The sequence below is a fragment of the Sus scrofa genome, chromosome 7 (assembly GCF_000003025.6).
Source record: "Sus scrofa isolate TJ Tabasco breed Duroc chromosome 7, Sscrofa11.1, whole genome shotgun sequence".
In the NCBI taxonomy this organism is placed as follows: Eukaryota; Metazoa; Chordata; class Mammalia; order Artiodactyla; family Suidae; genus Sus; species Sus scrofa.
In genome coordinates this window covers 93,361,767-93,477,613 of record NC_010449.5, presented here as the reverse complement: position 1 = coordinate 93,477,613, position 115,847 = coordinate 93,361,767, and the positions used below count along the sequence as shown (strand labels likewise).

General features: G+C 45.0%; 2 protein-coding genes and 1 long non-coding RNA gene across 13 annotated transcripts; 2 read left to right on the top strand and 1 right to left on the bottom strand.

The window, feature by feature from the left end:
- SLC10A1 (solute carrier family 10 member 1) lies at positions 55,625-77,577 on the top strand. Its single transcript, XM_001927695.5, has 5 exons — positions 55,625-56,281; positions 66,884-67,094; positions 71,824-72,002; positions 73,099-73,295; positions 75,369-77,577. The coding sequence occupies exons 1-5, from the start codon at positions 55,926-55,928 to the stop codon at positions 75,482-75,484; spliced, it is 1,059 nt and encodes a 352-aa protein (XP_001927730.1). The 5' UTR covers positions 55,625-55,925; the 3' UTR covers positions 75,485-77,577.
- On the bottom strand, positions 79,104-84,235 carry SRSF5 (serine and arginine rich splicing factor 5). 11 transcript variants are annotated; one of them, XM_021099406.1, is made up of 9 exons: positions 83,953-84,196; positions 83,284-83,620; positions 83,040-83,184; positions 82,480-82,550; positions 82,244-82,342; positions 81,894-81,963; positions 80,602-80,675; positions 80,020-80,130; positions 79,104-79,924 (listed from the first exon to the last, which is right to left on the bottom strand). In XM_021099406.1, exons 3-9 carry the CDS (start codon positions 83,163-83,165, stop codon positions 79,657-79,659), a joined length of 819 nt encoding a protein of 272 aa, XP_020955065.1. In that variant the 5' UTR covers positions 83,166-83,184; positions 83,284-83,620; positions 83,953-84,196; the 3' UTR covers positions 79,104-79,656. The 11 variants fall into 11 exon arrangements, 8 of the variants coding, with proteins under 8 accessions (XP_020955065.1, XP_020955066.1, XP_001927454.2 ...); XM_021099407.1 differs by having other exon boundaries at positions 79,104-79,921; XM_001927419.6 differs by lacking the exon at positions 83,284-83,620 and having other exon boundaries at positions 83,953-84,235.
- LOC106504507 lies at positions 84,338-104,586 on the top strand. Its single transcript, XR_001298042.2, has 4 exons — positions 84,338-84,456; positions 96,598-96,673; positions 101,786-101,917; positions 103,419-104,586. It is a non-coding gene; the product is annotated as an uncharacterized LOC106504507 (long non-coding RNA).

The following is a 115,847-nucleotide window of genomic DNA, read 5'->3' as shown; positions in this document are numbered from 1 at the left end:
GGCCTGATCCAAGCAAAAAAGTGAAATTGACAAGTTCCTTCTTTCCCTGGAGGCCAGGCTTATGGTCCAAAAATAAATCTAGCTCTCCTGGCATCTGGTCTGTCCAGTTGCAGCCATGGTCCTTGTCCTGTGGGACTTCGGTTTGCAAGGGGATATTTCAGTGAAGAAAACTAATACTCTATATCCCATATTGAGGTCTGAGGGCCTCAAATATTTAGGACTAGCTAGGAACACCCATTTCAAATATATCTGGGTTTCTGTATAGTCCGGAGGAGTCTTGTCTGGCACTCAGCAAGAGCCTTTCCATTGATTTTTAACAAATATTTGGATGTATCTCCTTCTGTGCCCAGCACGATGCTCATTATTATCAGGGACTTTTGATTGCACACCCTGTCCTCTGAGAGGTTATAATCTAATTTAAGACACAGAGCAGACAGACACCTGGAGACCACATTTAAGAACAAAGCCTGCAATGTGTTTTGGGGACTCGGAAAGCAAGGACCTAATGGGCAGGGAAAGTCTCTCTCAGGAAGGTAGGTCTTGATCGGAGCTTTGGAGAGAAATGCTTCTATAATGTAAATATACTTTATATTTGCGTCACTTGCGATACCATTACCAACAGAGAAAGGTGAGTCGTGTTTAAGGGTCAGGACTCTTTTCAAATATACTACTGAGCTCAGAAGCCTGAAACACCAAGGAACCTGGGTTCTGTTTCTAGATTTGTGACAAACCTGCTGTCACACTTAGCACCGGGCTGATGTAGTTCTTATTAGTCCTATTATGCAGGTGATATTAACCCACAGAAGTTAATCTTACCAAATCAGTCCTTATACTTTAAATACACACACACACAAAGCTAAACATGGGAAGTGATGGATGTGTTAATTAACTCGATGGGGGGAATCCTTTCATAATGTATACATGTTTCAAATCATCATATTTGTGTACTTTAAATATTTTACAATTTTGTCAATTATACCTCAATAAAGCTGAAACACATACACACACATATATATATATATGACAAAAGTAATTAGAATGACTTAAACGATTTAGAAGATCATTTATCTCTTTTGTACAGAACTCCCCCCAAAGTCTAGGGTAGCTCCCTCTACCTCAGGCTCTTTCTAGTATCAGTCCGTCATTCTTAGTAAGCAGCTTCTACCTCATAGTCCAAGATGGCTGCTCAAGCTCTATCCATCACATCTATTTTCCAGCCCACAGGGAGGAAAAGGGAAAAAGAAGAACATGCTCCTTTCTTTAAGGATACCTTCCAGAAGTCACATTTCATTATATCTCTTTGGCTAGAATTTAGTGACATGACCACAGCTAGCTACAAAATAAGGCTTTTAAAAAAGGAGTCTTAATTCAAGGTAGCCATGTGTCCAGCTGAAAATCACAGTTAATATTACAAAGAAAGAAGAAAATCCTGGGGGACAACTAGCTGTAGGGGCCATCATCCTTACCATGCCTTGAGCCACCAAATGAAAGAACCATGGACAATGCAGTGCAGTCCAGAATGTTCAGCTGTGGCTTCCCTCTGGCTCTGCATGTCTAGCTCCCTCATGCTCAAAATATTAATGGCCTTAGGGCCAGACACCCAGACTCTTGATGCCACAAAAATTTTATTCTGGTATTTCCCTCTGTTAGGCACCTTCCAGGGGGAGGATCTGAGAACATACTTGGATGAGACTCAAGCCACAGAGTGCCAGGGTGGCAAGAAAGAAGCCCCCTGAAGAGACCAGCGGTCAATTAAGAACATCGGGAATAATGCCCACCTTTGGGAAAGTATTCCTGGCAAACATGTGTATTCTTCTGTTTCTGTTTCTTTCCCTTCCTTATCCACCTCTAGGAAAATCTCTCTTTTCCCTTGGTTGCTTTTCTAGGACCTGGTTTCAAAATTAATAATAGAGTAGTCGTAGTAGTAGCTCTGAAGGCTTAGCAAATGCCAAACACAAGGACTTTTCTACACGCCCTTGCATTTACTCTGTAAGGTAGGTACCATCACTTCCCTCCTTTTACTAATGAAGAAATGGAGACGCTGGGAGGTTTCATAACTTAGCCAGAAACAAATAGCAGAATCAGAACTTGAGCCCAGTCTACCTTATTCCACCAAAAGCTGAACACTCTCCTACGGGATCACAGACCCTCAGGCCCAGCATATGAGGTCAGCATGATCAGCCTCATTGTGCAGATGAAGAACTGAGGCTTAACCATGAAGGTTACCTTAGGAAGGGTGGTCTTTAAATTTGGCATCCACATCTAAAGTCTTGGCATCCTCTTAAACCCATCAGTCCTGAGAGTCAGAAGCACATGCTGTTTTTGCATATGCTATTTTGTGTATTTCTGAAGATTAACTCCTATTTCACAGTGAAAAACAACTCTGTTATGGGAGTTCCCTGGTGGCTCAGTGGATTAAAAGCTCCTGTGTTATCACGGGCCAAAACAAACCAAAGCAAACAAACAAATTGTTTATTATGTTTTAATTCTATCTGTAAAGAGAGAATTAAAATATAATAAACCCGAAATTATATTCCATATTTTTCTCATTTTGAAGGTAGCATACCTGAAGTAGATAAGAAACTTCGACTGAAACCATCCACTCATCAAATGTCATGAACCTGGAACATTCCCCTTGAAGATTTTTTTTTTTTTTTTTTTTTTTTTTTTGGTCTTTTTAGGGCTGCATCTAAGGCATATGGAGATTCCCAGGTCGAATCAGAGCTGCAGCTGCCAGCCTATGCCACAGCCACAGCAATGCAGGATCTGAGCCAAGACTTCAACCTACACCACAGCTCACAGCAACACCAGATCCTTAACCCACTGAGCAAGGCCAGGGATCAAGCCTGCATCCTCATGGATGCTAGTCAGAATCGTTTCCGCTGAGCCGTGATGGGAACTCCTTCCTCCCCTTGTAAATATTGACTCCAGATTTCAAATGTATTTCTAATCGGTCTAGCTTATCATTCCTATGATTCTCCTACGGGCATGTGCATCATCGAAATAGTACTTTTGAAAGTTTGGTGGCGCCTAATTGTGTTGAAGAGAGTATGGCCATTTTCTTCGCTCCATAGTGCAAAAACGTTTTCATTTTCAGATTTATAAACATAATTTAAATCTTCAATTTCCACAGCATCTATTTCCTCTTTGCATACACACCTGCCTTCAACATTTGTCTATTTACAAGCCACTAGAAGTAAATTTTGGTGCACAAAAATCTAAAAGATTAATGAATATTATATGTCTTTTTTGCAAAATAGAAAGTTTCAGGTTCTTGTCATAAATGTTATGTAGTTAGGTCTACCTTGAGTGAATAACTGGATGAAAATACCATATTTCCTTTTTGTCCTTAAACATATATTCCTAATTCATTTATAATTGAATTTGAGAAAAATCTAGGATATCATCACTAAAGATTCATAGGCTAAGATTTCTCTTACATAATCAATTTCACTATCAATATTTCTTATATTCTAGAATGCTACTGGCTCTTTGCATTTACCTTCTGATTTATGTAATAATTGTGAAACCTCTTCCTCTATCAATTTTTTCTCATTGCCTTCGTCAGTAGAAAATGAAAAAGTCAGAATTTTCAATTGTACCCAATGAAAACTAAAAGCAGACTGCAAAGATGGTGACCCCAGTCTTTTATATCTGCTTGGAAAAAAATGATGTAATGCTTTAGGCAGTGAATTAAGAAAACTGAAGGATGATAATATGATGATTTATGACACTAATGCACCTTCCTTCTAGGTAATTCCATCGTTCTTCAGTTTTCTTATTATTTTTGTCTTTTTAGCCTAGTTGGGAATAATTGATGAGTAATGATAAAATAATGCCCAGGATGCAAAATAAAATGTTTCAAGACATAAAAAATAAGATCACTAAGATCACAAATGTATGTTTTTTGTGGTTCAGGTTTTTTTTCATTTTTTAAAGTTTTATTGAAGTATAGTTGATTTATAAGGTTGTGATAATTTCTGCTGTACAGCAAAGTGATTTTGTAATACATGTACACACACCCATTTTTTTCAGATTCTTTTCCCATGTAGATTATCACAGAATATTGGGTAGAGTTCTCTGTGCTATACAGCAGGTCCCCGCTGACCAATCATTCCATTCACAATGTATCTTACATTTATAAAAGGTTCCCATATATCCATATCATAATCGCAAGACAGAATGTGTTTTAGTCTATCTTTAAGAATAGTCTATCTTTTAAGAATTAACTGATTTTGGAGTTCCCTTGTAGCTCAGCAGATTAAGGATCTGGCATTGTCACTGCCATGGCTCTGGTTACAGTTGTGGCGTGGCTTCAATCCCTGGTCGGGGAATTTCCGCCTGCCATGGGCACATCCAAAAAAAAAAGTTAATTTTATCTTTGTGCTTTGAAAGTTATCTCAAAAAGAATAAAAATCAAGAAATATCTTGATAAGAAAAGAGCTTTACCAAAATGTTTTATGTGAAAAAAAGTGCTTTTTAAAAAAAATCAAGTGGAGTTCCCATTGTGGTACAGTGGTTAATGAATCCGACTAGGAACCATGAGGTTGCAGGTTCGATCCCTGACCTTGCTCAGTGGGTTAAGGATCCGGTGTTGCCGTGAGCTATGGTGTAGGTCAAAGACTCGGCTCGGATCCCACGTTGCTGTGGCTCTGGCGTAGGTCAGCAGCAACAGCTCCGATTAGACCCCTAGCCTGGGAACCTCCATATGCCAGGGGAGTGGCCTTAGAAAAGGCAAAAAGACAAAAACAAAAAACAAAAACAGCCGTGAGCTGTGGTGTAGGTTGCAGACGCAGCTCGGATCCCGCGTTGCTGTGGCTCTGGCGTAGGCTGGTGGCTACAGCTCCGATTCGACCCCTAGCCTGGGAACCTCCATATGCCGTGGGAGCGGCCCAAAGAAATAGCAAAGACAAAAAAAAAAAAAAAAACTAAAATTGGGTCCAATGGAGCTTGGACTGTTTTTATATAACTGATCCAGTGGATTTAGAAGAGGCACCACTGACAGGACCCAAAGCAGATGCTAGTCATGCCCCACCCCATCCCTTTGATTCCTGCTGGAGGGCTTCCTCTGGCTGTAGGTGCCAGCTCATCCTTTGCAGAGTGGCAGGAAGTGTCTGGAAGGTAATACCCCCCAGGTGCAACCCTCAACCAATTCAGAACCAGAATTAGTGGGAAATTCCCCAACGTCCTCACCCCCCAGCAAGACAATTCTGGGGCGTGTTCCACAGTCTCTCAGTGGGTCCCCAACAGGATTAATCCCCAGTTGCCCACAGCAGTAGCCCTCTCATTAATGAACCATTAGTTGGCATTTTTCCCTTCCCTGTTGTACTGCCCTGCTCCCTTACTGTGTTTCATTGGACCACCTCCAAAGAAACAACTTGCACTGAAATTCCTTTTCATAGAATCTGCCACTGTGGGGCGGGGGAGAATATGCCATTGGGAGAATCTAAACCAAGACACAAGTTGAACCCACATCAGGATAAAGTGGCTGCAGCTCCGAAAATCAATTGTAGGGCTCTTTTTGCTCTACCTGGAGACACGCAGAACAGAGCCCAGTGGGGTGAGGCAAGCGAGCCAAACAGAAAAGAGACTAGTTAATGATGGGAGACTGCAGTTGGGGAGAAAGAATGCTTTTAGAGGTCATTAGAATAAGGAGCTGTCTAAAACCATCAGAAATGCTTTCTCCCTTTAACAACAAGTTGGAATGGGCTCCCGGGGTGGCAGATGGACAGTCTGATCTCATTTAAGAAACCGCCTGGGGCAGTGGAATAGTCCTGAGCTCAGAGATGGAGGACTTGGATTCCACTCCAGGCCTCTCTGAATTGAATTGCCATCCCTACCAAAGAGGGATCCTAAAGCCTTCAGAAAATCAGGGGTTGCAGTAGAAAGCTCCGTGTTTTTCGTCTTCTTTGGGAAGGTAATTGGCCAGCTAGCTTGGGGCGCAGGCAGGGGCAGACCCTCACCTCCAAGCAGATGGCCTTGTTTCAGAAGAGATGCTTGAGTCCCCCACTAGTCGTGTAAATGAAGGGTCAGTAGGCACCAGGGTCCTGGGAAAACTAGAAGAGCAAGCCCCTTTTTTGAGTGCGAGAAGCAGCTTTGTGCTTTTAAAGGAATTTGGCCACCTGAGAGGGAGAGGGACCCTGGTTCGGCTTCTGGGCTGTGGGAGGGCTGGGGCCTTTCTGACTCACAGCCCTTCTAAAACACTTTGCACCATGGGGTGGCTATGTGAGTGAACAGGACAGGTGGAGAGCTGGGCCCCTGGGACTGAGCTCTAAAGGGAGGCCCAGGGGATGTGGCTAGGGGTGGGGAAGAGGCACCAGCCCATCTCAGCAGCTGTAACAGCAGCAAGATCAGAAGAAAATTCAGCCTCCGTCCTTACCTAAACCATCTTCTCTCCCCTTCATCGAGTCAACTGGCCTCTTCTTCCCAAAGAGGTAAATTGTGATGATTAAACAGACAAAACTGGAGTTCCTGTTGTGGCTCAGTGGTCACGAACCCAACTAGTATCCATGAGGATGGGGGTTCAATCTCTGGACTTGCTCAGTGGGTTAAGGATCTGGCATTGCTGTGGCTGTGATGTAGGCTGGCAGCTGCAGCTCTGATTCAGCCCCTAGCCTGGGAACTTCCATATGCCACCGGTGCAGCCCTAAAGAAAAAAAATAGAGAGACAAAACTGTCCAACAACAAGGAGAAATAAATATAAATCCAGTGGGTTTTTTCTCCACTTCCCATGTACATATGAATTTTGATGGCTTCTATTTATCAAGCATTTATATATACCAAGCACTTTACTCATGACAACCTTTCTATCCCTGATAAAATCCCATCTTTCAGAAGAGAGAATTGAAACTCAGAGAGGCTAAGACACTTTCTGTGGTTACACAGCCTCAGTGGCAGAGTCGTTTTCACCCTGGACACGTCTGACCCCAAAGCCCATGTTCCTCACCTGTGTCAGAGGAGCTAGACGACCAAATGGAACTTTCCCGAGGATGGAGTCTAAACGCACCGTAGGCATCAGAGGCAGGAGCCGGGCGGTCTGCATTGGGACGTAGGTTCAAAGCTAATGGTGCAATCGGAGAGCGATGACCTCTGCACAAAGTGGCACTCGGGAGGGTCTGGCATCTGAGAGGTAGGACCACACCCATCACAGCCTTCTTCTCCGGGGTGTGCTGCCCAGAGTCACAGCGGGTTTTGCATCCAGCCTAGGAGGCAGCCTTCCCTTGACCAGGAACACTCCCTGACAAACCACAAGATCACTGCCATTGGTCCCGGTGAACTTCATCCTCCTTGCAGCCCTCTGCTTCTTGTGGTCCTGCGCCTGTGCCACTGGATAATGTGCTTCAGCTGGCTGCATCTCTCTGGTCAGTTAGACCAAAACCGTCTTGAGGTTGGAGTCCAGATCTTCCATGTTCTGGCTTCTCCACTGTCCCCCATAAAGTCAAAATCCATGCTCATTAGGCCGCTTAGGCCATTTAAATAGCCAGAGGACATTGAGGTAAAGGGCTCCAGAGTGGCCAAAATGAATAAGTTGTTTTAGAATTAACTAGGATGGAAAAAAACAAAACAAAACAAAACAAAACAAAAAGGAGTTCCTGTCATGGCACAGCAGAAATGAATCCGACTAGGAACCATGAGGTTGTGGGTTCGATCCCTGGCCTCGCTCAGTGGATTAAGGATCACGGCGTTGCCGTGAGCTGTGATGTAGGTTGCAGACACAGCTTGGATCTGGCTGTGGTGTAGCCGGCAGCTGTAGCTATGATTAGACCCCTAGCCTGGGAACCTCCATATGCCACGAGTACAGCCCTAAAAAGCAAAAAATAAAATAAAATAAAATAAATAAAATGAAATGAAAATTAACTAGGATGTAGATTAAGGAGAAATTATTTGCTCTTACTGTTTTCCCATGTGAGAGGTATAGTTTCAATAAGAAAATGAAAAAATTCCTCAGATATATTTCAGTCCTAGTTTTGTGCCTTTACCAGGCATAATTAGATATGTGTACAAAGACAGAAAAACTTGCATCTGGATGCATGTATTAGAGGCAGGAACTATAACAGTTAAGAGTCCCAGTTTGGGAATTAGAAAAACTTTGATTCAAATTCCATCTCTTTGACTTTCTGGCTGACACAGACAAGTCATTCCACATCTCTGAGCCTCTGTTTCCTCATTTGTAAAATTGTAATTTTGTTTCCTTGTTCACACCCATTATGAATGGCTATTATTTTTAAAAAAGAATCAAAACTAAAATAATAATAATAATAATAAGGGACTTGTCTTGTGGCACAGCGGGTTAAGACACTGGTCTCAGCAGCAGATCGGGTCACCGTTGTTGTGCTGGTTCAACCCCTGGCCCCGGAGTTTCTACATGCCATGAGTACAGTCAATAATAATAACAGAAATTAAGTGTTGGCAATGATGTAGAGAAATTGGTACCCTGTTTTATCACTGATGGGAATATACAATGGTGCGACCACTGTGTAAAACAGTACAGCAGTTCCTCAAAAAGTTAAACGTAGAATCGCCATATGATCCAGCAGTTCCACTTCTGTGTACATACCCCAAAAGAGTGAAAGTAGGGACTTGAACAGATATTCGTACACCTGTGTTCAGAGCAGCCTTATTCACGACAGCCAAAAGCCATAAGCAGCCCTAGGTCCATCGACCGATGAATGGATAAACAAAATGAGGTAAGTTCATACAAGGGAAGATTATTCTATGTTAAAAATGTAAGAGATTCTAATACATGCTACAATGTGGGTAAACCCTGAGGACATTGTGCTAAGGGAAATGAGCAGGACACAAAAGGACACTTGGATGATTCCACTTATATGAGGATCCTAGAAGAGTCAAATTCATGAACACAAAATAGAATAGTCACTGCCAGGGGCTGGAGGGAGAGGAAATGGGGAGTTATTGTTTAATGGGTATAGGGTTTCTGTTTGAGAAGATGAAAAAGTTTTGGAGATAAATGATGATAATGGGTGCAGAACGATGCTTAATGCCAGTGAACTGTATACCGAAAAATTGTCAAAATGATAAATTTTATGTACAATGGAATATTATTCAGCCATTAAAAAGGAATGAGATCTTGACATATGGGGACAACGTGGATGGATCTTGAGGGCATTAGGCTAAGTGAAATCAGTCAGATAGAAACAGACAAATGCCATATGATCTCACTTATATCCAGAATCTTAAAAAAAAAGAAAAAGAAAAAAAAAACACAACAACAATAGCAAAGCCAGGCTTAAAGATAAAAAGAACATATTGGTGATTGTCATAGATGGCAGGGTTGGGATCCAAAAGGTAAAAACTTCCAGTTGTAAAAGAAATACGTCATGAGGATATAACGTACAGCATGGTGTCTATAGCCAATAATGCTGTATTGTATTTTTGAAAGTTGCTGAGATAGTAGATCTTAAAAGATCTCATTCTACAGCTATGTATAGTGACAAATGTTAACTAAACTTGGCGATCATTTCATCTAAATATACAAACATCAGATCATTATGTTGTAGATCTGAAAGTAATACAGTGTATGTCGATTATACCCCAATTTCTTTAAAAGGTACAATTTATGATATAGACATAATAGTGATATATATTTATATTTGTGACATATATATATATATAGTTTCATTGTGCGGGCTAAATGGATTGACGTTGGTAAAACAGCTGACAGGGCCAACTAGGGGTTACTAAATTGTAAATACCACCATTACTGGCTTGAATCCTCAGGACCAGTGGCTGAAGCTTGACCAGCCTAAGGCCTACAAGTAGGACTGAACAAGGAGCAGGTGAGCAGAGAAACCCCAGGCTAAGACATGAAGGAATTACAGCAAGACAGAACGTACAGGGAGGCCCCAGCGAAACCTAAATCCCAGAAGAACCACCGGATGAAAAGAGGAGGCCCAGGCAGAGACCAGGAGAGGAAAAGCCCTGCAGGACATCACGTGAAAGAGGGCCAGAGCAGGCTTGCCAGAAAAACACAGGCTGCCCTGTTACATGTGAACGTCGGATAAACAACAAATAAATGTTTGTAGTAAGTACGTCCTGAACACAGCATAACCCTGTTTTATTTCAAGGGACATACTACTACTCAAATTTATTCATTGTTTATCTAACATTCAAATTCAACCGGGCATCCTGTATTTTTATTTGCTAAATCGAGCCACCCGAGGCCAGAGGCCCTTCTCATCCTTCACCACTTTTAATTCACTTTACCATGATTCTAGATCCTAGAAGATCTGGTATCTAAAAATCTGGCCAGGGCAGCAGTGGGGGGAGCAGAGACTGGAACGGGATTCTTTGCTTTACAAAATTATTGTTTCACAGCTGAGGTTCTATAAATAGCAAGCGTTCCTAACAGTCCTGACCTAGAAATTCATTTTTAAAATTTCAATGTACAGCCCCACTTTTTATTTTTTCTTTTTAGGGCCACATCTGCAGCATATGGAAGTTCCCAGGCCAGGGGTCCAATTGGAGCAGCAACAGTCAGCAACGGAGGGATCTGAGCTGCGTCTGAGACCTACACCACAGCTCAGGGCAACTCAGGATCCTTAACCCACTGAGCAAGGCTGCAGATCAAACTCGCATCCTCATGGATACTAGTGGGATTCGTTACCACTGAACCACAAGGGAAATCCTACAGCCCCCCTTTTGAAGGGACCCACCTGTCAAAGTTGAGGGTGGTGCCAGCCACAGTCCCCAAAGCTGTGGTTCTCCTGGCTTTTGAGAGCAGGAGAGGGGGTAACACATACCGGGGTGCTTGGCAGACAGAGAGGTCCCATTGATAAAGGCCTTATCACCACCCTGGGCCCCAGGGTCTGGCCTCCTCCCCGCAGGCCCCGCTTGGACCAGCTCCCGGCATCTCCTGCCCAGGCTGCTGTGGCCATCTGCAGAAAGGGCAGTCGAAGTTTCCTCTGACATTTCAGCAGAAACCTAAAAAGGGCTTTGTCTATGCAAAAACCAAATGCAATTCCCCGGCCTGGGCCCTAAACTGATTAAAAGCTGGAGTCATTCGTTTTGTTTTGAGAAGTGCCAGGGTTTTCTGCCCGCGGTCCCCCCTTCGTAGTTCCAGCTGCAGAGACACTTCAGTGTGAAAGACCACACACCAGCAGGCCCGGTGGTGCAGCGGCCTGGCGGAGATTAAACCCCAGGCGGTGGGGCGGCCCCCTCCCCATCCCCCACGCAGAAGCCCCGCGAAGCCTGGAGCCCCGAGTTCCAGGAGAGAGCCAACCTGAACGGTTCCCCATCCCCACCCCCACCCCCATACCCCCACCCCAACACATATCCCGGCCACACCCCTGCTGCCTCCCTCTTCAGACCCAGAGGTGCAGAAACCAGTCTGCGGGAAAGATGAGCGCACAGGGCTAAACATGCCTGCCCAGAAGCGCCTTCCCTCTCGACTTAAAATAATAATAATGACCAAATTCATTTACCATGCAACAAATTAATTTGGAAGGAAATCCAGGGTTGGAGCGGGACGCCTAGCATGGGTTTTTATCTGGGTTCCACCAGCTCACTGGGCAACCTGGGACCATTTGCCCCAGCTTAGCCCTCAGCCTCGCTCTCCCGTGGGGAGGCTGGGAATCAGGACTGAGGACCAGTAAGGTGTGTGGCTGGGTTATTTCCTTCCGGCGCAGGGCAGTCCGAAAGGAGCTTGTCTGCTTACTTGTCCATTGTCTGTCTAAGCCAGCAGGATGCCACAAGCTCGGACAGGTGATGGGCAGCTAGCACGTTGCCAGGCGTCGCCTCTGTCCCTCACCTTGGTTTGCAGTCGCCTGAATAAAGCCTGGAAGGGGCACTGGTGAGGGATGGCAGAGCTGCCCTCCCCCCCTCCCCCTCTTCCCCCCGCCCCCCCAGGAGAGCTTGGGGTCCCCGAGCTCTTTTTCTTGCAGCCTGTTCTGCAGCAGATGGGCGTGCAATGCACAGAATCAGACAGTACGATCTGACACCTTCTCCTTTGCCTTTGGGACCCAGTGCCCTTATCAGCAATACGGATACCCTACCTGCCAAGCACCCCACCAAAGAAATGCAAATAGGGCAGCAGGTACTCGAGGGAGGAGGCCAGTTTCAGGTGGGCCCCAGAGCAGAAACGGCACGGGCCCAGTGTGGCACAGGCGTGTGTGTCCTGCAGAGGACCAGGAGGCCTTCCCAGCCCCTCCTCCCCTCCCCCACACCCCTCAGGACATAATGAAAAATTCATGTTAAAAGCTTCACATGTGATCTGATTTTCAACACTTTAATTGGATTAATAGAAGCCGGGAGTGTATTGAGCTCAGGGCTCTTCCTTCCTAGAGCCCCCTCCCCACGCCTCCCCCCACCCTCTCCTCCTTGCTCCTTCTCCCAGTGGAGTTCTCTTTTAGCTCTGCTCTCTCCCTCCACGCTGTGCTCCCCGCCCCATCCCTCCCTTCCTTACCATCCTTCCAGCTCACTCCCAGCAGCCTCTTCCTCCCGGCTCCCGGCACTTCTTTTGAGCTCCAGTAATATTTTCTCTTTTGGAGTTTCCGTCGTGGCTCAGTGGTTAATGAACTTGACTAGGATCCATGAGGACACAGGTTGGATCCCTGGCCTTGCTCACTAGGTTAAGGATCCTGCGTGGCTGTGGCTGTGGTGGTGGCCAGCAGCTGTAGCGCCAATTGGACCCCTAGCCTGGGAACCTCCATATGACGTGGGTATGGCCCTAAAAATCAAAAAAAAAAAAAAAAAAAAGTCTCTTTCTTCCGCAGCTGAGGGAAAAGCAATGCCATTACTCAAAACCCTGATGAGGGAATATTTCCAAATAGCTGGTGCGTGGAATGCGTCTAAAGAAACTCGATTTTTTTTTTTTTTTGCATTCTAGAATATGCGCTACCTATGAAATGCTGCAGGACAGTGGCACTCAAGGTCTCTAATAGCTAAGAATTAAATATAACCAGTATATTAGTTGTTAGCAATAACCATGCAAGTGTTACTATTAAAGGCTCTTCTTTTTTTTTTTTTTTTTTTGTCTTTTGTCTTTTTAGGGCTGCACCCACAGCATATGGAGTTTCCCAGTCTAGGGCTCTAATCAGAGCTACAGCTACCGGCCTACACCACAGCCACAGCAATGCGGGATCTGAGCCGCGTCTGCAACCTACACCACAGCTCACAGCAACGCCAGATCCTTAACCCACTGATCGAGGCCAGAGATTGAACCTGCCACTTCATGGTTCCTAGTCGGATTCGTTTCTGCTGTGCCACAAAGGGAACTCCAAAGGCTCTTATTCTTGAGGTGATTCACATTTTCTGGACACAATGTGGGCAATGGGACTGGCACCCCAGGTTTTACAGACACAGCTAAACCACAGAGAATAGAACACCCACACTGTTTCCTCAGTTGCATAGTAAGTGGCTGCGCGCTGTTCTAGACCCTGAACAACAGCAAAATCTCCTCCAGCTGAAAAGCTCTAGGCAGGCAGTCACCCAAGTCCCAGCGCCTGCGTGGTGCTCAGGACTAGCTCACCACCGTGAGACCTGGGACACAGTGGCTTGATTTCTCTGCCCTCAGTTACTTCATCTCTACAACCGGAAGGGCAGTCTGGACGGGTGGCAGCATGAGGAAGTTCTGGGGCCAGGGATCGAACCCATGCCACAGCAGTGACAACACCAGACCCTTAACCCACTGAGCCACCTAGAGACTCCCAAATGTTTTTCATGGTATGCCTCTCAGTAAAAACATTCTGAACATTCTTCCTCACTGTACATATTTCTAGTTACACTGTACTATTTGTGCTGATCTATTCTACATACAACATATAATTTTAAGGGATAAAATAAACATGAAATCGATGGTAGTCTACGTTTTATTAGCCATGATGGCTTCCATTTACCACTCACTAATATTTCAAGGCAAAATATTTGCTTGTGACAAGACTTCATTGAGTGTTGCTATAAATCCATTTGTCTAGGAGACTTCAGATTATTTCTATTTATTTTTGCCAGGTCATGGTTTTCACCTCATCATGTGGCAGAAAAGGGGAATTTATAAGAAAAATTAGAGAAATCTTGGCTCAGCCATTGTTTGTTTTTAATTGCAAAACAATGTTAGATTATTAGTATCATCTTTAAAACTTTTTTTTTTTCTTTGCAGGCAATCTTTTTAGGCTGCCTGTCTGCTTTGCGAGGGTAAGTATTATTTAAAGCGGAACAGTATAGTTTGTAAGTTACTATTACCAGGCACAAGTAATCCATATACAGCACACCACGCCGGAAGCACGGATGAGGACACCCCGCCTGATGCAGAGATTTCACAGAGCTGGCATGGCACACGGCAGCTGATACATGGACCGATGGAGGGAATAAGAACCACTCTGTGATTAAACATTTAATAAGGACCTGACTTTCTTGTTTTTAGGCAGACTACAAATGGAAGTTCTACTCTTCTCTTCCTACCATTCAGAGGAGCATCTTGGAGCCACCCTTTGGCAACCACTGCAATAATACCCTTATCAATGTTTCTTTAACTCACCAATCTCCAGTCTCTCACTCTTATTTTTTTTTTAATTTTTTTTAATTTATTTCTTTATTTATTTATTTTTTGCTCTTTAGGGCTGCACGTGTGGCATATGGAAGTTCCCAGTCTAGGGTTAAATTGGAGCGGCAGCTGCTGGCCACAGCCACAGCCACACGGGATCCTTAACCCACTGAGCGAGGCCAGGGATTGACCCACATCCTCATGGAAGCTCGTCAGCTTCGTAACTGCTGAGCCACAGGGGGAACTCCATCCAATGTCTTTAATAGATGCAATCTTTCTCTGCTCTTCATTCCACTTGCTGCTGGTCAGCATGCCCTGTTTGAGCGCTGAGCCAAGGTCATGTCTTGCCCTGACACTGCAAAGGGCCATCTTGTCTGGGGTGAGCAGCACTTGGTGCCCTTGGATATAGCTGGACCCCCGACCCCAGCCTCACAGTGTGTGGGCATCTTGCTCTGGGGAAGGATTCTCCACTGCTCTTTCCCCCACGCCCCCACTCTCCACACCTAATGGGTCTCTCCCTTCTCCAAAGTATGTGTCCCCTTCCCCTTCCTCTTTCCCTAACCGGGGAACCAAATTTCTCCTTAGCCGGCCTCACCTCTCCTGCCGGGAGAAATAAGGAGAGCGCCTTCTGATGTATGACATGCTCACACAGCTGGAACACCGCTGGAATGTAGCTGGAACACAATGGAACATTCTTACCAGTTCTAGGGAGAGTAAGTGACTTGACCTGAGTCACGAAGCTAGAATGTGAAGTTGAGGGCTACGTGATTCCCAAACCCACACTGCTTCCAATTCTCCAAAAGCAGGGGATGATTAGGGTTTGTTTGTTCAGCATATGTTTCCATATGTGCACATAAACATACGTATCTATATAGTCCTACAGTATAGGTGACTCCAGGGTGAATGGGGAGATAAGGAACTGCAGTTGGGAAAGACCAACATGTCCCAGAAAAGCCATCAGTCCAAACCTGGACAGACAGGTTGACAGTCCCTGGAGCAGGCCATCGCCTCAGCCCACACCCGAGACCAGCTCTTTGTGGCTGGTAAGGAATGAGGGTGTGCCCACTCGTCACCTCCTAGGGACCCTGAAAAATAACCCAGATGTGTCTGCTTCTGACTCATCTGTTTGGCCTCTGTGAAGGGCTGGGCGGCTACTCTGACCTTGGACAGAATCCTGTTCTGGTTTGATGAGGAGTCAGATTTCTTGTCAAGGTGATAATGACCCAAATAGCCTTTCGGAGCGTCTGCGCCCACTGTCCAAGCCCCAAGGAACACACTCAGTGAGGAATGTGTGGTCCTTCTGCATCTACGTGACTGTGTGGTTGGCAACCAAGTGCAAGTTTGAAAGAGAAGAGAGCCGAGGCAGGGAAGCAACAAAACCAAGCTGGGCGCACCCCTCCTTCGGTGTGATTAGTGGGGGGAGAGTCTTTTGAAATAGAAGTCAACACTGCCTTTCATCACTTCCCTCTGCCATCGTATTGATCAGCCCCACTGTCAGTCTCGCAGGGTCTTAGCATCAGGATGAAGATGACTGTGACAATGAGGACAGGGGTACCCCATTTGTTACCCATACTTTGTGCCAAAAATTGTCATAAACACTTTTCAAACGTTATCTCAACTTGCCCCACAGTCCTACGGGGCAATTATTACTATCTTCAAAGGGGAAACTTAGGCTCAGAGGTACTGGGTGATTATCTTGAGTTCACATCACTGCTGAGAAGTGGAACCAAGATTTGAATCCAGATCTATCTGGCTCCAAAGGCCATAATCTTACCACCACTCTGGGAACCCTAGATTGGAAACCAGAGAGAGAGGCATCCCCCTTTTTCTTTTTTTAAGGGCCCCACCCCAGGCATAAGGAGGTTCCCAGACTAGGGGTCGAGTTGGAGCCATAGCTGCTGGCCTACACCACAGCAATTGGGATCCAAGCCACGCCTGCAACCTGCACCCAGCCCATGGCAACGCCGGACACTTAACCCACAGATTGAAGCTGTGTCCTCATGGATGCCAGTCAGATTCATTTTCCCTGAGCCGCAATGGGACCTCTGAGGCATCACCTTCTTACGATGAATTTCCCATGAAATAAACTGACCCAACAAATATTTAGGACCAGGTGTTTTCTCCCTGGTAGATGATCAGAGAGTGTCCCCATCCCCTCACTCGGTAAATACTAATTGAGCATCTGCTATGTGCCAGGCACTGTTCTAAGTGCCATGGATACAGCAATGAGCGAAACAAACACGTTCCTACTCTCATAAAATCCAGCATGTAGCAAGAGAAGACTGATAACAAATCAACTAATAGGTAATATGACAGGAGCGAGAAGCACCACAAGGAAAAATAAAGCAGGTAAAGGAACTAGACAGTGACGGGGAAGAGGGTGCTATTGTGGGCAGGATGCTGGAGGGAGACCACTCTGAATGGGTGGGTGACCACCGAGCAGAGGCATGAAGAAGTGAGGGGCCGAGCCCTGCGGAGATCTGAGGGCAGAGCCTTCCAGGAAGAGGGAACAGCAAATACAAAGACCTCAGGGCACGAGCATATGCCTGAAAGGGTCGGCCCCGCCTTTCAGGTTCTCAGGTTCTGCCTTCCCTTTTACTAATCTGCAGGACCACGTTGTCTTTATTCTGCAGTGAGAAAATCAGAGGCCTAGATTCAGAAAGTTCTTCCCCTCCCTGGTTTCACCAAGAAAGGAAAAGGAAGTCACCTTTGTTGTATTTACTTACCTGGGCTTCATTATCTTTACAATGACTCTGAAAAGTGAGTATATTAGGAGTTCCTGTCATGGCTCAGCAGTAACGAACCCGACTAGGATCCATAAGGTTTCGGGTTCAATCCCTGGCCTCGCTCAGTGGGTTAAGGATCCAGCGTTGCCGTGAGCTGTGGTGTAGTTCCCAGATTCGGCCCAGATCTGGTGTTGCTGTGGCTGCGGTGTAAGACGCGGCAGCTGTAGCTCCGATTGGACCCCTAGCCTGAGAACTTCAATGTGCCGCAGGTGCAGCCCTTTTAAAAAAAAAAAAAAAAATGTGAAAAGTGGATATATTACAGTTACAGTCTGCTGGCTCCAAAGCTAATGCCTTTCCAGTCATACTACGTAGAAGTAATCATGTGACTTCAGACCAATGTAATTCCTTCCTCCTTAAGAGCACAGAGCACCAGGAAACCAGACTTCAGGGCTTCATCCATCCATCCATCCAATTTTAGCTGAGAGCCTCCCGTGTGCCAGGCTCATGCCGGGCACTGTGAGGGCACAGGGGTGAACAAGACAAACACAGCCCCTCCTTCCCAAGGATGCTCCAATCACTCAGCAGGGTCATTTCCAAGACACACACATCCTCAGGGTGTCACGTGTACTCTCACCCACCCTCAGCCCCAGGCCGGGACCCCAGAAGAACTCCTTCCATCCTAGTTCTGGCCAAAGGAGAATGGGTCCTGAGTCTCTGACACTCCACCAACTCTGAACTGCCAGATGGGGCTCAGTCTCCGCTACCTGCCTCCACCTGCTCTGTGAAGTCCTCCTCAGCAACAGAGAGCTGGTTTTCAAGCCAAACTCCCCCACTCTTTTTTTTTTTTTTTTTAGGGCCGTACCTGCAGTATATGGAGGATCCAGGCTAGGGGTCAAATCAGAGGTACAGCTGCTGGCCTACACTACCACCACAGCAACACAGGATCCAAGCCATGTCTGCAACCTATACCACAGCTCACAGCAGTGCCAGATTCTTTTTTTTTTTTTTTTTTTGTCTTTTTGTCTTTTATTGTTGTTGTTGTTGTTGCTATTTCTTGGGCCACTCCCGCGGCATATGGAGGTTCCCAGGCTAGGGGTCGAATCGGAGCTGTAGCCACCGGCCTACGCCAGAGCCACAGCAACACGGGATCCGAGCCGCGTCTGCAACCTACAGCACAGCTCACGGCAACGCCGGATCATTAACCCACTGAGCAAGGGCAGGGATCGAACCCGCAACCTCATGGTTCCTAGTCGGATTCGTTAACCACTGTGCCACAACGGGAACTCCAAGATTCTTAACCCACTGAGCGAGGCCAGGGATAGAACCTGCATCCTCGTGGATACTAGTCCAGTTCTTAACCCACTGAGTCACAACGGGAACTCCCAAACTCTTGCCCACTGGCTGAGGTGGAGTGGACGAGGTGGTGACTAAGACCTCGTCCTTTCCCAAGGAATGGAATTCGAGAGACTCCATAGGGTGGGCCAAGCCATGAGAAGCATCCAAGTTGGGTTTGGGGATTCAGACAAAGTTCTAGCCAATTCTCATTTGATCCAACCAATATGCCTGACAATTAGCCCACCCCACCCCTTCCTCCAAAGGGAATTGAACCCTGTCGAGTGTTGCCAGGAACCCGGCTCTCAGTTCTCCCACAGGGGCATGTGACTTCTAAACCCAGTGGATAGACAAACAGATCCAGGGACAGCTAACAGATGAGACATGCCTCTGACTAGGGACAGTTAAAGCTTGTTCGGAAACGGGCCTGGAGCCCACGGCTTCCCTCGATCCTGAAAAACTCAGTGGGGTGGTTGGCAATCAGACTTGGAGGGAGGGCAGAGGGGCAGAGTGTGACATGGCCGCTGAAACCCACCTCCCCCAACCTCAAGGGCTGCGCCTTCAGTGTCAACAAATATGCAACCAATTAATGTAATTGCAGAGTTATTTATGGTGCCCAGCAAAGTGCAGCTGGATCTTAAAAGACAAGGGTGGAAGCAGAGAAAAAAAAAAAAAAGGCTCTTTCTTGGTTTGGGGTGTGGGATTTTGCTGGTTGGGCTTTTTTTTTTTTTCTTTTCTTTCAGATGTTTCAGTCAACTTGTGGTATCCATGTGTCTGGTGGTCATGGCCCCTTCCCGTCAGTGTGCAGGTGTTCCTGCCTGGGGGGGAGAGAGGGGAGGGGAAGTTAGAGGGAAAAGCTAAAGGTCTTCAGACTTCAAACTGTGACCTGACAGAGAAGACTTTTTCAAGGTTCCCCACTCCGACGGCACCCCTGTCTTAATCCTCTTCCATTGACCCTTTCCATAACAACCACCATCAAAAATTGCATATAGAGCCCTTTTTTTTTTCTCATAGCTCTGTTATGTGATTGTCTGGAATGACAGCTGTGTGGCCATTCAGCGCCCCACACAAGACAGGTTTTAATTAGAGTTATTGAGGGGGTTGAATTGGCACAATTAGGGCCAGCATTAATGGGGTCTCCATGTGTTCTTTTGAACAGTTTGGCCCTATTTTTTGTCCCAGGGCAGGAGGGGGTTGCAACTAATGAAGTTGGAGAGTGCAAATTATCTCAGCAAAAAGAAGGCCAGCGTGAACCCCCCCCGGGGGAGGGGTATGTGCAGAGAAAAGAAGCAGTTACATGTGGCGGAGGCACACACCCGTCCGCACACACGTATTTTCAAGTCTTCCTTCTTTAAAATGATCCTTTGAGAAGGGGGTTGTAGCCACCAAGTATGTATTATTGGTTAAGAGGGGAAACAAAAGATGTGTATCCTATACCAAACTAGACTAAGGATATGCGTGTGTGTGATTGAGAGAGAGAGAGATGCACACACAGCACTCTTTGTATCTGCAGGTTCCACAGATTCAACCAACTACAGATTAAAAATATTTTTTTACAAAAATTCCAGAGAGTGCCAAAAAGCGGAACTTGAATTTGCCGCACTGGAAACGGATTTACATAGCCTTTGCGTTGTATTAGGTACAGTCCATAATCCAGAGATTAAGGTATAAAGCAGATGGGAGGGTGTGAGTAGGTGCATGCAAATAACACATCATTCGCATAGGGGCACTTGAGCAACCTAGGATTTTGGTAGCCTGGAACCAACCCTGAGGGACGCCTATACACATTCTTTTGCTGACCCTTACCCCGGATGCTTATGGGCGAATGAGAGGAAGCTCAAGCTTCAAATTTCAATTACCAAAAGTCCTAACCCTTCATTATCTGAAATGTTGATTGCTCTTTACTATCCCAGGCTCCCATTTCCTTTCTTTCCAGAGGTCTGTCCTTCTCTTTGAACTCCTCTGAGTCCTTATCCTCTACACTCTAGACAGGGCAGCCTCAAAAAAGATAAGCCCCACCCCCAAGTCTCTAAGCGCCCCACCCTCACCCCGAACTGCAGGCCAGGAGGGTCCTGGAGTAGAGCCTGGTGGGCCCTGATGTCTCTGACTTCCCTGTGGACCTGACACGCTTCCCAGAAAGGCCTTTTATAAATGGCATTTCCAGTGAAAAGTCAACCCTTTGGGTAGCAGGAAGGTCAGAATCAGAAAAACAAATATAATGGGGCCCAGTTATCAATCAACTTTAAACGAGAAGAAGGCAGTTGGACTGAAACAGGTCTCACTTCAGTGTGGCCCTAGAGCCTGGGGTTGGCTTTTGAGTGACCCGAGAAGCTTTGGGGACTGGGAAGCCAGTTAAAGCAGCAGCAGGCCACAGCAGGACGAGGCGCAGAGGGACGTTCATGCATAAGTTGCAGCTAAAAATGTTGTGAGTACTCATGTATAAAAATCAGGTTCAAGTCCTTTGCCATCATCATGGGCCAGCAGTGGGGCTGGCTGCCTGCAACAAGGTCCCCTGATCTCACCACGAGGCTCAGGCTACATTTTGCGTGGGTGACATCACCGAACTTCATGCTGTCTTCATCAACCCCATTCCCTCAAGTTTTAGCCCTTCTAGTGGCCAAGGCTACATCTGCTCTTTGGCAGAATAAATGGAGGAAGGAGGTTGGCTCACCCTCTGTGGGATAGTCTTGGCAGAGAGAAATGGAGACAAGCAGTGCAAGGATCTGAGGGCCATTCCAGACAGACAGACAGACAGACACCCAATTCAAAATATCCCAGGCACTCAACATAGCTTTGAATTCTGGTGTCCAGACAGTTTGGTCTTGTCTGATTCTGCCAAGTCTTCTTTTGCCACACCCTCTACAAGCCACAGAGGTCATCTTTATGAAAAGAATCCCACATTGCTGGTCCGATCGGTTTCCCAAAAAGATGAAATACTGAGCTCAATGAAAACCCAGCATACCAGCCCAGGCAGCATGCTGGGGACTGCTTTAAAACACTGCTTCTTGGAGTTCCTCAGGGGGTCACACACCGGACTAGCATCCATGAGGATGCGGGTTCGATCCCTGGCCTTGCTCCGTGGGTTAAGGATCTGGTGTTACCGTGAGCTGCAGTGGAGGTCACAGATGTGACTCAGATCCCTCGTTGCTGTGGCTGTGGTGTAGGCCAGCAGCTACAGCTCTGATTCAACCCCTAGCCTAGGAACTTCCATAAGCTGCAGGTGTGGCCCTACAAAAATAAAAAATAAAAAAAAATAAAAAAAAAAACACTGCTTCTCACAGGAGGGGAATTTGCTCCCCCAGGGGGATATTTGGCTATGTCTGGAGACAGTTTGGGTTGCCATGACCAGGGAGGGGGTGCCACTGGCATCTAAAAATGCCATATATCCTGCAATGTCCTGGACCGTCCCGCAACAGAGAGCTATCAAGACCAAAATGTCAACAGTGCCCCGGTTGAGAAATCCTGCCTCAAAGTCAACAGACGTGGGTTCAAATTCCAGCTGGGCCATTTCCTAATTGCAATTTTAGCAAGTCAATAACCTCTCTAAGCCTTGGTTTCCACATCTCTAAATCAGAGATGGCAAATACCTCACTCCTGGATAAAGCACTGTATTCATTCTTTGCCTTTTTTTTTTTTTTTTTCTTAACTTATGAAGAATGTTCTGGTCTATCTTTATTAGAATCACTAAAAGAATGTGGCATTTAGTGATCACTAATGAAGTCTTCCAGCCCTGAAACTTTTACACTTGCAGCTGTCACCGGCGCCCTGCCTGGGGTGTGGGTATTTCTCCCACAGAAACGAGGAGGCGTGCGCCCAAGCCCCTGGGGAGACACCTTCTGGACACCTGATCCATCCACATGGGGAAAGGATTCTGCAGGACGCGCCTCCCGCTCGCCGCAGGTGGCCAGCTGCACTATGGTCCCCAGCTGTGCCCCAGGGACCCACCCACGCGGGGAGAGGGGAGGGCGGCCTCATTTCCGGTGGAAGTGGACTTGAGTTCGGCCTTTTCTTTTGAACCCACAGAGGCCAAACGTCAATTAGCTGAGCCCTGAAAAATGAGCGCACTCTGGGCTCTCCGCGGGAAGGGCAGGGCGCCCCGGGCCGGGCCTGGGGTTGCTGCCCGGTTCCCCCTATTGTGCCGCCAACAAGAGCGTTTTATTGAAAAGAGCTGAGTGCATCTAATGCAGTTATCCGTGTCCGCCCCATCGGGCTGTGGGCTGAGGGGCGAGGCGCACAGCTGCCGCCGCCTCACACGCTCGCAACAAAGGAGCGCGCCGTGGAGAATGCGCTCCCCTTTGAACGGCTCATCTGGTTTCCATTTTTTGAAAGGTCCCCCATCTTCGCTTCCAGCCACCCCCCACCCACCTCCTCCCCTCTCCTGTGCTCCAGCCTCGCCCACTGGAGGCGGCGCCCCACGCGGTCACCCCCGCGGGGCGTAGGAGCCTGACTTCCTCGCCAGGCTGAACCACGTCCCCCAAGCCTGCCTCGGTTTCCCCACCTTTAAGATGCCATGGTTGGTTACCACGTGAATGCCTTTCAACGCCAGTGGGCTGTGATCCAAAGAGCTGATGTGTAAAACACGTGGCAAGTATGTAAGAGGATAATTTTAAAATATTTAATTGCTGTTCATTTCACAGCCTAGAGAGAATCCCATCCATATTTCAGAGTCTTTTTTTCTGGCCTTTGTCTATGTATAATAAGCCATATAGAAATTTATCTTTGTTTAATCAGGGTATGTTGTATAAAGTTTTTTATCTCCTGCCATTATCTGGAGCATTTTCCTATGTTAAGAGTCTTTGAAAATATCTTTAAATCCTTGCAAAACACACCAACAAGAACGTGGACAATAATTGATGTAACAGGTCCCCCCATTATTGATCATTTAAATTGTTTTCCTGTTTGCTTGGGGTTTGTCGTTTGGTTCTCCCCCCCCCCACACACACACACTATTATAAATTAAAAGGCAGGTTTTTTTTTAATAGAATCTTCAAGTGGCTTCCCAAGTTGACAGCTGGGACTAAACCCTCTGCCTCACTATAAATCAAAGGTGTAAGGCAGGCACTTCCACCTCTTCCTAGGGCTGGCATGAAGGGGAAAGGTCATCACTGGCCTCCTGCTCCCCTCCCTGACACCTCCAGGCACCTGCAAGTTGGAAATTCACGTGTGAATCATGGCCCCTGTAAATCATGGCCTCAGGCAAGTTGTATAAACTACAGAGTCCTCAGCTACACAATAAAGATACAACCCTACTGACCCCAGAGGGCTGTTGTGAGCACTCAATGAAACAGGATATGCAATGGCTTACCTGAGCCTGGCACCTAGAAATCCCTCCTTGTTAACTGGGGCTCAGCTCCCACCAGGCTGCAGGGACCAGGAGGGGAAGGTGAGAACTTCAAAAGCTTGCAGCACACAGAGCAGAGTGTGCGACTAGGACACAGCTGCCTGGCTGTCCCATTTACTAACGGTGGGACCTTGGGCAAGTTTCTTAATTCTTTTGTGCCTCAGTTTCACCACCAGTAAAACAGGAAGTTGCGAGGACTGAATGAAGTCATGTAAAAAGGATGTAACACCTCACCGCTGTTGGAATGGCTGTGATCAAAAAGACAAGTGATAACAAGGGCTAGTGAGGATGTGGAGACAGGGAAGCCATGTGCATTGTTGGTGGGAATGTCAATTGGTGCGACCAGTAGGGAAAACAGTACGGAGTTTCCTCAAAAAATTAAAAATAGAACTATCCTATGATCCAGCAATCCCACTTTGGATATATATCCAAAGGAACTAAAAACAGGATAAGGAAGAGCTAAACGCCCTCCCATGTTTATAACAGCTTTATTCACAATAGCTAAGACATCGAAACAACCTGGTGTCCCATCAATGGATGAATTAAGAAGTTGTGGCACATACATACTGAGGAATATTATTTAGCCATCAAAAAGAGTGAAATCTTGCTGTTTGCCACAGCGAGGATGGACCTTAAGGGCATTATGTTAAGTGAAATAAGTCAGACAGAGAAAGACAAGTACTGTATGAACTCACATATAAGGAATCTAAAAAAAAACAAACAGGATTTCCCGTTGTGGCGAAGCGGAAACAAATCCGACTAGCATCCATGAGGATTCAGGTTCAATCCCTGGCCTTGCTCAGTAGGTCGGGGATCTGGTGTTGCCATGAGCTGTGGTGTTGGTCACAGACTTGGCTTGGATCCTGCATTGCTGTGGCTATGGTTTAGAATGGTTGTAGCTCCTATTCGACCCCTAGCCTGGGAACCTCTGTAGGCCACAGGTGCAGCACTAAAAAGCCAAAAAATATTTAAAAAATAAATAACTAAACAAACAAACTCATAGATACAGAGAAGAAATTGGTGGTTGCCAAAGGTAGGGGGTGGGGAAATGGGTGAAAGGAGTCAAAAGGCACAAACTCCAGTTATAAGATAAATCAGTTCTGGGAATCTAACACATGGTGACTATAGTTAACAATACTTGGAGTTCCCGTTGAGGCACAGCAGAAATGAATCCAACTAGTAACCATAAGGCTGGGAGTTCGATTCATGGCCTCTATCAGTGGGTTAAGGATCCAGCATTGCCGTGAGCTGTGGTGTAGGTCGAAGACCCGGCCCGGCTCGGATCCTGCATGGCTGTGGCTGCGGTATAGGCCAGCAGCTATAGCTCTGATTCGACCCCCAGCCTGGGAAGCTCCATAAGCCACAGGTGTGACACTAAAAAGACAAAAGACCAAAAAACAAAACAAAAACAAAAACAAGTGCCTAACTAAAACAGTGCTCAAAAAAGTTAGCTGTCATCACTACTGTATACCTGCCTTGCTCGTGAAGAGGTCAGCCTTCCCCAGGAACTAGTTTTCTCTTTTGTCCCCCAGGACTAGCTCTTTCTAAACCCTATCGACATAGGCTCCCAGCTTCAGCCTCAGGCCCAGCTGCACCCAGGGGATCCCAAGGCCTTGGAAAGGTGGCCCCAGTGGGATGCAGAGCTCCAGTGCAGAGCCCAGCTACCAGAGACACTCTCTCAAAGCAGCCACAACCCAATCCATACCCCCAGCCTCTGCTTCTGGGATTTGCCAATCCCTCTGGCTCAGAGAAGGGGGCAGGTTGGCAGTGAGGAGGCTGAGTTGCCATGACCTTGAATCTTCTCTCTTGCCTTCTCAAGACTTTCTGTTCACTTGTCCAGCTAAGAGTAATATCAATAGCAGCCACCACTCACTGAGTGCCCATGAGATGCCAGACCATCTAATCCACACAGAAACCCTGTAAAGTGTTATAATGGCCTCCATGAATTATCAGCCCACTGAGCAATAGAGTATGGAAACTGAGCTCGGAACCTCTTAAAAAAAGGTTTTAAGGGCCATACCCCTGGCATGTGGAGGTTCCCAGGCTAGGGGTTGAATCAGAGCTATAGCCACTGGCCTACACCACAGCCAAAGCAACCCAGATCTGAGCCGCATCTGTGACCTACACCACAGCTTATGGCAACGCTGGATCCTTAACCCACTGAGCAAGGCCAGGGATCGAACCTGCATCCTCATGGCTCCCAGTCAGATTCATTTTCACTGAGCCACTATGGGAACTCCTGAAATCAGAGTTGTTAAGCAGTTTTCCCAAAGTGGGGGAGCAGAGACTTGAACTCAAGAGAGTCTAACAAAATCTCAGTCTTCCCAGGATGCCAGATGGCTCAAGTTGAAGTTGCAGAGTTACCTTCCCTGGAGAACATGCCCCAAGGAGCCTAAACATGGAAGGGCATTTGAGCTAGGGGCACCGAGACATCCCATTAACTTTGAACCTCAGATAAATAAACAATGAATTTTTTTTTTTTAGTATAATTACACCCTCATGCAATATTTGGGACATACTTATACTGAAGTTCCTCATTCCCAATCTGAAATCCTCAGTTGACTGGGCGTCCTGTATTTTCTCTGGCAGCCTAGTTTGGGGGGGCTTCATTCACACTCCCCAGCAGCCATTCAGCAGATGGGAGGCTCAGTCATGGCCTCAGGATCTTATCACAATGATGTGATGTCACTTAATCCACTCGCATCTCTGTGCCCTTTTCTAACTCAGAGGTTACATGATATCTAAGAACACAAGGCTGAGACCTGAATTGCACACAGCCTGGTCTCCCAGCCTCCTGCTATTACCAGAGTCTAACCCAGCGGAGGGGTTGCCGACAGCTGAAGGGAGGGGTGGTGCTGTCCAGTGTAAAATGGTCATTCTGCTGAATTGATGTAAGAGAAATATTGGCAACTTGTGACATTTGTAACAAGTAACAAACCTAAAGACTGCAGATTTGTTAAGAATCTTATGGTTGAGTTCCCATTGTGGCTCAGTGGATTAAGAACCTGACTAGTTAGTATCCATGAGAATGTGGGTTCAATCCCTGGCCTCACTCAGTGGGTTAAGGATCCAGCATTGCCACAAGCTGCAGCATAAATTGCAGATAAAAGCTCAGATCTGGCGTTGTGGTGGCTGTGGCATAGGCCGGCAGCTGCAGCACCGATTCAACCCTTAGCCTGGGAAATTCCATTCCAGAATTTTTTTTTTTTTAATCTTTTTAGGGCCGCACCCACAGCATGTGGAAGTTCCCAGGCTAGGGATCCAGTCGGAGCTATAAGCCACCGCCCTACACCACAGCCACAGCACTTCAGGATCCAAGCCGCATCTTCGACCTACACCACAGCTCACAGCAATGCCAGATCCTTAACCCACTGAGCGAGGCCAGGGATCAAACCTGCATCCTCATGGATACTAGTTGGGTTCATTACCGCTGAGCCACAATGGGAACTCCAAAACACAGAATCTTATGGTTACAAGTGACAGAAATCCTGATTTAAACTTGACTTCGATTAAAAAGGAATTGAGAGCTCATGTCACTGAAAAGCCCAGGTGGCCACAATGATGGAAGCCGACTGAAAGATCCCCCACTGCTCAACGCTGGAACAATCTGAGCAACAAAATAAATAAAATAGTATTGGATTATACCCCAAACTATAAACTAAATATACAGGAGTCCACACTTACATAAATAAATGATTGAATACATAAATGGGGGAGAAGATAAACCTCCCATGTGGAGGAATTCCAAATAATTTATGCACATGCATCATCCCCTAAAGCAAGCAACGTAAATCCCCACTCCTTCCACATGGGCTGCACGTCCTGACCGCCTTCCAAAAAAGAACAGCAGGGAAAGGGGGATTAAAAAATAACTTGACCGTGTCCAGCTACTGTAAAGTGAGACATCCTTAAGCTTTTTGAAAGAAGGTTTAAAGAAGAAATAGAATCATTCCTACAGTAAATAGAGAACTTGGCAGTGAAGAAACCTGACAGACCCCAGACCTCAGCCAGGTGAGCCAGGCTGACATCAGCAGGGATGTCACGTGGACGGTCTGCAGTGTTAACCTGATGTGCCGAGAAGGACACGATGCTTCTGTGGTCTTCCTCCAAACATACAGAACCCCAATCTAGTCATGAGAGAAACAGCAGACAAATCTCAATTGAGGGACATTTTCCAGGATATCTGATCCGTATTCCTCAAAAGCGTCAGCATCTCCAAAAACCAAGAAATCTGAGAAACTGTCATAGCCAAGAGGTGTCCACATGTAATGCGGTATCCTGGATGGGTCCCTGAAACAGAAAAGGGCATTAGGGGAAGACTAAAAAAATGTGAATAAAATATGGATTTCCTTTAATAGTAACGTATCAGTATCATGTCATTCATTGAGACAAATATGCTGTGCTAAAGTAAGATGTTACTAATAGGAGAAACTGCGAATGGGGTCTATGGGAGCTCTCTGTGCTGTTTGCACAAGTTTTCTGTCAATCTAAAGCCTTTCTGTAAATCTAAATCTTCTGTAAATACTAAGCCAAAAAGGTTACATTAAGGAAAAAAATCCAGAGGCCACAGGCAAGGCTGGACTGGGAGCTGACCTTCTGACTCTGCTTCCTCCACATGGTCCTCAGATCCCTACGGTGGCCATATGGTGCCACCACCTCCATCGCTGGGTGCTCTTAGGTTTGACCTCAGCAGAAACAAGCAGCTGCTGCTTCTGCAGAATCCCAGTTAGAGAGCCTCACTACCTCTGGTTGAGCCACGTCGCTGAGGCTGGAGGAACCAAAAGCCCTGATTGGTTCCGCCTGTCCTAGGCTTCAGCTCTGACTCAGGCTCTGATTATGGGAGAGGTGGACACACCCGATTGGGGGCTGTTGCTAGAGCAGGTACATGCTTGTGGTCAAAAACACATCAATGTCTGATGCTCCCTTTCAACATTTTTGGTGCTAAAATGTCCCTGAATGAAATGATTATTCTTTATTTAATATTCCTTGGAATTCCTGTTGTGGCTCTGTGGTAACGAACCTGACTAGTAACTATGAGGATGCGGGTTTTATCCCTGGCCTCTATCAGTGGGTTAAGGATCCAGCATTGCCGTGAGCTATGGTGTAGGTCACAGACAAGGCTCGAATCTGGCATTGCTGTGGCTGTGGTGTAGGCTGGCAGCCGCAGCTCTGATTCAACCCCCTAGCCTGGGAACTTCCATATGCGTCATGTTCAGCCCTAAAACAGGCAAAAAAAAAAAAATTCCATTTCCCCCAATAGTTAATATTCTAGATCTGTCCATCGTTTTTTTAAATTTGATTCAAGAAATCCCAGCATGGAGGAACCACTGTCCAAGCCAGGCACACAGAGCTAAGGCATCTCAAATGAGAGTGGGAACCCCGAGTTGCCAGATCGTCCTGACATCCTTTTATGACTTCACCCTGAGGGTCAAGAGCTGATGAGCTGATGCACAGGCTGTATAAGGACTGATGGAACAGACAAGCCAGAGGGCTCCCTGAGAGGAGCCTTTGTTGGGCTGAAGCAGGAAAGGCTGGGAAACTCCCAAGTGTTGTAATAATATTTAGTGGTGCTGACAATGAGCCAGACACTCCTAACAAATCCGTGCATGGACTCCTGTGGTCCTGATGGTAGTGCCATGCAGTAGGTGGCATTTTATTGGTGGGGCAACTAAGCCAAATTTAGGTCCATTTGCCCCAAGTGATAGAGCTGGGATCTGAGCCCAGTCTGAGCCCATTTGGCAAGTGATAGAGCTGGGATCTGAGCCCAGTCTGGCTGCAGAACCACCATACCAGAAACCATTACTTAAAAACTAAAATAGGAAAATGACCCCAAAATACAGGTAGAGCTCAATATCTAGTTTCTTACCTCCCAGTTTTTTTAGGCCTGGGTTACTACTGACCTTCCTTTGGTTGGAAAGTCACTTCAGTTCTTAACTGCACATCAGGTGCCTAGATCTTGCAGGGGGGTGGAAAAAAGCAACTAATCTCCCTCTCAAAAAAGGAAATAAAAATAGGCAAGTGAAGAGGGAGGGAACAGTCCACTTGAATAAAGCACAAGTTCAAGGTCCTGAACTCAATTCCCACCTGCGTGTTGTTTTTCCTTATGTTATACATGAGGTATTTTAGAGTCAACTTGATTTTTTTCTTCTGAGCCTGTCATCAGTTTGTATAACCAATTCACCGTGCCGGCTCCCCAGCTCCTGGCTGGCCCCCAGCAGGTGTTCAGGATGAGGTTGGCATTCCTGGGTAGGAGCCCTTCCTGCTGGGACCTCAGCCTGGTCCAGGGCCCTTGGCTAAAAGTAGGCGTGGGGACCCAGCACGCTGACCCTCTTCCAGGAAATTCCCTTAAGATTCTTTTTTGGCTCTCAGTTCATGGTTACCAACTTTGAGTCCTCAGCCATCATCAGAAAGAAAGTCATTCCAGGAGTTCCCGTCGTGGGTCAGTGGTTAATGAATCCAACTAGGAACCATGAGGTTGTGGGTTCGATCCCTGGCCTTGCTCAGTGGGTTAAGGATCCAGCTCATTGCCATGAGCTGTGGTGTAGGTTGCAGACGCGGCTCGGATCTGGTGTTGCTGTGGCTGTGGCATAGGCTGGTGGCTACAGCTCTGATTAGACCCTAGCCTGGGAACCTCCATATGCCATGGGTGCAGCCCTAGGAAAGCCAAAAAAAAAAAAAAAAAAGGAAAGAAAGAAAGTCATTCCAGATCTAACACATTAGCTTCCACTATGAACCTGCCCCTCGGCCTGTGTTTCCTGCCAATCAATCAAACCAGAACCCTGGACTGTCGCACTCCATAGCCAACCAGTGCTGGAGTCCTGGAAATTCATCTCCTCCATGCCTCTCGATGACACCTGCTCCTCCCCGGCTCCGCTGCCTCACCTGTCCTCACCCCTCACCTGGTTTGTGGCAACACCTCCAAGTCATTCCTCCACCTATTCAGTTGTCATGGTGGCCAGTGTTATCAGGAACCCAGGAACAATCAACAACCCCAAACGAGCACCCACTCCCTACAGGATAAAGGCTGAAGAGCTCCTGGGATTCCTGAGGGCCCTGCTCAATTTGGGGACTTGTGAGAAAGGCAAGAGAAATGAGGGGGCAATGCCTTTGTCCCAGAAAATCATCATGTAGAACCAGGAAGACAAGAGACCTATAGGAAGCTACATGAGAAGCAGACCCAGAAGTTGATATAAGTACAGTGTTTAGCAAAGTGCTGGGCACAGAGTAATAGCGCACTAAATAGAACCCGTAACAGCATTATTATTACTACACGCTATTACGTGTCAAAATCTTGAGGCGCTTGCTCTAGTAGCGCAGGCAGATTCCAGGGGCCAGCTGTGGCCAAGCAGAGAACCCACCCCCATCCTGCACACGCTGGGCCTCAGTTTTTGCCTTTGTCAGGTGGAGACAGCTTTGGAAAGGAGTTTTGGGATCCTGAGATGAACGACGTTTGAATATCAAAGCATTTCTAGACATGTTTCTCAGCAACTCTCCCTTCGCACACAACCACCAGGGCTCTCCCATCCAGATCCGAAGGGTGTCCTTGTGCTGGTTCAGGAGGGCCCGGCACTTCCTAGCCTTCCTGGAGAATACCTCCAGGTCCTCAGATCCCCAGAACCTCAAGACCCTGGGGACCTCCCTCCAGTTTCCCAGGCTTGGGGGATGGCAGACCCCCACCCAGCCCCTGCGCTGCACAGACCAGGACACCCTCAGCTGTTACTTAAAGGTCAGCCTTGCTTTCCAGAGAGCCGGTGGCTTGACCAGATATGTGCACACACACACATCCACACACACACCCACACACACACACACACACACACACACACACACCCCTCCCCAATTGGTCTCTGCCCTCCCAGGCCCTCCCCCACTTCCCCTCTGCTTTCAGCCACTTGCTCTGCGCCAAACTCCAGCACTCTCAACGGTCCCCAACTGCTGCCACTAATCCAGTTCTGGGGAGCAGGTCAGCAGTGAAGGAGCCGCAGCTCGTGTGAAAACAGCCCTGCTGGCCCCAGCCGCTCACACCTGCACACTCCATTCATCCCCACTGTTTACACATTGTCATCCGCAATTAATGCTTTCCCAGGAACTGCAGCAGGCTGATTGCCCCGCCCGTCACACAGGGCCCCCCCGTTCTGAGCCCTTGTGTCTGTTAAATTGAGCATAGGGGCCTGTGATTAAATTAGGGTTTGTGGCTCTGCCACTCTGGCCCCCACTCCATTGCCCTCTGCCTCCTCCTCCCTGCTTTCCCCCCTCTCCCCCTCCCCCTTCCTTCCTCTCCTCCCCATTCCCCCCCACCCCCACCCCCCCCGCTCCTGTCCCTCTTCCTCTCTGTCTGCTTTCCCTTCCCATTCATCTATCACAGGGCCTCTTCGCAGCTTGATGAGGGGATGTGGGCAAGGGGGAAATGGCCTGGCCCCTGGGTAGGGAGGAAGAGTGGACGCCCTTCATAAAGGTAAGAGGGAATGCATAGCCCCTTACTGAGCAGGGTTCTGGGGAGAGGACACAATGCAGGAACTAGAAGGAAGAGGATGGTGTGGGACCTTAGCTAAATAAATGATTCCTAGAACCAGCAGGGCAGAGTGCTTAAGAGTACAAGCTCCAAGGTAGGACAGACTGAGTTTGGGTTGGATTCCTGGGTCGCCACTTTCCACCTCTGGGACCTTATTCAAGTTTAATAAGTCCTTGTTTTCTATGAGCTGGACAGAGGAATCAGAATGAGCAAGGACATAGAGGCAGCCTATACCCTCGCTATGATAGGAAGAGAATGGTAGGCTACCTCCAGGCTCTTCCTCCCATGCCCATACACCCAGGGTAATCCTGAGAAAAACATCAGACAGATCCCAAGGGGGGGGGGGCGGCATTCTGCAAAATACCTGACCAGGACACCTCAAAAACAAGGGGAGTCTGAGAATCTGCCACAGTGAAGGAAAATGTAAGGCAACCTGATAGCTAAAGGTAATGTGATGTCCTGGATGGGGTCCTGGGACAAGAGAGGACGTTGATAAAAAGTGAGGAAATCTAGGGAGCTCCCTTCGTGGCTCAGCAGTTAGTGAAACCAACTAGGATCCATGAGGATGTGGGTTTGATCCCTGGCCTTGCTTAGGATCTAGCATTGCCATGAGCTGTAATGTAGCTCACAGATGTGGCTCGGATCCCGAGTTGCTGTGGCTGTGTCTTAGGCAGGCAGCTGTAGCTCCAATTCAACCCCTAGTTTGGGAGCTTCCATGTGCCTTGGGTGGGGCCCTAAAAAGCAAAAAAAAAAAAAAAAAAAAAAAAAAAAAGAAGAAGAAGAAGAAGAAAAAGCAAAAAAAGTGTCAATATTGTTTCATTCATATAATGAATTACTATATTAATGTAAGTTAATAAGAGGAAAAACCCAGATACAGGGTATATGGGAGTTCTCTGTACTATCTTTGCAATATTTTTGTAACTCTAAAACTGTCTTAAAAACTAAGTTTAGGGAGTTCCCATTGTGGCTCAGTGGAAACGAATCTGACTAGGAGACTTGAGTTCAATCCTTTGCCTGGCTCAGTGAGTCAAGGATCCAGCATGGCCCTGAACTGTGTGTGTAGGTTGCAGATGTGGCTCGGTTCTCATGTTGCTGCAGGCCAGCAGCTGTAGCTCCAATTAGATCCCTAGCCTGGGAACTTCCATATGCTGCACCTGTGCCCCCACCAAAAAAAAAAAAAAGGTTATTATTAAAAAGTGGGGGTAAGAGTGGATTCAGAGAAAAGGGTGGCAAGAGCAGTTTTTTAATATACTATAACTTCCCCAAACACAGATGGAATCATCAGGATAGCAAAGTCAGAGGGCCCCAGACAACAACATTAGGTAATAAGGCACCCCCAAACCACAAGTGCCCCTAAATCTGCAAAATTCACTGCAAAATGCCACAGTTGACCTAAGATGAGTAGCTGAAACCTAGAGAGTCTTCGGTAGGATCCATTTATGGGTCAAAACAAGGGTACCACAATGCAGTAATGGCTGGTGGTGCTAGAGCTGGCTGGGTGCTTAAACTCTTAAAACTAACAAGCCAAATCTCCTTTCCAGAGGAAGCCCCACACTGAAGATAAAGTGCTAGAAACAGAATCCAGTAGAATAGGACTGGATACTAGGAACAAAGGACAAAATCAGAGGAAACAGATGCCAGAAAATGCCAGGCCATATTTTTTATTACTTTGCAAAAATAAAAGTGGAAGGAGCTCAAGAGTCAAGAAGCTAAAAAACTCTTTTGACTCAACACTTTCTCCAAAAATACTCAATTCACTTAAAAAAAGAAAAAAAGTGGTAACAGAAAAGGATCATTTGAATAACCAAGCAAAAAGACCAAATTACTTAATAAGAGAAAGAAAAGGAGGTTGTCATCAGACCTTCTAATAGCAATGCTTTTTGCCAAAATACAATAGAGCAACATATTTACAGCACTCAAGAAAAGAAAATGTAAACTGTGGATTTTATATCCAGCCAAACTGACCTTAAACTATAAAGGCCACCACTAAAACTTTTAATAACATGCAAAAACTCAGGAATATTTTTCCAAGATCTCTTCCTAAGGAACCTAGTAGAAAATTAGATAACAAAACAAAATAAAACAAAAAAAAAATGGAAAGAAACCTGCATGAGCACTGGGTGGCGGCATTAAATATACATTTACCTGTAAAATTAAGATGAAATGATGGTTATAAGTGAGACAGGATGGTATGTGGTGCTTCCATGCTGAAAATGTAAATAAAATGCAATTATCAGAGTTCCCATCATGGCATAGTGGAAACAAATCCAACTAGGAACCATGAGGTTGCAGGTTCAATCTCTGGCCTCGTTAAGTGGATTAAGGATCCAGTGTTGCTATGAGCTATGGTGTAGGTTGCAGACACAGCTCAGATCCTGCATTACTGTGGCTGTGGTGTAGGCTGGCAGCTGTAACTCCAATTCGACCCCTGGCCTGGGAACCTCCATATGCCACAGGTGTGGCCCTAAAAAGCAAAAAAAAAAAAAAAAAAAAAAAGGCAACTATCATAAAATGGATAAAATGGAGGGCATGGGTGAAAAGCAGAATAAGCAGGCTAATGCCCTTATAAATATTATTTGGGAGTAAGACAATATTACTTCAAATACTGATGAAAAAGGAAGGGATAGGGAAAAGGGGTTGCTACCTGATTTTAATATTATTCATATCATGGCACAAAAAGACAAAAGGCCACCTCCAAAGAAGCAAGGGTAGTTTGGACTTTACATAAAGATAAGAATAGAGAGATGATCATTAGAGCAAAAACTAAAACATTCCTAGCAAAAAGCCATATCAAGAGAGAAAGAATGTAAAAGTCCACATAAAGAAAAATATATGACAAGACATATGAAAGAAAAAAGAGATATATGACAATACATATGAAAGATAAAGAGATATATGTCATAGGACAGAGATGAGCCAAACATATTGATCAGATTATTTTCCTTTTAACCCACCTATTAAAAGGAAAAGATTTTTTTAGATTGGCCAACAAAGCAAAATGAGAACCTATGCTATGTGCAAAGGACACACCTAAAACAAAGAAATTCAGATAAAGGTATACCAGGAATATATAAATCCAAAAAACAATAGGAGTGACATTAAAAGAGACAAAGAGGAGTTCCTCCTGTGGCTCAGCAGGTTAAGGACCCAATGTAGTCTCTGGAGGATGTGGGTTCAATCCCTGGCCTTGTTCAGTGGGTTAAGCATCCAGTGTTTCTGTAAGCTATGGTGTAGTTTGCAGATGCCGCTCAGATCTGGTATTGCCATGGCTATGGCACAGGGGAGCAGCTGCAGTTCCAACTTGACCCCTGACCCAGGAACTTTCATATGCTGCAGATAAGACTTAAAAAGAAAACAAGAGAGACAAAGAAAGGCATTTTATAATGATAAAGACTGCAATTCACATGAAGATATAAAGTTATTAATATACAGCAACCATGTTCATAGAAAAGAAACTAAAGAAGAAGGAAAAGAAGAGGAAGGAGAAGAAGGGGGAGAAGAAGAGGAGGAGGAAGAAGGAGAAGAAGAAACTAGCACTTGCAAGAAAAATACAAAGAAACACACCCATAGAAGTTCATGGCATTTTAATGAACCAGCCTCAGATGTCATGTAGCATCATTTCCACCATTTTCTACTGGCCATGGTTTTACGATGGCTGACACAGAATTTTTCTGTTGATTTACATGTAGGAGAGTTCTAGACTTAACATATGAAGATAAGGTAGCATGTATACCCCCCGTAGGGCCATGGGTTAAGGATCCGGCATTGCCACAGCTGTGGTGAAGGTCCTGGATTCCAGTCCTCACCTTTGTGGATCATTTTGCCTACACGGCAGCTCTCTGTTGCTTGATTCCACTGTAAACCCTGTTTCACTCTATTTTCCATGACCAAAATTTTGCTGTCGATATTTATTTCCACAATACAGTAAGATCATTAGCAACTTATTGAATGTTTCATTTAATTAACACATTCAACCTCTCGGAAATCTTAATTTAAATTATCAATTTAAAAAATTCTCTGAGAGTTCCTGTGGTGGCTCAGTGGGTTAGGAACCCAACTAGTATCCATGAGGACATGGGTTCAATCCCTGGCCCTGCTCAGCGCATTAAGGATCCTCCATTGCCATGAGCTGCAGTGTAGGTTGCAGACGCAGCTTGGATCTGCTGTTGCTATGGCTGTGGTATAGGCCAGCAGCTGTAGCTCTGATTTGACCCCTAGCCTGGGAACCTCCATATGTCCTAAAAAAGCAAAAGAAAGAAAGTTCTCAACTGAAGAAGAGAGCAAGTGAGAGAGTGGGAGAGGTAAGGTAGAACTTGGGAGACCAGCAGGTGGAAGGGCCATCAGCATGGACCCTGAGCTTGCTCCAGGAGGAGGGTGAAAGGTAAAACAGGCATAATCTAGAGCATCCTCGAGGATCAGTCTCCTGCTCTACCCAGAAGGAACCCTCCCCCATTGCTACCTCCCCAATGCATGCCCATGATACCACTGGAATACCAGCCTTAAATACTCTTACTCCATTTGGGCTACAAAAGCAGACATACTATTAATGCAGTGGCTTATAAACAACAGAAATATATTTCTCACAGTTCTGGAAGCTGGAAGTCTGAGATCATGACTGAGTTCCGGTGAGCATCCTCTCCCAGCTTGCAGACTTCTCGTTGCATCCTCACACGGTGACAGCAGGGACAGGAAGCAATCTCGCTCGGGACACTTAGAGGGCACTAATCCCATTCACTAGGGCTCCATCCTCATGACCGCATCTAATTCTAATCACTTCCCAAAGGTGCGACCTTCTAATACCATCACTTCGGGGGTAAGGTTTCAACATACGAATTTGGTTGGGGAGCGGGGTGGTTATGAACCTTTAGTCTGTAACAGACACCCAACCCCAAAGCAAGGACTCAGAAGGTAGAGGGTTTCCACACACTCAACTCACTAGGAGTCACAAGTTCCCTGACATGACTGGGATCTGCTGTGAGCTGACTCTTGATTTGTGAGCTCCTTCCCCTGTGAAAAGAGAGAGAGAGAGAAGCCATATGGGTTGGAGGTAGAGGTCAAAGCTGTGGGGTTTCTAATGTTCCCAACACAAGCTCATTGAAGACATTGTCTTAATATCATCAGCCTAGCACAGGGCATGACACTCAGATAAATACACACACACACAGCAACCCTGGACCCAGTGATAGATGGGAAGTAGAATAGAAACCACACTTGCAATAGTGGTAAAAGCACTGGGAATATTTCCTTGTATGACCTGTATCATTAAACAATTTTTTTAAGAATGTGGGAAATTTAAGAATAAATTTCAGTTTATACAAATAATGAGATATCATGCGAATATCCCTGAGTGTTGACAATTACAAACCGGACAGGCTTTCCAGGCGTTTGCCCTCTCTCCCAACCCTGCAGCAAAGCCCCAGGGGGCTTCTTGGCCAGCCTGGCAGCACGTAGCACAGCTTCAGCCGGGCGGAAGCACCAATTATCCTTGGCAGCAAGACCCAGGCTTGTGACTGGCCAAAGGAGGTCTGAGGGTCATTTCAGTGTGAATATTGCGAACTATGTATTTGCAAGCAGACTTCAAATGGGCGTAGAAATGTGCCTAAGACCAGAGAAACCCTAGACCCATTTCATTTCCCTACCTGGTTCATCCTAAAACTCACGTCCAGGGCTTTCTGTGCAAACTCCCATGAATTTGAGGAGTTAAACCTTAACAGGAGAGGAAAGAGGATCCCAGGAAGTAGGCCCGCAGGGCCCCAGCTTTATCTTGGGAGTGGGGAGGGCCAGCTGCCAGGAAGGAAGGTTGGAATCCGAGTGAGATGCTGTAATGGGAAAAAATCCCACACCTGTGGGGTTTCCCACGCTTTAGGAGACCAGGAGATCCACAGCCTATCTCATCTCAGCACCGTCACCACCACCTCCATCAGGATGTGATGCCACACGACCTGATGACACCCATGGGTTTCACAGCTCCGGTTCCTAATAATCAATTCGAAAAAATAATATGGTCCACTGGGAATAACAGCTTAATGGGCATGGGGGTTTATTTCAGGGTGATTATGTGTTTTGGAACTAGGCAGAAGTAGAGGTTGCACAACACTGTAAATGTGCTAAGTGTCCCTGTATTGTTTGCTTTAAAATGGTTAATTTTAGGGAGTTCCCACTGTGGCTCAGCAGAAATGAACCCCACTATTATCCATGAGGACACAGGTTCGATCCCTGGCCTTCCTCAGTGGGTTAAGGATCCGGTGTTGCCATGAGCTGTGGTATAGGCCGCAGATGAGGCTGGGATCCAGTGCTGCTGTGGCTGTGGTGTAGGCCGGCAGCTGCAGCTCCGATCCAACCCCTAGCCTGGGAACTTCCATATGCTGCAGGTGCAGCCCTTAAAAAAAAAATGAAAGAAGCAAAAAATAAAATGGTTAATTTTATATTATACAAATTTCACCTCAGTTTTAAAAACAAGATGATTCGTTACAGCGGCTGAATAGAAAATTAGCACCCAAGAATCAGTTACCTTGATATAGAACAGAAATATTCAGTGAGAAAAGGAACCTGGAGGGAAAGTCCATTTTACAGCAGCAACAGAAACTATGAAGTACTTAGGATTAAACTTAACAGCAAAGAGTGATGTCTATGCATTTGAAATCATCACACTTAATTTAAGGGTAGAGCAGAAGTAACTTGAATATATAAGGGAAGGTTTTCCATAGTCCTAGAGAGGAATGTAGATACTAATTCAACCCACAGTATTCCTTAAATTAAATTCAATCTTAATCAAAGTCCCCCATTTTTTTCTGAAACTTGACAAAGTTACTTTATAATTCAGTTAAATATAGGGAATATAGACAGTGTGATCTGCAATCCGCCCATAATCCTAAACAGCACAGATTACTTTTTTCAACAGCATTCCTGGGTCATCTTGCATGAGCGTGTACATTTTTGGAAAATCTATTAAGCACGGCGGCAAGACATCTCAGGATCCTTAGTCAGAGTTGATCCCAAGTCTGCGGCTTAAAGTTGTGTGTATGACCTTAGCCATGTTACTTAACCTTCTAAAGCCTCAACTCTCGCTTTTGCAAAATGGCTAGGATAATACAGTCCTCATAGGTATGAGGATTAAACGCAATGATCATGTCTGAGTGCTGAGTCTAGCATTTCAAGCACAAAGGATCTCAGCATCCAGTAAACTGTTACTATTACCTTTATACAAATACATGATAGCATACATGTGATTTTAGTATACACTGTGAGCTGGGGGTTTTATTTAAGGTTCTGTTATAGACATCTTTGCAAGGTGAAACATGTATTTCGTTATCATCCAGTATTGAACCTGGCACCCACACATACGACATGCTCAGAATATATTTGCTACAAGAGTAAATGAAGAAATGAATCCTGGCTGGTCTTAAAAAGCTTGCTACTGATTGTAATGGTTGCCTTGGATTCCAGCATGGGAATATACTATAAATGAATAACTAGTCCTCTACTGACAGATATGTATTATGTATAATGTTCAAAAACCTGAGAACAGCTGATAGATACAGAGAACAGATTGGTGGTTGCCAGAGTTGGGAGGTAGGGGGTGGGAAAAGGGGTGGAGGGGGTCAAAAGTCACAAACGTCCAGGTATAAAGTAAGTAAGTCAAGGGGTATAATGTATAGCATGGTAACCCTGGTTGACTACACTGTATTGCATATTTGAAAGTGGTTAAGAAGATAAATCTTACAAGTTCTCATCCCAAGAAAGAAAATTCTGGGAGTTCCCGCCGTGGCACAGCAGAAATGAATCTGACTAGGAACCATGAGGTTAGAGGTTCCATCCCTGGCCTCGCTTAGTGGGTTAAGGATCCTGCTCTAAGGTGGCCCCCAGAAGTCCAACCAAAGCTTCCACTGTATCAGTGGTTCCCCACTGGTGATGGCTTTGCCTCCCAGAGGTCATTTGGCAATGTCTACAGACATTTCTAGCTGGCATAGATCCAAAGAGAGGGGTGCTACTGGCATCTAGTGGGTAGAGGCTGGCAATGCTGTTAAAAATCCTGCCATAACCAGGATATCCAGGATAAGGCCGGCACTGCCCCCCACCACCCCTGCCAACAAAGACTCATCCAACGCCAAGTGTTAACAGCGCTGATGTTGAGAAACCTTAGGATGCATGTGTGACTATGGCAGCCAGCAGGTTTGGGTTCAGATCCTGACTCTGACATTGACTTCTTCTGGGACCCGTGTTTAAATCTCCCAGTGGCTCAGCTTTTCCATTTGTAAAATGAGGTTAATGGTAAGTATTTCACAGTACTGTTGTGAGAAATAAAAGGGACTTGATATGTAAAATGCCTCACACAAAGTCGGTCTTCAATAAAAGTTATAGGTGTTCCTTAAATAGGAAAGAAAGCCAATTTTGGATTCTTAAAGGTCTTTTTATGATCTTTAAGAACTAGAAATGTTGGAGTTTGGAAGAGAAGATTTAAGCCATGAAAGCAAAAGAAGCTTATAATATTCAAGAACTACTGTGCATAAAAGATGAAGAGGAAATATGAATATGTAGGAAAACTGTCTTCAACTATGCTAATCAACAAGAAAGTTGTTTATACACAGTGCTATAAGAAGCTGTGATAGACAATCTCCTGGGATAGACCATGATGGAAGATAATATAAGAAAAAGAATATATATATATATATATATATATATATATATATATATCCAGGTCACTTTGCTGCACAGTAGAAATTGGCACAACATTGAAAATCAACCATAATTTTTTTTTTTTAGGGCCGCACCCGCAGTATATGGAGGTTCCCAGGCTAGGGGTTGAATTGGAGCTGTAGGTGCTGGCCTACACCACAGCCACAGCGATGCCAGATCTGAACCTCGTGTGCAATCAACACCACAGCTCACGGCAACGCCAGATCCTTAACCCACTGAGCGAGACCAGGGATCGAACCGAGACCTCACAGTTCCTAGTCAGATTCATTTCCACTGCTCCATGACGGGAACTCCTCAACTATAATTTTTTTAAAGAAAAAAAAAAAAGAATCCACTTCGCTCACATCACTCAAAAAAAGGTGTGAATTGTGTAAAGCTGAGTTACACTTACAACAGTCTTTTCCCTTTTCCACAAAGAATGCTCTATATCAAAAGGCCATTCCTACCCCTTTCATGGCCTCAACACACCCCATTTTACTCCTCCATACCCAGGCTCCAGCAGGCCTAGGTGTGGTGCAGTTCCATCAGAGGTGATTTGCTGCCATCTGGTGGCAGGATTGTTAAGGTGGCTTAAAATTTTTGGTTATTTTGATTTTTCTGGTGAAAATGACAGAATCTAGCACCCAAGAAGCGATTTTTTTTAGTTGAGATATGATTGACATGAAACATTCTGTAAGTGTAAAGTTTAAATGTATCATGTGGAATTGATACATTTATACATTATAATATGATTGCTGTTGCAGCGATCATTTAACAATGCTTTAAGAATTACAGGAAGGAGTTTCCGTCTTGGCTCAGCGGGACGAAACCGACTAGGAACCATAAGGTTGCAGGTTCGATCCCTAGCCTTGCTCGGTGGGTGAGGGATCCGGCATTGTCGTGAGCTGTGGTGTAGGTAGCAAGCACGGCTTGGATCAGGTGTTGCTGTGGCTGTAGTGTAGGCCGATGGCTACATCTCTGGACCCCTAGCCTGGGAATCTCCATATGCCACGGGTGCAGTCCTCCAAAGGCAAAAAGACAAAAAAAAAAAAAAAAAAAAAAAAAAAAAAGAACTCCAGGGAATATAAAGATGGACCAACTCGCCCACACTCCTTCCCAGAATCAGATGGAGACATTTGGATTCCTGGCAGCTGATGATAACTTGGCACCCCTCCAACCTGTTTTAACAAATGTTTAGTTGGAGTAGGGATTCTCTATTTAATAGAAACAGAGATTATATAATTCCTTATGCTCAAATAAGAAATGTCCTACATGTCCTACCCTTTGCACTTAACCAAGGAAAGAGATCATTCGCAATCATATAGATATAATTGTTGAAATAGACAGGAACCAGCACAGTGACCTGCCACCCCCAACACTGGGTACAGGGCCCCTCTGCATCCTTCAGTTACAGTGCAGTTTTCTAAACCTGGGTGCTGTGCCCACAGCAGGCAGGGGGCTGGCTAGACCCCAGTGGATTCCCCCAGGCCCCACCCAAGAAGGATCACAGGTCCTCTCTGCCTGCATTGCCCAACTTTTTTCAGGTAACCATCTTCACCCTGAGGTTGTGACCTTGAGTAGGATTGGGGGACAAGGTGTAAGCCTTTTCTGAGGGGCTTCATTTCTCTCTGGCTTCATCTCTGATTCTCCTTCCTCCTCTTCTCAGATCTTCAGAGACTGTTGTTCAGCCTTTGGTCTTAAAAGCGATTGAGACTCTTCTCTGTTTTAAGTTTCAGATAAAAAGCTAAGTATTCCCTTGCTTCTTTCTCTCTGCATTTCCAAAATCCTCCTCTAAAGGCCAGAGAACTCACCAGCAAGACAGGGGTGGGGTGTCAGGATACAGGACTGTTTAGCTTCAGGGATGGGAAGGTTATTACTTAGCATTATCATCCTGCACTTGTAAAAAGTTCATTATTATTATTATTATTGTCTTTTTAGGGCCACACCCACGGCATATGGAAGTTCCCAGGTTAGGGGTAGAATTGGAGCTACAGCTGCCAGCCTACGCCACAGCCACAGCAATACAGGATCCGAGCCTCGTCTGCAACCTACACCACAACTCACAGCAACGCCAGACCCTTAACCCACAGAGCAAAACCAGGGATTGATCCCACATCCTCATGGATACTAGTTGGGTTCATTACTGCTGAGCCACGACAGGAATTTCAATACTGACATTTAGACAATGGTTATCATACAGGGGAACAGTGGGGGGGGGTTATTATAGAGGAGGAAGATATTAAACCATGCCTCAATAATAAAAATTAAAGACTGGTGCTAAAGTAAACCATCATATGATGCAACAACACCATGGTGTGTTACAAATTCGGCTCTTGTTGCAAAAGCTGTGACTTCCCTGCAAGGTGAAGGTCCACGGGCAAAAGGGGAGGCCCTGAGCCCAGGGCCTTTAATCCAGAGCTGCACTGTGAGCTGCCTTGGTGTGGGCTCCTGTGGGATTTCCCATGAGTACCCCCTCCTCCTTCCCCGAGGCTCCAGCCTGCACCTGTGTCATGGCTGTGACAAGAGCGAGTCAACACCCAGCCCTAGCAGAGAGGCATGTGTTCCTATGTTGGTGGCCCCCACAAGGTTATTGCTCAATCAAGCACAACTTTGTTTATTGCAGCTTTTATGTGTTTTTTTCAGCTTCTTTGATAACATTCTAACTAGCATTTGTGGAGTCTTAAAAGCACCTGCACAGAATCCTGGATCCTCTAGGAACTCGGCTGCAAACCACCAGGTTGAAATATTAACCGTGCATGTTGCCGGTGGTGAGATTTTTGTTTTCTTCTTTGTGTTATATTCACTTTCTGCCTACTCTAAAATACATCTATGCACCTTGTGTAACTGTGGTTAAGCCAAACAGAAATCAATGTCATACAGGACTGCTGACCCCATGGGTCCCCGGATCTCTGTCCCCAAGGACTTTAGTCTCCCATGCACTTTGCTCTCTCCCAGCCAAGGGATATTTGCTTGCATTTGCAAGTGGGTAAAACGTGCTTCAGGCGGTGATGCTAACCTCCCGCTCTGCCAGCCTCACCATTTTCCAGGCTGAGCAGCATAGGAACCGCAGTTGAGTGTGGCCATAATCACAGCCTCAGCAATTCTAACAGGATCATTGAAAAACTTCCTCAGTGAAAACTGTGAGACACTGGGAGTTGTTTTCCCCGCCCCCCAGTACTAGCTCATAATCATCAAATCAGCCAATCACAGCCCATCAAAGACCTAATACCCCCTCCCACCACCACCTCTCATGGGAATCAACATGACTTTTGAGCTCACAGAGATGGGCCAGGTTCTTTTTTTTTTTTTTTAATAATTTTTTTTTTATTTTCCCACTGTACAGCAAGGGGGTCAGGTTATCCTTACATGTATACATTACAATTACATTTTCCCCCACCCTTTCTTCTGTTGCAACATGAGTATCTAGACATAGTTCTCAATGCTATTCAGCAGGATCTCCTTGTAAATCTATTCTAAGTTGTGTCTGATAAGCCCAAGCTCCCGATCCCTCCCACTCCCTCCCCCTCCCATCAGGCAGCCACAAGTCTCTTCTCCAAGTCCATGATTTTCTTTTCTGAGGAGATGTTCGTTTGTGCTGGATATTAGTTGGAATCTAATATCCAGGTTCTTGATTATCACTGTCACTTGACTAACTGAGAGCTTACTGTGGCCCCAGCCACAAAGCCCCCAGTTCAGACAGTTACAGATGTGTTTTGTGGAACAGAAAGCGTCCAGAAATACTCCCACAGTGATATCAGCATCTCCAGCCATAGGAAGGAGGAGGACCAGAGAGGTGTTCTTTCAACACCCCACATGTAACTTTCAGCAAATATCTTATTTTGTAATGAGATCAGTCCTTTGAGAGTGTTTGAAAGGCAGTGCTTGCTGTTTTGTATACACATTTCCCAACCACATGTTACAACACTCAACAGATACCACTTGGCTTTCATCACAACAGACATATACCTCACAGAGGTGCTTCGGATTGTCTGAACCCCTTCTTCCACCCCACTTCTCTAACATAACCCCTCCCACAACCAGTCTAACACTGCACTTGACATTTGAGTCTCATGAAAAATGGTCTCATCTCTGCTCCAACGTCTCCCACCCATCCCAGCCCCAGCGACAGGCACTTAAGGAGCTTCATTGCTTTCTTTTAAACAGTTACAGATTACAATTTCTCCCTGTGTGGAACTGAAACTGAGCCTCCTAGAACTGAATTCCCTCAGCGAGCTTATGATTCTTCTCTTGATCCTAAAGTTTACTTGTGCCTTCTGACCTCAATCCTGGGCTAATCAAACATTAATCAACCAGTGTCAGATGACTGAGAGTGCTGCTGTTAACATAATTAATGTACTAAAACTGCTATTATAAATATCGTCATTAGCGTACAAACTCGGCTTGTTTCTCCAGGGCAAGATGAGCTCATGGACCACCTAGCCAGAGCACTATACACCAAAGACATCCTGACTTTCGAAACGTGGATTAAGAAATGTCATAGAAATGTTACAAAATGATTAATCGCAGTTTTTTGGTTCTTCCCCTTTAAAACATCCCGAGCTCAAAGATCAGGATGGAGCAGATTTGACACTTGTCTCCTCCCACTTACCGCGCTTAAAAAAAAAAAGAGGAGTTCCCGTCGTGGCGCAGTGGTTAACGAATCCGACTAGGAACCATGAGGTTGCGGGTTCGATCCCTGCCCTTGCTCAGTGGGTTAACGATCCGGCGTTGCCGTGAGCTGTGGTGTAGGTTGCAGACGCGGCTCGGATCCCGCGTTGCTGTGGCTCTGGCCTAGGCCGGCGGCTACAGCTCCGACTGGACCCCTAGCCTGGGAACCTCCATATGCTGCAGGAGCGGACCAAGAAATAGCAAAAAGACAAAAAAAAAAAAAAAAAGACAAAAAAAAGCTCTTGCTCACAGAATCAATTAGAGATTCTCCTACCCCTGCGATTCCTAAATCAAAATGTTCTGAAATCTGAAAGGTTTTTTTGTTTTGTTTTGTTTTTGGTAATTCCTTTGACAGCAAACCCTATAATGAAGGCTATTTATTTACCCCATCATATGATTCACTGCAGAAATATCAGTGTGTTTGATTATGGTACTGTCCCAGACCCCAACTGGGATGTTATATAATATACGGTATATGTACTCTATCACCTTTACAAACTTTGAAAAATTACAGAAAGTTTTGGATAAGAAATTGTGAACCTGTATCTGTTTCTCCACATATGATAGTTGGTCTTCTACATCCCAATTTATTATTTCTAGGTCATTTATCACCGATCGAGTGATATTTTATTCCCACTATCTATTTGTCTTTTTCTCCATCTCTCCTGTAATTTTAGCTTTAGGAATACTGTGCTTTGTCATTTGGCTCATGGGCATTCAAAACTGTTATACCTTCACTGGAAATTGCCTCTTCGAATGTTATAAAATGTTTTCTTCATCTCCACCTGCTGTGATACTGAGATTATGACCTGTGCCTTCTTTTCTTTGCATTTGCCTCATGCATCTTTACATATACTTTTATTTTCAGCCTTCTGGAAAGCACTTTGTCTTAGATGTGTCATTTGCTGGATAACAGCATAAGGTTGGTTTTACCTAGGAATACAGTCTAAACACCTTTTTTCTTTTAGTAGGTGAGTTAAAGAGTTAAGCTTATTTCCACATTTATTGATAAGTCACATCTTAGCCTTAGTTCTATCATATTAATACACTTTCTGTTTTTATAGTTTTTAGAAATATTTTACTGTGTAGTCTGTGTCCTTGTTACTGAGAGTAAATCTCAAACTTTGAAAGATTTTTTTTTTCTGGCCACACCCATGGCATGTCAAAGTTCCCAGGGCAGGTATTGAACCCACAGCAGTGACCGGGGGACTGCCATGACAACACCAGATCCTTAACCTGCCATGCCACAAAGGAAGTTTTTGATTTTTTGCTCCAGTTTTATAATAAAAACTTTAATACCTCTGGTTTTCTATTATTTAAAAATTGCCTATTAGTTCCTTACTATGAACAATGGGAAAAAATGAGCACATTTCCTCTTCATCTCTTCCTCTCTTCTCTGAACCAATTTTAGTCAATAATACCTTTATCAGAGTTCATCTTTGTACTTTAAAGTGCTTATTTTATTGCTTAGTTTGTCAGCCTTAAGGAATGTTTTTTGAATTCCAGGTATTTAAAGTGCAGCAATCAGTAAACTTCTTCTTCTCATCTAGTTGGCCACTTCTTCTGCAAATATTTGTTAATTACATTGTTCATATAGCCTTAGGGCCCATCATTTTTTACATCCTTTGCAAACACTCTAATATGTAGAATTATTTTAGCTTTAGCTCAGAATAAATATAAAGGTTGCTGTCAATTTTTTCCCTATAATCTGGAGTTCCTGTCGTGACTCAGCGGTAACAAATCCAACTAGAAACCATGAGGTTGTGGGTTTGATCCCTGGCCTCACTCAGTGGGTTAAGGATCCAGCATTACTGTGTCACAGACATGGCTTGGATCCCGAATTGCTATGGCTGTGGTGTAGGCCAGCAGCTGTAGCTCTGATTAGACCCATAGCCTGGGAGCCTCCATAGGCTGCCGGTATGGCCCTAAAAAGCAAAGAAAAAAAATTTTTTTTCCCACAATTTCCTCAATTATCTTTTAGTTGGCTGCTATTCATCCTCTGCTTATTTTCTTAAGAAATGTTCATAGAATTAATAGTCTCTGAATTATTTCATGTTCAAGACTACATATAGTTTTTAAAGTGGAAGCGTAATGTGGCTGGATATAAAGTCCTTGGGTAACCCTTTTTCAACGAACATCTTTTAAGTACTAATGTACCACCATCTTCTGGCACTGAATATTGTTGTAAGAACCCTAAGGCAAGCCTGATTTTTCTCCCCCTATAAGTGACTTGATCATTTTGCTTGATTGATCATTATTGAAGTATAACAACTTTACTAGGATATTATCTCTAGGTCAACTCTTCCGGGTTAATTTTCCCTCATATGGGTATAAATTAAAGTCTTCTTTATTTCCAAAAATTATGTTATTTGATATGTTCCATTGTTTTGGGTTTTTCCCTAGGGAAACTCCAATTACATATATATCAAATCTTCTTTTCGTATATTCTGTATCTATCATTTTTTTCTCTACTCTTTCTTTAACTCTTTATTTCCATTCTATTTTGTTTGCCATTCTCACTTCCTTCCCCCATGTCACTTATGGTTTTCTTAATTGCCTATTGTTTGTATTTCTTCCATTTCATCTTTATCTCTCTGATGTTCAGTTGAGTTTTTCCTGAGTTCTACAGCCCATGCTTCATCTCCTATTATCTCACCTTCTCTTTCCCTGTGTACTTTTTCGCTAGGGGTCGAATCGGAGCTGTAGCTACTGGCCTACACCAGAGTCACAGCAACAAGGGATCCGAGCCGCGTCTGCAACCTACACCACAGCTCACGGCAATGCTGGATCCTTAACCCACTGAGCAAGGGCAGGGATCGAATCCGCAACCTCATGGTTCCTAGTCGGATTCGTTAACCACTGCGCCACGACGGGAACTTCTCTTCGATTTTTTTTTAAAAATTGCAAACTGAAAAACACATCAGAAGAATAATACAATAACCATCCATAATTCCATCACATAGATTTAGTTGTTATCATTTTTGCCATATCTGCTCTTGCTCTCTCTACACACATACACGGTACACAAACACTTTTTTACAAACGATTTTAAAGTAAATTGCAAGCAAACACCATGACACTTCATCCATAGAAAAATCATCCTGCATCTCCTAAAACAAGATATTCTCCTATATAACATGGTACTAATTTAATAATTAACCCCTAATATCATCTGCTATTTGCCCATATTCACATTTTTTCTAATACCCCCAAAATGTTTTATTTTTAAAATCCAGTACTCAGTCATATATTGCATTGCTTACTATGCCTCTTTATTCTCTTTGAATGTAGAACAGCCCCCAGCTGCTGTTACAACATTTGTTAAGAGTACATGCCTTTCAACAACAACAACTACAAAAGTTTAGAAACTGGCCTTATGTTTGGAAGCAGTGCAAAACTGTTAAGAAGCACTGCCCTACTTCCCACCCCAAGCTCATTTTCATTCTTAAAAAAAGAGAGAGAAAAAGGGGGGGGGGCGGAGAGAGAGAGAATACTTGCCAGTTACTTTGTTAAAACTCTCCACATTCTAGATTTGTCTGGTTAGTTCTCTATATTTCATTTATTTTTCTTCTCTTTTCTTTTTGGGCCACACCTGCAGCATATGGAAGTCCCCAGGTTAGGGGTTGAATTGGAGCTATAGCTGCCAGCCTACACCGCAGCCACAGCAATGCCAGATCCTTAACCCACTGGGCGAGGCGAGGAACTGAACCTGCATTCTCATGGATACTAGTTGGATTCATTACTACTGAGCCACATGGGAAATCCCTCATTTGTTTTTCTAACACTTGTATTTCCAATAGATGGCTAGCTGGGTCTAAAGACTTACTAGATTCAGAGTAAACAGTTTGGGCTATAATTACATTGGGCCTTTGACATTGCATTCCATCAGGAAGCACCTGATGTCAGGTTGTTTTACTATCAGTAATTACAAGTTTGATCATTTGATTAAGCTGCTAGTTTTCACCAATGTCATGTACAAATATTCCCTCTATAATTACTAATGAACGTATATGGTGATGCTTTGTCATCATATAAATATCTTATTCCCTAATTACCTTTTTTTTTTTTTTTTTTTTAGGGCCACACCTGAGGAATATGGACGTTCCTGGGCTAGGGGCCGAATTGGAGCTGCAGCCATAGCAAGATGGGATCCAACCTGCCACAGCTCACACAACACTGGATCCTTAATCCACTGAGCGAGCCCAGGATCGAACCTGCATCCTCACAGATGCTATGTCAGGTTCTTAAGCAGCTGAGCCACAATAGGAACTCCCAAATACTTTTTACCCAAAGGTTTTAGCATCTATGAATGATCCTTTTTTTTTTTTTTTTAGATTTTCACCTTTTCTTTTTTTATGAATTTTATTGCATTTATAGTTGTACAACAACCACCACAACCCAATTCTATAGCATTTTCATCACAAACCCCCAGCCCATCCCCCCCACCCCTCAACCTGTGTCATTTGGAGACCATAAGTTTTTCAAAGTCTGTGAGTTACATCTGTTCTGCAAAGAAGTTCATTGTGCCCTTTTTTTAGATTCTACATGTAAGTGACAGCATTTGATGTTGGTGTTCCATTGTCTGACTAACTTCACTTAGCATGATAATATGGATGATTCTTATCTGAATTAACTATTACATTAAGGATTCCAAAATGGCCATTTTTAAAAAATTGTGTTCTTGTACTTCTGTTTTGCAGTCCTTCACAGAAGCAATAATTGCATTCATCTTTTTCTTTCTTTCTTTCTTTCTTTCTTTTGCCTTTTTAGGGCTGCACACTCGGCATACAGAGGTTCCCAGGCTAGGAATCTAATAGGAGCTGTTGCCACTGGCCTACAGCAGAGCCACAGCAACACCAGATCTAAGCCAAGTCTGCGACCTACCCCACAGGATACAGCAACACCGGATCCTTAACCCACTGAACAAGGCCAGGGATCAAACCCGCAACCTCATGGTTCCTAGTCAGATTCATTTCTGCTGCGCCATGACGGGAACTCCTGCATCCACTTTTTAAAATTCAATGTCTGGAGTTCCTGTGGTGGCACAGTGGTTAACAAATCCGACTAGGAACCATGAGGTTGTGGGTTCGATCCCTGGCCTTGCTCAGTGGGTTAAGGATCCAGCATTGCCGTGAGCTGTGGTGTAGGTTGCAGACGCGGCTCGGATCCCGAGTTGCTGTGACTCTGATGTAGGCCAGTGGCTACAGCTCCAATTAAACCCCTAGCCTGGGAACCTCCGTATGCCGCGGGAGCAGCCCTAGGAAAGGCAAAAAGCCAAAAAAAAAAAAAAATTTTTTTTCAATGTCCTGTTGGGACAGTTTTCACCTACTCTGTGGCAATGCTTCCTGGCGAGAATTCTTCAGTTGTTGGAAACTCTTAACTACTCTTTTCCTCTGGTTTGATGCAATCTATTACTCCTCTTTGAATGAGCCAGGTGTTTGCCTGAGGCTCCTGCAGAAGGGGCCAGGGTAGCCTTCCAGGCTAGCTGGTTTCCATACCACCATCAGCCGCAGACACAGGCCGCTTCCTGTGAGCCCTGCCCATCCCTGTGATTCTTTGTGCAGTCGTCACACATACAGGATTCAAGGGGGCCACAAATTTTTGGCTAATCCGTTTGGAGGTGGAATCTATTCCTCCCCTCCCTCAAATCTAGGTCATCCTAGTAATTGGTTTGACAAAGAGAGCATGGTGAAAGTGACATCACAGGCCTCTGACCTAGCTCATAAGATGCCTTGCAGTTTCAGCCCAAGCCACTGAGAGATACTGCTCTGGGGGAGGTCTGAGACCACAGAATTCTGACTATCCTGAGACCATGATGCTCCGCAAAGTTGGGCTGGCCGCAGGGTGAGGCCACGTGGAGAGAAAGGCCTGAGGAACCAAGGCACCTGACATCTGGGGCCGATCGAGATGACCCACCCTCAGCCTCTATCTGACAGCAGCTATGTGAGCAGCCCCCAGCAAAAGCTACTAGCTGAGCCTGTCACATCCCAGAACCACAATTCAGAATAACAACGTGGTGTTCTAGTCACCAAGTTTGTTACAACGGATAACCAAAACATCCACTTCCGGAGTTCCGGTTGTGGCTCAGTGGGTTAAGAATCCAGCTAGTATCCATGAGGGTGAGGGTTCAAGCCCTGGCCTCACCCAGTGGGTTAAGGTTCCAACATTGCCATGAGCTGTGGTATAAGTCACAGATGTGGCTTGAAACCCATGTTGCTTTGACTGAGGTATAGGCTGGCAGCTGCAGCTCCAATTCAACTCCTAGCCCGGGAACTCCCATATGCTGCAGTTGTGACCCTAATAAGAAAAACAAACAAACAAAAAATACCCTCTTCCGCTGGTTGTGTGAACCTAGACGTTTGGGGTCTCAATGGCCTCTGCTGTCAGGCTTGCTCACTGCAATCCCATAGCAGCTTGAGGCTGCATCCTCCACCTTTAGGAGGCATAGATATTTCTCGAGCTGCTTCAGGCCAACCCCCTGAGCCCTCCTGTAGGTCATGATTCATCCCTCTGCCTTCTCTTTCTTTGGAGGGATTTCTGCCTCATATCATGCACTTTGGCAGCCTTCTCGCATATTTTACAGTCTGCAAATTATATCTGTCCATTAGTTTCACCAAAAAATACTGTCTGTGAATTCTTCCCTCCACTTTTCTTAGTGTTTTTTTTAATGATTTCCCAAAAAAGAGAAGGAAATGCTGATTTCTACAGCAACTTTCCTGCTGCACTCGCGGCATATGGAAGTTCCCAGGCTAAGGGTCGAATCAGAGCTGCAGCCACCGGCCTACACCACAGCCACAGCAATGCCAGATCCAAGCCACATCTGTGACCTACACCAGAGCTCACAGCAACACGGGATCCTTAACCCACTGAACAAGGCCAGGGATGGAACCCACAACCTCATGGGTACTAGTTGGATTCTTTTTCACTGAGCCACAGTGGGAACTCCCTCTATAGCCACTTTCACCGCATAAGTCACCAGCATAATTTTTAGATGGCTAAGTTCTTTTAAAGGCACCATAACCAATCATCTATTAAGAGACAGTAAGGTTGTTTTCAACATTTCATTGTTATAAGCAACACAGCAGTGAAAATCCTTTGGCGTATAACCTTCTCACTCTCAAACAAATGCTTCTGTAGGATCATTTTCTACAAGTAGAATTTGGGGGTTGAGGACAATGGCTGATTGATTTTTATGCCACTTCAGAATATAGGAAAACAGCTCAGCTTTGCTAAAGCTGAAGCTACAGAGCTCCTTAAATAAATTCCCTCAGCCACCACTACACCTATTAAATTGTTTGGGCATTGTGTTGCTTGATGTATTCAGCTTGTGAAAAAAACAGTCCAGTCCAATTTGGGAAAAAACATGTAATCACAAGGGCTATTCTGGTCAAAGTTTCCAGGTCTCAAAAAGCAGAGTAAGTACAGAGGTAGGATGAGGCAGAACGAGGAAGACAGCAAAGCAACACAGCATCAGAATTAGGGGCACAGAGCCAGGCTGGGTATCAATGCCCAGACTCTCAGGCTTGGGTATGAATACCAACTCCACCACTAAAGAGCTGTGCAAATTGGGAAGGTTGCTTAACTTCTCTGGGCCTTACTTTCTTAATCTATAAAATAAGGATAGCAATAGTACCTACTTCATGAGGCTATTGTGAAGACTAAATAAGAAATGTAGAAGTTCCCATCGTGACTCAGCAGTAACAAATCTGACTAGCAACCATGAGGCCGAAGGTTCAATCCCTGGCCTTGCTCAGTGGGTTAAGGATCCAACACTGCTGGGAGCTGTGGTGTAGGTCGCAGACACGGCTTGGAAACAGCATGGCTCTGGCTGTGGTGTTGGCCAGCAGCTGCAGCTCCAATGCAACCCCTAGCCTGGGAACCTCCACATGCTGCAGGCGCAGCCCAAAAAGACAAACAAAGAAGAAAGAAATGTAAATCACTGTGTCTGTCACACAGTATGTACTCAATAGCTGTCAGCTGTCACAGGTAGAACACAAAAGCTCCTCCTTCCAAATTGTTCGGCATTAGAGTAGTTGCAGCAGAGACATGGGGAAAGGGTGAAGGTTGTCAGCTTCCTAGAAGAGATTTTTTCCATTCTCTGCAAAGGTACACTGCTGGGAACAAACAGAATGGATGAGAGAAGATGGGGAGGGAAACAAGGCCGGCAGGAGAAGATGTGTTTCCCCAAAGGAAAAAAAAAAAAATCCACGGTAGGAGGAAGAACTTTGGGTTTCTGAGAAGGGACAAGGAGGGAGAGTCGGCAGAGATTAAATTGCTTCGTATCCAGTTTGCGGGTGTGTGAATGGAAGCTCTGCTCCCTCTATGTGCACAATCTGATTAATAGATACATTCCAAGGCCCTGCTCTTTTAACAGATACTGATTGATTACACCTCACCCCCTTGGGCAGAAGGCAGATGTGTAAAAACTGGTTGCACAGGATGTCTGCATAAGTGGTGTCCCGAGCGTTGTGCAGTTCACAGCCTGCACAACTGTATATGGCAGCCCTGCCTAGACCTTACCCACAAGTACATTTTGCTTTGCATTGTGAACCATCGTATGGACAAGTTCTCTGAAGGCAGGGACATTGATTATGTAATTTTTTAATACTCCCACAGTTCTTGGCGCCCAGGTGAGGATCAATAATTCTCCCCTAGCAACTCTGTTAGGGGGGCCTCTTCTGACCAGTTTTAGGGAGAGAAAGCAGCCTTTGGGAAGCTGGCCCCTGCCCCTCCTGGCACACACAGCCCAAGCTCCACACACCCCCATCAGCATCTAGTATCCCCAGCTCTGCCTGCCCTCCCCTTGAGATCAGGTCATCATCAGGCAATCTTAATATAGGGGGCCCTCAGAAGGAAAGGGAGCTTCAGGATCATGTTACAGAGGGCCATGGTACACAGCCCTGTGACCTGCAAGACGCCAGAGTGCAGCCTTCTCAACACAATTCTCAATGTGTGGATCCTGTCTCCAACCCTTACCTAGCAGGATTCCAAAGGCCCTTGGGGCCATTGTCGGAGAGCTTATTTTTAGGGGTGGTTTCTGACTAAGCCAAAATCTGCCCCTGCCCCCAGCCCCCCACAGACCAGCTCACACCCTGGTCCCTGTCCTGCCCTCTGGAGCCCCCCAGAAAAAATGCCTAGTCTCCTATTTCAGCAAATCTGAAACTGTGAGACCCCACTCAGTCTTCCCAGGTTCCAGCCCAGCCTAGAGGCGATTCTTCTGACAGCTGCTCCCTTGTGCCTGGTCTGAAGGGCTGGGAGGAGGTCCAGGATGCCTCACGGAGTCAGGTACCTGCCCCTGTCCACTGCTGCTGCTCCCAGACAGGCTCAGTGCAAAAGCAGAGCCATCAGGAAATGTGCAAGAAAAGCCTGTGCATTCCTGCTTCCTTCTCAGCAAGTTTCCCAGGCAGTGGGGCTCCTTGGGCTGCTAGTGGAAGAGACTGGGCAGCAGGCTCTTTCCTCAGAGGTACGTCCGCTGAGGACCGTGCTTCTCACCCGGGACCAGAGAGGTCCAAGTTTGGGGATCGTAAGAGGGTTCCCCAGCTCGGATGAGGAGGATACAGGCACCTCTCATCTTCCAGGAGAGGGGTCACAGACATTTCTTCCACCTGCCCCTACTTTGTCCCACACCCTCCTGGTATATCCAGGAAGGAGAGATAAAACTCAACCCTTGTCACTCCCATAGGTGTGGGGGCAGATAGCAGTAACCATCTGGGCATGGGGACTGCACCTTCCTCTGAATGAGAAACTGAGGCCTCAGGGACTGAGCAGGGAATGAGACGGGCTGAACGTGGATTGGTCCCCAGAACAGAATGCCTGTGGGCGTGCCCAACGGGGGGGCAGAGCAGGGATATAAACCCTGTCCTCCCAGAAGCAGCCAAGAGGTGAGGGAGCGGTGTGGGGGCACCCAGGAAGGCAGCAGCAGCCAAGGAGTTCAGGAGAGGCAGGGAAAGACCAACAGATACGGTTCTGTGCTCTCTCCTCTTTGGGGCCAAAGCCAGAGAAAGCACAGCCAGTTGCATCATCCTTCTATTTGCTCAGATTTACATTTTGGCCTGAAGCTCCCTGCCCCGGGGAGGTGCCTGAGGAAGGCACCCAGCAAGGACCAGCAGTCAGCAGGTGAGCAAGGGGTGTACTGGGTCCTCGGCCTTCCCTCCACCGCGACCACAGAGGAGGATGGAGGCCCTCAACGAGTCCGCTCCCATCAACTTCACCCTCCCGCACAACTTCGGCAAACGGCCCACAGACCTGGCTCTGAGCGTCATCCTGGTGTTCATGCTGCTCATCATCATGCTCTCCCTGGGCTGCACCATGGAGTTCGGCAGGATCAGGGCGCACTTTCGGAAACCTAAGGGACTGGCCATCGCCCTGGTGGCGCAGTACGGCATCATGCCCCTCACTGCCTTTGCACTGGGCAAGCTCTTCCGACTGAACAATGTCGAGGCGCTGGCCATCCTGATCTGTGGCTGCTCACCTGGGGGGAACCTCTCCAACATCTTCGCTCTGGCCATGAAGGGGGACATGAACCTCAGGTAGGACTGGGGGTGAGAAGGGAACAACCTAGGGGCAGCAGCTGCATGGGAGATGACAATCAGGCCAAGAGCTGGGCTAAAACCAGGAACGGGAGTGAGTCAGGGCTGGGCAGGCGCTAGGGCAGGGGGTGACGGGCATCTGTGGTCAAGAGCTTATGCAGGGCTGAGGGCAGCAGCTGGGGTACATCTTAGTTTAAGTGCCAAGCCAAAGCTACCCCGCAGGTCCAGGGTCATCCCGGAGAGCCCCCTACCCCCAGATTTGTCTCACGTGGGGCTCAAGGATTATCTTGAAGGCATGTTATACTGATTTAAACCAAAGGGACCTCTGGAGAATGTTCTCCTGCCATGGTGGGCAAGTCAAGGCCAGAGATGTGAAAGAGAGTGTAGACTGCTTCCAGAGCTTGATCAGGACGGCTTAGAACCAACAGACACCTTCAGTTCCTGCAGGGCAGGCAGGAATTTCCAAAGATCTTCCAACTCTCCAGGCACATGGGCTGTCTTCTCTTAACTCCCCCCATCTGCCCATCAGATGCAGGAACACTTCCATGCAAAGACACAGCCAGGTTGATCCCAGAGTTTCCCAGCGCCAGGTCAGGGTCCCAGGTCATGATGGGCCTCACTTCAGCTGAAGTGGAGGAGGGAAACAGCAGCAGCCCGGCAATCAGATCATTACAGCAGAAATCAGCAAGTTCTCACTCCTGCAGGGGACAATTGATTGACCTTCCAAACTGGTGGGGCTCTGGTCTGGAATGCCTCCCGGGGAGGAGCCATTTCAGACCTGCTCCAACTGCCACAGCAGCTATGCTGGCTGAAGGAAACTCACAAGCATAAAAGCCCCTGCTTTTATCTAAGCCTCTGTCTCAAGCCGGTCTCTTCTGGTCCAGTCCTCTGTGGAGATGCTATTCCATGTCCAGTCGGGCAGTGAACCCACACATTCTCTGCCAGGACTCTGTCCCTGGCTGAACTTCACTAAGGAAGCCATCCAAGTAAAGAATCACCTCTCCTGGGGATGCTAAGTGAGGCTGGGGCTGATTTTTAAATGAAAAAAAATTGATAGTGATCATTGGGAGATTACCTGGACCTGCCATTAGAGAAGCTCTAGACTCTGAACTTCACATAGATTCAATCCTCACTGAGGTGGTCAGTGGGGAGAGAGGTAGAGACAGAGCTTGGCTTGTACAGTCTCCCCTGGGAACATATCCAGTGTTCTCCACCTCACTATAAGGAAGTTCTTCCCTGTATCTAACCCAAGTCCTTCGTGCTGCAAAGCAAGCCCTTGGCCTTGACCTGGCCTGCAGACAAGGCCCATCATAGTCTCTGCTTCCTGGACAGAGAAACCTGGACTATATCTTAATTCTGATGTAGGTTGCAGGTCAAGGTAGGGGTACTCAGGGCTTTGTGGCTCTGAGGTCTCTCCAAGAAATACCTGCATTCCTGAGACTCCAGGCCTCTACCAGCAGAGCCTCCAGTGACTCAGGAATGTGACCTTCCTGCTTTTCTTCTCAGCCTCCTGGTCTGGGCACCTGGGAACTGTCCCTTCCACCTAGGGCCCTCAAGAGATAGTGCTCTGCTAGGACGGCCACCTTCTGCCATCAAGCCCCTTCCCACGGACCAACCTCTGTGCACATTAAATCAGGCCTCAGACCCCACTGGCAGAGAGGGACTCTCATCCTCCGCCATCACATGCTGCCAGACTTCAAATTCCAAACAGAGTTTTTCATCTGGGCCAACACGTTGCATGTAGTATAATAATGATGATGCTGATAATACATGACAGCCAGGCACTGGGCCAGTCACTTTACCTGAGATCCTCCTACAGCTTCCCTGAGATCCTCATACAGCTTCCTGTGATGAGGTACTGTTAAGAGCCCATTCTAGAGATAAGGAAACTGAGCCTTCGAGGGGTTAATACATTGGTCCAAGGTCTGGGGGCTCCAAGCCTGTGCTATTACTCAAATATCTTCAGGGTCGGGTGCAAACATAGATGAACTAAGTGGCTGGAGGCTGGCTGCTAGCCTGGGAGGCATGGCCCCCAACACAGGGAGATGCCATCTGTTCCACCATGGGTGTTAGGGGAGCAGGGACTCACTGGCTGCACAGCCTCCTGCTTTCCAGGAGGAGAAACAATCTCCCTCTTTAGGTGAAATCTTCAAATTTGTAAATATTGGCACCTCAACGTTTTTAAACACTATGCAAGCCAAACAGTACATGTCAGAGGACCAGATGTCGCAGAGAGGCTCCCAGTTTGAGACCTGCCTTTAAGCACAGCACTACACTATTTCCCACCTAGGGAAGAAAGGAATGTCAAGGCACCCATTCCACTTGACACGTGAGGAAGCTGAAGTCCAGAGACTTGCCAGAGGCTTCCCCAAATTTGTGGGAAAGCTGTGTCTGGAGCCAGTCTCTCTTCCCGTCATTCTGCCTCACAGCTGGAGTGAGTCTGGGGGAGCCCCCCCCCCGCCTCGCAGGGGGGCAGGCACATTCCAGGAGGCTGGGCAGCCAGGCACAGCAGCCCCTTTCTCAAGGATGCCGTTACACACATACGTGACCCATAGGCAAGAGAACGTGTCCTCATCGGGGACAGAGGAGAGAGAGCAGGAGGGAACCCAGCTGCTTTGACAACCACCTCACTGCTTCTCAAGTTCACCTGTTCCTCTTCACCCCACTCAACCCACAGCAGAGGCCAGAGCTACCTTGACACAGGAAGACTAAGCAGGATGAGACAGAAGCCGCTCAGGTTCCCAGAAGTTTCCTGCTTCACCACGGACTCTGACAGGTCCCGTCCCGGCTCCCTCAGCCTCTGCGCCCAATGGCTCTATTGACAGAACCTCAAAACCTGTCTCTCAAACAGGGCATCCAGAAGCCCTGAAGCAGGCTGGCTGTAGGTAGTGCTCTGAGAACTTAAGCAGAAAGGATAAATAAAAAGCCAAACATGGAGCTCCTGTTGTGGCTCGGCAGGTTAAAAAGCCGACAGAGTGTCCCCGAGGATGTGGGTTCCATCTCTGGCTTCACTTAGTAGGTTAAGGATCTGGCGTTGCTGTGAGCTGTGGCATAGGTTGCAAGTGTGGCTCAGATCTGGCATGGCTGTGGCTGTGGCATAGACCGGCAGCCACAGCTATGATTCAACCCCTAGTCTGTAAACTTCCATGTGCCGCAGGTGTGGCCATTTAAAAAAAAAAATGCGCTCCTTTCCTCCTGGCCCCTGGCCCCCTGCGAGGCACCCAGGACCACAATGTTACTAGGGAACAGGTTCCCATCTGGGAGCTAGAGTCTGGAACAGTCTCCTCCCATCCCTGTCCTTCAGGATAACTGAGGACCATGACAGTCACAGATACCAGCAAGTTAGGACCAGGACCCAGCACTTGCCCAAGTGGACAAGGTATCAGGAGGTCTGAGAGCATGGCTCCCACACACCCCAGGGCACAAGGCACACCAAGTCCCAGAGCAAATTCCAAAGTGCCCGACATGTCAAGCCAAAGTAAGCATGACTTCTCTGCTCAAGGACATCAAAACAAGCACAAAAGATATGTGTGGCTTTTCTCCTAAGAAGAAATCAATAACGAGCCCTGTCGCCTGCTGCTTTTTCTTCTTTCCCTACATAAACACTTAGGGCTATAAATTTTCCTCTAAGAATTAATTTAGCTGCTCTCTAGTTTTTTGTTTTTGGGGAGGTTTTTTTTGTTTTGTTTTTTGTTTTTTGTTTTTTGTTTTTGTTTTTTTGTTTTTTTGCTTTTTAAGGCTGCATCTGTGGCATATGGATATGGAGGTTCCCAGGCCAGGGATCAAATCAGAGCTACAGCTGTTGGCCTACACCACAGCCATAGCAATGTAGGATCTGAGCTGCATCTGTGACCTATGCCACAGCTCACAGCAACGCCAGATCCTTAACCCATTGAGCGAAGTCAGGGATCAAACCCACAACCTCATGGTTCCTAGCCGGATTTGTTTCTGCTGTGCCATGATGGGAGCTCCTCCCTAGATTTTTTTTTTTTAATTTTTTGATATAATTCATATACCAGAAAATTCACCCTTTTAAAGTGTATTTCAGTAGTTTACAATATATTCACAAAATTGTACAAGGGTATCACTATTATCTAATTCCAGAACATTTTAATCATCCCCAAAAGAAACCGTTTACCCATTAGCAATCACTCTCCATTATTCTCTCACTCCAGCCTCCAGAAACCACTAATCTACTTTCTGTCTCTATAGATTTCATGTAAATAGAATCATATAATATCTAACCTTTTCTGTTTCTTTAATTTACCATAATGTTCTCAAGGTTCATCCATGTGATAGTATATAGCAGTATTTTATTGCTTTTTATGGCTGAAGAATATTCAATTATATGAATACATTACATTTTGCTTATCCACATCAGCTGCTATTTTGTTTTCCACTTTTTATCTTAAATAATGCTGCTATGAACACTTGTACACAAGTATTTGTGTAAATACATGCTTTCATTTCTCATGAGTACATACGTAAGAGCAGAATTTCTGGGACCTATGATAACAGTTTAACTTTTTTTTAGAACTGCCAAACTTTTCCAGAGTGGCTGCACCATTTTACATGCCCCTCAATAATTGAGGATTTCAGTTTCTCCACATCCTCAGTAAGACTTACCTATCATTTGTATTGTAGTTTTACTAGCAGATTTGAAGAATGCTAAGTAGTTAGTGGGTGAACTGCAGCACAAGCTCACCCACTAACTGCCTGGCATTCTTTGTTTCTAGTCCCTAGAGAGTGCCCTCCTTTTTTTTAAGGATGTTCTTAAGTGTTTTAGGTGTCCTTAGAGGGTAAGTTTCCCCATTATTCAGTCCACAGTACCCTTCGAGGGCCTCTCTGTACCTATGGCAGCTTCTTATTCCTTGTGATACCTCATCCTATTACTGTTCTTTTTTTTTTTTTTTTTTTTTTTTTGGTCTTTTTGCCATTTCTTGGGCTGCTCTCGTGGCATATGGAGGTTCCCAGGCTAGGGGTCGAATCGGAGCCGTAGCCACTGTCCTACACCAGAGCCACAGCAACTCGGGATCTGAGTCTCGTCTGCAACCTACACCACAGCTCAAGGCAACGCCGGATCCTTAACCCACTGAGCAAGGCCGGGACCGAACCCGCAACCTCATGGTTCCTAGTCGGATTCGTTAACCACTGCACCACGACGGAAACTCCCCTATTACTGTTCTTGATGGCTCTTCCCCAGACTCTCTGGACTAGCATGTAGTTGACGTTCATTTCTGTCCTATTTGACCTCCATGGAAACAATGAAAAAGTACTGACAGTGAACAGAGCTGTGGGGAGGAAGGACACACTCTGGGTGTGGTTTTCCTGGAGTCTTGTCAAGCCCTCACCCCCAACCTTCCCATTAGAATGGAAGCCAGAACATACATAACAAGTCATTCGATATATATATTGAATGTCTACAGATCCAAGAGTGTTACCTATCAGCTTCTTCTCTCAGTTGGTCTTTCTAGATGGCCTCTCCCTATTCAGGGTCCTGGAGCAACATGTATGAAATTCCAAATGGAGATGGTAACAGGATAGTTAGGATACAAATTAAAGCTGGGAGGATGTACTAGTAATCAGGATTTAAGACTCATACTCAATTTATCTTAAATAATGTTAAGAATAAACAAGAAAGTAAAGAACATGAGAATATTGGTGTTGGGCACTAGAATATTATTCAAGACAGGAATCAGGTCTGATGACCAAACTACCTTGTCACTTACTCAACAATGGGTAACTACTGCTGCCTTCTCTACTATTCCACCACTGTGGTTCTTCAATTATTCTGTTTTTACTGCTTTGCTGTTCTGGGTGTTTGTTTGTTTGTTTATAGTCCTCCTCATCATGGCCTCCTTTTTTTTTTTTTTTTTACTGATTTTTCATTGTGTGTCTTTTGCCCTTTGCCTGATCATCCCTCCCATTACTACCCACTCAAAGACCAAGTGTTCTTTTTTTTTTTTTTTTTTTTTTTTAGGGCCACACCTGCGGCATATGGATTTCCCAGGCTAGGGGTCAAATTGGAGCTGTAGCCACCAGCCTAAGCCAGAGCCACAGCAACTCAGGGTCCAAGCCATGTCTGCAACCTACACCACAGCTCACAGCAATGCCAGATCCTTAACCCACTGAATGAGGCCAGGGATCGAACCGGCATCCTCGTGGACCCTAGTCGGGTTCACTAACCACTGAGCCACGACCAGAACTCCCCAAGTGTTCTATTACTATCTATACATTCGAACTCCCCAAGAGAGACTACACCCTTGATGTAGTTAATCCTTGTTATCTTATAGCCACTCTGCACAGTCATCCCCTAAGCTCTAAGGCAGGCACTTGGCAACTGCAGGTCAGGTGTTAGTCTATGATCCAACAGGCTGTAGTTAGAGTGATGGAATCACACAGCTTTCTTCAAAATGGGCTGTGCACATGGCAAGAATAGAGAGCAAAAAGAGTACTATTACAGAGGAGAGCAGACTGGCTCCTTCCACAGTGAAGCACACAGGGACTGAAGCAGTTGGACTGGCCTGGGTTCAAATCCTGCCTCAGCCTTCCTACCTGTGTGATCCTGGACAAGTCTCAACTCTTCGAGTCCCCAGCTTCCTCATCAGCAAAAAGACAGTATGCTTACCTCCTAAGCCTGGGAGGAAGTACAGCAATGTGTGTAAGGTTCTCAGCACAATGCCTGGCACACAGCAGGCACTCCACAACACTGTCTGTACAGGGACACCTTGGAGATATTGCAGGTTCAGTTCCAGACCACTGCAATAAAGGAGAATATCATACAAAGCGAGTCACATGAATCTTTCAGTTTCCCAGTGTATACAAAAGTTACATTTAGGAACTTCCCTGATGGCTCAGAAGGTTAAGGATCTGGCATTGTCACGGCTGTGGCTCAGATCACTGCTGTGGCAAAGGTTTGATCCCCGGCCCCAGATCTTCTGCATGTCATGAGCATGGTAGGGGGAAAAATTTTATGTTTAAAACTATATTATAGCCTATGAAGTGTGCAATAGTATTGTGTCTAAAAAACAAGTTATATACTTTAAGAATACTTTATTGTTCACCATCTGAGTCTTCACCAAGTTTTTGCCGGTTTTGCCTTGATGGTGATAGCTCCTGACTGATTAAGGTGATGGTTGCTGAAGTTTGGGGTAAATGTGGCAATTTTAAAAAAATAGGACAATAGGGAGTTCCCGTTGTGGCTCAGTGGTTAGTGAACCCGACTAGGGTCCATGAGGATGCCGGTTCGATCCCTGGCCTCTCTCAGTGGGTTAAGGATCCAGCACTGCCATGAGCTGTGGTGTAGGCCAGAGGCTGCAGTTCCGATTCGACCACTAGCCTGGGAACCTCCATATGCCACAGGTGCAGCCCTAAAAGACAAAAAAGGCCAAAATAAATAAATTTGAAAAATAAAAATAAAAAAATAGGACAATAAAGTTTGATTGACTCTTCCTTTCAGGAATGATTTTGCTGTTTGATAGCGTTTTACTCACAGTAGAACTTCTTTCAAAGTTGGAGTCAGCCCTCTCAAACCCTGCTACTGCCTTATCAGCTAAGTTCATGTAATATTTTTAAATGCTTTGCTGTCATTTCAACAATCTTCTCAGCATCTTCACCAGGAGTAGATTCCATCAAAAGAAACCACTTTCTTTGCTCATTCTTAAGAAGCAGCTCCTCGTCCATTCAAGTTTTATCATGAGATTGCAGCCCCTCAGTCACAGCTTCAGGCTTCACTTCTAGTTCTCTTGCTCTTTTTCCACCACATCTGCAGTTACTTCCTCCACTTAAGACTTGAACTGCTCAAAGTCATCCATGAGCACTGGAATCAACTACTTTCAAACTCCTGTTAATGTTGATATTTTGACCTCTTTCTGAATCATGAATGTTCTTAAAGGCATCTAGAATAGTGAATCCTTTCCAGGTTTTCAATGGACTCTGCTCAGATCCATCAGAGGAATCACTATCTATGGCAGCTATAGCCTTACAAAGAGTATTTCTTAAATAATAAGACTTGAAAGTCAAAATCACTTCTTGATTCATGGGCTGCAAAATGGATGTTGTGTTGGCAGACATGATACATGAATCTCTTTGTACATCTCCACTGGAGGTCTTGAGTGACCAGGTGCATTTTCAACAGGCAGTAACATTTTGAAAAGCATCTTTTTTCCTGAGCAGTAGGTCTCAACAGTGAACTTAAAAGTGTTCAGTAAACCATATTTTATTTTTATTTATTTATTTATTTTTAATTTTCCCACTGTACAGCAAGGGGGTCAGGTTATCCTTACATGTATACATTACAATTATAGTTTTTTCCCCCACCCTTTCTTCTGTTGCAACATGAGTATCTAGACATAGTTCTCAATGCTATTCAGCAGGATCTCCTTGTAAATCTATTCCAAGTTGTATCTGATAAGCCCAAGCTCCCAATCCCTCCCACTCCTTCCCCGTCCCATCAGGCAACCACAAGTCTCTTCTCCAAGTCCATGATTTTCTTTTCTGAGGAGATGTTCATTTGTGCTGGATATTAGATTCCAGTTATAAGGGATATCATATGGTATTTGCCTTTGTCTTTCTGGCTCATTTCACTCAGGATGAGATTCTCTAGTTCCATCCATGTTGCTGCAAATGGCATTATGTCATCCTTTTTTATGGCTGAGTAGTATTCCATTGTGTATATATACCACTTCTTCCGAATCCAATCATCTGTCGATGGACATTTGGATTGTTTCCATGTCCTGGCTATTGTGAATAGTGCTGCAATGAACATGCGGGTGCATGTGTCTCTTTTAAGTAGAGCTTTGTCTGAATAGATGCCCAAGAGTGGGATTGCAGGGTCATATGGAAGTTCTATGTATAGATTTCTAAGGTATCTCCAAACTGTTCTCCATAGTGGCTGTACCAGTTTACATTCCCACCAACAGTGCAGGAGGGTTCCCTTTTCTCCACACCCCCTCCAGCACTTGTTATTTGTGGATTTATTAATGAGGGCCATTCTGACTGGTGTGAGGTGGTATCTCATGGTAGTTTTGATTTGCATTTCTCTTATAATCAGCGATGTTGAGCATTTTTTCATGTGTTTGTTGGCCATCTGTATATCTTCTTTGGAGAAATGTCTATTCAGTTCTTTCGCCCATTTTTCCATTGATTGATTGGCTTTTTTGCTGTTGAGTTGTATAAGTTGCTTATATATTCTAGAGATTAAGCCCTTGTCAGTTGCATCATTTGAAACTATTTTCTCCCATTCTGTAAGTTGTCTAGTAAACCATATTTTAAACAGATGTGCCATCACCCAGGCTTTGTTGCTCCATTTATATAGCACAGAGTAGATACAGCATAATTCTTAGGGGCCCTAGGATTTTTGGAATAAGCATGGGCTTCAGCTTAAAGTCACCAGGTGCGTTAGCCCCTAAGGAGAGAGTCAGCCTGTCCTTTGAAGATTTGAAGCCAAGCACTGACTTTTCTCTAGCTACGAAAGGCCTGGATGGCATCTTCTTCCAATCTTCTTTATCCACATTGAGAATCTGTTGTTTAGTGTGGCCACCTTCACTGATGATCTTAGCTAGGTCTTCTGGATAACTTGCTGCTTCACTTTGCACTCTCGTGATACGGAGATAACTTCTTTCCTTAAGCCTCATGAATCAACCTCTGCTAGCTTCAAACTTTTCTTCCGCAGCTTCCTCATCTCTCTCAGCCTTCACAGAATTCAAGAGTTAGGGCCTTGGTCTGGATTAGGCTTTGGCTTAAGGGAGTGTCATGTCTGGTTTGATCTTTCCAGACCATTGAAATTTTCTCCACATCAGCATTAAGGCTGCTTTGCTTTCTTATCATACTTGTGTTCACTAGAGTAGCACTTTTAATGTCCTTCAAGAACTTCTCCTTTGCATTTATGACTTGGCTAACTGGTGCAAGAGTCCTAGCTTTCAGCCTATCTGGGCTTTCCACATGCTTCCCTCACTGAGATTAATCATTTTTAGCTTTGTTTGCCACACCCGCAGCATATGGAAGTTTCTGGGCCAGGAATCAAACCCACATCACAGCAGCACCTGAACCACTACAGTGACAATGCCAGATTCTTAACCCACTAAGCCACAAGAGGACTCCAATCATTTCTAGATTTTGACTTGAAGTAATAGACATGCAATTCTTCCTTTCACTTGAACACTTACAGGCCATTGTGGGTTAGTAATTGGCCTACTTTCAATATTATTGTGTCTCAGGAGTAGGGAGGCCCAAGGAGAAAGAGAAGGGGGAACAGTCAGTGAGTGGAATAGTCAGAACACACACATTTATCCTTTATGTTCACTGCCTTAACACAGATGAGATTCACAGTGCCCCCAAAACAATTACAACAGTAATATCAAAAAATCACTCTAATAGTGTAAGAGCCTGAAATACGGTGAGCCTCACCAAAATGTGAGAGACATGAAGTAAGCAAATACATTTGGAGAAATAGCACCTACAGACTTGCTTAATGCATAGCTGCTAAAACTTCACTTTGTTAAAAACCAAACAAACGAAACACCATCTGCAAAGCATAATCAAACGAGGTGTGCCTGTACTAATGAGCTCTCTCTCTCTACACTCTTCCTGTCTCCTGCCCAGCATCATGATGACCACCTGCTCCACCTTCCTTGCCCTGGGCATGATGCCCCTCCTCCTATACCTTTACTCCAGGGGCATCTATGATGGGACCCTGAAGGACAAGGTGCCCTATGGCAGCATTGTGATATCACTGATCCTGATTCTCATTCCCTGCACCATAGGCATCATCCTCAACACTAAACGGCCACAATATGTGCGCTATGTCATCAAGGTAAGAACCTGGGGGCCTGGGCAGGGAGCAAAAACATGGCCATGAATGGTATAAGGCATGTCATTTGGGTTTTTTCTGTGTCAGTTTTCCTTCCTTGTTTAAAAAAAAAAAAAAAGTCTGCTATTCGTGGGTTTGTAATGTACATGAGAGTAGCTTTGAAGCATTAGGAGGAAAAAAAGTAAAACACTGCACACAACTATAATGTATAATCATTTTAATACTAAAATTAAACTTTTATCATTTAACTACTAGATGTTAAGTTTTATGCTACACTCTCTGTGGATTCACTATCCTCAAAGAGTTTATTTGCAGAACATCAAATAACACAGGAGAAACAAGCTCCAACACAGTGTACCATCAAGTATTGGCAGAACCCAACGGGGTGAGGTTAGTGGGGGCAAGGTGGTCAAGCAAGCCTTCCTTGGGGGATGGGAGGAGGGGCTGGACTTGAGCTGGATTATGAAAAAAAAGGTAGATTTGGGTAAGCCTAGGGAGATGCCTGAACAGAGGGGTTCACAGGCAGACCAAGGGCAAACTCGACTGACTGGATGTGACACTGGAAGGGACAAGCCCAGGGGAAGAGGCAGTAGGCACACTTGGAAGTATTTCAGAAGTGGGGTGGGAGGAGGGTGGAGTGAGCTGGCCCAGAGGACATGGGGGAGTGCTGGGAGGACATGATGCCACTGCCTTGCCTTTGGAAAAAAATCACATTCCCAGAGTGAACCCCCTGCCAATTCTTGTGACCTTAGAGCCCAGTCCCCATCAGTCTCCCCTCTGGCCCCTGGGGTCTAAGGCTCCACCCTGGTGCTCAGAAAAAACTCTGCCTCCTAATCTCCTGAGAGCCTGTTTTCGTCCTTGTCCCTGGAGCCATGCCTTTGAGGCAGGCTATAGAGCCTGCTATGTGGAAGCCCAAGGCTTTGGGCCTGGGACAAAGCAGCTGCAAGTCAGGTTCCCAAGGTCTTTTGATTTTCACGCTACTGTTGTCAAGGGTAGTTTCTGCTCTTGCCCTGGCATAGTCCTAATATCATGATCACAAAAAACCGGAAGTGTGTTTGGGTCCACCATTTCACTTACGCAAGATACTTTGTAGTGTACAGGCATAAAGGAAAAAAACACAAAACATAAAAATGTGAAGTGACCCATGATATCACTAATGTAATTTTGTCCTCCTCCACTGTATAGGTGAAACCAAAGACTAAAACTCCAAGTGTAATTGATGTAAGAACATGTCTTCTTACCTCAGAATAAACTTTTAACTAAAGCGTTCTTCTGAGAAAGAAAATACCATATGATATCACTTATACGTGGAATCTGAAAATCAAGGTCCTGCTGTCTAGCACAGGGGACTATATTCAGTATCTTGTGATGATCCATATGGAAAAGGATATTTTTAAAGGATGTATATATAACTGAATCACTTTGCTGTACAGCAGAAATTAGCACATTGTAAATCAACTGTACTTCAATTTTTACTAAATGTTCTGAGGATGCAAAAACCACCTCAGATCACAAAGCTAGAAAGGCCTTCAGGATGTAGACCCAGGGAATGTCTCCTGTTTCTATTGTGTTACACATCCACTGCTTAATTTCATAGCAAAAAAAAAAAAAAAAAAAAAAAAAGTCGAATGGCCCCAGAGGACGTAAAAAGGACTGAGATATACTTGGGCTAGAAAGACAAGGGGCTAGTAACAATCACAGAAAATGTAATCTGCAAAATGCAGGTGTACCTTGGCCCCACTTTGCTGCTGGCCAAACCTCCAAGGTCAGATAAGCAGAAGGGCAACAGCTCCGCTTATCAAGTATTCCTTACAGGAATGTCTCCTGTAAGGATGCAGAGAAAAGGAAGTGGTCAAGATGGAAAGGCTGCCGTTTCCTTGTTTTTATGTTTGAGGACTGTACTCATCCTTTATTTTCCTGCTCCAAAAAACAAAGTGACTTACAAGCTGGAAAACAAGAAAATTGTCCCAGCCCCTGCACATAACTCTCCTACTAGACACTTTCAAAATTATCCAACTTCTGACAACTGGCTTTGGCAGAAGATACCTGCTCAACCAGTTGCATTCCCTAGTGGGAGGTGACATTTAGACATGCGAAGGGACAATTTCAGGGATGCTCCATTTGTTAAGGCAATTCAAGTAATACTTTAACTTACCCGGGCAGGGGATTATTCAAGCCTACATGGTTAGGTTGGTGAACCTGCCTATGCATGACATGGTCCAGAAGCCATTCTTACCATAAGCCAACCCGACTCTGATAAGGATCCCATCATGACACTGACAACCACTCTACCCAAGCTTTTCCCATACCCACTGCTACTGATGAACTAACCTGACTCTCCTTTGTCTCAGCTTCTGCCAACTTGTGGCTTCCACTGCTCCCAGGCCTCTGTGTCAAAACTTTGTAGCACTGGTTTCTACTCCTGCTTCTCTCTCTGTAACTGCAAACTTTCTAAACAAGAGGATCTCACTAGTTGGGTCATTCACCAACCAGTGTAGGCCAGCTATGTGGTAAGTTAGACCAGGTTATCTCCTGGGTCACTGGCAAGCTGAAGTGGTTACCCACGAATGGACACTCACCATAGCTTCTATCAGCAGTGACAAGGCAGTGCAGGTGGTAGAAACCATGGGGAGCTATGGAGAAGCAACCAGTGAAGGCCTCTTTTCTGAATAGGTGGTTGGGGACACACGATTTCCAGAAGTGGCAGGACTGAGAGTGATGGGGATTTGGGAGATGTTAAATCCCTCTCCTTCCCCTTTGAGTAATAAAAACAGCTATAATTTAGTTGGTGGTTCTTATACACCAGATCCTGTGCTCTCACCCTCACTCAAGAGGTTGAGTGAGTCCCCAGAGTTTTACGTCTTGAGACCAGATAAGCCAGCTTCCACACCTGGGTCACACCAGTGCTCACAACCACTCTGGCCCCAAAAGCTGAGCAAGAGTGAAGGGCTGAGTAATGCCCACACAGAGAAATAGGGCTTCTGGATTCATGGACAACACTGCAGCTCAGTACCCCCTGTGTTATCCATTAGACTCTCTTGAGGGAGGCAAAAACTTGGTCACTAGGTAGAGGACAAACACAAAGGCAGCCATCCAAAAGGGGACGTCAACTCAAAATGTAAGGGCAAACTAAGCAGAACATCAGGTGAAGCACGTGGTTATTGATGACCACTATCAGGACAGGTGATGTTTCATATGACTATTATCAGTTGCAACAGGACTTATTGACATTGAAATGTAGAACTGTGCAGCTAAATTTAGAGCAATCAATAGAAATGTTAAAATGTTACCAGGACATACTGTGAATATAATTAATGCCACTGAATTATAGACAGAAAAGGTTAAAATGCCAACTTTTATGTTATATATACAATTTTTAAAAAATGGTACTAGGAAATGTAAAATGCGTGATTGAACTGGAAATGGGACCAAAGTATGTAACTATTACAAAACATGGTAAGTTTGAGAAAAGTTTATACATGAATTTTATCAGTTTAGTCTCATCCTCTAAAATGTACAGACATGTAAACATACTCTGGTTTTTTTTGTTTTTGTATTTTGACCTGACTTTTTAGGGCCACACCCTAGGCATATGGAGGTTACCAGGCTAGGGGTCAAATTGGAGCTGTAGCCGCCGGCCCATGCCAGAGCCACAGCAACACAGGACCCAAGCTGCGTCTGTGACCTACACCAGAGCTCATGGCAACGCCAGATCCTTAACACACTGAGAGAGGGCAGTGATCAAACCTGTGTCTTCATGGACCCTAGTCAGATTCATTTCCACTGAGCCACAACGGGAACTCCTGTAAACACACTTTTAAAGTTTACATCCTTGTTATATGCTGACAATTTATTTCACAATAAATCTGCCTATTGAAAATGTTAAACCGTAAGATCCAACGATAAAATGTTTTAAAATAAAACAAATGAAAACATACCCTTGTTCCCAATGATAGCTGTTTTCACAGCACTTACCTGGGGCAGAGTATATCTGCATTATTTCTGATGATGCTGTTTATTACCCAAACTTGGGGGAACTTATTACCCAATTTGCAGGTCACTGAAGAAAGTAAGCACATCTCTTCAGTTTATACATCATCTAGGACCTAAAAGCTTTTTTTTTTTTTTTTTTTTTTTTTTGCTTTTTAGGGCCGCAGTCGCAGCAAATGGAGGTACCTAGGCTATGGGTGGGATCTGAGCCGTTATGCCACTGCCACAGCCACACCAGATCCGAGCCGTATCTGCGATCTACACCATAGCTCACACAGTACCAGATCCTTAACCCACTGATGGAGGCCAGGGGTTGAACCTGTGTCAGATTCGTTAACCCTGGAGCCACGACAGTAACTCCTTTTTTTTTCCCCACCTTACCTGCACTAACAAAGCTTTGATTCTAATAACTCTTGGCAATCTCTAGAAGTCAAATTCATCCTAAAATGAAGTTCCTACCCACAACAGAAGTATTTAAGACAAAACTCCGCTATCTGGAGATGGCGATCAGAAGCTGCGCATGGCTGTCTTCAGTAATGGGTTAACCAGATCTACGTCCTCCAGTAAGATTTTCAGATACAGAAAAATCTAAAAAGCTGCAAGATAAAAGGTCTTTCATGTCTTTCCACTTCAAGCAAGTTTAAGTTTTCCACCTCCAGTACCCACCAGTGCCTCCACAGCCCTCTGCTCTTCCCTATCCCCACCACCACCACCCTAATTGCCTCCTTGTCCTTGTTTGCAGGGAGGAACGATCCTCTTGATTTTGTGCGCTATTGCTGTCACAGTGCTCTCTGTCCTCAACGTGGGCAAGAGCATCTTGTTCGTCATGACGCCACACTTGGTGGCCACCTCCTCCCTTATGCCTTTCACCGGCTTCCTGCTAGGCTACCTTCTTTCTGCTCTTTTCCGCCTCAATGCTCGGTAAGTACGGATTTTTCAGACACACAGTCCCACAGGCCTCAGGCTCCTCCTACTCTCTCAGGAAAAGGATTAAGATGTGTGATCTGCGGAAAGCATTTTGCAAGCACTATGTCCAAATGCACCAACTGAACAAAAGAACTTTTGAACAAAAGAACTTTGGACTGAGAAAAATATCAAGGAGGGAAGGTACTGGATGAATCATAGCATGAACCTTAAGACCAGAGGCATCTAATCATCCAAAGCAACAGTTCATGGCAAAGAACGTCCTTCTGAGCCCAGCTTTCACTTCCTGCTCAACTCCCTGGTTGTGGCTCTGGGATAGCTCCGTCTCCATGTTTTCATGACAGGCACTGATAATCCTCTTTTCCCACTTTCTCTCCTTTTCTGCCTAGATTTTAGTCTTGACATACAACCACTGGGTGGCAACTCTAAGAGGCACTCAGCTGAAGTAGTTGTGGACCTCTGCTGTCACCTAATCCAAAGCACAAACACAGTTATTTTTAGGTAACAAGTCAGCTTGAGAGCATGGTGTGGGGACATCACTCCATCTATACAGAGTAATACCACATTTCGAGACCAGTGTTGTCTCTTAGGCAGCACGGGCTCCACCCCTGGCCCAACACAGTGAGTTAGAGACCCAGGGTTGCCACAGCTATGGCTCAGATTGGATCCCTGGCCTGGCAATTTCCATTTGCTGCAGGTATGGTTAAAAAAAAACAGGAGCATGTGTTCTAAAAACATAATAGAATCAAGTTTTTTTAAGTGTTTTGGAGTTAAAGATGTCCAATCCAGAAACTTGACCACAGGACCAAGTTTCCATTTAGGTATCTTCTACTGTATGTTTAAACTGTAACTGTCCTACACGTGAGCCCAACATACGCCAATGAATACTGGCTCACACCTTCCTTTTATTCCTCCAGCCAGATGTTTCTCCAAAACATTTTGATAATTCCACGCTGGATTGGTGTTTTAAAAGATGGGTCAACGTGATTTTTCCTGAAACCTGTGCATTCCACATGTGGTTCACTTCCATCTTCTTGTGTTCGGTTGTCATACCCTTTGACGCATAAGGGTTTTTTGCTTTGTCTTGACAAAGGTGCAGTCGCACTGTCTGCATGGAGACTGGATGCCAAAACGTTCAACTCTGCTCCACCATCCTCAACGTGACCTTCCCCCCTGAAGTCATTGGACCACTCTTCTTCTTTCCTCTCCTCTACATGCTTTTCCAGCTTGGAGAAGGGCTTCTCTTCATTGCCATCTTTCGGTGCTATGAGAAAACCAAGCTTTCCAAAGGTGAATACTGAATCGTTGTTCCCCTTTGAGTTCTGCTCCCACTTTGGACATAATCCTGCCAGCAAACATCTCTGGCAAGAACCTTTTGGATAAGGCTGTAATGCATAAAGTCACTAAGAACCCGGGTACACCCAAGTAGGAAGGGATTTCAAAGAGTCAAGGCTAACTACATCAACTGCATTCTATTTTGGTTGGGAGAAATCAACTCTAGAGTTTGCTGTATGGAACAGAGGTGATTTTGGCTTTAACTGGGGAGACCATGTAGGATTCATGATGAAGAAATAGGACAGAACTGTCTTGAACATTACATAGTTGTGAAACATGTATGAAAAGCCCCTAATCACAACAAGTCAGAAGTTCCCGTGCTCTTTCAAGAGGAGGTTCTCAAGCATGGAAAAGGTCAGAACCCTAACACCACTGGCACCCCTCTGAGGGAAAACGTGAAAGCAATGCAGCCCAGCAACCCAGAATTTAAAGAGGATTCCTATGCTGGTTACACAGTAAACAGACCTGAAATATAAGCTTATTTCACCTACAACTTAATCACTACTGGACTATTAATATCTTAGCAGTGCTGATGGCTAAGATATTAATAGTCCAGTAGTGATGAGGGTATTCATTATCCTTTTTCACCTTGAATATAATCCAAACTCAGGAAAGTCCACAGTCCCTGCCCCAAAGTGAACTTTTTTTTTTTTCAAAACCAGGAAACTCATTTGGTAACATATTTCAGTTTTGTTTTGTTTTGTCTTTTTAGGGCCGGATCCACAGCATGTGGAATGCCCAGGCTAGGGGTTCAATAAGAGCTGTTAGCCTCCGGCCCACGCCAGAGCCACATCAATGCTGGATCTGAGCTGAGTCTACGCCCCACACCATAGGTCACAACACTGCTTAACCCACTGAGCAAGACCAGGGATGGAACCCACATCTTTATGAATGCTAGGCAGGTTTTTTAACCACTAGCCACAACAATAACTCTGTATTTCAGTATTTTCTAACTAAATATCAATATATACACCTTAACCACTCAGTTTCCTCAACTGACTCTCATTCCCCATGAACTTGAGACCACCACAAAGGCCTCTTTTAGACCCTAGAGACTGATATACACCCTAGGAAGGGTGCAACTTAACCCTGATGGAACTCGTAATCTTAGAGTAGCAAATTAAGATTTACAATTAAAAGATGTAATCTTGGTGATCACATAGCCAAAAAGAAACCAAAAAACAACCATACTTCAGAACCGTTTTTGTTGTTGTGGTTCAAAACCACAAAAGCTGTGAAATAAGATCTAGTCTGGTACTTCTCTAGAACTCAAGAAATTTATTGCCAGTGAGGTCTCCATCATCTTACAAAAATATAGGTCCACACCTGCAGTTTTAGTCCCAGAAAGACCTGAACTGCCAAGAGACCATACTCTAATTAAAGGGTCCCTAAATGTACCTTGCTTAGATACCTTTGGTTCTCAAAAATTAATGTACCCTGGAAGACCCCTATGGCAAAACTAAGTGCAAACAACTTACTTCTTTGGAGCTAATGTATTGTCTCGGCCCAAGCAGTGGCAATCAGGATAAAAGAACATCAGAAGTATCTGTGCTTCTGACCCTTGTACCATTCTAGAGATGAGAACGGGAAAGGTGAACCCTATCTTCACAGTTCCTTGACACCTCCATGCAGGCAGGAAAAGGGATAAAACCAACATGATGATAAGGGCATGGAAACTCCTCTAAGACTTTCCCCTTAAAGTGCTTTCCTCCTTGCCCCTCCGGCTCCCAGAATGTAATAGTCAACCTTTGCCTCTATTAACTCCCCAGCCATATAGTGTGCACTATGAAAATGGAATGAGGAAGTCAGTACTCTCTCTTTATTAGACTTTTTGCTACTAGTATTACCATTAGGGATGTCGAAGGGAAAACAAATCTTTCCTGTTTAAGTTATAGGAGGTGGTAAAGAAATGGGAGAGGTATACGTAGCACACCCTAGGAGTAAACTGGTATCCTTTCACCTCCCAGACTGAATAAGCTTTTTAAACTACTCTTTTGTTCTAACCCTTGACTCTTGACAATTTCACAGATAAAATGAAAACGATCTCCGCAGCTGATTCAACAGAAGAAACCATTCCCACAGCACTGGGAAATGGCACCCACAAAGGGGAAGAGTGCCCCCCAACACAGCCTAGTGTTGTCTAGCACCCTGGATTTTGATCAGAAGGCAATTCAGAAAACCAACATGGCAAACTATACAGAGAGCAGAAAGATGAAACACCACCAGTAGTATCTGAGTCTTCATCAGAATTATCAAGCCTTACGTGGAGAACAAAGTGAGAGTTTACCCCCAAAAGCCTCACCTATCCCCAGCTTAGAACTTGATAGTTGTTTTAAAAATAAGACTTACTCAATGACAGCCCTATGAGGGCAGGAACTAAAAACTGCCCTTTTGCCCCTGCATCTCTACAACAGTGCCCCACAGGCATAAAACAAGCAATTTCTGAACTAGTCAATAAATGGGTTTTTACCCTAAAAACAACACCCAAATCCTATTCCAAGTTCTGTGATCCAAAGGGAAATAAATGCTCAGAGGACTGTAGGAGTAGTAAACTTCAGAGAGCCTTTCAACCTTAAAATTTCACATCCCATTCCTTTCCTTTCGACATCATTATTGGGATTAAAACTCCAGAGAACATACCAAGTAAGCAAAACCAATTAGCTAAGACAAATTCAAAGCTCCAGCCATAATGAAATGAAAACATTTTGGAGAATACAGTCCCAAGAGACAAAACTTTAAAAGCCTAAAAAGCAGCACAAACACCAACAGAACAGTTTCAATAATCTAATGATCCAACCAATTAATTAGATATGAAGTTTTCACATTATGCTCCTTCAAAATTCAGAATACTGTTAAGCTACTGCCAAAATCAATGGTCTCTACTTTAAAGAAAAATAAATAGAACTCTTAAATTTCAAAATATCCCACTAAAACATAGGCATTTACCATACCGCTCAGTAGGCAAACAAGCTTTAGGTGAAAGATTAATGAATACAAACACCTGCAAAACAGCTCACACCATGTCTAGTTACTTCCAATTTTCCTATCACTTAATGTGGTTAGGTACACCGGAACCCAAAACGAGTTAATTTTAGGATATCAACCTGATCTGGCAAATGACCACAACTAATAACCAGTATTCTCAATACCAGAACACCAAGTACCACCAAATTGGGTCACTAACAACCTCTTACAAATGTCAAGATTTGTTTTTAAGAAAGATTGTGAAAAGATCTACTATCAATCTTAGTTTAGCCACATCCACTTATCTGTTCAAACTGTTTTCTCTATCTTGTGACATTATCTGCCAGAAGACTTGGTTAAGCAGAACAAATTTAAATGAGAAAAGTACGGCTGAACTTGATGTATTACAAACTTTCCCTAGAGGACTAGAAAAAAGGAAAACAATTGGCTCCTGAGCAACTTTGGGAATAAGGGTGTCAATCCTCCACATTGCTGAAAATTTAGCCCTCAGATTCCACATCCATGGATTCAACCATGGGTCATATACTCCAGCGAAATATGTGTTGAAAAGCCTGCATATAACTGGACCCATGCAAATTAAGCCTGGTTGTTCAAAAGCTGTATATAGAAAACAAGTTACACTATGCCCAGCAAAGAAAGCTTGGCTCTAAAACTTTGCTTAGGATTATACCCACATGCATCATCTTCTCACGTCCTAGAAATCTGAAAATTTAGGCCAACTTGTTAGTTCAAAATAACTTAGGAGTACAGTGTGGCTCAAAAGGGTTAGAGACCTGGATTCTCAGCGCAGCAGAAACAAACCCCGACTAGGAACCGTGAGGTTGCAGGTTCGATCCCTGGCCTCGCTCAGTGGGTTAAGGATCTGGCATTGCTGTGACCATGGTGTAGGCCGGGGGCTACAGCTCCGATTGGACCCTTAGCCTTGGAACCTCCGTATGCCACAGGTGCGGCCCTAAAAAGACAAAAAGACAATTAAAAAAAAAAAAAAGTTAGGAACCTGTTATGTCCGTTAGGATGCAGATTCGACACCTGGCCTTGCTTAGCTGGTTAAGCATCCAGCATTGCCGTGGCTGTCACCTAGGCCCCAGTTGCAGCTCCAATCTAACCCCCAGCCTGGGAACTTCCATGTGCCACAGGCACAGCTGTAAAAAAATAAATAACTTCAGTCGTCTCTGCCATTTGTTCATAGACAGGGTTTCATTTCATTGCTCACCACGTAGCAATTGTTAAATAATAAAGTAACTCACTGATACCTTTTAATGGTAAATGAGTGTGGGGGGGGACACTGGTACAACATCGAAGTACATATACCATGCCATACTGAGTACCAATTCTAAAAAGCCCAAGGGGGAAAACAATTGCCTCTTTCCATTTCACAGCAACTTCTGACCAACTTGTATAGTCCTCAGTTACACTATAAAAAACAATCTAGGTTCTCACTTAAGTGCAGTGCCCTGCATCTGAATGAATTAACAAGCCTATCACACACTCCCTAGAACCATGTCAAAAAAAAGATCAGCTCCACAATTTTATGGCTTAAGTGCTACGGTCTTGGACACAAGTGAAAGCATTCATGTCAAGAACTTTCGAAACTACCCCTGCAAATGGAGATTCCCATTACCCAACCCCCCTGCTTTGAGAAAGCCAACAGCAGTCTTCCTGCTGTTCTTCCAATTCCACTTTCTTCAAAATCCCTGAAAGGCTAGAGCAGGTGAGTGTGGAATGGTTTGGGGGTTCTAGAACCAGACTTCCTGGGTTCTAACACCAGTCCACACTATTTACTTGGTCTTCTGGGCCCTAACTCTCCTCCTATTAAAAAGTTTAAGAACCAGGGAGTTCCCATTGTGGCGCAGTGGAAATTAACCCAACTAGTATCCATGAGGATGCAGGTTTGATCCCTGGCCTGCTCAGTGGGTCATAGGTTCAGTGTTGTGGTGAGCTGTGATGTAGATCACAGTTGTGGCTGGGATCCCATGTTGCTGTGGCACAGGCCCGCAGCTGCAGATCCAATTCGACCCCTAGCCTAGGAACTTCCATATGCCATGGGGTTGGCTCCAAAAAGTAAAAAATAAAGTAAAAAATAATAAAAAAAAATTAAGAACCAAAATTCTTTTGTTAAGAGTTATAGTTTCAAATAGATTCAGTGATTACATAACCAAGGCACTTTAAAACGACTACTGTTATTTGCTGTTAAGAAGTACTTATCTAAACCAGCACTCAAATATGCTATTCCTAGAATCAAATACTTTTTCCTCTAAGAGCTTTTATCACTTAACAGAGATGGAGAACCTCTAGCAGTTTTCATTACTAAACTGTTTTTAACACAGACTGTCACATGTTTGTCTCAGGACTAAAAGACAAACATGGGACAGCCCCTTAGTGCATTCAAGGGCAATGATTTAAAAAAAAATTCATGTGATGTTTTCTGACCATCAAAATTATATTACAACCTTTAAGATACATGTTAACTTACAATTGCTCCCCAAATCATCCTTTTAGCTGAGAGCCTAAGTAATCTCAGGCCAATAAAGTCAGGTGATAAAAGGAGGTAAAACACACAAGGGAAACTGTCATAGACGGTTAGTCGTCATTGTTTTAAATAGCACACACTTCTTCGCCCATCTCTTCACTACCTTGGAAACATCAAAGGTACTATTTGAATTAAAAAAAAAAAAAAAAACACACATCACCTACTGCAGCAAGGGATTCTCTAGTGTCAAATGTGCATGGGGAAGGAGTGGGTAGCCACTTTACTTCCTTTAGACAAACAGACAAAAACAATTTTTAGAATCTTTTATTATCAATAACAAACAGCTGCCTTTAACGACTTTGCTAGGCAGCTGTTAAAGGGTGGATGGACACCCTTGACCCTAACAAGGAAAACTCAAATTAAGCCTTTATGTACAAGCAAATTTAGAGCTCTTTTAAGTGTCCAAAGCTATTAATTAGTCTTTAAACTAAATCTTAACATATTTGAATAACCAGGAACTAAAACGTTCAAATTTTTTCTAGTACAAAAAAATTAAATTTGCTTTAGTTATAAAAGAGCTCTGTGAATATACACAAACTATATATACTTCAGACATTCACAAAAATGTGAGCAGAAGGCTTATCAAAAGACATTTAATACAATTAAGTTTTCAACAACCCCTTGGTGGTCCACATCTACAAAGATAGCCAGCCCAGCCCAGCCCAACCCAACCCCCCTCCAAATCCCACCCCCACAGAAAAGCACATACTTACCAGAGTTTTTAGCAAGTATGGTTTGGGAATTTGTTTTTTGTTTTTGTTTTATAAAAAAAAAAGGCCCCCAGGGCAAGTTATTTACAGTTTAATTGCCACTGTCAACTGATCTGGACCTTGACCGGGACCGGGACCTGGACCTCTGGCGATCTACAGATGCTGGAGACTTAGATCTACTTGAAGAACCACGTTTCTGGCTCTTCTCAGGCACAGGAGACCTACTAACAGAACGGGACTTGCTCCGGCTCCGGCTCCGGCTCCTAGACCGGCTGTAAGACTTGCTCCTCCGGGAACGAGATCGGCTACGAGACCTTGAGGAACTCCTGGTCCGAGAACGAGACCTGCTTCGTGACCTACTAGGAAGGAAAAAAAATTAAAGAAAAACCAAAAAGCTTAAGTAACAGACCCTACAAATCCATTAAACTCCGACTTGAAAATATTAAAGAGGTACCTGTGCCTTTTGCTGCCTTCAATTAATTTGATTTTTCTCCCATTTATTTCTTTTCCAGAAAGTTTTTCAATAGCATTCTTTAAATCACCATAAGAGGCAAACTCAACTACCCTACAAAAAAAAAAAGCCATTTATAAAGTTATATACTTCTTGCAGTCTCATAAACTATGTAATCCATCTGGTTTAAGTATCTTTTCAATGTTCATCCTGCTACTGCTACACTGAGTCTTACCCTTGACAGATAACGCAGCATGAGAATGTGATTTCCCAACCACCAAACCACTGACCATTTTAAGCTAGATCATTCTTTGGTGTGGGAAGCTTTGCTGTGCATTGTATTTATTTAGTAACATCTGTGATTCTACCCAAAAGACCTTCAGGACCAGCAGGACCTTCAATTGGTTATGATAACCAAAATGTCTCCAGACATTGCCACATGTACCCCGAAGATCAAACTCAATCCCAATTGAGAATTGCTGCTGTATTCGAGCATGTCCAAATTTTGAGCACTCAAACATTGACAGTGAAAACTGTCCTATTAAGGATATTTTAATAGGCTCTTATACTCCAGTGCATACTCACCCTTCATTTAACTTAGGTCTATGTGCATCCGCAAATGTTACTTCCCCAGCTTGTCTCATGAAATCTTTGAGATCCTTAACATAAGACAATTTTGTTAAGCCAGGAAAAGGAATCGTGACACACAAACAACCACAAGGTATAAAAACAAGACTACTGAAAGAGAAGATGTTAGATAAAGTACAAACATGGTATTTACCACACTTGTATTCTATCAGAATTCAAAAATAATATGTCAGGGCACGAAATAAGCAAATAGCATATTGCTTTTAAGCAAAATGCCAGAGAATTCAGATTTTAACATTAAAATAGTATTAGTCTATACTGAGCTCAATACAAAAGGAAAAAACAAAACAAAACAAAAAAGAACAAAACAAAAAGAAACAGTACATATTTTTAAAGTAAAGACTAAAGCAGAAATTTTATATTTAAAAACAGAACATTAACAAGACACCAGTTATTTTGTGCCCCATATGTCATTAAAAAAGTTTACTTTACCTTTATTATTATTTCCCTAGGCTAGTCAAGCAGCAAACCATTAAGCGGTCGGAGAAACGTTCATGACATATGCCCGACTGGCTCTTCGCCACCCACTTGAAGGACACTACCCAATCGATGGAAGCCTTTAATCGCACAGCCCTCCCTATTAGCAGACTACAGGCGGATGCAGACATGTTCTACTCTTGAGCAGTTACCAAGGACCACTTTACTGCGATCAGGATTCCAACGACCACCTAATTTCGTTTTTTCGACCAGGACCTCTTATTCGGAAGCGTTACAGGAAGACAGCTCTCAACTTAGGGATCAGATCACGTTATCAACGCTCTGGGATCGCTGCAACCTGGCACTTCAATAAGTGCACCGATTACGTCTAGACCGGCAAACACAGATCTAGAGGTGGCCAATTGATCACTGTAGGAGCTGACTGGCAAAGTCAACCAGGCCCAACCAAGAGTGACCAAGACAACGATTAGGATAACCCACAGGCACTCCTCGTCATAAGGCCAACGACACAGATAGGCTGGCAAATAAAGGGTTTAATATTTGGTTAAAATTGATTTTAAAAAACAAGAGAAATATCCTCAAAACATTTACAACATTTGATCACTAATTATTAAAAGTTTGAAACAACCCCCAATTACATTTAATTAAAAAATTTTAAATTACAATTAAATCCATTAATTTAATTAAAGATTAAAAAAACTACTTTTAATAAAACATTAATAAAATTATCAGCCACCCATTAATATTTAAAAAGCCACATTAAAATATCTCAAAACTGTATTTCAACAAACCTGCCAGCTGACTCTTGAAGATAAATTCTCAACTATAAGCCGATTTTCTGTTCTTACAGGTGGAGCATTTCTGAGGAAGAAAATGAGTACTCACAATGGAAGAAATGCAGCAATGTGCATTTATTGTGTTCAGTTGTGGGCAATTTCAAGCAATCAGATATGACATCATAAATGACTTCCACCGACAGTCTCTGCATTATTTTGACTCACACTTATTAGAACAGCAGACTAATACACAAATATCAGGATTGTACGTAAATAGCAAAACCACTTATTGCTAACAGTTTTTAAGCGTTTTTAAAGATTCCTGCAGTAATGCTTATTCGAAGCAGACATCCACCATCACATACCGTCTATCATTTCGAGGTCTGCGACTACTAAAACGGTCTGAGTAGCGTCCTCTACCTCTTCCACCTCGAGATCGAGCCCTAGCATGTTCAATTGTAACCCTACAAGAAGAGAAGAAAAATTCTTCATTATCCACTTATGCTAACTAAGAAATCTATTTAGAAAAACATCCCAGCTGACCTGGCCACTCTATCTTTACAATGCTAACTAGTTATAAAACAAAAACAAAGATCCTCACCTTTCACTGCAGAGTTCTTTTCCATCAAGTTCATATACAGCATCATCTGCATCCCTGGGATCCTCAAATTCCTCAAATTCAAACGTGAAAAAAATATGTTTAACATGGCTTTAAAAAGTGTATTCTACAACACATCAAAAGCACTAAATACCTGTGAAAGAATAGGAAAGGGAGTATCTTAATGACAATACCATATTGATAAGCCTAATCAAGAAGCAACCAGTAGGTCCCTGTCAGCCTAGTGGTTAAGATCCCACAATGTCACTGCTGTGGTGTGCGTTTGAGCCCTGGCCCAGGAACTTCCACAGGCCACAAGCGCAGCCAACTACTCCCCCCCACAAAAAACCCACAAAAGTGTAATAATAAATATATTTTAAAAAGGAAGCACCAGGGGTGGTTTCCCTCCAGCCAGCAATGAGCTTCTTTTATCCCTTAAGACAACTCACTGCCTTAAGGATGCACATTTCCCCTAAAGACACTCTACTTAATAAGATCAAAAGCACCGCTTATCACAAACTCTACTCACTTAACAGATAATTCAACCACTTCTAAATACTTACCACAAAACCAAAGCCTCTTTTCAGATCAATATCTCTTATTCGTCCATACCCCTTGAAGAACCTTTCCACGTCTTTCTCCCTGGCCGCTGGATTTAGCCTCCCGATGAATACTCGACAGCCACTCATGATGTGCGGCTAGTACTTCCTGCCAGAAAATAATCCAATGAAGATAATACCAGTGAATGTCGGAAGAATGCCTCGCCGAGGGATCAAAAACATAAACGGCAGAAAATAAAATGTTTACCCGGTGATGTTATAAACAAGATTGCCAAGAGTGCCTCTTATTAGGCCAGGTCCCTTGCAGACAAAATTAAAACTCGGCTCCCAACACGATCCTTCCCTGGGCCCAGACCGCAGCAACCGCAACGCCCACTGCCGCCTCCGGAACTGCGCAGCCGCACACTCTCCCTGGCTCTTCTGGCCCCCTCCCATCTGCCGCAGTTAGGAAAGGCCGAGAAGTGCGGGCGGAGCCGACCCCGCCCTCCGCAAGGCCAGCCCAATGACGACGGGCCGCGCGCGTCGCCGCCTCCCGGGAGCGTCACAGCGGGTGGAAGCCGGATCTCGCGACGCCACCGCCGCGCCTGCGCAGACGGCGGCGGGCGGCCGCGAAACAGCCTCAAAATGGCCGCCTCGGAGCCAGCGGTGGGGAGCCGCGCGTGCCAAGCTCCCTGGTCCCTCCCCTGCCCCGAACCCACTGTGCCGGGGTCATTGTACCCGCCCTCGGACAGCCCCGGCCACACCCCGAACAAAGGTATCGGCCCACTCCTCGCGGGGTTCGGGCAGTGAAATAAGGAGGCAGGGAGGGGCACACGACCCCTCCGTGTAAAAACCACCATAACCAGGACCACGACCGCCCTTCCCCCGTCAGGTCCCCTCAAACAATACCCAAAGGGAGACGTGCCCCAGCGCCCACCTCGAGTAAACTGCGCTCAGTGGACGCCGTCCTCCGCACAGAGAGCAGCCCTGACCACTCGCGATCTGAGCGGCCATGAAGAAGCCTCGATCCGAGAAGGCTTTCCCTCAAAGTGAGCCACTCACCTACCGGACAGGATCTTTGGCAGCTGAGACCCAAAGAGGTCCGTAGTCTGCGACGGAGCCGTCTGCCTCCCCGCAGACCAGGACTTAACTCGCCTACGTATCTCCACAACTGACGCACTTAGATGCTCCGGCGCTCCACAAAATGGAGGGCGCGTCTTGCGTCACTTCCGGGACCGCCCCTGGAGCCGCCCCTTGGGGGCCCAGGCCCGAGGAGGGCGGGAGCACCGCTCACTCGTGGTGGGCGTGGCCGAGGGGCGGGAACTGGGGTGGGCGTGGCTCCCAGACGCTCAGGTCTGGAAGGGTCCTCCTCAAAGACTTTCGCAGCGTTTGGACTGTGACGTTCGCTTCATCATTATCTCATAAAAATACCCTAAGACTGGTGAGTAAAAAAAAAATTATCTGAAGCTTTAAAAAATATCCTGAAGAGTACTGGGCGAAAGTAACTCAGACTTTGCAAAAATATCTGACCATCTCTGACCCTTTACCATTTGCAAATTACGGTTGCACTTTGGAGGGCGCTCCTTGATGCTGAAGAGCATATTTTAACCATACCATGGACGTGTGGCTGAGTTATAGGTAGAAGACTAAGTGCAGTATTGTTTAAATGGAAAGTTTAGGGGTCATGAAATACTGAACTTGAGACTGCGGCTATTGGGCCATCTAGAATTGAGGCCAGAAGAGTTCCCTTTGTGGCTCAGCAGGTTACAGGCAGGCCTTGTATCCATGAGGATGCAGGTTCCCTCCCTGGCCTTGCTCACTGGGTTAAGGATTCAGCGTTGCCACAAGCTGTGGCATAGGTCTTGGATGCGGATCTAATCTGGCATTGCCCTGGCTGTGATGTAAGCTGGCAGCTGCAGTTCTGATTTGACCTATAGCCTGGGGACTTCTGTCTGCCACAGGAGCAACTATGAAAAAAAAAAGTAGAATTGAGGCCAGAATGCAGGCCTCTGTATTTCTACTACTCTAGGACTGTGCTGGCTAGATGGTGTTTCCAGCTACTTTTAAATCCAAATGGTATTTGGTTAACTCTCTCTTCAGGTTTCTGTACTGTAACACAAAGTCTACCATTCTTCAGAAACATGATATATTGTGTTTTCAAAGTGAGTGTGAAACAGCCAGTCACATCTTTAACTCTGCGTTTTCCTAGTAAAGTCAGCAGGCTTAGGAATTCAGACATAAAGAGAGTTTTGATGAAAAAGTTACTTTAACTCCCTTTTTTTTTTTTAATTTTTTTGTCTTTACAGGGCCGCACCCTCGGCATATGGAGATTCCCAGGCTAGGGGTCCAATCAGAGCCGTAGTCACCGGCCTACACCAGAGCCACAGCAACTCGGGATCCGAGCCGTGTCTGCAGCCTACACCACAGCTCACGGCAATGCCGGATCATCAACCCACTGAGCAAGGCCAGGAATCGAACCCGCAACCTCATGGTTCCTAGTCGGATTCGTTAACGACTGCACCACGATGGGAACTCCTTTAGCTGCTATTCTGAAAAACATAGGCATTTTATAATGCACAAATTGTCCCAAACCAATACTTATTTAATTGCATTTGTTTGCTTTCTGCATAATTAAAAAAAAAATCAATCTTCCAATTGTTTTCTACATTCTTTGTTGGATATAGAAGCAACGTCTTGTGATTTCAGTTACTAAACATTATTTTTGCTGCAATAAGAGAAAGTTATCTGCAAAATATTTTCTGGGGTGAAAAAACAAGAATGCTGGTGCTGCACACCATAAAAGTGTTGCTGCTTTCTAAGGTGTTGTGGTTTTCTTCAGGATTTTTTTTTTTTTTTTTTTAAGGGCTGCACCTGCAGCATATGGAAGTTCCCAGACTAGGGGTCGAATCAGAGCTACAGCTGCCAGCCTGCGCCACAGCCACAGCAACCCGGGATCCAAGCCTCATCTGTGACCTATACCACCGCTCACAGCAATGCTGGATCCTTAACCCACTGAGCGAGGCCAGGGATCAAACCTGTATCCTCATGGTTCCTAGTTGGGTTCTTTACTGCTGAGCCACGATGGGAACTCTAGGAGTAATTTTTTTTATAAACTTTATTTATTTACTGTTAAAAAGTTTGTGATTTCCACAAATTGTTCATTAGTATTGCTTAGCGATGTGATCTCCTTGTTTTAAACCACTTATCTCCTGCGATGTTTCCTTTTCTGACACTGCCTAGTAAGTTTCCCTACCAGATTCTCTTACCAGCTTCTCCAGTAAACACAGTCATCTTCTGTGAACATAACTATTCTCTCTCCTTTGTGATCCAAAGAAACTCAATACACTCCCCTACTATTCCTCCATCATCAACTTGAAATAAAGATATGTGTTATTCATGTTTTTTTTTTTCAGAAATGCCTAACACAGGAAAGTCTCAATATTTGTAGGCCTGGATGTGCATTAGCACTTCTTTCAGGTGTTCCTGTTCCTTGTTAATGTTTCAACAAAATGGCTTGGCATCCTTTTCCTAAGACATCCAAGTGAGTAGCAAATCTTATGAAGGAAAAAAGATGCCCAGAAATCACAGATTAAAATAAACACAAGAGTTTATCAAAGCCATCTCTTTGGGAGACTTTCAGCATAACTGTGGGGTGTTTCATTCATCATATCCCTGAGTTTATCTAATCCAGAGGTCCAAAAATCATGGGCTGCGGATCTAACCCAGCCTGCGGTCTGTTTTTGTATGATCTGACGATGATTTTACATTTTTAATGATGGGGAGGGGAATCAAAAGCAGAAGAATATTTCATGACACATGAAAATTATGTAAAACACAAAGGTCAGTAGCCATCAATAAAGTTTTTTTGGAACACCGCCACTCCTGTTCATTTACTTGTTATCTACATGGGTTGTCCTGCCACAAAAGCAGGGCTGAATAGGGAGTTCCCGTTGTGGTGCGGCGGAAACGAATCTGACTAGGAACCATGAGGTTGCAGGTTTGATCCCTGGCCTCAAGGATCCGGTGTTGCCAGTGAGCTGTGGTATAGGTCGCAGATGCGACTCGGATCTGGTGTTGCTGTGGCTGTGGTGTAGGCCGGCAACAACAGCTCCAAATAGACCCCTAGCCTGGGAACCTCCATATGCCATGAGTGTAGCCATAGAAAAGACCAAAAAAAAAAGTGTTTACACACACACACACACACACACACACACACACACACACACACACACACACACAGAAACTAGAGTCTTCATAACCTGATCTTAGAAGTGACGTACCGTGGCATATCAGTCTGCTGGGTTGCCATAACAAAGTACCAGAACCTGGAGGGGTTAAGACAATAGAAATTTATTGTGTCACTGTTCTGGAGGCTACAAGTCCTACATCAAGTTGCCAGCAAGGCCTCGCTGCCTCTGACAGCTCTGGGGAAGGACCCTTCCTCGCTACTGCCTACTTCCTGGTGCTTACCAGCAACTCCTGGCGTTTCTGGCTTGGAGATGCATCGCTTCAGTCCCATGAACATCTTTTCATGTGTGTCTTCGCACCATCTACCTTCTAGTCTAGCTTTCTTTGAATTTGTGTCCAAATTTCCCCTTTTTATAAGAACACCAGCCACATTGGAATAGGGCCCACCCTAATGACCTCATTTTTAACTTCATGACCTCTGTAAAGACCTACTTCCAGATAAAGTCACATCTGAGGTTCTGGGGGTTAGACCCTCAGCCTACCTTTTGGGGGAGACACAATTCAACCTGTAACACCTAGCTTCTGCGACGTGCTAGTGGTCACACAGCCCACACCTGGTACAATGTAGAAGGGAAATCCTGTGAGAACCAGGAGAAGGATGGTTGGGGTCATCTTGGAGGTTAACCGCTTCCTGCTCCACATGGAAAATAGCATTTATCAGGCTGCCTTTGCCTTGGTCTCTCTCCCCTCCATCTTCCAATTACATGTATCTTCACTCATCTTCCCCTTCTTGGTTTCAAAGAAAGCAGGCACTCAATTTATTTCCAAAACTTTGGTCCTTCGTGCACCAGATTCCAGACCTTATTCCATCAATCATCTCTCTCTCTCTCTCTCTTTTTTTTTTTTTTTCCTATCTTAGGTCCCATCCTCTCCACTACATCATTAAACTTTTCCTTTTGTCTTTTTAGGGCTGCACCCACAGCATATGGAGGTTCCCAGGCTAGGCGTCAAATGGGAGCTATAGCCGCTGGCCTTCGCCACAGCCACAGCAATGCCAGATCCGAGCCACATCTGCAACACCAGTTGCAGTTCATGGCAACACCAGATCCTTAACCTGCTGAGCGAGGCCAGGGATCGAACTTCTGTCCTCACAGGTGCGGGTCAGAGTCATTTTCCTGAGTCACAATGGGAACTCCTACGTCTTTAAACCTTAACTGTCAAACCTGCTTAGTTTCCCTCTTTAAAACCTAGGAAAAACCCACCTTTTTTTTTTTTTTTGCTCTTTAAGGCCACACCCACAGCATATGGAAGTTCCCAGGCTAGGGGTCCACTTGGAGCTACAGCTGCCGGCCTACAACACAGCCATAGAGATGACAGATCCAAGCCACATCTGCGACCTATACCACAGCTCACGGCAATGCTGGACCCCTAACCCAATGAACAAAGCCAGGGATAGAACCTGCTTCCTCATGGATACTAATCTGGCTCATTACCACTGAGCCACAACAGGAACTCCAAAACCCACCTCTACCTATGTCACTTTCAAAGCTGCCCATGTCACTTTTCCTAAGCCAATAGATTTCTTAACAGAGCAAGTAGTTTTTACACTCTGAGGTACCATTTTCTCAAGCTCTCATTCACCTGCAGCCAGCCGTCCACCCCACCTCTCCACGGAAGTGCTCTCAGTGTTTGTTATCAATACAGTTGCAAAATCCAGCAGCCTCTTTATCATCATCCTCCTTTTCTTTTTTTTTTTTTTTTTTTTTTTGCCATACTTGTTGCTTGTGGAGGTTCCCAGGCCAGGGATCAAACTTGCACCACAGCAGTGACAATGCTGGATCCTTTTTTGGTTTTGATTTTGTTTTCCTTCATGGCCATACCTGCAACATTTGGAAGTTCCTAGACTAGGGGCTTGAATTGGAACCACAGCTACTGGTCTACACCAGATATGAGATGTATCTTCAACCTATGCCATAGCTTTCGGAAACACGGGATCTTTAACCCACTGAGCAAGGTCGGGGATTGAACCCACATCCTCATGGATACTAGTCAGGTTCTTAACCTTCTGAGCCACAACAGGAACTCTGACAATGCCGATCTTTAACCCACTGAGCCACCAGGGACCTCCCTCAGCCTCCTTAATAAAAGCTGCTCTCCATCTTCCCCTTAACATGCACCAGGCATGGCGCTTGGAGCTTTGGATGTATTTAGCCACTCCAGCCTTTGTACAACTCTCTTTCTAAAGTCAGTTCGTATCCTTTTATTATTATTATTACTCAATATATTGAGACCAAAGTTCAAAGTCACACAGCAGGAACATTGAATTCCACCCAGTGTGCCTTTTCTAACTCTGGTTCCAAAGGATGTTCTTTCCAACGTTAAAGGACTCAAAGGGGAAGTCCAAAACCTTAAAGCATTTTTCAATCAGGAGAGCAATTTTCATGTCACGGGCAAAATTGAGTCCTATTTCTTTTTTTTTTTTTTTTTTTTTTATTTTCCCACTGTACAGCAAGGGGGTCAGGTTATCCTTACATGTATACATTACAATTACATTTTCCCCCAGCCTTTCTTCTGTTGCAACATGAGTATCTAGACAAAGTTCTCAATGCTGTTCAGCAGGATCTCCTTGTAAATCTATTCTAAGTTGTGTCTGATAAGCCCAAGTGAGTCCTATTTCTGTTACAAAGGTGTGAGCTAGAAGGTGTAAATGGATTGGGCATCAACCATTACCAGCACGGACGGAAGTATCTAGGCTGTTTTACAGGGGATGTCCACAGGCCGAATCACACAGGGGAAACAGCTAAGGCCATCTATTAAGTGTGCAGGGCTGGAATCAGACTTGTGTTGGAATAGCAGGCCCCAAACTTAGTATGGTAAGTTCCAGAGAGTAAGATAGGGCCCGGCACATCGCAGGCCCTCCCTTGACATGACGGAGAGAATCTGTGACTCTGAGCTTGGTGCTGGACTTTTCTAAGCCTCAGTGTCCACACGTGGCAAATAGGTCCATAATAACAGTTCATTCCCAGGGTTGTCATGAGGAGTCAGTGAGATGAGGCATGTAAGGCCTGGCACACTCCACACACTGCAACGTTCATGAGAGATACAGGCAGCCCCATGCTATGGGACAAAAATCACAGTGGAGGGTAAACCGCTGTTACAGAGAGAACTAACAGGGGAGTTCCCATTATGGCTCAGCAGGGTAAGAACCCAACTAGTATTCATGAGGATGTGGGTTCAATCCCTGGCCTCACTCATTGGTTTAAGGATCCAGCATTGCCATGACTGTGGTGTAGGTTGTAGATGTGGCTCTGATCCCACATGGCTGTGACTGTGGTGTCGGCCAGCAGCTGAAGCTCTGATTGGATTCCTAGCCTGAGAACCTCCATATGCCCCAGGTGTGGGCTTAAAAGAAAAAAAGTAAAAGAAAAAAACCAAGAAACCATAGGACAGTAACTTAAAGAACACAGAAGTTTCTTTCTCATGCCCCCAAATCCTCTGTAGGTAAAATATAAAAGACAGACATTCTGAAGCGAAACGTCTCATGGGATTTACAAAAAAGAGAAAGAACAAACAGGACAAGGGCCATTTCTACCCAAAAGCCACCACACCACTGCCACCCCCAGTACTTGCCATGCTCTACACCTACCCAACCCTCCAAGCTGTCGGGAACTGGGGACTGACCAGCTCCTGGGCTCTGTCCATCTTTCACATCAAGAAGGAAGCCTCAGCATAAGAGCAGAGCTGGGAGTTCCCGTCATGGCTCAGCGGTTAACGAACCAACCTAGTATCCACGAGGCCCCACTCAGTGAGTTAAGGATCCGGCGTTGCTGTGAGCTGCAATGTAGGTCCCAGACACGGCTCAGATCCCGTGTTGCTGTGGCTCTGGCGTAGGCCAGTGGCTACAGCTCATATTAGACCCTTAGACTGGGAACCTCCATATGCTGCACCTATAAGACCCTGAAAAGACAAAAAGGCAGTAATAATAATAATAAGGGCAGAACTGTGATCCAATAGACCTGATGTCTTTATAAGAGAGGAATGGACACCAGACCTCTCTTTCTGCCATGAGAGGACGCAGCAAGAACTCACCATTAGCGGCGTTCCTGTTGTGGTCCAGCGGAGATGAATCCAATTAGGAACCATGAGGCGGCAGATTCAATCCCTGGCCTTGCTCAGTGGGTTAAGGATCTGGCCTTGCCGTGAGCTGTGGTGTAGGTCACAGACGCGGATTGGATCCTGCATTGTTGTGGTTGTGGTGTAGACCGGCAGCTATGGCTCCAATTCACCCCTAGCCTAGGAACCGCCATATGCCACAGGTGCGGCCCTAAAAAGCAAAGAAATTGCCACTAGCAAGTCAGGGAGATGGCTCTCACCTGAACCTGACCACGCTGGCGTCAGCCTTTAAAACTGTAAGAAAAGAAATATTTGCTGTTTCACCACTCAAAAAGAAGGAAAAAGAAAAAAAGAAAGAAATATTTGTTGTTTAACCACTCAAAAAAAAAAAAAAAAAAAAACTGGAGGCCTCAGAAGTATGAACTACATATACCAATTCATAACAGTGCCATTGTTGGGGGGTACATATATCCCAGATCAACCCTCTGGAAATTATTCCTTTCCTGGTACAGTAAGTGGAGTCAAGGCACTCAGGACCAATCCAGTGCAGGACACTTGACATCTATGTGATTGATAAATCAGAGCACTCACAAGTGGACCAAGCTTAGGGCAAAAGAAATGGGTAAAGTGTCATAAAAAGGAACAGGAAGCTTCTTCCTGATCACTGTACCTCACATAAGCAGCCTCCTGATTTAAGAGCTGGGACATTGAGTATTTGATTCAAATGGCCCTTGGGTTAAGGAGGCTCTGCGTTGGATATCCTGCTGGTGAAGCCTACCCTGTTGCGCTCTGCAGATAATCTTGTTGACTCCACAGTGAGGTACTTATTAGGAACCAGAGTCACAGAAGATCAGAGCCTGGGGAAATGCTAGTGACCAGGAAGGGCCCAGCAGATCCGGCATTAGCACATAAGAACCAGTACCGTTTCTGGGTCGAGGTCTGGGGCTTCCAGGTGACCTTGATCACGCCGACTCTTATCTAATGGGTTCTGCCACCGAAATTCCTAATTAAGGCTCATGTGCTCCCAGTCCAGGACCTTCTTCAGAGCAGCAGGGCAGAGGGTATAAATACAGAGGCTTTCACAAAACAGAAGCAAGGAAGGAAGAGGCTGGCAGTGGAGACAGAGAGGAAGAAGTTGGGTCCCAACTACCGCATTCATGAGCTTGGACTTTATCCAAAAGACACTGAGTAGGTGTTGCAAGATTTTATGCAAGAAGATAACGTGATCAGAATTAGGTTTTAGAGAGGAAGGGCTGTGAGGGAGACAGTGACCACGATCAGCTGGAACTTTATTTTTAGTGAATTTTTTTGGCCACGCCCATGTCATGTGGAAATTCTCCGGCCAGGGATCAAACCCGCACCACAGCAGCAACTCAGCCACAGCAATGACAATGCCAGATCTTTAACCCACAAAGGAATTCCCAGTTAGGACTTTATATGGTAAGGAACAGGATCCCTTGTACAACCACCCTAAGAAAATGAGTTTATTTATTGGCTAGTATCAATGGGAAATTCACATACAGGCCTAGCTGCAGGCTTGGCTTGATGCAGAGCTCAAATGGTGTCTCTGGCATCCACTTCCTTTTTTTTTTTTTTTTTTTTTGTCTTTTTGCCTTTTCTAGGGCCACATCCACAGCATGTGGAGGTTCTCAGGCTAGGGGTCTAATCAGAGCTGTAGCCGCCGGCCTACGCCAGAGCCACAGCAACACAAGATCTGAGCCTCGTCTGTGACCTACACCACAGCTCATGGCAATGTCTGGCATCCATCTCTTGACTTGACTTCCTCTGAGTATAGCTTCATTCCCAGGCTGGCTCGCTCTGTGTCAACAAGATGCCAGCAGCCCTAGCCTCACAACCTCACACCACCAAGGCCAGAGAAAGAGAGAGCATCTCTTTCAGGAGCTCCTGCTGGAGATTCTGAGATCCTCCCAGAAGTTTTAGCAAATATTTCCTAATGTCTTTTGCCTTTTAGTTGATTCCTATCACTCACCCCTATCACTTAGGCCAGAGTGACTGGTCTTATTCCATTTGGGCTGCTATAACAGGAGACCACAGACTGGGTGGCTGAAACAACAAATGTTCATTTCTCACGGGTCTGGAGGCTGGAAGTCAAGGCTGCCAGCATGGTCACAGTCTCTGGTGAGAGCCCACTTCCTCATAGGGCCTTCCTTGGTGTGAGCACAAAGAGAGAGCCTGTGTCGCCTCTTCTTTTTACAAGGGCACGAATCCCACCATGAGGGCCCCACCCTCATGACCCAATCCAATCCTAATTACCTCCCAAAGTCCTCACCTCCAAACACCATCCCATGGGGGCTAGGGTTTCAATATATGAATCTGAGAGGGACACAAATATTCAATCATAAGAGAATATGCTACCATAAGCCTTAGTTAATCAGGACCCACACTGCAAATGGGGACCCTCACCAGAAATGGGAGGAGGTAGCAGCTCCACTCAAACTATACCTTAACAATGCCGGGGTGGGGGGGGCTTCCCCCAAGGAAAATCAAGAGATTCTTTTACCCAAAGAAAAGGGTAAATGGATGTTGTGGAAGCCAATTCCAAGGTGATCCCCAACGACCCTCACGTCTTGGTATTCACACACTCCCTCCTCCATGTACCAGGTTTGGGTCTGTGACCAATAGAATATGGCCAAAGTGAAAACGTTGCAAATTTGGTTTTAAAAGACTATGCCTTTTTTTTCTAAAATTAAAATTTCTTTCATTTTGTATCTTCGACAATCATTTCATGTTTTATGTAAAGCAATCATCGTGCTGTACACCTTACTTACACAGCCCTGTGTGTCATTTATACCCCTACAAAACCGGAAGAAAAAGAAGAAATAATTGATTTGTTTGTCTGTTTTTGCTTTTTAGGGCTGCACCTGCAGCATATGGAGGTTCCCAGGCTAGGGGTCCAATCAGAGCTGTAGCCGCCGGCCTACACCACAGCTACAACAACACCAGATCCGAGCTGTATCTGTGAACTACACCACAGCTCATGGCAATGCCAGATCCTTAACCCACTGAGTGAGGCCAGGGATTGAACCCACAGCCTCATAGTTCCTAGTCAGATTCGTTTCCACTACACCCACAATGGGAACTCCAGAAATAATTGTTAATTAGAAAAAAAAACTCAGGAGTTCCCACTGTGGTGCAACAGGATCAGTGGCATCACTGCCACGTCAGCACGCAGGTTTAATCCTCAGCCCAGCACAGTGGGTTAAAGGATCCAGCGTTGCCACAGGTGCCACATCTATGGCTTGGATCTGAACCCTGGCCTGGGAACTCCGTATGCTTGTGGGGCAGCCAAAAAAGAAAAAGAAGAAGAAAAAGAAATTAAAACTTAATTATGCTTAAAAAAAAAACAAAAAACTATGACTTCCACCTAGAACACTCTCAACCTCTCTTCCCCCCCCCCCCACACACACCACTCCTTTCAGGGGAAGCAGCTGCCACATTGTGAACCTGTGGAGAGACTGACTGAAGCCTCCAATCACATGAGTGAGTCTGGATGCAGCTTCTCCAGCCTTGAGATGACCGCAGCCTTGACCGACAGCTTGTCCCAAAACTTAGACGTGACCCTCCAAACCACCCAGCTAAGACTCTCCCTGTAACTATGGGCGATGATATACGTTTGTTTTAAACTACTAAGTTTGGGGATAATTGGTCATGTAGCAGCAGATAACTAACACAGATGGTAATACCAGCAGTTGTGCATTCAGTCAACCACAGGATAGATGGGGCAGTGGAAAAGGGAGGGGACAAATTGGAGGCGTATTGAGGAGGTGAATTATAGCAGTTTGGTGATTGATTTGACATGGTGGGTAAGGGAGAGATAAGAAGCACGTTTCACTTCTAGGCTGTGGTATGGGTGCCATAGAGGACACAGGAGGAGAGGAGATGCCCATGCGATCACTCAGGTTGGTTGAGTTGGAAATACCTGGGCCATCCTTGGAGGAGATTCCATCAGGCAGCAGGACCTATAGGTTTAAGGCATAGGAGACCCATATGGGCCAGAGACATTTCTAAGATCAAGTTGAAAGGAATTCCCATATATATAACCACTGAGACAAAGAAAATTTAAAAAGTCATCCTGGTTTTTGTTGAGGCAAGGACATAGAGGGAGTGGGAGTTCCCTGGTGGCTCAGCACGTTAAGGATCCAACACTGTCACTGCTGCGGCTCAGGTTACTGCCATGGTACGGGTTCAGTCCCTGGCCCTGGAATTTCTGCATGCCACAGCCTCAGCCAAAAAAAAAAAAAAAATTCTTGTTTTATTGCATTGAACATTGATATGTAAAGGTTTGCATACTCCTTCTGGTTGTTATCATAAGGCATGTTAGGTGTTTTTTGTTTGTTTGTTTGTTTGTTTGTCTTTTTTTGCTATTTCTTTGGGCCGCTCTCACGGCATATGGAGGTTCCCAGGCTAGGGGTCGAATCGGAGCTGTAGCCACTGGCCTATGCCAGAGCCACAGCAATGCAGGATCCGAGCCACGTCTGCAACCTACACCACAGCTCACGGCAACGCCGGATCGTTAACCCACTGAGCAAGGGCAGGGACCGAACCCGCAACCTCATGGTTCCTAGTCTGATTCGTTAACCACTGAGCCACGACGGGAACTCCAAGGTGTATTTTTCGTGTTTTGTTCAGGAGGTCATTTGCCAGCCAACATAGCCTAGAATCTGGACTGTAGTCCCCACAGCTCAAAGGCATCTTGCCTTTCTCTAAATCCCTGTGGCATTTCATGCTGTACATCTCTCCTGGCAGCTGTCACAGGCTGCCTTGAAGTATTATTATTTGCGGGCAGATTATAAATTCTTTGATGTCAGAGACCCTGTTTTTTAAACCCTTGCAGTCCACTCAGTGAGAAGCACAATTCCCCGTGCACGATCAACAGTACGAACCAGAGTGTACAGACGCCACTTGCACTGGCTGATCAGTGCCCATTCCTTGTTCTTGAAGAGAAGCACATCCTGTTCTCATAGTACATTTTCTCAGCACCCACATTGCTGCTGCCCGGAGCTACCCCTCGAGCATCACGAAGGTGCTCATCATGGATCAATGAGGTTCTCTCCACCCCAGGAATTTGGAGTTTTGAACTGAAACAGTCCACTTGGAGGCATCTTAATGGGAGAACGCCGCCGGAAAAAAAATCCCAGTGTGTGGCTGATGTACCCAGAGCTGTCCTGGTTCTGGCACCTCCAGAAAGTGGGGTGTTCGAACCTCCTGGATTTCATGAGCTGCCCCAGCACCTTCCACTAATTTCCTCTTTTTGTTTCAGCTAGCTCACATTGGCAGCTGTAGCCTGAGTGCACAGTAACTTAACCAGCAGCATTATCCGGTGCAAGCAGCAAAAGGTGGGTTTAAAAGCTCATACAGCTTAATATTTAAAAACAAACAACCCAATCCAAAAAATGGGCAGAAGACCTAAACAGACCTTCCTCCAAAGGAGACATACAGATGGCCAATAGGCACATGAAGAGATGCTCAATATTGCTAATTATTAGAGAAATGCAAATCAAAAATATAATGAGGTATCATCTCATCATCAGAATCGCCATCATTAAAAAGTGTACAAATGGGAGTTCCCACTGTGACTCAGTAGTTAATGAACTGGACTAGCATCCATGAGGACATGAATTCAATCCCTAGCCTCGATCATTAGGTTAAGGATCCAGCAACTCGGTGAGATGTGGTGTAGGTTGCAGATGCAGCTTGGATCCCATGTTGCTGTGGCTGTGGTGCAGGCCGGGAGTTATAGCTCCGATTTGACCCCTAGCCTGGGAACCTCCATGTGTTGCAGGTGCAGCCCTAAAAAGACAAAAAAAAAAAAAAAGTACAAATAATAAGGAGTTCCCACTGTGGCACTGTGGGTTAAGAACCCAATTGCAGCAGCTCAGGTCACTGTGGAAGTGTGGGTGCAATCCCTGGCCAGATCTGGCATTGTCACAGCTGCAGCTAGGATTTAATCCTTGGCCTGGGAACTTCCACACGCACAGGTGCAGCCATAACATTTTTTTAAATTAATTTTTTAGGAGTTCCCATTGTAGCTCAGCAGTTAAAGAACTTGACTGGCATCCATGAGGATGTGGGTTCGATCCCTGGCCTTGCTCAGTGGGTTAAGGATCTGGAGTTGCCTTGAGCTGTGATATAGTTCGAAGATGCAGCTCAGATCCCGCGTTGCTGTGGCTGTGGCAAAGGCCAGCGGCTACAGCTCCAATTGGACCCCTAGCCTGGGAAGCTCCATATGCTGCAGGTGTGGCCCTAAAAAGAGAGGAAGACCAAAAAAATTAATTTTTTTAAAGTGTATAAATGATAAATGCTAGGGAGAGTGTGAAGGAAAAAGAACCCTCCTACACTGTTGGTGGTACACTGGTGCAATCACTATGGAGAACAGTATAGAGATTCTTTAAAAAAAAACTAAAAATAGAGTTACCATATGGTCTAGCAATCCCACTCTGGGCATAAAACTGGAGAAAACTCTAATTTGAAAAGACACATGGACCCCAATGTTCAATAGCAGCACTATTCACAATAGCCAGGACATGGAAGCAGCCTAAATGTCCATTGACAGGTGAATAGATAAAGATGTGGAATAAACACACACACACAGAAATATTACCCAGCCATAAAAAAGAATGAATAATGATATCTGTAACAACATGGATGGACCTACACACTAGCATCCTAAATGAAGAATGTCACACTAAAAAGAGAGAGAGAGAGAAAAAAAAAATGCAGCCCTAAAAAGAGAGAGAGATAAAAAAAAAAAGAATGTCACACAGAGAAAAATAATCATATGATATTACTTAAATGTGGAATCAAAAAATTAGGCAAATGAGCTCGTTGCAAAACAGAAATAGATTCAAAGACATAGTAAACAGAGAAAAAAATGTGTGTGTTTGTGCGTGCGTGTGTGTGTGACTGGGTCACTTTGCTGTACCATAGAAAATTGACAGAACACTGCAAACCAACTATAATAGAAAAAATAAAAATCATTATTTAAAAAGAAAAAGAAAACAAACTTACCATTATCAAAGGGGAGAGCAGAGGGGAGGGCAAGAGCTAAATTAAGAGTTTGGGATTAACATATACACACTGCTATATATAAACAGATAAACAACAAGGACCTACTGTATAGCACAGGGAACTATACTTAATATCTTGAAATAACCCATAATGGAAAAGAATTTGAAAAAGAATATATATATATATGTATGATTGATGCACTTTGCTGTACACCTGAAAATAACACAATGTTGTATATTAACAATACTTTTTTTTTTTTTTTTTTTTTTTGCTTTGTAGGACCATACTCTTGGCATATGGAGGTTCCCAGGCTAGGGGTCTAATAGGAGCTACAGCTGCCAGCATATGCCACAGCCACAGCAGCACAGGATCTGAGCCAAGTCTGCAACCTACACCATAGCTCATGGCAATGCCAGATCCTTAACCCACTGAGCAAGGCCAGGGATTGAACCCGCAACCTCATGGGTCCTAGTTGGATTTGTTTCCACCGCACCACCACGGGAACTCCCAATACTTCGTTTTTTTTTTTAAAAAGTAAAAACAAAACAAAACGAAAATAGATTTATCACTAAGAACTTAGAAGTGTCTCATGAAATTCATGGGCAAGAATGTGGGCCCAGATCTGAGAAGGGGTCTGGAAGCTGGAAGTGGGAATAGTCCAGAACTCAGGAATATAGCCTCCTTTCTCTTGTCTGTTTTTTGTTTTTGTTTTGATTTCGTTTCCTCTCTCCCTGCATCCTGGCTTTCCTTTCCTCTCGATTCATATGGCAGAAAATGGCCACACCATGTTACCCAGTTTTTATATCTCCTTCATCCACAAGCAGATCCCAGCATGAGAGTGGAACCTCTTCCTCCCGATCCCAAGTTCCCTGGAGAGGAAAATCTGATTAGCCCAGTTTGGTCCAATCAGAGGAGGCGTGGTCACGTGGTACACGCAAGGCGGTACAGCCCACCTCACAGGTGACCGTGAAGTTTAAGGGGACTCTGTAAACTAGGCTGACACCCCAAATGTTGAACAAACAAGAAGCTCAACTTCAAAATGGCCCAGTGTGCCTTGGATCTAACATAACAACCTCCCACCACCCTTCCATCAGAGCAGGCCAAACCGGATTATCTGTCTTCCTACACCAGGCTCTGCTCTGGAGAGGGTGAGTGAGTCCATCTCATCTGCCTGAGGCGCACTGTTTTCTTCACTCTAACTAGGAAGATGCCCTTATAGTTACCTACCTGGTTGCATTCAGGAATAATTGGAGGCCTACTATGTGCCAAGTCCTGTGCCAGGGTGAAACCAAAACACCTCTGATCTAAACCCAGGCTAAACCCAGATTGAGACTTGAATGCACAGGTTTTTATTTTTATTTTATTTATTTATTTATTTATTTTGTCTTTTTGCCATTTCTTGGGCCGCTCCCGCGGCATATGGAGGTTCCCAGGCTAGGGGTCGAATCGGAGCTGTAGCTGCCAGCCTACACCAGAGCCACAGCAACGCAGGATCCAAGACGCATCTGCAACCTACACCACAGCTCACGGCAATGCTGGATCCTTAACCCACTGAGCAAGGCCAGGGATCAAACCCACAACCTCATGGTTCCTAGTCAGATTCGTTAACCACTGAGCCACGACGGGAACTCCCACAGGTTTTTAATTAGAATTCCTCACCTGGTTTCTGGACTTGCTGAGACTCAGGTTCTTTGCGTCTCAACACAGAAGGGATTCAGTGAGAGACAAAGTGATAGGCAAGAAATAGATTTATTAAGATAGGATGCTTGTGAAGAGATGCAAGCGGGCAGGAAAAGAAGCTCTGACCTGAAGTTCCCATCATGGCTCAGTGGTAAAGAACCCAACTAGTATCCATGGGGACGCAGGTTCGATCCCCGACTTTGCTCAGTGGGTTAAGGATCCAGAGTTGCCTTGAGCTGTGGTGTAGTTTGCAGATGCCGCTCAGATCCCACATTGCTTTGGTTGTGGTGTAGACCAGTAGCTGTAGCTCCATTTACACCCCTAGCCTGGGAACATCCATTTGCCACAGGTGCAGCCCTAAAAAGCAAAAAAAAAAAAAAAAAAAAAAAAAAAAAAAAAAAAAAAGCTCTGCCCTGAGAATTAGGTGGGCTATAGTGTTATAATCTAAGGAAAGTGGGGAGAGGAGGAAAGACCACCTTCTTCCTCCTTTTTTGAGTAGACGTCAGACTTACATCATCAGCTCCCCCTTCATATTCAGTAAGAGTATTTGACCCTATGAGATCAAACCAGGACTGTCGTGGTACTTATTCAAATCATCAGAAGGGTGCTAACATGCGCTAAAATAAAATCATCTCTGGGTTTTGTATAATGAAGGCCTCCAACTTTGGAATCTCATCTTTTCCTTCAATTCCTGTGCTTGATCCTAAGGATGGTTATCTTGCTGAACTTGAATGCAGGCTTCATTTTATCTTTCTCTTAATGACCTGAGGCATATCCCATGCTTTTATTTATGGTTGTATAGTTAAGCAAGACTGCTTCGTTCCAAGAAGTTCTGACGGTTTTCTTGAGTGATTGTTCACTTACAGTGATCTCCCAAACTTCCCTAGGTTTCCCTCTCTGTCTGTGGTCCCCTACTGGGACCCCTACAACTACCTGTGTAACTACCCCACTCCATCCCTATCAAGGGGTTCCGGAGACTTATCTTCTTTGACCTTCACACTAACCCTAAGATGGGCAACGCTAAGCCTATTTTATGGAAGAGGAGCTATGCCCCAAAAAGTCTATTTCCCAAGCATGAGTGCTATTAGTGACAGGGCAGGATTTAAACTCAAGTCTATCTAACCTCCTTCCAAGGCCGAGGTCAACTTTGGTGTGGATTGGAGAGGTGGACAAGTCTAGCTACGTGCCTTGGAAAGCAGAGGCTGAAAGTGAAATCGAGTTCAGGCTGAGGGGCTTAGACACTGTGGATGTCCCACTTCCTCCCCGAAGCCCTGACACTGACTCCCCCCAGCCCTAACTCAGCACACTGCCCCTCTAACTCAACCTTCCCCAGGAAAACAGGGCTACTAAGAAGCAGGAGAGTAACGTGATGGAAGAGCAGAGCCTGAGATCTGTGCGGTGATTTATCTTCTGGGCCTCAAAGCATTTTACCAGCATGGCCTGTCCCAGCAAGACTTCAAAGATAGGCCAAATGTAGGGCAACTGTCAATAATCACATGAGCTCGCGTTTATTGAGGGTTCACCGCTTCCCACACCGAGCTCAGAACTTCATGTGCTTGGAATCACTTAAATCGTGAAACAAAACAAGGCTTCATGAGCGAAGACTGAGGCTTAGAGAAAGTAACTTCTAAAGGTCACACCACAAGCAAATATTTGAACTTAAGCCGTATGTCTCAAAGAGCTCAAACTTTTACTATCATGGCAAAGAATTCAATATTGTCTATATGTGCTGAAGAAAAATTTAGGTTTTTTTAATCCAGAGATGTTTAAGGAAAGAATCTGCTACGTGAAGGGGAGGATGAGGCCAAGAAGACATTGTCCCACGGAGGGAGAACCAGCTGAACCAAAAGGCAGCTCTGGGGGTGATGGGTCCCAAAATGCACCCTGAGCAGGTAAGCAGCTCCCCCCTCCTCACCAGGGGGTCAAGGTTATCTTTACATCAAGTTCTCCCAGCAGAAGCTGCTCTGCCTGGCTTGCCTGCGTGTGAACACCTGGGGTATGTGACCTACTGGGGGAGGTGCCAAGACATTCCTAGGGATATCTGGGCATTTCATTCCATTTTAGGAGACCCACCTGCCATCCAAGATCCTTGTCTAGTCAGGGAGGGCTGCTGTAACAAGAACACCCCTCCCTCATCTCCTTTTTTCTTTTTTCATTTTGCCTCCAGTATAACAATGATTATCTAAACCAGCACTGTTCAATAGGAGTATAATGCAAGCCACACCTAGGATATTTTATTTTATTATTTTTATTTATTTATTTATTTATTTATTTATTGGGTCTTTTTAGCTATTTCTTGGGCCGCTCCCGCGGCATATGGAGGTTCCCAGGCTAGGGGTCCAATCGGAGCTGTAGCCACCAGCCTACACCAGAGCCACAGCAACGCGGGATCCGAGCCGCATCTGCAACCTACACCACAGCTCACGGCAACGCCAGATCGTTAACCCACTGAGCAAGGCCAGGGATTGAACCCGCAACCTCCTGGTTCCTAGTCGGATTCATCAACCACTGCGCCACGATGGGAACTCCGGATATTTTTATTTTTATTTGCTTTTTAAGGCCGCACCTGTGGCATATAGAGGTTCCCAGGCTAGGAGTCAAATCAGACCTGTAGCCCCCAGCCTATGCCAGAGCCACAGCAATCCCAGATCTGAGCTGCATCTGTGACCTACACCACAGCTCATGGCAATGCCAGACCCTTAACCCATTGAGCGAGGCCAGGGATTGAACCTGCATCCTCAAGGACATCAGTCAGATTCATTTCTGCTGAGCCACGATGGGAACTCCTTGAATTAGCCTTTTTTTTCCCCTATTTTTTTAGAAGGCGCCTTCCCTGGAGGAACGAGGGTGTCACTGGTAAGAAAGTAAGAATGGGAATTCCCGTCGTGGCGCAGTGGTTAACAAGTCCCTGGCCTTGCTCAGTGGGTTAACGATCCGGCGTTGCCGTGAGCTATGGTGTAGGTCGCAGACGCGGCTCGGATCCCGAGTTGCTGTGGCTCTGGCGTAGGCTGGCAGCTACAGCTCTGATTCCACCCCTAGCCTGGGAATGTCCATATGCCGCGGGAGCGGCCCAAGAAATGGCAAAAAGACCAAAAAAAAAAAAAAAAAAGAAAGAAAGTATGAATGATTCAAGATGAGAGGGGTTATCTGGCTGTAACCGAACAGGACCCCGTGAGGCCTTCCCAGAGTAGATCCCCCCCTCATGCCCTCCACCTGCCTTTTCATCTAAAGAAAAGCTTTAGTCAAAGAACCAGTTTAATCAGAGAAGTGAAAAAAATGCAGAGAAAAAAGAAAACAGCAATACTAATTCAGCTATTCAACAAAGTCAAAGACCTTCAGTTCTTCAAAGACTATAGATAATATTCTGAGCATGTCCTTGGGGCTGTTCTGCAGGTGCTGAAGCCCCGCCGGGTGAAAGAAGTCACCTGGATGCTGCCCACCAGCACGTAGATCCCAGACTGTGGGAACCAGATGGTTGATGAAGCTGACTCCCACTTACCTCGCCACCCATCAATCAGGGAAATGCCATGAGCTGATCACACCCTGCTCCCCAAACACTATAAGACTCCTCACTATGCCCTCCAAGGGGGGTGGGCACAGTCCTTGAGGCACTAGCCTGCTGTGTTTCCCTCTTTGCCTGGCAAGTAAAGCCACTTCTTCTGTTTCCTCCAACTCTGTCTCTGAGTTTCTATTTGGCATCCATGTACAGAGGCAACCAAAATTTTGGCCGCATGGCCTTGGCCACAGCCCCTGAGCAACTTTTATTTATTTATTTATTTTATTTTTGCTTTCTAGGGCCACACCCATGGCATATGGAAGTTCCCAGTCTAGGGGTCAATAGAGCCACAGCTGCAAGTCTACACCACAACCACAGCAATGCAGGGCTCCCGACAACATTGTTTTAGATGCTGTTAGAAGCTTTGCCTGACTACCACCAGGGCTAAGAAGTGAGCTCAGGACCTGGTTTCCTTACTACAAAATCAAGCTACATGTGGAATGTTACAGCTCCCCTCATCCCAACCTCTGCACCCAGGTTGGAAATAGCAGGTGCTGTGTGTTATAGTGAGCTGCATGGCTCAGAACTTTCAGGCCAAAATGGGGTGTTCCATCCTCATGGCAAAGACTTCAGTTGTAAGGTTTCTCACGGCCTGTGGATTTTAGAGAAAAGAGTTTCTCAGCTCTATGTCATTGATGTTAAATAATGCAATTGGTTTTTATGGTTCACAGTGGTAATAAGAATTAAGTGAGGTAATACATGCAAAGTTCCTCTTAAATAATAAGGGCTCAATAAATAAATGGCAGGTGGTAGTATCATTGTTTGCATTAGTATCATTCATCCAGGTTTCTTGTAAAATGATCCTTTCCTTCTGCTGCATGAGCTGCAGCCAGTTAAAAGTTGGACAGTTTTTATTTCAATCTTAGCCCACAAGGGATTGCTCACTAAAGAAGCACCACAGGGGGTCCTGGTCTAGGATTCCCAGTGTCTAACACTGCCCAGAGCCAAGAGTTCGCTCTTTTAATTTTTATTTTATTTTATTTATACAGCCATTCAACAAAGTCAAAGACCTTCAGTTCTTCAAAAACTAGGGCATATAGAAGTTCCCGGACTAGGGGCTGAATCAGAGCTGTAGCTGCTGGCCTATACCACAGCCATGGAAATACAGGATCTGAGCCACATCTGCAACCTACACCATAGCTCAGGGCAATACCAGATCCTTAACCCACGGAGGAAAGCCAGGGATGGAACCCACATCCTCATGGATACTAGTTGGGTTCATTACCTCTGAGCCACAACGGGAACTCCCTCTTTATTTACTTTGTGTTTTATATGGAGTATAGTTGATTTAGTTGGGTTAGTTTCAGCTGTACAGCAGTGATTCAGTTATACATATGTATACATTCAATCTTTTTCAGATTCTTTCCCCATGTAGGTTATCACAGAATATTGAGTCAAGTTCCCTGTGCTATACAGTAGGTCCTTATTGATTACCTATTTTATATGCAGTAGTGTGTAAATATACTTTTTGTCTTTTTGTGGCCAGACCCACAGCATAGGGAGGTTCCCAGGCTACAGGTCAAATAGGAGCTGCAGCCACTGGATTATGCCACAGCCACAGCAACACCAGATCCAAACCACCTCTGTGACCTACACTACAGCTCACGGCAACACCAGATCCTTAACCCAATGAAAGAGGCCAGGGATCAAACCTGCAACCTCATGGATACTAGTTAGGTTCGTTACCCACTGAGCCACAATGGGAACTGCAGTAGTGCGTATATTTTCATACAGGTTCTCTTTGTTTTTTGTTGTTTTTTTTTTTTTCAGCTAAGACAGCAGATAATTTATTGTACACCTGTTATATGCAGCCACAACTGAGAAAAGAACTAGTCCAGAAAGTCACAGGTCCAGGGCAAAAAACCAAAAAGGATCGTTTTGATATGAGCAAGGTGGGTCTCAGAGTGGTTCAGGCGATCAGAACGGCGAACAGTTGTTCTAGATCCATTGAGACAAGTTCTAGACAGAAGGCATGCAGTCCAACAAATCGTACCACCGTCCCTAGCCTCTGGCCTTTCCTTGTTTCTGCTCGGGTGGCTTCCAGGGGTGGACAAGTTCTTGGGACCTCTGCCTCATCTTCCTTCTTTTGGGCTTCAGCCTGCACATTCGCTTCTTCCTCCACTTGGCTCTCAGGGTGCGGAAGTTTCTAGGAAGATGCTGCTAAGGCCGAGAGACGGGTTCTCTTTTTATCAGTAACAACTGCTTGCTTTACCTAAGGCTTCTGTCTTTGCTCTGTCAAGGCTTTACTTCTGTACTTCGTTTTGGTTTTCATGCTCAAATCACCTAAGGTCTCCTTGGGGAAGAGAACCTTATTTTACTCGGAGCCAAGCCTTCCTTTCAACCCTGCTGCACTAGGTCAGGGCTACTTGGCCAATGTGCCACACAAGCGGGTGCGCACGCGCGCACACACACACGGTACAAAATCTTCCCAGGTTCTATGGGGTGTTTTGTTTTCTCTATACACACCCACACCTCTATCTCCCACCTGCACTCTCGCTCACACCTGAGGAAACAATGCAGTTTTCAGGGCCCTCCTTCACCCTGTCTTTGTCAGACAGGTTCTATGAGCTCAGACCTTCTTTTTTTTTTCTGCTTTTTAGAGCTGCCCTTGTGGCACATGGAGGTTCCCAGGCTAGGGGTTTATTCAGAGCTGCAGGTGCCGGCCTACACCACAGCCACAGCAATGCCAGATCCGAGCCACGTCTTTGACCTACACCACAGCTCGAGGCAATGCTGGATCCTTAATCCACTGAGCGAGGCCAGGGATCAAACCCACAACCTCATGGTTCCTAGTCAGATTTGTTTCTGCTGCCCCACGACGGGAATTCCAAGACCTTCTTTCTCTGAGTGCAGCACCCATACTTCTTGCTTTCAAATGCAATAATACTGGGATTGATTTTTTTTTAATCATTTATTTTGGACGGGATTAAGATGGCAGAATAGAAGGACTAGAGCTCAACTTCTCTCCTAAAAACAACAAAATTCACAACTAAAGACTGAGCACACTTCACCAAAATGAACCGGAAACCTTAAAAAAGATACCCTACTCCAGAAGAAAAAGAGGAGGCCACATCAAGAGGTAGAAGGGGCGATTTCATGATATAAACAACCCCATACCTCCTGGGTGGGAAGTTCCACAGACTGGAAACTAACTGGTTCACAGAGACTCACCTACAGGAGTGAGAGTTCTGAGCCACACATCAAACTCTCAGGTGTGGGGATCTGGCACAGGGAGAAAGAGCCCCAGAGCATCTGGCATTGAAAGCCAGTGGGGCTTGTGTGCAAGAGCTCCACGGGACTGGGGGAAACAGAGACCCCATTCTTAAAAGGTGTACACAGACTTTCACGTGCACTGAGTCCCAGGGCAAAGCAAAGTCTCCAAGGGAATCTGGGTCAAGCCTGACTGCAGTTCTTGGAGGACATCCTGGGAAAACAGGGGTGAATGTGGCTTGTTGTGAGGGAAGGACATTGAAAGCAAAGCTCTCGGGAATATTCAGCAGCAGTGCCTTTCTCTGGAGGTGGCCATTTTGGGAAAATCTGGCCCCACCTGTCAGCCAGCCACTGAGAAGCCCCAGGGCAAACAACAACCCAGGTGGGATCACAGCCCCACCCCTCAGTAAACAGGCTACCTAAAGACCCCTCAGGCACACAGCCGCCTCTAATCCCATCCAGAGACTAAGCCCCACCCACCAGAGGGAATAGGCTCCTCCGACCAGGGGGCAGGCATCAGCCCCTCCCATCAGGAAGCCTACACCAAGCCCCCACACTGACTTCAGCCACAGGGGGGCAGACATCAGAAGGAAGAGAGGCTACAACTCTATTATCTGTAAAAAGGTCATCACACCAAAAACCTATAAAAATGAAAAGACAGAGAACTATAACTCAGATGAGGGAGAAAGAAAAATCCCCAGAAAAACAGCTAAGCCATGAGGAGACTCTCAGCCTCCAGGAAAAAGACTTTAGATTGTTGATGCTGAAGAAGATGCAAGACATTGGAAATAAACTGGAGGCAAAGATGGAGAACTTACAGGAAACACTGACCAAAGAGATAAAAGATATAAAACTTAAACAAGAAGAGATGCAAAATACAATAACTGAAATAAAAAATTCACTAGAAGCAGCTAACAGCAGAATACAGGAGGCAGAAGAACAAATAAGCGAGGTGGAGGACAGATTAGTGGAAATTATAGATGCAGAACAGAAAAGAGAAAAAAGATTGAAAACAAAAGAAGAGAGTCTCAGAGAACTCTAGGATGCACCAACATCTGTATTATAGGGGTGCCAGAAGGAGAAGAGAGAGAGAAGGAGACAGAAAAAATATTCCAAGAGATAATTGCCGAAAACTTCCCTAACATGGGGAAGGGATGACTCACTCAAATCCAGGAAGCACAACGAGTACCATACAAAATAAACCCAAGGAGGAACACCCCGAGATACATATTAATCAAACTGACCAAAATTAAAGACAAAGAGAAAATATTGAAAGCAGCTAGGGAAAAGAAACAAATAACATACAAGGGAACCCCAATAAGGCTATCGGCAGATTTTTCAACAGAAACTCTGCAGGCCAGAAGGGGGTGGCATGATATACTCAACGTGATGAAAGGAGAAAATCTCCAACCAAGATTACTCTACCCAGCAAGGCTCTCGTTCAGATTTGAAGGAGACATCAAAACCTTCTCAGATAAGCAAAAGCTGAGAGAATTCAGCAACACTAAACCAGCCTTACAACAAATACTAAAGGAACGTCTATAGGCAGAAAAGAACAAGAGAAGAAGGAAAGGAAAAAGAGCAGCAAAAACAAATCCAAAGTAATTAATAAAATGGCAATAAGAACATACATATCAATAATTACCTTAAATGTGAATGGACTAAACACCCCAACCAAAAGACATAGACTGGCTGAATGGATACAAAAACAAGACCCATGTATATGCTGTCTTCAAGAGACCCACTTCACTTCTAGGGACACATACAAATTGAAAGTGAGAGGATGGAAGAAAATATTTCATGCAAACAGGGATCAAAAGAAAGCTGGAGTAGCAATACTCATATCAGACAAAATAGATTTTAAAATGAAGAATATTTTCAGGGACAAAGAAGGACATTACATAATGATCAAAGGATCAATCCAAGAAGATGTTATAACAATTTTAAATATCTACGCACCCAACACAGGTTCACCACAATATATAAGGCAACTTCTAACAACCTTAAAAGGGGAAATTGACAATAACACAATCATAGTGGGGGACTTTAACACCCCACTTACAGCAATGGACAGATCAACCAGACAGAAAATCAATAAGGAAACACAGGCCCTGAATGAAGCATTAAACCAGATGGACTTAATAGATATTTATAGGGCATTCCATCCAAAAGCAACAGAATACACATTCTTCTCAAGTGCACATGGAACATTCTCTAAGATTGACCATATCCTGGGCTACAAATCCAACCACAGTAACTTTAAGAAAATTGAAACCATATCAAGCCTTTTTTCCAACCACAATGCTACACAACTGGAAATCAACAACAAGAAAAAAACTGCAAAAAACACAAACACGTGGAGACTCAACAACATGCTACTAAACAATCAATGGATCACTGAAGAAATCAAAGAGGAAATTAAAAAATACCTAGCCGCAAATGACAATGAAGATACAACACTCCGAAACCTATGGGATGCAGCAAAAGCCGTTCTAAGAGGAAAGTTTATAGCAATACAAGCCCACCTCAGGAAACAAGAAAAAGCCCAAATAAACAAGCTAACATTACATCTAAAGCAGCTTGAGAGAGAAGAACAGACAAGACCTAAAGTTAGTAGAAGGAAAGAAATCATAAAGATCAGAGCAGAAATCAATGAAATAGAAACAATGAAAACCATAGAAAAGATCAATGAAACGAAAAGCTGGTTCTTTGAAAAGATCAACAAAATTGATAAACCCCTAGCCAGACTTATCAAGCAAAAAAGAGAGAGGACTCAAATCAATAAAATTAGAAATGAAAAAGAAGTAACAACGGACACCACAGAAATACAAAGGATCATAAGAGACTACTATATGCAACTATATGCCAATCAAATGGAAAACCTAGAAGAAATGGACAACTTCTTAGAAAAGTACAATCTTCCAAGACTAAACCAAGATGAAATAGAAAAGATGAATGGACCAATCACAAGAACTGAAATTGAAACTGTGATTAAAAAACTTCCAACAAACAAAAGTCCAGGACCAGATGGCTTCACAGGCGAATTCTATCAAACATTTAGAGAAGAGCTAACACCTCTCCTTCTGAAACTTTTTCAAAAAATTGCAGAAGAAGGGATACTCCCAAACTCAGTCTATGAGGCCACCGTCACCCTGGTACCAAAACCAGACAAGGACTCCACAAAAAAAGAAAACTACAGGCCAATATCACTGATGAACATCGATGCAAAAATCCTCAACAAAATACTAGCAAACCGCATCCAACAATACATTAAAAGGATTGTACATCATGATCAAGTGGGATTTATCCCATGGATGCAAGGGTTCTTCAATATCCGCAAATCCATCAGTGTGATAAACCACATTAACAAACTGAAGAATAAAAACCATATGATCCTCTCAATAGACGCGGAAAAAGCCTTTGACAAAAATCCAACACCCATTTCTGATAAAAACCCTTCAGAAAGTGGGCATAACGGGAACCTACCTCAACATGATAAAGGCCATATACAACAAACCCACAGCGAACATCATTCTCAATGGTGAAAAGCTGAAAGAATTCCCGCTGAGATCAGGAACAAGACAAGGATGTCCGCTCTCACCATTACTCTTCAACATAGTTCTGGAAGTCCTAGCCACAGCAATCAGAGAAGTAAAAGAAATAAAAGGAATCCAAATTGGAAAGGAAGAAGTAAAACTATCGCTATTTGCAGATGACACGATACTATACCTAGAGAATCCTAAAGACTCTACCAGAAAACTGTTAGAGCTTATCCACGAATTTGGCAAAGTTGCAGGATACAAAATCAATACACAGACATTGATAGCATTTCTATATACTAACAATGAAAAAGCAGAAAAGGAAATTAGGGAAGCAATCCCATTTACCATCACATCCAAAAGAATAAAATACCTAGGAGTAAACCTACCTAAAGAAACAAAAGACCTGTACTCTGAAAACTACAAGCCACTGATGAAAGAAATCAAAGATGACACAAATAGATGGAACGATATACCATGCTCATAGATTGGAAGAGTTAATATTATCAAAATGACTATACTACCCAAGGTGATCTACAGAGTCAATGCAATCCCTATCAAATTACCAAGGACATTTTTCACAGAACTTGAACAAAATATTTTAAAGTTTGTTTGGAAGTACAAAGACCCAGAATAGCCAAAGACATCCTGAGAAAGAAAAATGGAGCTGGAGGAATCAGGCTCCCGGACTTCAGACTATACTACAAAGCAACAGTGGTCAAAACTGCATGGTACTGGCACAAAGACAGACATATAGATCAGTGGAACACGATAGAAAGCCCAGAATTAAACCCATGCACTTACAGCCAACTAATCTATGACAAAGGAAGCAAGACTATACAATGGAGAAAGGACAGCTTGTTCAATAAGTGGTGCTGGGAAAACTGGACAACCACATGGAAAAGAATGAAAATACAACACTCCCTAACACCATACACAAAAATAAACTCCAAATGGATTAAAGACCTAGATATAAGACCAGACACTATCAAACTCCTAGAGGAAAATATAGGCCAAACACTCTCTTACATAAATGTCAGCAACATCTTCTCAGATCCTCCTATCAGAGTATTGACAATAAAAAGAAAAATAAACAAATGGGACCTAATCAAACTTCAAAGTTTTTGCACAGCAAAGAAAACCCTAAACAACACAAAAAGACAACCCACAGAATGGGAGAAAATCTTTGCAAATGAATCGACTGACAAGGGATTAATCTCCAAAATTTATAAACAACTTCTGAAGCTCCATACAAAAAAAACAAACAACCTCATCCGAAAATGGGCAGAAGATCTAAACAGACAATTCTCCAAAGAAGACATACAGATGGCCGAGAAACACATGAAAAGATGTTCAGCATCACTCATTATTAGAGAAATGCAAATCAAAACCACAATGAGGTACCACCTTACACCAGCCAGAATGGCCATCATCCAAAAGTCTACAGACAATAACTGCTGGAGAGGGGGTGGAGAAAAAGGAACCCTAGTACACTGTTGGTGGGATTGTAAATTGGTGCAACCACTGTGGAAAGCAGTATGGAGATTCCTCAGAAAACTAAACATAGAACTCCCATTTGATCCAGCAACCCCACTCCTGGGCATCTACCCAGAGAAAACCACGACTCGCAAAGACACATGTACTCCAATGTTAATTGCAGCACTATTTACAATAGCCAAGACATGGAAACAACCTAAATGTCCAATGACAGAGGAGTGGATCCAGAAGATGTGGTACATATACACAATGGAATATTACTCAGCCATTAAAAGGAACGAAATACCAGCATTTTTAGCAACATGGATGGACCTAGAAACGATCATGCTAAGTGAAGTCAGTCATACAATGAGACACCAACATCAAATGCTTTCACTGACATGTGGAATCTGAAAAAAGGACAGATGGAACTTCTTTGCAGAACAGATGCTGTCTCACAGACATTCAAAAACTTATGGTCTCTGGAGGAGATAGTTTGGGGGGTGGGGGGATGTGCTTGGGCGTGGGATGGAAATCCTGTGAAATCAGATTGTTATGATCATTATACAACTACAGATGTGATAAATTCATTTGAGTAATAAAAAAATGAAAAAAAATTTAAAATCATTTATTTTGAGTGGCTTAATTGCTTTTAAATAAATTGCTTATTTTTCTATATGCATCTCATAGGGAAAAAAAAGTGGACTGTACAGATAAGCAAGAAAAATCCAAAACATCCCCATAAATGCCCCCCTCCCCAACACATCACTGGCAGGAAGGAGCATTCTGGGCCTTCTTCCTAAGCATTTGCGTTGTTTTGTTTTAGGCGTCTGTCCTTTCATCAAGTAAAAACGAGGACCACATTGTCGGCAGCATTATAACTTTTTTTTTGCACTTAGCAAGAATATACCACAAACATCTTACTCAAGTTGATTCTAACACCACAACTTTATTTATTTAATTAGTTAGTTTTTTGGTCTTTTTAGGGCCACACCCATGGCATATAGAGGGTTCCCAGGCTAGGGGTCGAATCAGAGCTGAAGCTGCAGGCCTACTACTGCTAACTACTAACTACTACTACTAATTACTAACTACTACTACTAACTACTCTCTAATCGTATGCCTGTTTGAAATTTCCCGTAATAATTTTACTTTTTTTTTTTTTTTGGCTTTTTAGGGCCACACCCTCAGCATATGGAAGCTTCCAGCCTAGGGGCTGAATCAGAGCTGCAGGTGCCAGCCTACACCGCAGCCATAGCAACACCAGATCCGAGCCAAGTCTGCGACCCACACCACAGCTCATGGCAACGCCGGATCCTTAACCCACTGATCGAGGCCAGGGATCGAACCCGCTTCCTCATGGGTACTAGTTGGGTTTGTTACTACTGAGCCACAATGGGAACTCCTGACACCACAACTTTAAATGACTGCTTGTCCCTTAAGAATTCCATATGCAGTGTTGTGAAGGCCTGGTGGCTTTTTCTCTTTGTGATGTTTTTTCAACACTGGAAACCCAACACTGAGTGGGTGACTAGTGGGAAGTGGGGTGCGAAAGTGTGACAGACAGCTGTGCTCCTCTATCTGGCCGGGACAGGAGGTTGTCCCCCTAAGTAGGACGAGCTCTTCTTGGAAGAAGCCGTCAGGACAGGGCACAGTCACTAAGGGCTCGACATCGGTCAGCTGAACAAATACATCCCACAGTTAGTCCGCAGTTCCAAATGTCAGAAGATGCATTTTCACACCTTGCGAATCATGCTGTACTTGGCTATGAATTCTTTTTCAACTGTTTTTTTCCATAAACCAGAAACACGTTTTCCTGTCAGTAAGTATATTTGCAACCACTCATTTTTAAAAGTATATGGAATTGATAGAATATTGATAGCTGTTATAGTACAGGAACAGTATGGTGGTGTGTTGAGCTACTCTCTAATCGTATGCCTGTTTGAAATTTCCCATAATAATTTTTTTTTTGTGGCTTTTTAGGGCCACACACTCGGCAAATGGAAGTTCCCAGGCTAGGGGCTGAATCAGAGCTTCAGGTGCCAGCCTACACCGCAGCCACAGCCATGCCAGATCTGAGCCGCAATCTACGCTGCTGCTCACAGTAAAGCCGGATTCCCCAACCCACTGAGCGAGGCCAGGGATCGAACTCCCATTCTCATGGGTACTAGTCAGGTTTATTAGCACTGAGCCCCAATGGGAACTCCTCCCATACTAATTTTTAAACATAGGCAATAGTGTGCTCTAACATTCCATCTTTAGTTTTCCAAGACCAGACCTCAGGTTTGGGGAGACTGGGGTGAGTGGCCAGCTTGGAGTAGCAGACCACTTGGGAGATTTACCACGGGTGGACCTCACTCTAGAAAAGCTACTGTGTGGAGTTCCCTGGTGGCCTATCGGTTAAGGATCTGAAATGGTCACTGCTGTGGCCTGGGTTGCTGCTATGTGCGGGCTCGATCCCTGGCCCTGGGAACTTCTTCACGCTGCAGGGGGAAGCAGAGGGGAATGGGGGGAATGGGGGGTGGCTGAGGAGAGTGGCTGTTCTGCGCAGGCACAGGGCCCCCTCAGGCAGGAGGCATGGAGGCTGGCTTCCTCCTGCCTCTTGCTTAGGCTTGAATGCCTTGGCCTGTCATTAGTACCTGGGGCTGTGGGAGGAGTTCCCTTTGCACCTACTAGAGGCAGACCGTGGGTGCTCAAGGATGCTCAGGAAGGGGATGGCTGGGGAATTTTTCCCCAGGGAGCATTTCCCACTTGCTCCTGCCTAAGGCACTCTTCTGCCCCAACACCCGCATTGCCCCTGCCCCACACTGTGTGTGGTTGCCGAGTAACCCAAGGATTCTAGTGAGAGGAGCTTGCCAAGGAGACTGGAGGCTGAAGAAGGGCCTGGCAGTGAATTAGGCAAACATGCAACCTGTTGTAGCACCCTGGCTATAGGCTTTTTGTTTTTCTTTTCTTTCTTTCTTTCTTTCTTTTCTTTCTTTCTTTCTTTCTTTCTTTCTTTCTTTCTTTCTTTCTTTCTTTCACAGTATTAAAAACAAAAAATAAACTTCTAATAGTTTGTCTAAAATCAAAATTATTACTGTTAACAATTTTTTTTTTTTTTGGTGTTTTTAGGGCCACACCTGCAGCATATGGAGGTTCCCAGGCTAGGGGTCTAATCGGAGCTGCTGCTGTCAGCCTACACCACAGCCACAGCAACACCAGATCCGAGCTGTATCTGGGACCTACACCACAGCTCATGGCAATGTCAGATCTTTAACCCACTGAGCGAGGCCAGGGATCGAACCTGCAACCTCATGGTTCCTAGTTGGATTCGTTTCTGCTGCACCACGACGGGAACTCTCTGTTACTGTTAACTATTAAAAATTGGGAGATTGCACCTGAAATTTTGTACTTTCAGGTTTGTTTAAGAGCATCTGGAGAAGTGCCTGCAGACTCCTTGGCTGTGGGTGCTGGCAGGTCACCCCTCTCCTCCACCCCACCCCCCACCAGCCTGGCTCCAGGGGCATTTGAGTACACGGCCCTTGGTTATGGACCCACAGAATGTCAGGAGATAATTTAGTCCAGAGGTTTCCAGACTGAGGGTCTCCCTTTGTTAGTGGCTCTTGAAATCACTTGAATTTTAGTGAACTAGAGGAGAAGAGGGGAGAATCTAGGCTCTCAGCAACAGCGAAAGCGCTATATAAGATGTGTTTCCTACAGGGATGCGCCGTCCAAAAAAGAAAAGGTCTGACAATGATTCAACTAGTCTAATCCTCTCATTTTACAGATAAAGAAATTAAGGACCAGAGAAGGCGAACAACTGACCCCAAATCACACAGCTAGTGAGGGAACTAGGAGGAGGATGTGGGGGTCCCTGAGCCCAGGCCACCCACCTTGTCACAGGCTGGGACCACTGAACTCAACTGTGGTCAAATCAAGCTGAAACCCATACTCCTATTAGAAAGGAAAGGTCTTGGAACTCCCGTTGTGGCTCGGTGGTTAATGAATCCGACTGGGAACCATGAGGTTGTGGGTTCGATCCCTGGCCTCGCTCAGTGG

Bases quoted from the DNA above. Each gene is read 5' to 3' on its own strand.
- SLC10A1 (XM_001927695.5), top strand. From the start codon at position 55,926: ATGGAGGCCCTCAACGAGTCCGCTCCCATCAACTTCACCCTCCCGCAC. The intron at 67,095-71,823 runs GTAAGAACCTGG...CCTTGTTTGCAG, and splicing joins ATGTGCGCTATGTCATCAAG to GGAGGAACGATCCTCTTGAT. The intron at 73,296-75,368 runs GTGAATACTGAA...ACAATTTCACAG, and splicing joins GAAAACCAAGCTTTCCAAAG to ATAAAATGAAAACGATCTCC.
- SRSF5 (XM_001927419.6), bottom strand. From the start codon at position 83,165: ATGAGTGGCTGTCGAGTATTCATCGGGAGGCTAAATCCAGCGGCCAGG. The intron at 80,131-80,601 runs GTGAGTATGCAC...TTTTTTTTGTAG, and splicing joins AGACCTAAGTTAAATGAAGG to GGTAGTTGAGTTTGCCTCTT. The intron at 79,925-80,019 runs GTACCTCTTTAA...TTTCCTTCCTAG, and splicing joins GAAGGCAGCAAAAGGCACAG to TAGGTCACGAAGCAGGTCTC.